The sequence below is a fragment of the Leuresthes tenuis genome, unplaced genomic scaffold (assembly GCF_036924035.1).
Source record: "Leuresthes tenuis unplaced genomic scaffold, fLeuTen1.0.hap1 SCAF_16, whole genome shotgun sequence".
NCBI classification, from domain to species: domain Eukaryota; kingdom Metazoa; phylum Chordata; class Actinopteri; order Atheriniformes; family Atherinopsidae; genus Leuresthes; species Leuresthes tenuis.
In genome coordinates this window covers 2,539,147-2,681,793 of record NW_027325370.1, presented here as the reverse complement: position 1 = coordinate 2,681,793, position 142,647 = coordinate 2,539,147, and the positions used below count along the sequence as shown (strand labels likewise).

The following is a 142,647-nucleotide window of genomic DNA, read 5'->3' as shown; positions in this document are numbered from 1 at the left end:
AGTTAAATCAGAATAAACATTCATAAATAAACTGCCATATGATCAAAAGCTTACCAGTAATATCCCTTTCTTAAGTCCAAACTGTTACTTAAGCATAACACAACAACAGAAATGCAATATAATTGGCGGAGGAGACTGTACAAATTCCAACATAATGTCAGCAGAGGCAGGGCATACTTAACATCCTTGGAGCCTTACATATTGAAGTAACCACACAAAATACTTTCATGTCACACAAACTGGAATAAATCATCAACAGATCCATGACTAAGAATTAAAAAGCACTTACATTTCCTCATGAATGCACAAAAGGTATGAGAAACAAACAGAAAGTCCATGCAGCTTCACACAGTCTGCTCACTTGCTGGTCTGCTGCTCATTTGTGTGGCTGAACATGCTCTGACCTGTTCAGTCGCATTACTGCCTTTCACCAGTAGATGGCGTTTCACCTGTTGGCTTTCTCACAAACACTGAGGTCCAAACGTCACCGGCCTGGTCTCCCAACAGTTACAAAGTGAACATTATTCTAAATTGTTTATTTGGATTTTTTCAGGATTGATTGGTTCATTATTGATTCAATATAGATTGAATTTAAAGCATGAATTTGATGATGTCATCTTCAGTTTGTTCAGATGCAGCTTTGCAAACCAAAGCTGTGCTGCCATGTTCTTTTTAGAGAGAAGAAGCTTCCTCCTGCAGCCCTTCCAAACAAGCCATCCTTGTTCAGTCTTTTTCTAACTGTACTGTCATGAACTTTAACATTTAACATGCTAACTGAGGCCTGTAGAGTCTGAGATGTAGCTCTTGGCTTTTTGACCTTGGGGTGAACTCTCTGGGACGTCCACTCCTGGGAAGATTGACAGCTGTCCTGAATGTTTTCCACATCTAAAGGAAGTTAGATAACAATCAACCAGTTTCTTCCTGCCTGTCAAGTTATGATTATATCTGTTTGACCTTGGTTACCCTGACATAAGAATCTAAAGGCCTTATGTAAGTTCTGCTCTGAATTAGAATTAAGAGTAAGAAAAATATGAAAACTAAAAACCAGAAAGTTACTGTAGTTTCTGAATTACCTTAGTGTTCAGATCTGAGTATTTAACTTAAAAACAGAGCTTAAACACAATCAGATGAGTAATAATCCATATAAAAAAATGCTTTATTTTTTCAGTATTTTTTATTTTACACTCATCACCCAAGCTGCTGCTTTGTGATCTTTTATTTTTAAACCTGTTATGTTTTTGTGATGAATATCTGAGTAATGAGCGTATGTAAAACTAATGATTAATTATTTCTGTTTAACCTAACCCATGCTTTTATCTGTATATGTGATCCAGAAGGTATTTAAAACATTGACTGAATGTGAACACAGCAACTTGTTTCCAGTAAGATGATCTGTACTCAAGGAACTAAACAGCATTTTGCGACAATATCTCATCAGGAAGAAAACTTTAATCTGTGATAATCGTTTAAAAAATTCCTCTTTAGGTGGACCGCAGCAGAGGAGTCGTCTGTTAACTCAGGACCTTCCTACAAACGCGGCACCAGGTTTTTATCACAACAGCCTTCACTGCAGCTTGGGTGGTGAGCAGCACTTGGAATGGTTCTGACCACTTCTGATGGTTCCACTTCTTGGCCCACAGGTCCTCATCACAACCCCGTCACCAGGCTTAAAGAGATGCAGCTCACCGGCTGCTGCATCAAGGAGAGATGCTTTCACCTGTGAGTGGGTTAGTCATACTAATTCCTCCAAAGGAACAGTCAGCTCTATGAAATCGACTCTCATTCCACTCCTAGACCACAAGACCTTATCAGGCCTTAGATTTATAGAGGCTATTTCCTGGGGAACAACAAGCTTTCCTCCTAAATCTACCTGCATCTCCCAATCACAAGCATCCTCTAAGCTGCCTTGCCTCCTTATTATCTTGTTAACTTTCTCCCTCTCTTGAACAAACTGAATTGCCACTCTCTTCACCTTAGACCCTCCTAAATTCACCTGCCTTTGTTTACCTTCAATACCTGTAGCAAAGCTTCTTAATAGTTGGTTATGTTGCCACGTATACCGGCCTTGTGACAGACTAACCTTAAAACCTGACAGAATTTGCCTTAGAGTTGCAGTACCTGAACATAATGAACATAACGCGTCTCCATTTACCCAGAGTTTTAGGTTCTGTTGAGTTGGCAATACATTGATATTTTTGTCCTCCATTTCTATTGTTTTATTTTTCACTTTATTTGAATTAATATCATAATTTAATGTGGCCCTGTGATGGACTGGCGACTTGTCCAGGGTGTACCCCGCCTCTCGCCCGATGACTGCTGGGATAGGCTCCAGCCCACCTGCTACCCGACCGACGGATTGACGGTATAGAAAATGGATGGATGGATCATAATTTTAAAAAAGTGGTAGACGTCACAACCAAGAGCTTATTTCACATGACATCTGCTTCCTCATTTCATTCAACATTCCAGAACCACCTGAAAACGTATAAAAGCGCCGTTCTCCTGTTTGTGTTCAGCGTCTCTGAGTCAGGATCCACTGCAGCAAAGGTAACACGGGCATTATTCTCAATTATCGAACAATCATTTAATGTTAGACAAATTACACTTAATCTATCTGCACAGTAGTTGTTGATGTTCTGAACGTGACTACTTTTATTTCTTTAATGTCTCTCCTCAGATGGCATCAGGTTTTCACTTGGTTTTCTTCTTCTGTTTCATCAGTGGCCTACTGATTGTTGACAGTGTAAGTAAAACTAACTCACTTTCATGGTCTTTCATTTCCACTGTTTCTACTTTCCTCCTCTGAGACGGAGCAACACTCAGCTCACTCTCAACTACCGTTGGGACAAAAGAGAAAAGAATAACACACATTCAAGTGTGAACATTCAAGTGTGACTTCAAGTGTGAATGTTCACATTCAAGCCCAACACAGTACTGCAGCTTCATAACTAACGTCTTTTTAGTCTAAATACAAGATGGGAACATGTTCCTGTTGAAAAGTAAAAACTATTCATTGGTTTCCATGTGTTTTTGTCTTCATTGGGGTCTGTCCAGGATGCAGTCGAAGCGCCAAGTAAGTGGTTCTAATTTTATTTCTTGTTGAGCTTCAAGAAGCAGATTCTCTGCTGTAGATTTACAGAAAAATAAAAGGTTTTGATGGCAGGAATCAAAGTGAAAAGTGCAGCTTTGATCATGGATCAAATTCCTGTATTATCTTCTGTCTAATATAAAAACTGTGACAGTTCCTCCTGGCTGTTCCTCTGGCTGTCCTCCTGGTTGGACGCAGTTCGGCTCTCGCTGTTTCATTTTCTACCACACAGCAAAGTCTTGGATTGATGCAGAGGTTAGTGAAAAAACAAAGACATTGATTATTGCTGAAGGAACGAGTCAACTGTGAAATATTGTGAAATATTTACTGAGTTTTCCAAAGCAAAAACTAATGTGGTTTTAGACGAACTGAGCTCAATAAGTGTCCCACAACAGTTCCTGCCTGAACATTTCCTTCCTGCTGCAGTGGAGCTCTGAATTTATCATTGACATCATGCCAGAGACACAAGCTGTGAGATATCCAAGGCTGAGGAACTGCCTTCATGCCTATGATTGTATATATTTATATCTGTATATTTGGTTCCTTGTACAGACATTCAGTGACAATACTTGAAGAACTTGAAGAAAACTTCCCCCCACTCTGTTTTGATTTTCAGCATTTTTGCATGTCTATTGGTGGGAATCTGGCTTCAATCCACTCTGCCGATGAGAACATCTTCCTCAGTAACCTGGTTAAGAGAGTGACCGGCGCTCATCACCGTACCTTGGTTGGAGGCTTTGATGCGGTCGCAGTAAGTTACACGGTGCAATTTATCAAATAAAGGTTTCTACTTAATGTGTGATATCAGCATGTCATCGGTCCACCTAATGTGAGAGATTATTTTGCATTAATATAATACAATTATTCATTTGTAATGTTTTGTTGACACATAACTCAAACACTAACTTAATAAATGGTCTTTTATGAGGCAGCAGGTTTCAGCATTGGTAAATCTGATTATATAATATTCTTCTACATGTCTCCATACTACACATTGTATTTCCTCTTTCAGGAGAGAAGGTGGCTGTGGAGTGATGGATCACACTTTGACTATTTGCGCTGGTTTAGGGGGCAGCCTGACAACCATAAAGGAAATGAGCACTGCCTTGAGATCAATTTCGGAGGTACAAACAGAGGTTACTCTACACTTTATGGACAACATATGGACACTGACAGTGTTCTCACTTTTTATGTCGACATCACATGAAGTCGCAGTGACAGCAGAATGTTTAAATATCAACACTTCATTTTCACTGAAGAGCTCAATTACAACTGATATGTGAACAAACTATTTACAGGAGATAACATGAAACTAACTCATTCAAGCTGCTGTTGGCTACGATGAACCCAGAGCACCATCATGGTTGGCCTGGACTTAAAATGGGTGCTGGCTTGAGCAAAGTCAAACAAAGGAGACTGCTGCAGCAACAGCTGGCATTTGGCTTTGTGTTTTAGCCTCAGAAAGACAACTTTACATGTATTCATTTTGCTCCAAATGTCACGGAGGGAACTCTTGCTATGAACTACTTTAGATCTGGTGCTTGTTCCCATGTTTAAATCTTTCAAAATGACAGACGTCTTTCACATTTTTCCATGTTTCAATGATGGAAAATATTTCCCTAACAAGACTCTTGGCACAAAGTATTTGTTTTAAGATGTTGATTTTTATTGAGATATTTGGAGACATCACAGCCCACTTTGTGCTGTAGGGTCACAGTGTCGTGTTTAAGAAGCATTTGAACATTTACACAGACAGAGATATTCAACACACTCTTATGCACTGGAACAGGAACAAGCTTGTGTAAAACCTAAATTAATGCATGTTTCTCCATGTTTGTTTTTTTCCAAAACATCCCTGAACAGGACCGTACTGGAACGACATTCCATGTACACATGGACGACCTTTTATCTGTGGCAAGAAGCTGTGATACATCCGGCCATGTCAGCAACAAGGATAATCTCAGGCCTCATCACTCTTTTCTGTTCTAATCAAACACTTCCAGATTAACACAGAGCAGCAGAAATCTTATGATTATGATTTTTTTTCATCATATATTAACTCTGCAGTTATTCATTTGACTGTAGACTTTATCTGCATGTTCAATAAAAATCCTCCAAATGCTGTTCTGAATCTCTGTTTTCTGTGACTTCTTGTGTCCTTACTATGGTTTTATGTTTTTGGTGCAGATGACACTTTATGATACTTGAGAGAATACCTGCTGTGTTCTGTATCCAGATCGAGGCTTAATGTTGCTTTGGGGCGACAGAACAACCACCTCTGAAGTAAGAAAATGACTAAAACAAATCATGTTGGTGTCCAGGTCCTGTGGCTGCAGAACAAGCCCAAATCATTAACCCTTCTACCACATTGTTCCAGAAGTCTTGAGCTTTGTTCAGATGCAGCTTTTCAAACCTAAGCTGTGCTGCCATGTTCTTTTTAGAGAGAAGAGGCTTTCTCCTGCAGCCCTTCCAAACAAGCCATCCTTGTTCAGTCTTTTTCTAACTGTGCTGTCATGACCTTTAACCTTTAACATGCTAACTGAGGCCTGTAGAGTCTGAGATGTAGCTCTTAGCTTTTTGACCTTGGGGTGAACTCTCTGGGACGTCCAGTCCTGGGAAGATTGACGGCTGTCCTGAATGTTATCCACATCTAAAGGAAGTTAGATAACAATCAACCAGTTTCTTCCTGCCTGTCAAGTTATGATTATATCTGTTTGACCTGGGTTACCCTGACATAAGAATCTAAAGGCCTTATGTAAGTTCTGCTCTGAATTAGAATTAAGAGTAAGAAAAATATGAAAACTAACAACCAGAAAGTTACTGTAGTTTCTGAATTACCTTAGTGTTCAGATCTGAGTATTTAACTTAAAAACAGAGCTTAAACACAATCAGATGAGTAATGATCCATATAAAAAAATGCTTTATTTTTTCAGTATTTTTTATTTTACACTCATCTCTCTTTAATTTTTAAACCTGTTATGTTTTTGTGATGAATATCTAAGTAATGAGCGTATGTAAAACTAATGATTAATTATTTCTGTTGAACCTAACCCATGCTTTTATCTGTATATGTGATCCAGAAAGTATTTAAAACATTGAGTGAATGTGAACACAGCAACTTGTTTCCAGTAAGACGATCTGTACTCAAGGAACTAAACAGCATTTTGTGACAATATCTCATCAGGAAGAAAACTTTAATCTGTGAGAATCGTTAAAAAAATTCCTCTTTAGGTGCACCGCAGCAGAGGAGTCGTCTGTTAACTCAGGACCTTCCTACAAACGCGGCACCAGGTTTTTATCACAGCAGCCTTCACTGCAGCTTGGGTGGTGAGCAGCACTTGGAATGGTTCTGACCACTTCTGATGGTTCCACTTCTTGGCCCACAGGTCCTCATCACAACCCCGTCACCAGGCTTAAAGAGATGCAGCACACCGGCTGCTGCATCAGGGAGATGCTTTCACCTGTGAGTGGGTTAGTCATACTAATTCCTCCCAAGGAACAGTCAGCTCTATGAAATAGACTCTCATTCCACTCCTAGACCACAAGACTATATCCTGCCTTAGATTTATAGAGGCTATTTTCTGGGGAACAACAAGCTTTCCTCCTAAATCTACCTGCATCTCCCAATCACAAGCATCCTCTAAGCTGCCTTGCCTCCTTATTATCTTATTAACTTTCTCCCCCTCTTGAACAAACTGAATTGCCACTCTCTTCACCTTAGACCCTCCTAAATTCACCTGCCTTTGTTTACCTTCAATACATGTAGCTAAGCTGCTTAATACTTGGTTATGTTGCCATGTATACCGGCCTTGTGACAGACTAACCTTAAAACCTGACAGAATTTGCCTTAGAGTTGCAGTACCTGAACATAATGAACATAACGGGTCTCCATTTACCCAGAGTTTTAGGTTCTGTTGAGTTGGCAATACATTGATATTTTTGTCCTCCATTTCTATTGTTTTATTTTTCACTTTATTTGAATTAATATCATAATTTAATGTGGCCCTGTGATGGACTGGCGACTTGTAAAGGGTGTACCCCGCCTCTCGCCCGATGACTGCTGGGATAGGCTCCAGCCCACCCGCTACCTGACCGACGGATTGACGGTATAGAAAATGGATGGATGGATCATAATTTTAAAAAAGTGGTAGACGTCACAACCAAGAGCTTATTTCACATGACATCTGCTTCCTCGTTTCATTCAACATTCCAGAACCACCTGAAAACGTATAAAAGAGCCGTTCTCCTGTTTGTGTTCAGCGTCTCTGAGTCAGGCTCCACTGCAGCAAAGGTAACACGGGCATTATTCTCAATTATCGAACAATCATTTAATGTTAGACAAATTACACTTAATCTGTCTGCACAGTTGTTGATGTTCTGATCGTCTACTTTTATTTCTTTAATGTCTCTCCTCAGATGGCATCAGGTTTTCACTTGGTTTTCTTCTTCTGGTTCATCAGTGGCCTACTGATTGTTGACAGTGTAAGTAAAACTAACTCACTTTCATGGTCTTTCATTTCCACTGTTTCCACTTTCCTCCTCTGAGACGGAGCAACACTCAGCTCACTCTCAACTACCGTTGGGACAAAAGAGAAAATATTAAAAATAAATGATGATCTCTGAAGTTTGCTTTAACCCAGAGCAACTTTCTAACATAACTTTTACTTGTTTTCTCAGTGATAAGGAATGCTCCAGAGCAGAACTATAGTATTAGTTGTTAGCAGGTTGTTCACAGGTGCAAGAAGGTATGAAAATAAAAGCAGCAGCTGTTATCAAATCTAATGTGGGAGCACAACAGCAGTTAAACTCATATAACACACATTCAAGCCCAACAGAGTACTGTAGCTTCATAACTAACATATTTTTAGTCTAAATACAAGATGGGAACATGTTCCTGTTGAAAAGTAAAAACTCTTCATTGGTTTCCATGTATTTTTGTCTTCACTGGGGTCTGTCCAGGATGCAGATGAAGCGCCAGGTAAGTTGTTCTAATTTTATTTCCTGTTGAGCTTCAAGAAGCAGATTCTCTGCTGTAGATTTACAGAAAAATAAAAGGTTTTGATGGCAGAAATCAAATTAAAAAGAGCAGCTTTGATCATGGATCAAATTCCTGTATTATCTTATGTCTAATACAACAACTGTGGCAGTTCCTCCTGGCTGTTCCTCTGGCTGTCCTCCTGGTTGGACGCAGTTCGGCTCTCGCTGTTTCATTTTCTACCGCACATCAAAGACTTGGATTGATGCAGAGGTTAGTGAAAAAACAAAGATATCGCTTATTGCTGAAGGAACAAGTCAAGTGTGAAATATTGTGAAATATTTCCTGAGTTTTCCAAAACAAAAACTAATGTGGTTTTAGATGAACTGAGCTCATTAAGTTTCACACAACAGTTCCTGCCTGAACATTTCCTTCCTGCTGCAGTGGAGCTCTGAATTTATCATTGATATAATGCCAGAGACACAAGCTGTGAGATATCCAAGGCTGAGGACCTGCCTTCATGCCTATGATTGTATATATTTATATCTGTATATTTGGTACCTTGTATAGACATTCAGTGACAAGAAATTAGAAATATTGATTGTTTTTTATGCTGGAGAAAGACTGTTTCAGTACAGTCAAAATTAGATTAACAAATATATAATTCCTACGATGTCTCTGATATAAAACAAGCACCAGAATCTTAAGCACCTCTGTTTTGATTGTCAGCATTTTTGCATCTCTGTTGGTGGGAATCTGGCTTCAATCCACTCTGCTGATGAGAACATCTTCCTCAGTAACCTGGTTAAGAGAGTGACCGGTGCTCATCTCTATACTTGGGTTGGAGGCTTTGATGCGGTCGCAGTAAGTTACACGGTGCAATTCAAATCAAATCAGGTGTCTACTTAATGTGTGAGAGTATTTTACATTAATATAATACAATTATTCATTGTTGACACATAACTCAAACACACACTTATTAAATGGTCTTTTATGAGGCAGCAGGTTGCAGCATTGTTAAATCTGATTATATGATACTGTCATACATGTCTCCATACTACACATTGTATTTCCTCTTTCAGGACAGAAGGTGGCTGTGGAGTGATGGATCACACTTTAACTACAGGCGCTGGGGTCAAGGAGAGCCGAACAACCATAGAGGAAGAAGAGAGCCGTGTATTGAGATCAATTTCAGAGGTACAAACAGAGGTTACTCTACACTTTATGGACAACATATGGACACTGACAGTGTTCTCACTTTTTATGTCGACTTCACATGAAGTCGCAGTGACAGCAGAATGTTTAAATATCAACACTTCATTTTCACTGAAGAGCTCAATTACAACTGATATGTGAACAAACTATTTACAGGAAATAACATGAAACTAACTCATTCAAGCTGCTGCAGGCTACGATGAACCCAGAGCACCATCATGGTTGGCCTTGACTTAAAATGGGTGCTGGCTTAAGCAAAGTCAAACAAAGGAGACTGCTGCAGCAGCAGCTGGCATTTGGCTTTGTGTTTTAGCCTCAGAAAGACAACTTTACATGTTTTAATTTTTTCACTACTCTGTGTCCGAATCACGGAGGGAACTCTTCAGGAGGACTCCGACACAGAGTAGTGAAAAAATTAAAAAAGAAAAAACACTAACACATAATTAAAAAAAAAACTAACAAATTAAAAAAAAAAAAAATTAAGAAACAAATCAAATTTTAGGAAACAAATTCACATTTAAAAAAATTACAATTTAGCAAAAAAAATGTAAAAACATTTTGGGAAACACATTTATATATTTTTTTAAAACACGTGCCGACACAAAACTACAAGTGGAAAAACACAGTTACAAAGCAAAAAACTAATTAACAGAAAATGGAAAGGCCGTGTCGTAGTACAAACAACTAAATCCTGCTTCACGTGGAAAGTCAGCTGTGATTTTTGATGGCAAGATCTCCGCTGAATGTGTTTTTTCTTAAGTTTATGCTGACTGAACAGTGCGTTGCCCTTTTTGTGTAATAAATTTCAGCAAGTTTACACCATTAGCACCAAGCTAGTTAGCACCAAGTCTGAACAGTACCACAGATGAGCTTCAGGCCAGCAGTCCGTAGCTCTTCAGTGTGCTGTAGCATCCGGATAGCAAGTTATATGAAGTACAGTTTCAAGGTCATAGATGATGAAGACATGAGCCTGTAGAATAGCTAATTAATAACACAGTCTCACCCCAAACTGGACAGGAGGTCTACTGCATGTGGTTTATAAGAGACAGTGTTGCTATGAACTACTTAAGATTCGGGTGCTTGTTCCCATGTTTAAATCTGTCAAAATGACAGACGTCTTTCACATTTTTCCACTTTTCAATGATGGAAAATATTTCCCTAACAAGACACTTGGCACAAGTGTATATATGTATACATACATATGTTATGTTAAGATGTTGGTTTTTATTGAGATATTTGGAGACATCACAGCCCACTTTGTGCAGTAGGGTCACAGTGTCGTGTTTAAGAAGCATTTGAACATTTACAGACAGAGATATTCAACACACTCTTATGCACTGGAGCAGGAACAAGCTTGTGTAAAACTTAAAATAATGCATGTTTCTCCATGTTTGTTTTTTCCAAAAAATCCCTGAACAGGACCGTACTGGAACGACAGACCGTGTACACAAGCAAATCCTTTCATTTGTGCCAAGAAGCTGTGATGCATCCGGCCATGTCAGCAACAAGGATAATCTCAGGCCTCATCACTCTTTTCTGTTCTAATCAAACACTTCCAGATTAACACAGAGCAGCAGAGCTCTTATGATTATGATTGTTTTTCATCATATATTAACTCTGCAGTTATTAAATTGACTGTAGACTTTATCTGCATGTTCAATAAAAATCCTCCAAATGCTGTTCTGAATCCCTCGTTGTTCTGTGATTTCTTGTGTCCTTTCTATGGTTTTATGTTTTTGGTGCAGCTGACTGAAGTTATCTGTGTGAACATGTGGGCCTACATTAGAGGCTTCTTCTCTGCCCACAACGTGCACGTTTACAAGACACTTGAGGGAAACTTAACACTTAATGATGCTTGAGAGAAATGAATCATAGTTTGCCTCTATTGTCTATTTAATGAGTTAAAAGTTCCCCATTTTACTTGCTTCAGTTTGGGGAACTATTATTAGTCAAGCATGCCCCATTCTTACTTACCTCACTTTGGGGGCTAGGTTTCCTGGCCTGGAACACTCAGCCACACTTAAGCAGTCCTCCTCGGGCACACACTCCCGTCCAAGCCCCCTGGTACTTCATAGTACTTTGCAAAACAACCAGGCTCCAGGACTCCAATTTGGTCTATTTCCCCCGAGAGAAATTTCCCAACTTCGGCCGGCTTACCTCCCCAGAGCCGCCCTCATCAGCTTCCTCGACCGACCTCCAGGAGCCAGGCTCCAATTTGGCACACTTTTCCCCCCGAGAAATTAAGTACCCGAGATCAACACTTGATATTTATATTGCTCACTGAGGTGAAGGTTGCTCCCAGTACGTTGTCTAATGCAAAGTTGAGCAGAGCAAAGTCACTTTCCCTGACGTTCCCTGACTCCTTTGCTGGCAGTGTTGAGTGGCTCCTGGCTTGTTGGCTGTAGCTGTAAGCATGTTGGTACACTGTTGAGAACTGAGACTCTACTGGATTGGCAGGAGGTGGATTAAAGTGAGAACTCGTTGCCGTTGCTGGGCCACTAGGAAGTTGCAACTCCAAAAACGATGCCACCTGCGGTGTAGAATGGATCAGAGGTGCTGAAGTGATGTAGTGATGTGAATTAGTGTCACAGATCAATGGGCCTTGGGTACTGAAACCTGGAGCTGGACTGTTGGGTTTGCCAGTGGAGCATTTATCACTGGGGTGGCAGCAGGTTGCAGCATTTGCTGTGGTCCCGTAGGAAGCACTGTAGAGACCAGAATGAGTGGTTACATAACCGGGGGGCAGGAACAGGCGGGTACACCACAGGAGCTGGTGTTGAAGGTAACTGAGTTGACAGCGAGGGCTGGGTAGCAGATGGAAGCATGTCGGCCTGCCTCGTCTGCGCTGGTGTGGATAAGTCCTGGAAAGCGTCTGACTTGTCAGAGTGCGCAGATGAAGGTGCAGCTGTCCAGCTACTGGAAAGCATCGAAGAACAAAGCTTAGCAATCTCAAGCCCCTGTTCGGCCCTCGTTAGGCGCTGCTCTCTTTCTAGCCACAGAGTGAGTGCTTCTCTGGCTTTAAGTACTTCATCTTGGAGCTGCTGTGCTTCCTTGGTTTGATCATCCAGCAGTTTGCACTCGAAGTCAGTCTCATGCTCAATCATACAGCGGATATCTTCCAGTTCCAACTGATTTATTCTCTCTTCCAAGATAGCAGCTTGTGCAGTCGAGACACCCTGACTGGGATATGTACCAACTGAATAATTACTGCTGTGGTGGCTGCAAGAGCAGGAAGCAGCAGTAGGTGGATCTGGGAGCAAAGATGTCTGGAATGCTACCTGGTAATCCTCCAGATAAGCAGGTAAGCGACGCTTTCTCTGTGGATGTCTTCGGGGCTCTGCACCGCCTGATGCTGCATCGGCCATGATCCTCTTCGATAGTTGCACTCAATCCGGCTCGAAGGACCAATCTTTGAGGGGGGAGACTCCGAAAGAAGGATTGCTGGTTGAGGCGGTGGATTATGGACTATGAATCCAATTAGAGAATCAAGGCACTTGGACAGAGAGATCTGATGTGTCTTCTTTAATGAATGTTGTTGAACTTTAACATCACTGTACAACAAATGCACGTGTGTGTGTGGTCTGAAAATATATGGAAAGCAATAAAATGTATCATAAATATGCTCAAAATATAATTTAACAGTTAAATCAGAATAAACATTCATAAATAAACTGCCATATGATCAAAAGCTTACCAGTAATATCCCTTTCTTAAGTGCAAACAGTTACTTAAGCATAACACAACAACAGAAATGCAATATAATTGGTGGAGGAGACTGTACAAATTCCAACATAATGTCAGCAGAGGCAGGGCGTACTTAACATCCTTGGAGCCTTACATATTGAAGTAACCACACAAAATACTTTCATGTCACACAAACTGGAATAAATCATCAACAGATCCATGACTAAGAATTAAAAAGCACTTACATTTCCTCAAGAACGCACAAAAGGTATGAGAAACAAACAGAAAGTCCAAGCAGCTTCACACAGTCTGCTCACTTGCTGGTCTGCTGCTCATTTGTGTGGCTGAACATGCTCTGACCTGTTCAGTCGCATTACTGCCTTTCACCAGTAGATGGCGTTTCACCTGTTGGCTTTCTCACAAACACTGAGGTCCAAACGTCACCGGCCTGGTCTCCCAACAGTTACAAAGTGAACTTTATTCTAAATCGTGTATTTGGATTTTTTCAGGATTGATCGGTTCATTATTGATTCAATATAGATTGAATTTAAAGCATGAATTTGATGATGTCATCTTCAGTTTGTTCAGATGCAGCTTTGCAAACCTAAGCTGTGCTGCCATGTTCTTTTTAGAGAGAAGAAGCTTCCTCCTGCAGCCCTTCCAAACAAGCCATACTTGTTCGGTCTTTTTCTAATTGTGTTGACATGACCTTTAACCTTTAACATGCTAACTGAGGCCTGTAGAGTCTGAGATGTAGCTCTTGGCTTTTTGACCTTGGGGTGAACTTGCTGGGACGTCCAGTCCTGGGAAGATTGACAGCTGTCCTGAATGTTATCCACATCTAAAGGAAGTTAGATAACAATAAACCAGTTTCTTCCTGCCTGTCAAGTTATGATCGTATCTGTTTGACCTGGGTTACCTTTACATAAAAATCTAAAGGCCTTATGTAAGTTCTGCTCTGAATTAGAATTAAGAGTAAGAAAAATATGACCAGAAAGTTACTGTAGTTTCTGAATTACCTTAGTGTTCAGATCTGAGTATTTAACTTAAAAACAGAGCTTAAACACAATCAGATGAGTAATGATCCACATAAAAAAATGTTTTATTTTTTTAGTATTTTTTATTTTACACTCAAAGTTAATGCACCTGTATAAAAATACTAGAGCATCACAAAGCTGCTGCTTTGTGATCTTTAATTTTTAAACCTGTTATGTTTTTGTGATGAATATCTGAGTAATGAGCGTATGTAAAACTAATGATTAATTATTTCTGTTGAACCTAACCCATGCTTTTATCTGCATATGTGATCCAGAAGGTATTTAAAACATTGAGTGAATGTGAACACAGCAACTTGTTTCCAGTAAGATGATCTGTACTCAAGGAACTAAACAGCATTTTGTGTCAACGCTTCATCAGGAAGAAAACTTTAAACTGTGAGGCTCGTTCCAAAAATTCCTCTTTAGGTGCGCCGCAGAAGAGGAGTCGTCTATTAACTCAGGACCTTCCTACAAACGCTGGCACGGCACCAGGTGGTCATCACAGCAACCTTCACAGCAGCGTGGGTGGTGAGCTGCACTTGGAATGGTTCTGACCACTTCTGATGGTTCCACTTCTTGGCCAAAAGGTCCTCATCACAACCCCGGGAGAGATGCTAGTCATTGGGCTCTGAGTGGACCTGGGACCAAAGTGTTTATTTTAAGAGAAACTCAGGGAGATCTGTTACAAACTATGGTGACACACAACATGACTACAGTAAAGAAGAAGAGGCAAAACACCACAGAGTCATAAAAAAAGACCCAAAAAGACCCCTCTCACAGGTGCTGGACTAACTGTATGAAATTATCGACTGGCAAGAAGCCAGTCCTTCGTTCATGTTCCTACAAAGCCTGCCAGTGTTGGGAAACCAAGTTGAGTTTAACTCTAAATGAGTAACTTACTTCAGAATGTTGTGGAGTTCACAGTGTCTACTTACTTCAGAGTACATAATGAGATATATATCAATCTGTTCTACACCAGCCTTCAGATCGCTCCTCAGTCCTGTTGATGCCAGCCTTCAGACAGGCTGAGGCGCAAGAAGCCAATGACTCACTCGGTCCAGTGCTGGACCAGCCAATAAGACATCATCCTGTCTGACTGCTCATTTGCTTCTGCCCTTTGGACTGGGAAGTTTTCCAAAATTCTACTGATAACATCAGGGGCTACATACCTGAATATGTTCACAAATGCATGAAGAATGTCATATTGGAGTAGCACTCACACTGCCCTCTTCCACCTGGACCAGAAGAACACATACTGTATGTATGGATGCTGTTTATGGACTACTGGTCTGCTTTCAGCACCATAGTTCCACCCAGGCTTGTCCCAACCTCCAGGATCTCTACATCAATGTCCCCTTATGCAACTGGGTGTTGGACAGGTGGAGAGAGTCTGCTGCTTGAGATTCTTGGGGCTCAACATCAGTGAGAATCTGAGCTGGTCACATCACGAAAGGAGCGAGGAAACGACTCCTTTCCACAGCAGCTGAGGAGGTTTGGCATGGACTCCAGAATACTCACCAACTTCTACCTATGCACCAGAGAGTATTCGGTCTGGCTGATACCACAGTCGTAATTCTCTGGACCACATAGCTCTACATGGGGTGGTCAGATCGAGGACTGAACTGCCAGCCATCCAGGACCTCTACAGAAAGCGCTGAAGGAGGAAGGCCCAGTGGATAATCTCTGATCCCAGCCACAAAGTCTTCACACTCCTGACATCTGCAGGTGGTGCAGGAGCATCCACATCAGCAGGTTCAGAGATAGTTTCTACCCACAAGCCATCAGACTACTGACCTTCGTGAATACTTTGCACTCATTGTACATGTTGTATATTTTCTTACTTCTATGCTGTTTGATATTTTTATCCTCCATTTCTATTGTTTTATTTTTCACTTTATAGTTTAATTAGATGTCACATATGTGTAATTTTTAATTCTTAAATTATTGCAATATCTGAAGGAGCTCGGGGTCCAAGAGTTTCTTTACCGGTGGTGAAGTCCCATTGTTATCTGTATACAACAATAAAAACTTGACTCATTTCATTGCAGACAGCATGAACGCACACTATGTTGTTTCATATATTAATAAGAATATCTTGTGATAATGATAACTTACGGTTTGTAGAAGAATGAGGAAGGCAGCAGCACCAGCGAACCCAGCTATTAAGTGCCACTTATAATCAAGGCCAAGAATTTCCTCTCTGAATGTAAAGGGAATGAGAATGAGAGGGGTGTGAGGCAAGCAGCCAGAAATGTCACCTGATGTTACACAACATATAGGTGGAAGACGTCCCATTACAGTAACAGCCAGGAGCTCATTTCTGCCATATGTAACGTAAACTTGTTTGATTGGTTTGAGTTGGAATTCATTCTTTGGAAAGACAGAAATGTTCATCCATACATCATCCACAAGACATCTGCTTCCTCGTTTCATTCAACATTCCAGAACCACCTGAAAACGTATAAAAGCGCCGTTCTCCTGTTTGTGTTCAGCGTCTCTGAGTCAGGATCCACTGCAGCAAAGGTAACACGGGCATTATTCTCAATTATCGAACAAACCTTTAATGTTACACAAATTACAGTTAATCTGTCTGCACAGTTGTTGATGTTCTGATCGTCTACTTTTATTTCTTTAATGTCTCTCCTCAGATGGCATCAGGTTTTCACTTGGTTTTCTTCTTCTGTTTCATCAGTGGCCTACTGATTGTTGACAGTGTAAGTAAAACTAACACACTTTCATGGTCTTTCATTTCCACTGTTTCTACTTTCCTCCTCTGAGACAGAGCAACACTCAGCTCACTCTCAACTACCGTTGGGACAAAAGAGAAAATATTAAAAATAAATGATGATCTCTGAAGTTTGCTTTAACCCAGAGCAACTTTCTAACATAACTTTTACTTGTTTTCTCAGTGATAAGGAATGCTCCAGAGCAGAACTATAGTATTAGTTGTTAGCAGGTTGTTCACAGGTGTAGGAAGGTATGAAAATAAAAGCAGCAGCTGTTATCAAATCTAATGTGGGAGCACAACAGCAGTTAAACTCATATAACACACATTCAAGCCCAACAGAGTACTGCAGCTTCATAACTAACATATTTTTAGTCTAAATACAAGATGGGAACATGTTCCTGTTGAAAAGTAAAAACTATTCATTGGTTTCCATGTGTTTTTTTCTTCACTGGGGTCTGTCCAGGATGCAGGTGAAGCACCAGGTAAGTGGTTCTAATTTTATTTCCTGTTGAGCTTCAAGAAGCAGATTCTCAGAAAAATAAAAGATTTTGATGGCAGGAATCAAAGATAAAAGTGCAGCTTTGATCATGGATCAAATTCCTATATTTTGCACTGATGATCTTCTGTCTAATATAAAAACTGTGACAGTTCCTCCTGACTGTTCCTCTGGCTGTCCTTCTGGTTGGACGCAGTTCGGCTCTCGCTGTTTCATTTTCTACCGCACAGCAAAGTCTTGGATTGATGCAGAGGTTAGTGAAAAAACAAAGATATCGCTTATTGCTGAAGGAACAAGTCAAGTGTGAAATATTGTGAAATATTTCCTGAGTTTTCCAAAACAAAAACTAATGTGGTTTTAGATGAACTGAGCTCAATAAGTGTCCCACAACAGTTCCTGCCTGAACATTTCCTTCCTGCTGCAGTGGAGCTCTGAATTTATCATTGATATAATGCCAGAGACACAAGCTGTGAGATATCCAAGGCTGAGGACCTGCCTTCATGCCTATGATTGTATATATTTATATCTGTATATTTGGTACCTTCCACAGACATTCAGTGACAAGAAATTAGAGCTATTGATCATTTTTTATGCTGGAGAAATTCTGTTTCAGTACAGTCAAAATGAGATTAACAAATATATAATTCCTACGATGTCTCTGATATAAAACAAGCACCAGAATCTTAAGCACCTCTGTTTTTATTGTCAGCATTTTTGCATGTCTATTGGTGGGAATCTGGCTTCAATCCACTCTGCTGATGAGAACATCTTCCTCAGTAACCTGGTTAAGAGAGTGACCGGCGCTCATTACCACACCTGGGTTGGAGGTTCTGACGCGGTCGCAGTAAGTTACACGGTGCAATTTATCAAATAAAGGTTTCTACTTAATGTGTGATAGTATTTTACATTACTAATATAATACAATTATTCATTTGTAATGTTTTGTTGACACATAACTCAAACACACACTTAATAAATGGTCTTTTATGAGGCAGCAGGTTGCAGCATTGTTAAATCTGATTATATAATACTGTCATACATGTCTCCATACTACACATTGTATTTCCTCTTTCAGGAGAAAAGGTGGCTGTGGAGTGATGGATCACACTTTGACTATTTGCGCTGGTTTAGGGGGCAGCCTGACAACCATAAAGGAAATGAGCACTGCCTTGAGATCAATTTCGGAGGTACAAACAGAGGTTACTCTACACTTTATGGACAACATATGGACACTGACAGTGTTCTCACTTTTTATGTCGACATCACATGAAGTTGCAGTGACAGCAGAATGTTTAAATATCAACACTTCATTTTCACTGAAGAGCTCAATTACAACTGATATGTGAACAAACTATTTACAGGAAATAACATGAAACTAACTCATTCAAGCTGCTGCAGGCTACAATGAACCCAGAGCACCATCATGGTTGGCCTTGACTTAAAATGGGTGCTGGCTTGAACTCTTGCCATGAACTACTTTAGATTCTGCTGCTTGTTCCCATGTTTAAATCTGTCAAAATGACAGACGTCTTTCACATTTTTCCAATTTTTCAATAATGGAAAATATTTCCCTAACAAGACTCTTGGCACAAATATAAGTATTTGTTTTAAGATGTTGATTTTTTATTGAGATATTTGGAGACATCACAGCCCACTTTGTGCTGTGGGGTCACAGTGTCGTGTTTAAGAAGCATTTGAACATTTACAGACAGAGATATTCAACACACTCTTATGCACTGGAACAGGAACAAGCTTGTGTAAAAACCTAAATTAATGCATGTTTCTCTGTGTTTGTTTTTCCAAAATATCCATGAACAGTAACGTACTGGAACGATGGATCATGTACAGGTGGAAGATCTTTCATTTGTGCCAAGAAGCTGTGATGCATCCGGCCATGTCAGCAACAAGGATAATCTCAGGCCTCATCTCTCTTTTCTGTTCTAATCAAACACTTCCAGATTAACACAGAGCAGCAGAGCTCTTATGATTATGATTTGTGATTGTGTTTCATCATATATTAACTCTGCAGTTATTAATTTCACTGTAGACTTTATCTGCATGTTCAATAAAAATCCTCCAAATGCTGTTCTGAATCACTCTTTGTTCTGTGATTTCTTGTGTCCTTTCTATGGTTTTATGTTTTTGGTGCAGCTGACTGAAGTTATCTGTGTGAACATGTGGGCCTACATTAGAGGCTTCTTCTCTGCCCACAACGTGCATGTTTACAAGACACTTGAGGGAAACTTAACACTTAATGATGCTTGAGAGAAATGAATCATTGTTTGCCTCTATTGTTCTTGAGTTGCCATGATTAGTACCTTTGCATAGTCTATTTAATGAGTTAAAAGTTCCCCATTTTGCTTGCTTCAGTTTGGGGAACTTTTATCAGTAAAAAGTGCACCATTTTTACTTGCCTCACTTTGGGGGCTAGATTTCCTGGCCTGGAACACTCAGCCACACTTAAGCAGTCCTCCTCAGGCACACACTCCCATTGACACCCGCAGGAGCACCAGTTCCAATCCGGTCTATAATTGGACCATCCGCAAAAATCAGTCCAATTCAGGACACTTTTTAAATAACGAAAGTGTTCCAAAGTTAACCCTTTGTTTACATGCTGCATTTTCAAACCCTTTTAACTGATAAAAAGTGTGCCATATTTACTTCATTCACATTGGGGCAGTTTTATTTGTTAAGGGTGCCCCATAATTACTTCATTTTGGAACACTTTTAACTAATTAAAAGTGTCCCATTCTTACTTGCTTCACTTCGGGGAGCTTTAATGAGATAAAAGTTCCCCATTTTTACTTGCTTCAGTTTGGGGGACTTTTATCAGTTAACCGTGCCCCATTCTTACTTGCCTCACTTTGGGGGCTAGATTTCCTGGCCTGGAACACTCAGCCACACTTCAGCAGTCCTCCTCGGGCACACACTCCCATTGACACCCGCAGGAGCACCAGTTCCAATCCGGTCTATAATTGGACCATCCGCAAAAATCAGTCCAATTCAGGACACTTTTTAAATAACGAAAGTGTTCCAAAGTTAATCCTTTGTTTACATGCTGCATTTTCAAACCCTTTTAACTGATAAAAAGTGTGCCATATTTACTTCATTCACATTGGGGCAGTTTTATTTGTTAAGGGTGCCCCATAATTACTTCATTTTGGAACACTTTTAACTGATTAAAAGTGTGCCATTCTTACTTACTTCACTTCGGGGAGCTTTAATGAGTTAAAAGTTCCCCATTTTTACTTGCTTTAGTTTGGGGAACTTTTATTAGTTAAACGTGCCCCATTATTACTTGCCTCACTTTGGGGGCTAGGTTTCCTGGCCTGGAACACTCAGCCACACTTAAGCAGTCCTCCTCGGGCACACACTCCCGTCGACACCCGCTGGAGTACCGGTTCCAATCCGGTCTATAATTGGATCATCCGCAAAAATGAGTCCAATTCAGGACACTTTTTAAACTACGAAAGTGTACCAAAGTTAACCCTTTGTTTACATGCTGCATTTTCAAACACTTTTAACTGATAAAAAGTGTGCCATATTTACTTCCTTCCCTTTGGGGAACTTTTTTTGGTTAAGGGTGCCCCATGATTACTTCATTTTGGAACACTTTTAACTGATGAAAAGTGTGCCATTCTTACTTACTTCACTTGGGGGAGCTTTAATGAGTTAAAAGTTCCCCATTTTTACTTGCTTCAGTTTGGGGAACTTTTATCAGTAAAAAGTGCCCCATTCTTACTTGCCTCACTTTGGGGGCTAGATTTCCTGGCCTGGAACACTCAGCCACACTTAAGCAGTCCTCCTCGGGCACACACTCCCGTCCAAGCCCCCTGGTACTTCATGGTACTTTGCAAAACAACCAGGCTCCAGGACTCCAATTTGGTCTATTTCCCCCGAGAAAAATTTCCCAACTTCGGCCGGCTTACCTTCTCAGAGCCGCCGTCATCCACTTCCTCAACCGACCTCCAGGAGCCAGGCTCCAATTTGGCACACTTTTCACCTGAGAAATTAAGTACCCGAGATCAACACTTGATATTTATATTGCTCACTGAGGTGAAGGTCTCTCCCCAGTACGTTGTCTAATGCAAGGTTGAGCGGAGCCCTTGCTGGCAGTGTGGAGTGGCTCCCTGGCTTGTTGGCTGTAGCTGGTTGTTGGTACACTGTTGAGAAATGAGACTCTACTGGATTGGCAGGAGGTGGATTAAAGTGAGAACTCGTTGCCGTTGCTGGGCCACTAGGAAGTTGCAACTCCAAAAAACGATGCCACCTGCTATGTAGAATGAGTCAGAGGTGCTGAAGTGATGACATGTGCTGAAGGATGTGACACAGGTTGTATCGCAGGAGTGGGTGCTAATGCCGGGCCATGTTTCAGTCTCACAGACCTATGGGGCTTGGGTACTGAACCCTGGAGCTGAGCTGTTGGGTTTGCCTGTTGAGCATGTATCGCTGGGGTGGCAGCAGGTTGCAGCATTTGCTGTGGTCCCGTAGGAAGCACTGTAGAGACCGGAATAACTGGTTGCATAACTTGTGGGGGGGGAATAGGCAGGTACAATGCAGGAGCAGGTGTTGAAGGTAACTGAGTTGACAGCGAGGGCTGGGTAGTAGATGGAAGCATGTTGGCCTGCCTCATCTGCGCTGGCGTGGATAAGTCTTGGAAAGCATCTGACTTGTCAGAGTGCGCAGATGAAGGTGTAGCCCTCCAAGATAGCAGCTTGTGCAGTCAAGAGACCCTGAGTGGGATATGTACCAACTGAGTAACATGTGTGTCTACTGGATCTGCTATGGCTGTATGAACCTCTGTGGGATGATCTGCCGGAATTACTGCTGTGGTGGCTGCTAGAGTGGGAAACAGTAGTGAGTTGATCTGGGTGCACAGATGGCTGGACTCCAACCTGGTAATCCTCCAGATAAAGCAGGTCAGATGTGCTGTCTCTGTGGATGTCTTCGGGGCTCTGCGCCGCCTGATGCTGCATCGTCCATGATACTCTTCTATAGTTGCACTCCATCCGGCTCGAAGGACCAATGTTTGAGGGGGAGACTCAGAAAGAAGGATTGCTGGTTGAGGCGGTGGATTATGGACTATGAATCCGATTAGAGAATCAAGGCACTTGGACAGAGAGATCTGATGTGTCTTCTTTAATGAATGTTGTTGAACTTTAACATCACTGTACAACAAATGCACGTGTGTGTGTGGTCTGAAAATATATGGAAAGCAATAAAATGTATCATAAATATGCTCAAAATATAATTTAACGGTTAAATCAGAATAAACATTCATAAATAAACTGCCATATGATCAAAAGCTTACCAGTAATATCCCTTTCTTAAGTGCAAACAGTTACTTAAGCATAACACAACAACAGAAATGCAATATAATTGGTGGAGGAGACTGTACAAATTCCAACATAATGTCAGCAGAGGCAGGGCGTACTTAACATCCTTGGAGCCTTACATATTGAAGTAACCACACAAAATACTTTCATGTCACACAAACTGGAATAAATGATCAACAGATCCATGACTAAGAATTAAAAAGCACTTACATTTCCTCAAGAACGCACAAAAGGTATGAGAAACAAACAGAAAGTCCACGCAGCTTCACACAGTCTGCTCACTTGCTGGTCTGCTGCTCATTTGTGTGGCTGAACATGCTCTGACCTGTTCAGTCGCATTACTGCCTTTCACCAGTAGATGGCGTTTCACCTGTTGGCTTTCTCACAAACACTGAGGTCCAAACGTCACCGGCCTGGTCTCCCAACAGTTACAAAGTGAACTTTATTCTAAATCGTGTATTTGGATTTTTTCAGGATTGATCGGTTCATTATTGATTCAATATAGATTGAATTTAAAGCATGAATTTGATGATGTCATCTTCAGTTTGTTCAGATGCAGCTTTGCAAACCTAAGCTGTGCTGCCATGTTCTTTTTAGAGAGAAGAAGCTTCCTCCTGCAGCCCTTCCAAACAAGCCATACTTGTTCGGTCTTTTTCTAATTGTGTTGACATGACCTTTAACCTTTAACATGCTAACTGAGGCCTGTAGAGTCTGAGATGTAGCTCTTGGCTTTTTGACCTTGGGGTGAACTTGCTGGGACGTCCAGTCCTGGGAAGATTGATAGCTGTCCTGAATGTTATCCACATCTAAAGGAAGTTAGATAACAATAAACCAGTTTCTTCCTGCCTGTCAAGTTATGATCGTATCTGTTTGACCTGGGTTACCTTTACATAAAAATCTAAAGGCCTTATGTAAGTTCTGCTCTGAATTAGAATTAAGAGTAAGAAAAATATGACCAGAAAGTTACTGTAGTTTCTGAATTACCTTAGTGTTCAGATCTGAGTATTTAACTTAAAAACAGAGCTTAAACACAATCAGATGAGTAATGATCCACATAAAAAAATGTTTTATTTTTTTAGTATTTTTTATTTTACACTCAAAGTTAATGCACCTGTATAAAAATACTAGAGCATCACAAAGCTGCTGCTTTGTGATCTTTAATTTTTAAACCTGTTATGTTTTTGTGATGAATATCTGAGTAATGAGCGTATGTAAAACTAATGATTAATTATTTCTGTTGAACCTAACCCATGCTTTTATCTGCATATGTGATCCAGAAGGTATTTAAAACATTGAGTGAATGTGAACACAGCAACTTGTTTCCAGTAAGATGATCTGTACTCAAGGAACTAAACAGCATTTTGTGTCAACGCTTCATCAGGAAGAAAACTTTAAACTGTGAGGCTCGTTCCAAAAATTCCTCTTTAGGTGCGCCGCAGAAGAGGAGTCGTCTGTTAACTCAGGACCTTCCTACAAACGCTGGCACGGCACCAGGTGGTCATCACAGCAACCTTCACAGCAGCGTGGGTGGTGAGCTGCACTTGGAATGGTTCTGACCACTTCTGATGGTTCCACTTCTTGGCCAAAAGGTCCTCATCACAACCCCGGGAGAGATGCTAGTCATTGGGCTCTGAGTGGACCTGGGACCAAAGTGTTTATTTTAAGAGAAACTCAGGGAGATCTGTTACAAACTATGGTAACACACAACATGACTACAGTAAAGAAGAAGAGGCAAAACACCACAGAGTCATAAAAAAAGACCCAAAAAGACCCCTCTCACAGGTGCTGGACTAACTGTATGAAATTATCGACTGGCAAGAAGCCAGTCCTTCGTTCATGTTCCTACAAAGCCTGCCAGTGTTGGGAAAACAAGTTGAGTTTAACTCTAAATGAGTAACTTACTTCAGAATGTTGTGGAGTTCACAGTGTCTACTTACTTCAGAGTACATAATGAGATATATATCAATCTGTTCTACACCAGCCTTCAGATCGCTCCTCAGTCCTGTTGATGCCAGCCTTCAGACAGGCTGAGGCGCAAGAAGCCAATGACTCACTTGGTCCAGTGCTGGACCAGCCAATAACACATCATCCTGTCTGACTGCTCATTTGCTTCTGCCCTTTGGACTGGAAAGTTTTCCAAAATGCTACTGATAACATCAGGGGCTACATACCTGAATATGTTCACAAATGCATGAAGAATGTCATATTGGAGTAGCACTCACACTGCCCTCTTCCACCTGGACCAGAAGAACACATACTGTATGTATGGATGCTGTTTATGGAATACTGGTCTGCTTTCAGCACCATAGTTCCACCCAGGCTTGTCCCAACCTCCAGGATCTCTACATCAATGTCCCCTTATGCAACTGGGTGTTGGACAGGTGGACAGAGTCTGCTGCTTGAGATTCTTGGGGCTCAACATCAGTGAGAATCTGAGCTGGTCACATCACGGAAGGAGCGAGGAAACGACTCCTTTCCACAGCAGCTGAGGAGGTTTGGCATGGACTCCAGAATACTCACCAACTTCTACCTATGCACCAGAGAGTATTCGGTCTGGCTGGTACCACAGTCGTAATTCTCTGGACATCATAGCTCTACATGGGGTGGTCAGATCTGCACATCGCATTACGAGGACTGAACTGCCAGCCATCCAGGACCTCTACAGAAAGCGCTGAAGGAGGAAGGCCCAGTGGATAATCTCTGATCCCAGCCACAAAGTCTTCCCACTCCTGACATCTGCAGGTGGTGCAGGAGCATCCACATCAGCAGGTTCAGAGACAGTTTCTACCCACAAGCCATCAGACTACTGACCTTCGTCAATACTTTGCACTCATTGTACATGTTGTATATTTTCTTACTTCTATGCTGTTTGATATTTTTATCCTCCATTTCTATTGTTTTATTTTTCACTTTATAGTTTAATTAGATGTCACATATGTGTAATTTTTAATTCTTAAATTATTGCAATATCTGAAGGAGCTCGGGGTCCAAGAGTTTCTTTACCGGTGGTGAAGTCCCATTGTTATCTGTATACAACAATAAAAACTTGACTCATTTCATTGCAGACAGCATGAACGCACACTATGTTGTTTCATATATTAATAAGAATATCTTGTGATAATGATAACTTACGGTTTGTAGAAGAATGAGGAAGGCAGCAGCACCAGCGAACCCAGCTATTAAGTGCCACTTATAATCAAGGCCAAGAATTTCCTCTCTGAATGTAAAGGGAATGAGAATGAGAGGGGTGTGAGGCAAGCAGCCAGAAATGTCACCTGATGTTACACAACATATAGGTGGAAGACGTCCCATTACAGTAACAGCCAGGAGCTCATTTCTGCCATATGTAACGTAAACTTGTTTGATTGGTTTGAGTTGGAATTCATTCTTTGGAAAGACAGAAATGTTCATCCATACATCATCCACAAGACATCTGCTTCCTCGTTTCATTCAACATTCCAGAACCACCTGAAAACGTATAAAAGCGCCGTTCTCCTGTTTGTGTTCAGCGTCTCTGAGTCAGGATCCACTGCAGCAAAGGTAACACGGGCATTATTCTCAATTATTGAACAATCATTTAATGTTAGACAAATTACAGTTAATCTGTCTGCACAGTTGTTGATGTTCTGATCGTGACTACTTTTATTTCTTTAATGTCTCTCCTCAGATGGCATCAGGTTTTCACTTGGTTTTCTTCTTCTGTTTCATCAGTGGCCTACTGATTGTTGACAGTGTAAGTAAAACTAACTCACTTTCATGGTCTTTCATTTCCACTGTTTCTACTTTCCTCCTCTGAGACGGAGCAACACTCAGCTCACTCTCAACTACCGTTGGGACAAAAGAGAAAATATTAAAAATAAATGATGATCTCTGAAGTTTGCTTTAACCCAGAACAACTTTCTAACATAACTTTTACTTGTTTTATCAGTGATAAGGAATGCTCCAGAGCAGAACTATAGTATTAGTTGTTAGCAGGTTGTGCACAGGTGCAAGAAGGTATGAAAATAAAAGCAGCAGCTGTTATCAAATCTAATGTGGGAGCACAACAGCAGTTAAACTCATATAACACACATTCAAGCCCAACAGAGTACTGCAGCTTCATAACTAACATATTTTTAGTCTAAATACAAGATGGGAACATGTTCCTGTTGAAAAGTAAAAACTATTCATTGGTTTCCATGTGTTTTTTTCTTCACTGGGGTCTGTCCAGGATGCAGGTGAAGCGCCAGGTAAGTGGTTCTAATTTTATTTCCTGTTGAGCTTCAAGAAGCAGATTCTCAGAAAAATAAAAGATTTTGATGGCAGGAATCAAAGTGAAAAGTGCAGCTTTGATCATGGATCAAATTCCTGTATTTTGCACTGATGATCTTCTGTCTAATATAAAAACTGTGACAGTTCCTCCTGGCTGTTCCTCTGGCTGTCCTTCTGGTTGGACGCAGTTCGGCTCTCGCTGTTTCATTTTCTACCGCACAGCAAAGTCTTGGATTGATGCAGAGGTTAGTGAAAAAACAAAGATATCGCTTATTGCTGAAGGAACAAGTCAAGTGTGAAATATTGTGAAATATTTCCTGAGTTTTCCAAAACAAAAACTAATGTGGTTTTAGATGAACTGAGCTCAATAAGTGTCCCACAACAGTTCCTGCCTGAACATTTCCTTCCTGCTGCAGTGGAGCTCTGAATTTATCATTGATATAATGCCAGAGACACAAGCTGTGAGATATCCAAGGCTGAGGACCTGCCTTCATGCCTATGATTGTATATATTTATATCTGTATATTTGGTACCTTCCACAGACATTCAGTGACAAGAAATTAGAGCTATTGATCGTTTTTTATGCTGGAGAAATTCTGTTTCAGTACAGTCAAAATGAGATTAACAAATATATAATTCCTACGATGTCTCTGATATAAAACAAGCACCAGAATCTTAAGCACCTCTGTTTTTATTGTCAGCATTTTTGCATGTCTATTGGTGGGAATCTGGCTTCAATCCACTCTGCTGATGAGAACATCTTCCTCAGTAACCTGGTTAAGAGAGTGACCGGCGCTCATTACCACACCTGGGTTGGAGGTTCTGACGCGGTCGCAGTAAGTTACACGGTGCAATTTATCAAATAAAGGTTTCTACTTAATGTGTCAGAGTATTTTACATTACTAATATAATACAATTATTCATTTGTAATGTTTTGTTGACACATAACTCAAACACACACTTAATAAATGGTCTTTTATGAGGCAGCAGGTTGCAGCATTGTTAAATCTGATTATATAATACTGTCATACATGTCTCCATACTACACATTGTATTTCCTCTTTCAGGAGAAAAGGTGGCTGTGGAGTGATGGATCACACTTTGACTATTTGCGCTGGTTTAGGGGGCAGCCTGACAACCATAAAGGAAATGAGCACTGCCTTGAGATCAATTACGGAGGTACAAACAGAGGTTACTCTACACTTTATGGACAACATATGGACACTGACAGTGTTCTCACTTTTTATGTCGACATCACATGAAGTTGCAGTGACAGCAGAATGTTTAAATATCAACACTTCATTTTCACTGAAGAGCTCAATTACAACTGATATGTGAACAAACTATTTACAGGAAATAACATGAAACTAACTCATTCAAGCTGCTGCAGGTTACAATGAACCCAGAGCACCACATCATGGTTGGCCTTGACTTAAAATGGGTGCTGGCTTGAACTCTTGCCATGAACTACTTTAGATTCTGGTGCTTGTTCCCATGTTTAAATCTGTCAAAATGACAGACGTCTTTCACATTTTTCCAATTTTTCAATAATGGAAAATATTTCCCTAACAAGACTCTTGGCACAAATATAAGTATTTGTTTTAAGATGTTGATTTTTTATTGAGATATTTGGAGACATCACAGCCCACTTTGTGCAGTAGGGTCACAGTGTCGTGTTTAAGAAGCATTTGAACATTTACAGACAGAGATATTCAACACACTCTTATGCACTGGAACAGGAACAAGCTTGTGTAAAAACCTAAATTAATGCATGTTTCTCTGTGTTTGTTTTTCCAAAATATCCATGAACAGTAACGTACTGGAACGATGGATCATGTACAGGTGGAAGATCTTTCATTTGTGCCAAGAAGCTGTGATGCATCCGGCCATGTCAGCAACAAGGATAATCTCAGGCCTCATCACTCTTTTCTGTTCTAATCAAACACTTCCAGATTAACACAGAGCAGCAGAGCTCTTATGATTATGATTTGTGATTGTTTTTCATCATATATTAACTCTGCAGTTATTAATTTCACTGTAGACTTTATCTGCATGTTCAATAAAAATCCTCCAAATGCTGTTCTGAATCACTCTTTGTTCTGTGATTTCTTGTGTCCTTTCTATGGTTTTATGTTTTTGGTGCAGCTGACTGAAGTTATCTGTGTGAACATGTGGGCCTACATTAGAGGCTTCTTCTCTGCCCACAACGTGCATGTTTACAAGACACTTGAGGGAAACTTAACACTTAATGATGCTTGAGAGAAATGAATCATTGTTTGCCTCTATTGTTCTTGAGTTGCCATGATTAGTACCTTTGCATAGTCTATTTAATGAGTTAAAAGTTCCCCATTTTGCTTGCTTCAGTTTGGGGAACTTTTATCAGTAAAAAGTGCCCCATTCTTACTTGCATCACTTTGGGGGCTAGATTTCCTGGCCTGGAACACTCAGCCACACTTCAGCAGTCCTCCTCAGGCACACACTCCCATTGACACCCGCAGGAGCACCAGTTCCAATCCGGTCTATAATTGGACCATCCGCAAAAATCAGTCCAATTCAGGACACTTTTTAAATAACGAAAGTGTTCCAAAGTTAACCCTTTGTTTACATGCTGCATTTTCAAACCCTTTTAACTGATAAAAAGTGTGCCATATTTACTTCATTCACATTGGGGCAGTTTTATTTGTTAAGGGTGCCCCATAATTACTTCATTTTGGAACACTTTTAACTGATTAAAAGTGTGCCATTCTTACTTGCTTCACTTCGGGGAGCTTTAATGAGTTAAAAGTTCCCCATTTTTACTTGCTTCAGTTTGGGGGACTTTTATCAGTTAACCGTGCCCCATTCTTACTTGCCTCACTTTGGGGGCTAGATTTCCTGGCCTGGAACACTCAGCCACACTTAAGCAGTCCTCCTCAGGCACACACTCCCATTGACACCCGCAGGAGCACCAGTTCCAATCCGGTCTATAATTGGACCATCCGCAAAAATCAGTCCAATTCAGGACACTTTTTAAATAACGAAAGTGTTCCAAAGTTAATCCTTTGTTTACATGCTGCATTTTCAAACCCTTTTAACTGATAAAAAGTGTGCCATATTTACTTCCTTCCCTTTGGGGAACTTTTTTTGGTTAAGGGTGCCCCATGATTACTTCATTTTGGAACACTTTTAACTGATGAAAAGTGTGCCATTCTTACTTACTTCACTTGGGGGAGCTTTAATGAGTTAAAAGTTCCCCATTTTTACTTGCTTCAGTTTGGGGAACTTTTATCAGTAAAAAGTGCCCCATTCTTACTTGCCTCACTTTGGGGGCTAGATTTCCTGGCCTGGAACACTCAGCCACACTTAAGCAGTCCTCCTCGGGCACACACTCCCGTCCAAGCCCCCTGGTACTTCATGGTACTTTGCAAAACAACCAGGCTCCAGGACCCCAATTTGGTCTATTTCCCCCGAGAAAAATTTCCCAACTTCGGCCGGCTTACCTTCTCAGAGCCGCCGTCATCCACTTCCTCAACCGACCTCCAGGAGCCAGGCTCCAATTTGGCACACTTTTCACCTGAGAAATTAAGTACCCGAGATCAACACTTGATATTTATATTGCTCACTGAGGTGAAGGTCTCTCCCCAGTACGTTGTCTAATGCAAGGTTGAGCGGAGCCCTTGCTGGCAGTGTGGAGTGGCTCCCTGGCTTGTTGGCTGTAGCTGGTTGTTGGTACACTGTTGAGAAATGAGACTCTACTGGATTGGCAGGAGGTGGATTAAAGTGAGAACTCGTTGCCGTTGCTGGGCCACTAGGAAGTTGCAACTCCAAAAACGATGCCACCTGCTATGTAGAATGGGTCAGAGGTGCTGAAGTGATGACATGTGCTGAAGGATGTGGCACAGGTTGTATCGCAGGAGTGGGTGCTAATGCCGGGCCATGTTTCAGTCTCACAGACCTATGGGGCTTGGGTACTGAACCCTGGAGCTGAGCTGTTGGGTTTGCCTGTTGAGCATGTATCGCTGGGGTGGCAGCAGGTTGCAGCATTTGCTGTGGTCCCGTAGGAAGCACTGTAGAGACCGGAATAACTGGTTGCATAACTTGTGGGGGGGGAATAGGCAGGTACAATGCAGGAGCAGGTGTTGAAGGTAACTGAGTTGACAGCGAGGGCTGGGTAGTAGATGGAAGCATGTTGGCCTGCCTCATCTGCGCTGGCGTGGATAAGTCTTGGAAAGCATCTGACTTGTCAGAGTGCGCAGATGAAGGTGTAGCCCTCCAAGATAGCAGCTTGTGCAGTGTCTAGAGACCCTGAGTGGGATATGTACCAACTGAGTAACATGTGTGCCTACTGGATCTGCTATGGCTGTATGAACCTCTGTGGGATGATCTGCCGGAATTACTGCTGTGGTGGCTGCTAGAGCAGGAAACAGCAGTGAGTTGATCTGGGTGCACAGATGGCTGGACTCCAACCTGGTAATCCTCCAGATAAAGCAGGTCAGATGTGCTGTCTCTGTGGATGTCTTCGGGCCTCTGCGCCGCCTGATGCTGCATCGTCCATGATACTCTTCTATAGTTGCACTCCATCCGGCTCGAAGGACCAATGTTTGAGGGGGAGACTCAGAAAGAAGGATTGCTGGTTGAGGCGGTGGATTATGGACTATGAATCCGATTAGAGAATCAAGGCACTTGGACAGAGAGATCTGATGTGTCTTCTTTAATGAATGTTGTTGAACTTTAACATCACTGTACAACAAATGCACGTGTGTGTGTGGTCTGAAAATATATGGAAAGCAATAAAATGTATCATAAATATGCTCAAAATATAATTTAACAGTTAAATCAGAATAAACATTCATAAATAAACTGCCATATGATCAAAAGCTTACCAGTAATATCCCTTTCTTAAGTGCAAACAGTTACTTAAGCATAACACAACAACAGAAATGCAATATAATTGGTGGAGGAGACTGTACAAATTCCAGCATAATGTCAGCAGAGGCAGGGCATACTTAACATCCTTGGAGCCTTACATATTGAAGTAACCACACAAAATACTTTCATGTCACACAAACTGGAATAAATCATCAACAGATCCATGACTAAGAATTAAAAAGCACTTACATTTCCTCAAGAACGCACAAAAGGTATGAGAAACAAACAGAAAGTCCACGCAGCTTCACACAGTCTGCTCACTTGCTGGTCTGCTGCTCATTTGTGTGGCTGAACATGCTCTGACCTGTTCAGTCGCATTACTGCCTTTCACCAGTAGATGGCGTTTCACCTGTTGGCTTTCTCACAAACACTGAGGTCCAAACGTCACCGGCCTGGTCTCCCAACAGTTACAAAGTGAACTTTATTCTAAATTGTGTATTTGGATTTTTTCAGGATTGATTGGTTCATTATTGATTCAATATAGATTGAATTTAAAGCATGAATTTGATGATGTCATCTTCAGTTTGTTCAGATGCAGCTTTGCAAACCAAAGCTGTGCTGCCATGTTCTTTTTAGAGAGAAGAAGCTTCCTCCTGCAACCCTTCCAAACAAGCCATCCTTGTTCAGTCTTTTTCTAACTGTACTGTCATGAACTTTAACCTTTAACATGCTAACTGAGGCCTGTAGAGTCTGAGATGTAGCTCTTAGCTTTTTGACCTTGGGGTGAACTCTCTGGGACGTCCAGTCCTGGGAAGATTGACAGCTGTCCTGAATGTTTTCCACATCTAAAGGAAGTTAGATAACAATCAACCAGTTTCTTCCTGCCTGTCAAGTTATGATAATATCTGTTTGACCTGGGTTACCCTGACATAAGAATCTAAAGGCCTTATGTAAGTTCTGCTCTGAATTAGAATTAAGAGTAAGAAAAATATGAAAACTAACAACCAGAAAGTTACTGTAGTTTCTGAATTACCTTAGTGTTCAGATCTGAGTATTTAACTTAAAAACAGAGCTTAAACACAATCAGATGAGTAATAATCCATATAAAAAAATGCTTTATTTTTTCAGTATTTTTTATTTTACACTCATCTCTCTTTAATTTTTCAACCTGTTATGTTTTTGTGATGAATATCTGAGTAATGAGCGTATGTAAAACTAATGATTAATTATTTCTGTTGAACCTAACCCATGCTTTTATCTGTATATGTGATCCAGAAAGTATTTAAAACATTGACTGAATGTGAACACAGCAACTTGTTTCCAGTAAGATGATCTGTACTCAAGGAACTAAACAGCATTTTGCGACAATATCTCATCAGGAAGAAAACTTTAATCTGTGAGAATCGTTTAAAAAAATTCCTCTTTAGGTGCACCGCAGCAGAGGAGTCGTCTGTTAACTCAGGACCTTCCTACAAACGCTGGCATGGCACCAGGTGGTCATCACAGCAGCCTTCACTGCAGCTTGGGTGGTGAGCAGCACTTGGAATGGTTCTGACCACTTCTGATGGTTCCACTTCTTGGCCCACAGGTCCTCATCACAACCCCGTCACCAGGCTTAAAGAGATGCAGCACAACGGCTGCTGGATCAGGGAGATGCTTTCACCTGTGAGTGGGTTAGTCATACTAATTCCTCCAAAGGAACAGTCAGCTCTATGAAATCGACTCTCATTCCACTCCTAGACCACAAGACCTTATCAGGCCTTAGATTTATAGAGGCTTTTTCCTGGGGAACAACAAGCTTTCCTCCTAAATCTACCTGCATCTCCCAATCACAAGCATCCTCTAAGCTGCCTTGCCTCCTTGTTATCTTGTTAACTTTCTCCCCCTCTTGAACAAACTGAATTGCCACTCTCTTCACCTTAGACCCTCCTAAATTCACCTGCCTTTGTTTACCTTCAATACCTGTAGCAAAGCTTCTTAATAGTTGGTTATGTTGCCACGTATACCGGCCTTGTGACAGACTAACCTTAAAATCTGACAGAATTTGCCTTAGAGTTGCAGTACCTGACCATAATGAACATAACGCGTCTCCTTTTACCAGAGTTTTAGGTTCTGTTGAGTTGGCAATACATTGATATTTTTGTCCTCCATTTCTATTGTTTTATTTTTCACTTTTTTATTTGAATTAATATCATAATTTAATGTGGCCCTGTGATGGACTGGCGACTTGTCCAGGGTGTACCCCGCCTCTCGCCCGATGACTGCTGGGATAGGCTCCAGCCCACCCGCTACCTGACCGACGGATTGACGGTATAGAAAATGGATGGATGGATCATAATTTTAAAAAAGTGGTAGACGTCACAACCAAGAGCTTATTTCACATGACATCTGCTTCCTCATTTCATTCAACATTCCAGAACCACCTGAAAACGTATAAAAGAGCCGTTCTCCTGTTTGTGTTCAGCGTCTCTGAGTCAGGATCCACTGCAGCAAAGGTAACACGGGCATTATTCTCAATTATCGAACAATCATTTAATGTTAGACAAATTACAGTTAATCTGTCTGCACAGTTGTTGATGTTCTGATCGTGACTAGTTTTATTTCTTTAATGTCTCTCCTCAGATGGCATCAGGTTTTCACTTGGTTTTCTTCTTCTGTTTCATCAGTGGCCTACTGATTGTTGACAGTGTAAGTAAAACTAACTCACTTTCATGGTCTTTCATTTCCACTGTTTCCACTTTCCTCCTCTGAGACGGAGCAACACTCAGCTCACTCTCAACTACCGTTGGGACAAAAGAGAAAATATTAAAATTAAATGATGATCTCTGAAGTTTGCTTTAACCCAGAGCAACTTTCTAGCATAACTTTTACTTGTTTTCTCAGTGATAAGGAATGCTCCAGAGCAGAACTATAGTATTAGTTGTTAGCAGGTTGTTCACAGGTGCAAGAAGGTATGAAAATAAAAGCAGCAGCTGTTATCAAATCTAATGTGGGAGCACAACAGCAGTTAAACTCATATAACACACATTCAAGCCCAACACAGTACTGCAGCTTCATAACTAACGTCTTTTTAGTCTAAATACAAGATGGGAACATGTTCCTGTTGAAAAGTAAAAACTATTCATTGGTTTCCATGTGTTTTTGTCTTCACTGGGGTCTGTCCAGGATGCAGATGAAGCGCCAGGTAAGTGGTTCTAATTTTATTTCCTGTTGAGCTTCAAGAAGCAGATTCTCTGCTGTAGATTTACAGAAAAATAAAAGGTTTTGATGGCAGGAATCAAAGTGAAAAGTGCAGCTTTGATCATGGATCAAATTCCTGTATTATCTTCTGTCTAATATAAAAACTGTGGCAGTTCCTCCTGGCTGTTCCTCTGGCTGTCCCTCTGGCTGTCCTCCTGGTTGGACGCAGTTCGGCTCTCGCTGTTTCATTTTCTACCACACAGCAAAGTCTTGGATTGATGCAGAGGTTAGTGAAAAAACAAAGACATTGATTATTGCTGAAGGAACGAGTCAACTGTGAAATATTGTGAAATATTTACTGAGTTTTCCAAAGCAAAAACTAATGTGGTTTTAGACGAACTGAGCTCAATAAGTGTCCCACAACAGTTCCTGCCTGAACATTTCCTTCCTGCTGCAGTGGAGCTCCTAATTTATCATTGACATCATGCCAGAGACACAAGCTGTGAGATATCCAAGGCTGAGGACCTGCCTTCATGCCTATGATTGTATATATTTATATCTGTATATTTGGTACCTTCCACAGACATTCAGTGACAATACTTGAAGAACTTGAAGAAAACTTCCCCCCACTCTGTTTTGATTGTCAGCATTTTTGCATGTCTATTGGTGGGAATCTGGCTTCAATCCACTCTGCCGATGAGAACATCTTCCTCAGTAACCTGGTTAAGAGAGTGACCGGCGCTCATCACCGTACCTTGGTTGGAGGCTTTGATGCGGTCGCAGTAAGTTACACGGTGCAATTTATCAAATAAAGGTTTCTACTTAATGTGTGATATCAGCATGTCATCGGTCCACCTAATGTGAGAGATTATTTTGCATTAATATAATACAATTATTCATTTGTAATGTTTTGTTGACACATAACTCAAACACTAACTTAATAAATGGTCTTTTATGAGGCAGCAGGTTTCAGCATTGGTAAATCTGATTATATAATATTCTTCTACATGTCTCCATACTACACATTGTATTTCCTCTTTCAGGAGAGAAGGTGGCTGTGGAGTGATGGATCACACTTTAACTACAGGCACTGGTATCCAGGGCAGCCGAGCAACCATGGAGGAAATGAGCACTGTCTTGAGATCATTTCCGGAGGTACAAACAGAGGTTATTCTACACTTTATGGACAACATATGGACACTGACGGTGTTCTCACTTTTTATGTCGACATCACATGAAGTCGCAGTGACAGCAGAATGTTTAAATATCAACACTTCATTTTCACTGAAGAGCTCAATTACAACTGATATGTGAACAAACTATTTACAGGAAATAACATGAAACTAACTCATTCAAGCTGCTGTTGGCTACGATGAACCCAGAGCACCACATCATGGTTGGCCTGGACTTAAAATGGGTGCTGGCTTGAGCAAAGTCAAACAAAGGAGACTGCTGCAGCAACAGCTGGCATTTGGCTTTGTGTTTTAGCCTCAGAAAGACAACTTTACATGCATTCATTTTGCTCCAAATGTCACGGAGGGAACTCTTGCTATGAACTACTTTAGATCTGGTGCTTGTTCCCATGTTTAAATCTTTCAAAATGACAGACGTCTTTCACATTTTTCCATGTTTCAATGATGGAAAATATTTCCCTAACAAGACTCTTGGCACAAAGTATTTGTTTTAAGATGTTGATTTTTATTGAGATATTTGGAGACATCACAGCCCACTTTGTGCTGTAGGGTCACAGTGTCGTGTTTAAGAAGCATTTGAACATTTACACAGACAGAGATATTCAACACACTCTTATGCACTGGAACAGGAACAAGCTTGTGTAAAACCTAAATTAATGCATGTTTCTCCATGTTTGTTTTTTTCCAAAACATCCCTGAACAGGACCGTACTGGAACGACATTCCATGTACACATGGACGACCTTTTATCTGTGCCAAGAAGCTGTGATGCATCCGGCCATGTCAGCAACAAGGATAATCTCAGGCCTCATCACTCTTTTCTGTTCTAATCAAACACTTCCAGATTAACACAGAGCAGCAGAAATCTTATGATTATGATTTTTTTTCATCATATATTAACTCTGCAGTTATTCATTTGACTGTAGACTTTATCTGCATGTTCAATAAAAATCCTCCAAATGCTGTACTGAATCACTCTTTGTTCTGTGATTTCTTGTGTCCTTACTATGGTTTTATGTTTTTGGTGCAGATGACACTTTATGATACTTGAGAGAATACCTGCTGTGTTCTGTATCCAGATCGAGGCTTAATGTTGCTTTGGGGCGACAGAACAACCACCTCTGAAGTAAGAAAATGACTAAAACAAATCATGTTGGTGTCCAGGTCCTGTGGCTGCAGAACAAGCCCAAATCATTAACCCTTCTACCACATTGTTCCAGAAGTCTTGAGCTTTGTTCAGATGCAGCTTTTCAAACCTAAGCTGTGCTGCCATGTTCTTTTTAGAGAGAAGAGGCTTTCTCCTGCAGCCCTTCCAAACAAGCCATCCTTGTTCAGTCCTTTTCTAACTGTACTGTCATGACCTTTAACCTTTAACATGCTAACTGAGGCCTGTAGAGTCTGAGATGTAGCTCTTAGCTTTTTGACCTTGGGGTGAACTCTCTGGGACGTCCAGTCCTGGGAAGATTGACAGGTGTCCTGAATGTTATCCACATCTAAAGGAAGTTAGATAACAATCAACCAGTTTCTTCCTGCCTGTCAAGTTATGATTATATCTGTTTGACCTGGGTTACCCTGACATAAGAATCTAAAGGCCTTATGTAAGTTCTGCTCTGAATTAGAATTAAGAGTAAGAAAAATATGAAAACTAACAACCAGAAAGTTACTGTAGTTTCTGAATTACCTTATTGTGTTCAGATCTGAGTATTTAACTTAAAAACAGAACTTAAACACAATCAGATGAGTAATGATCCATATAAAAAAATGCTTTATTTTTTCAGTATTTTTTATTTTACACTCATCTCTCTTTAATTTTTAAACCTGTTATGTTTTTGTGATGAATATCTAAGTAATGAGCGTATGTAAAACAAATTATTAATTATTTCTGTTGAACCTAACCCATGCTTTTATCTGTATATGTGATCCAGAAAGTATTTAAAACATTGAGTGAATGTGAACACAGCAACTTGTTTCCAGTAAGATGATCTGTACTCAAGGAACTAAACAGCATTTTGCGACAATATCTCATCAGGAAGAAAACTTTAATCTAAGAGAATCGTTTAAAAAATTCCTCTTTAGGTGCACCGCAGCAGAGGAGTCGTCTGTTAACTCAGGACCTTCCTACAAACGCGGCACCAGGTGGTTATCACAGCAGCCTTCACTGCAGCTTGGGTGGTGAGCAGCACTTGGAATGGTTCTGACCACTTCTGATGGTTCCACTTCTTGGCCCACAGGTCCTCATCACAACCCCGTCACCAGGCTTAAAGAGATGCAGCTCACCGGCTGCTGCATCAGGGAGATGCTTTCACCTGTGAGTGGGTTAGTCATACTAATTCCTCCAAAGGAACAGTCAGCTCTATGAAATCGACTCTCATTCCACTCCTAGACCACAAGACCTTATCAGGCCTTAGATTTATAGAGGCTATTTCCTGGGGAACAACAAGCTTTCCTCCTAAATCTACCTGCATCTCCCAATCACAAGCATCCTCTAAGCTGCCTTGCCTCCTTATTATCTTGTTAACTTTCTCCCCCTCTTGAACAAACTGAATTGCCACTCTCTTCACCTTAGACCCTCCTAAATTCACCTGCCTTTGTTTACCTTCAATACCTGTAGCAAAGCTTCTTAATAGTTGGTTATGTTGCCACGTATACCGGCCTTGTGACAGACTAACCTTAAAACCTGACAGAATTTGCCTTAGAGTTGCAGTACCTGAACATAATGAACATAACGCGTCTCCTTTTACCAGAGTTTTAGGTTCTGTTGAGTTGGCAATACATTGATATTTTTGTCCTCCATTTCTATTGTTTTATTTTTCACTTTATTTGAATTAATATCATAATTTAATGTGGCCCTGTGATGGACTGGCGACTTGTCCAGGGTGTACCCCGCCTCTCGCCCGATGACTGCTGGGATAGGCTCCAGCCCACCCACTACCCGACCGACGGATTGACGGTATAGAAAATGGATGGATGGATCATAATTTTAAAAAAGTGGTAGACGTCACAACCAAGAGCTTATTTCACATGACATCTGCTTCCTCATTTCATTCAACATTCCAGAACCACCTGAAAACGTATAAAAGCGCCGTTCTCCTGTTTGTGTTCAGCGTCTCTGAGTCAGGATCCACTGCAGCAAAGGTAACACGGGCATTATTCTCAATTATCGAACAAACCTTTAATGTTAGACAAATTACAGTTAATCTGTCTGCACAGTTGTTGATGTTCTGAACGTGACTACTTTTATTTCTTTAATGTCTCTCCTCAGATGGCATCAGGTTTTCACTTGGTTTTCTTCTTCTGTTTCATCAGTGGCCTACTGATTGTTGACAGTGTAAGTAAAACTAACTCACTTTCATGGTCTTTCATTTCCACTGTTTCTACTTTCCTCCTCTGAGACGGAGCAACACTCAGCTCACTCTCAACTACCGTTGGGACAAAAGAGAAAATATTAAAAATAAATGATGATCTCTGAAGTTTGCTTTAACCCAGAGCAACTTTCTAACATAACTTTTACCTGTTTTCTCATTGATAAGGAATGCTCCAGAGCAGAACTATAGTATTAGTTGTTAGCAGGTTGTTCACAGGTGTAAGAAGGTATGAAAATAAAAGCAGCAGCTGTTATCAAATCTAATGTGGGAGCACAACAGCAGTTAAACTCATATAACACACATTCAAGCCCAACACAGTACTGCAGCTTCATAACTACCGTCTTTTTAGTCTAAATACAAGATGGGAACATGTTCCTGTTGAAAAGTAAAAACTCTTCATTGGTTTCCATGTGTTTTTGTCTTCACTGGGGTCTGTCCAGGATGCAGATGAAGTGCCAGGTAAGTTGTTCTAATTTTATTTCCTGTTGAGCTTCAAGAAGCAGATTCTCTGCTGTAGATTTACAGAAAAATAAAAGGTTTTGATGGCAGGAATCAAAGATAAAAGTGCATCTTTGATCATGGATCAAATTCCTGTATTTTGCACTTTTATCTTATGTCTAATACAACAACTGTGGCAGTTCCTCCTGGCTGTCCCTCTGGCTGTCCTCCTGGTTGGACGCAGTTCGGCTCTCGCTGTTTCATTTTCTACCGCACAGCAAAGTCTTGGATTGATGCAGAGGTCAGTGAAAAAACAAAGATATCGCTTATTGCTGAAGGAACGAGTCAAGTGTGAAATATTGTGAAATATTTTCTGAGTTTTCCCAAACAAAAAATAATATGGTTTTAGATGAACTGAGCTCAATAAGTGTCCCACAACAGTTCCTGCCTGAACATTTCCTTCCTGCTGCAGTGGAGCTCTGAATTTATCATTGATATCATGGCAGAGACACAAGCTGTGAGATATCCAAGGCTGAGGAACTGCCTTCATGCCTATGATTGTATATATTTATATCTGTATATTTGGTACCTTGTATAGACATTCAGTCACAAGAAATTAGAAATATTGATTGTTTTTTATGCTGGAGAAAGACTGTTTCAGTACAGTCAAAATTAGATTAACAAATATATAATTCCTACGATGTCTCTGATATAAAACAAGCACCAGAATCTTAAGCACCTCTGTTTTGATTGTCAGCATTTTTGCATCTCTGTTGGTGGGAATCTGGCTTCAATCCACTCTGCTGATGAGAACATCTTCCTCAGTAACCTGGTTAAGAGAGTGACCGGTGCTCATCTCTATACTTGGGTTGGAGGCTTTGATGCGGTCGCAGTAAGTTACACGGTGCAATTCAAATCAAATCAGGTGTCTACTTAATGTGTGAGAGTATTTTACATTAATATAATACAATTATTCATTGTTGACACATAACTCAAACACACACTTATTAAATGGTCTTTTATGAGGCAGCAGGTTGCAGCATTGTTAAATCTGATTATATGATACTGTAATACATGTCTCCATACAACACATTGTATTTCCTCTTTCAGGACAGAAGGTGGCTGTGGAGTGATGGATCACACTTTAACTACAGGCGCTGGGCTCAAGGAGAGCCGAACAACCATAGAGGAAGAAGAGAGCCGTGTATTGAGATCAATTTCAGAGGTACAAACAGAGGTTACTCTACACTTTATGGACAACATATGGACACTGACAGTGTTCTCACTTTTAATGTCGACATCACATGAAGTCGCAGTGACAGCAGAATGTTTAAATATCAACACTTCATTTTCACTGAAGAGCTCAATTACAACTGATATGTGAACAAACTATTTACAGGAAATAACATGAAACTAACTCATTCAAGCTGCTGCAGGCTACGATGAACCCAGAGCACCACATCATGGTTGGCCTTGACTTAAAATGGGTGCTGGCTTGAGCAAAGTCAAACAAAGGAGACTGCTGCAGCAACAGCTGGCATTTGGCTTTGTGTTTTAGCCTCAGAAAGACAGCTTTACATGTTTTAATTTTTTCACTACTCTGTGTCCGAATCACGGAGGGAACTCTTCAGGAGGACTCCGACACAGAGTAGTGAAAAAATTAAAAAAGAAAAAACACTAACACATAATTAAAAAAAAAACTAACAAATTAAAAAAAAAAAAAATTAAGAAACAAATCAAATTTTAGGAAACAAATTCACATTTAAAAAAATTACAATTTAGCAAAAAAAATGTAAAAACATTTTGGGAAACACATTTATATATTTTTTTAAAACACGTGCCGACACAAAACTACAAGTGGAAAAACACAGTTACAAAGCAAAAAACTAATTAACAGAAAATGGAAAGGCCGTGTCGTAGTACAAACAACTAAATCCTGCTTCACGTGGAAAGTCAGCTGTGATTTTTGATGGCAAGATCTCCGCTGAATGTGTTTTTTCTTAAGTTTATGCTGACTGAACAATGCGTTGCCCTTTTTGTGTAATAAATTTCACTAAGTTTACACCATTAGCACCAAGCTAGTTAGCACCAAGTCTGAACAGTACCACAGATGAGCTTCAGGCCAGCAGTCCGTAGCTCTTCAGTGTGCTGTAGCATCCGGATAGCAAGTTATATGAAGTACAGTTTCAAGGTCATAGATGATGAAGACATGAGCCTGTAGAATAGCTAATTAATAACACAGTCTCACCCCAAACTGGACAGGAGGTCTACTGCATGTGGTTTATAAGAGACAGTGTTGCTATGAACTACTTAAGATTCGGGTGCTTGTTCCCATGTTTAAATCTGTCAAAATGACAGACGTCTTTCACATTTTTCCACTTTTCAATGATGGAAAATATTTCCCTAACAAGACACTTGGCACAAGTGTATATATGTATACATACATATGTTATGTTAAGATGTTGGTTTTTATTGAGATATTTGGAGACAGAGATATTCAACACACTCTTATGCACTGGAGCAGGAACAAGCTTGTGTAAAACTTAAAATAATGCATGTTTCTCCATGTTTGTTTTTTCCAAAAAATCCCTGAACAGGACCGTACTGGAACGACAGACCGTGTACACAAGCAAATCCTTTCATTTGTGCCAAGAAGCTGTGAAACATCCGGCCATGTCAGCAACAAGGATAATCTCAGGCCTCATCACTCTTTTCTGTTCTAATCAAACACTTCCAGATTAACACAGAGCAGCAGAGCTCTTATGATTATGATTGTTTTTCATCATATATTAACTCTGCAGTTATTAATTTGACTGTAGACTTTATCTGCATGTTCAATAAAAATCCTCCAAATGCTGTTCTGAATCCCTCTTTGTTCTGTGATTTCTTGTGTCCTTTCTATGGTTTTATGTTTTTGGTGCAGCTGACTGAAGTTATCTGTGTGAACATGTGGGCCTATATTAGAGGCTTCTTCTCTGCCCACAACGTGCATGTTTACAAGACACTTGAGGGAAACTTAACACTTAATGATGCTTGAGAGAAATGAATCATAGTTTGCCTCTATTGTCTATTTAATGAGTTAAAAGTTCCCCATTTTACTTGCTTCAGTTTGGGGAACTATTATTAGTCAAGCATGCCCCATTCTTACTTACCTCACTTTGGGGGCTAGGTTTCCTGGCCTGGAACACTCAGCCACACTTAAGCAGTCCTCCTCGGGCACACACTCCCGTCCAAGCCCCCTGGTACTTCATGGTACTTTTCAAAACAACCAGGCTCCAGGACTCCAATTTGGTCTATTTCCCCCGAGAGAAATTTCCCAACTTCAGCCGGCTTACCTCCCCAGAGCCGCCCTCATCCACTGCCTCAACCGACCTCCAGGAGCCAGGCTCCAATTTGGCACACTTTTCCCCCCGAGAAATTAAGTACCCGAGATCAACACTTGATATTTATATTGCTCACTGAGGTGAAGGTTGCTCCCAGTACGTTGTCTAATGCAAAGTTGAGCAGAGCAAAGTCACTTTCCCTGACTCCTTTGCTGGCAGTGTTGAGTGGCTCCTGGCTTGTTGGCTGTAGCTGTAAGCATGTTGGTACACTGTTGAGAACTGAGACTCTACTGGATTGGCAGGAGGTGGATTAAAGTGAGAACTCGTTGCCGTTGCTGGGCCACTAGGAAGTTGCAACTCCAAAAACGATGCCACCTGCGGTGTAGAATGGATCAGAGGTGCTGAAGTGATGTAGTGATGTGAATTAGTGTCACAGATCAATGGGCCTTGGGTACTGAAACCTGGAGCTGGACTGTTGGGTTTGCCAGTGGAGCATGTATCGCTGGGGTGGCAGCAGGTTGCAGCATTTGCTGTGGTCCCGTAGGAAGCACTGTAGAGACCAGAATGACTGGTTACATAACCGGGGGGCAGGAACAGGCGGGTACACCACAGGAGCTGGTGTTGAAGGTAACTGAGTTGACAGCGAGGGCTGGGTAGCAGATGGAAGCATGTCGGCCTGCCTTGCCTGCGCTGGTGTGGATAAGTCCTGGAAAGCGTCTGACTTGTCAGAGTGCGCAGATGAAGGTGCAGCTGTCCAGCTACTGGAAAGCATCGAAGAACAAAGCTTAGCAATCTCAAGCCCCTGTTCGGCCCTCGTTAGGCGCTGCTCTCTTTCTAGCCACAGAGTGAGTGCTTCTCTGGCTTTAAGTACTTCATCTTGGAGCTGCTGTGCTTCCTTGGTTTGATCATCCAGCAGTTTGCACTTGAAGTCTGTCTCATGCTCAATCATACAACGGATATCTTCCAGCTCCAACTGATTTATTCTCTCTTCCCAGATAGCAGCTTGTGCAGTTGAGACACCCTGACTGGGATATGTACCAACTGAGTAACATGTGTGCCTACTGGATCTGCTATGTCTGTATGAACCTCTGTGGGATGATCTGCCTGCATTGCTGCTGTGGTGGCTGCTAGAGTGGGAAACAGCAGTGGGTGGATCTGGGTGCACAGATGGCTGGACTCCAACCTGGTAGTCCTCCAGATAAGCAGGTAAGCGATGCTCTCTCTGTGGATGTCTTCGGGCCTCCGAGCCGCCTGATGCTGCATCGTCCATGATCCTCTTCGATAGTTGCACTCAATCCAGCTCGAAGGACCAATGTTTGAGGGGGGAGACTCCAAAAGAAGGATTGCTGGTTGAGGCGGTGGATTATGGACTATGAATCCAATTAGAGAATCAAGGCACTTGGACAGAGAGATCTGATGTGTCTTCTTTAATGAATGTTGTTGAACTTTAACATCACTGTACAACAAATGCACGTGTGTGTGGTCTGAAAATATATGGAAAGCAATAAAATGTATCATAAATATGCTCAAAATATAATTTAACAGTTAAATCAGAATAAACATTCATAAATAAACTGCCATATGATCAAAAGCTTACCAGTAATATCCCTTTCTTAAGTGCAAACAGTTACTTAAGCATAACACAACAACAGAAATGCAATATAATTGGTGGAGGAGACTGTACAAATTCCAACATAATGTCAGCAGAGGCAGGGCGTACTTAACATCCTTGGAGCCTTACATATTGAAGTAACCACACAAAATACTTTCATGTCACACAAACTGGAATAAATCATCAACAGATCCATGACTAAGAATTAAAAAGCACTTACATTTCCTCAAGAACGCACAAAAGGTATGAGAAACAAACAGAAAGTCCAAGCAGCTTCACACAGTCTGCTCACTTGCTGGTCTGCTGCTCATTTGTGTGGCTGAACATGCTCTGACCTGTTCAGTCGCATTACTGCCTTTCACCAGTAGATGGCGTTTCACCTGTTGGCTTTCTCACAAACACTGAGGTCCAAACGTCACCGGCCTGGTCTCCCAACAGTTACAAAGTGAACTTTATTCTAAATCGTGTATTTGGATTTTTTCAGGATTGATCGGTTCATTATTGATTCAATATAGATTGAATTTAAAGCATGAATTTGATGATGTCATCTTCAGTTTGTTCAGATGCAGCTTTGCAAACCAAAGCTGTGCTGCCATGTTCTTTTTAGAGAGAAGAGGCTTCCTCCTGCAACCCTTCCAAACAAGCCATCCTTGTTCAGTCTTTTTCTAATTGTGTTGTCATGACGTCTAACCTTTAACATGCTAACTGAGGCCTGTAGAGTCTGAGATGTAGCTCTTGGCTTTTTCACCTTGGGGTGAACTTGCTGGGACGTCCAGTCCTGGGAAGATTGACAGCTGTCCTGAATGTTATCCACATCTAAAGGAAGTTAGATAACAATCAACCAGTTTCTTCCTGCCTGTCAAGTTATGATTATATCTGTTTGACCTGGGTTACCTTTACAGGCCTAAAGGCCTTATGTAAGTTCTGCTCTGAATTAGAATTAAGAGTAAGAAAAATATGAAAACTAAAAACCAGAAAGTTACTGTAGTTTCTGAATTACCTTAGTGTTCAGATCTGAGTATTTTACTTAAAAACAGAGCTTAAACACAATCAGATGAGTAATGATCCATATAAAAAAATGCTTTATTTTTTCAGTATTTTTTATTTTACACTCATCACCCAAGCTGCTGCTTTGTGATCTTTTATTTTTAAACCTGTTATGTTTTTGTGATGAATATCTGAGTAATGAGCGTATGTAAAACTAATGATTAATTATTTCTGTTGAACCTAACCCATGCTTTTATCTGTATATGTGATCCAGAAAGTATTTAAAACATTGACTGAATGTGAACACAGCAACTTGTTTCCAGTAAGACGATCTGTACTCAAGGAACTAAACAGCATTTTGCGACAATATCTCATCAGGAAGAAAACTTTAATCTGTGAGAATCATTTAAAAAATTCCTCTTTAGGTGCACCGCAGCAGAGAAGGTCGTCTGTTAACTCAGGACCTTCCTACAAACGCGGCACCAGGTTTTTATCACAGCAGCCTTCACTGCAGCTTGGGTGGTGAGCAGCACTTGGAATGGTTCTGACCACTTCTGATGGTTCCACTTCTTGGCCAAAAGGTCCTCATCACAACCCCGTCACCAGGCTTAAAGAGATGCAGCACAACGGCTGCTGGATCAGGGAGATGCTTTCACCTGTGAGTGGGTTAGTCATACTAATTCCTCCCAAGGAAATAGTGGCATAGTGAAATAGGGCATGCCCTAACCTGTTCAGCCACGTCACTGCCTTTCACCAATAGATGGTGTTTCACCTGTTGGCTTTCTCACACAGCCGCCCCCAAATGTCTGTCTTGAGGACATTTGAACTCCCAGAGAAAGTTTGTCAGTTTGTGCTATCCTCAGAGTCGCTGATCTTGGGTAGCTGGATGTATGTACAGGCTGTATGTAGATCTTATCCTTAACCTTGACAGTGGCTGTTCTGATATTTCCTTCTGCTCCAGGGTCGATTCCGACCACTTTGCCCACTGGTCAGAGAGCTTGTGGGAGTTGTGGATCAACTATCAGAACGACCTGGTCCACGGCAAGCTGGCTCTTATCGGTCTGCCACTTGGATCTTTCCTGTAGACTTGGAAGGTATCGTCAGATGAAAGTTGACCAGAAGTTGTCTGCTAACACCTGACTATGCCTCCATCGTTGTGTCCCCAGAATACTTCTGGAGTCATACAGGGCCTGTGGCAGTGAGGCATCACAACGTCCCATAAGTAGAACCTGCGGCGTAGCTGGGTCAGGATCAGCAGCGTCGGCTGAGACATATCCGAGTGTTTTAGCGTTTAAAATTCCCGCAACTTCGACGAGAACGGTGTACAGGACCAGCTCTGGCACTGACTGATCTTGGAGGATGACTCGGAGGGCTGTTTTCATGGATCGAACCTCCCGTTCCCAGGCCCCACCAAAATGTGGAGCACTTGGGAGGGTTGAACTGGAAGGACATCTTCTGTTTCGTTAGCTGATCATGCAGCTCAGGTGCCATGGCATCAAAGGCCTCGTGTAACTCCTGGTCTCCCCCAACAAAGTTGGTACCATTATCACACAGGAGTTCAAAAGGTGTGCCATGCCTGGCGATGAATCGGTACAAGGACAGCAGGAAGGCATCTGTGTCTCTCTGGCAGGTCAAGGTGGACGCACCTGGTAGTCAGGCATTTATACACGATCCCCCGTTGCTTTTCAGTCCCTCGGCCCGATTTTCATGATAAATGGGCCAAAACAGTTCGTAGAATGGTGGCTTTTAGATCCGCAGCCTGGAGGGCGGGAGATCCGCCACCTTGGGATTATCTGGCTTGGCGGGCGCCCGAATTGGCACTCCATGCAGCTGTGCCGATGCTTCTGTATTGCTTCCTCGGCTAGCACCAGTTCAGGTCCTGGATGGAGAAGCTTGTGATCGAAATCCTGGATCAGTTTGGTGATCTGGTGCACTGGGTCCAGAATGATCTGATAGATAGCATCTGATTCTAGATCCTCTGCATGCCGCAGTCTACCTTCAATGCGAAGCAGTCCTGTGGCTTCGTCATATTCAGGTGAGAGTGTGACCAGACGACTATCAGTTGGAATAAGTTGGCCGACCTTAAGGGCCTTTAATTTAGGGTTTAAGAACCCTCTGTGCACTTTCGGCCCCCTTTCTCTTGTAACAACACCAGGTGGCATTTAGGTTGAGCGAGTATTCACTTTCGGCCACCTGTGCCATCAGAAAAGTGTGCCAAATTGGACCATCCGCCAAAATGAGTCCAATTCGGCACACTTTTTCAATGACGAAACTGTTCCAAAGTGAACCCTTTCTTTACATGCTGCATTTTTAAACCCTTTTAACTGATAAAAAGTGTGCTTTTAAAAAAGTAAAAGTAATTACTTGCTTCACGTTGGGGCACTTTTGTCGTTTAAGGGCGCTTATTACGTTTTGGAACACTTTTAACTGATAAAAAGTATGCTATATTTACTTGCTTCATTTTAGGGGACTTTTATCGGTTAAAAGTGCTCCAGGCCTACTTCATTTGGGGACACTTTTAACTGATAAAAAGTGTGAAATTCTTCCTTGCTTCAGTTTGGGACAGTTTTAACTGATTAAAAAGTACCCCATTCTTACTTGCCTCACTTTGGGGGTAGAGTCCCTGGCCTGGAGCACTCAGCCACACTTAGGCACTTCTTCTCGGGCACAAACTCCCGTCCTAGCCCCCTGTTACTTCATAATACTTTGTAAAAGAACCATGCTCAAGGCCCCCTGATCTGGCAACCTTACCCACAATTATGCACTCCTGCTCTGGCACAAACTCCCATGCAAGACCCCTGGTACTTTGTAAAAGACCACCAGCAGCAGCCCTTATCCACCGCCTCAACCGACCTCCAGGAGCCAGGCTCCAATTTTGGAACACTTTTCCCAAGAAAAAGTGTCCGAAATTCGGCCCCGATAAGCCGCCAGCACCCGCCCTTGAGTCCCTCTCAACAGTCAGGTATCCACTTACTCTCCAAACCTTCAGGAACAATGCCCACCAGCCGGCCTTGTGTACCCACACTTAAGCACCCATCCTAGGATTGAAACATCCATTCGCACCCGCAGGAACTCTGTGCCCCTGGTACTATAAAACTTTTTAAAAGAATTTTCTCCAATTTGGGCCACTTTTTGAAAAAGTTAAGCACTCCTCCTTGGGCACAAACTTCCCAGAGCCCACTGGTACTTCACAGTATTTTGTAAAAGAACCAGGCTCCAGGACCCTTGACCTGGCAACATGACCGGAACTTAAGCACTCCTTTTCGGGTACACACTCCAGTCCAAGTCCCTGGTACTTGATAATACTTTGTAAAAGAACCAGGAAGGAAAAAGGAATAAAGCAGAGCCTTTCACAAGGGGGAAAAGGACTTATGTTAGAGTTTTAGCCTTCATGCGCAGGCTGCATTTCACTCAATTTCCTGTAAAGCCCCGCCTTTTCTTAAAAATAGAAAACTATGTTCTGCTCTGCAACAATTATATCACACTCACTATTTGTCCCCGATGAGATTGACTCTCAGACAGATTTTCAGATTTCTTCTGTCTGAGCTATTTGTGTCACGTGTACTTTCATTCTGTGCCAAGCAGGTTCCAACCTGTACCAGGCAGCACTAAGCTGTTTGGGCCAAATACGACTGAATTTAAAAAAAAGCGAGTATATTTTTGCATAATCCACTCCATGTAGTATATTTTCATACTATGTGTGAGTTAGTTAAATGAAGTGCTTCACTTCATAATTACAATAAAATGAGTAACTTACTTCAGAATGTTGTGGAGTTCACAGTATCTACTTACTTCAGAGTACATAATGAGATATATATCAATCTGTTCTACACCAGCCTTCAGATCGCTCCTCAGTCCTGTTGATGCCAGCCTTCAGACAGGCTGAGGCGCCAGCAGCCAATGACTCACTCGGTCCAGTGCTGGACCAGCCAATAAGACATCATCCTGTCTGATTGCTCATTTGCTTCTGTCCTTTGGACTGGGAAGTTTTCCAAAAAAGCTACTACCATCAGGGGCTACATACCTGAATACGTTCACAAATGCATGAAGAATGTCATATTGGAGTAGCACTCACACTGCCCTCTTCCACCTGGACCAGAAGAACACATACTGTATGTATGGATGCTGTTTATGGAATACTGGTCTGCTTTCAGCACCATAGTTCCACCCAGGCTTGTCCCAACCTCCAGGATCTCTACATCAATGTCTCCTTATGCAACTGGGTGTTGGACAGGTGGAGAGAGTCTGCTGCTTGAGATTCTTGGGGCTCAACATCAGTGAGAATCTGAGCTGGTCACATCACGAAAGGAGCGAGGAAACGACTCCTTTCCACAGCAGCTGAGGAGGTTTGGCATGGACTCCAGAATACTCACCAACTTCTACCTATGCACCAGAGAGTATTCGGTCTGGCTGGTACCACAGTCGTAATTCTCTGGACCACATAGCTCTACATGGGGTGGTCAGATCTGCACATCGAGTTACGAGGACTGAACTGCCAGCCATCCAGGACCTCTACAGAAAGCGCTGAAGGAGGAAGGCCCAGTGGATGCTCTCTGATCCCAGCCACAAAGTCTTCACACTCCTGACATCTGAAGGTGGTGCAAGAGCATCCACATCAGCAGGTTCAGAGACAGTTTCTACCCACAAGCCATCAGACTACTGACCTTCGTGAATACTTTGCACTCTTTGTACATGTTGTACCCTCACACACTGCACACGTACATCCAGCCCAGCATTCAGTGCATTCTGTATTAATTCTGCTCCTGTATATTTTCTTACTTCTATACTGTTTGATATTTTTATCCTCCATTTCTATTGTTTTATTTTTCCCTTTATAGTTTAATTAGATGTCACATATGTGTAATATTTCATTCTTATGTGCAATATTTGAAGGAGCTCTAGGTCCAAGAATTTCTTTAGCTGTAACAGACAGGAGCTTATTTCTGCCATATGTAACTTAAACTTGTTTGATTGGTTTGAGTTGGAATTCATTCTTTGGAAAGACAGAAATGTTTATCGCTCCATCATCCACATGACATCTGCTTCCTCATTTCATTCAACATTCCAGAACCACCTGAAAACGTATAAAAGAGCCGTTCTCCTGTTTGTGTTCAGCGTCTCTGAGTCAGGATCCACTGCAGCAAAGGTAACACGGGCATTATTCTCAATTATCGAACAAACCTTTAATGTTAGACAAATTACACTTAATCTGTCTGCACAGTTGTTGATGTTCTGATCGTGACTACTTTTATTTCTTTCATGTCTCTCCTCAGATGGCATCAGGTTTTCACTTGGTTTTCTTCTTCTGTTTCATCAGTGGCCTACTGATTGTTGACAGTGTAAGTAAAACTAACACACTTTCATGGTCTTTCATTTCCACTGTTTCTACTTTCCTCCTCTGAGACGGAGCAACACTCAGCTCACTCTCAACTACTGTTTGGACAAAAGAGAAAACATTAAAAACTAGAAAAAAGCTGTTCCTGCGAAACAGCCGTGAGAATGCTTTTTAAGTTGAATGGGATTAGTTGAACATGCTCAAAAAGCTGAAAAGTTAGCAGAAAGTTATTAGCTGAAGCTTCAAAGGACTTAAAAGATATTTTTGAAAGGACCTGGAGTTGTATGAAGGCAGAAAGGTACAGGAAAGAAAATACCAATGCTAAACAAAAAGTTAATTAATTCCAAAAGAAGAGAAACACTGAAGAAAAATGTGAATATTTAAGTCACCTGGAGCTAGATGAAGGCAGAAAAGTACAGGGAAGAGAAGAAAAATGCTAAACTAAAAGGGAAAAAAAATTAGAAATATGAGAAACAATGCAGAAAAATGTGAATGTTTAAGCCATCTTGAGCTAAATTAAGGCAGAAAAATACAGGAAAGAGAAGAAAATGTTAAACAAAAAAGTGAATAAATTCAGAACGAAGAGAGACACTGAAGAAAAATGGGAAAATTTAACAGAAAATGATTTGCTGTAGTCTGTGATGGACTGGCGACCTGTCCAGGGTGTACCCCGCCTTTCGCCCGATGACTGCTGGGATAGGCTCCAGCCCACCCGCTACCCGATAAATGGATTGACGGTATAGAAGATGGATGGATTTGCTGTAGTTTCAGAAGGCCTGAAATGTGTTTAGGAAAGGAGCTGGAGCTTTATGACAGCAGAAGAGTACAGAAAAGAGAAGAAACATGCAAAAAGGACTGGCAGTTGGAAGATGCTGGGCTGAGAGACCTGCTAGTTGTCAGTCAAGCATTAGATATTTCAAATCCAGTCTGAATGCCAATGACCAGCCTTGCACCCATAATAATGAGTATGAACAATAGTAATATTTGGGCCTTGCCTTTGTTATTGGCACACATAACCGGACAATTTCTGAAGAAATGTTTCCCGCCGACACACAGATGCTGTGCTGAGAGACCTGCTAGTTACCAGTCAAGCATTAAATATTGCAAATCCAGTCTGAAGGCCAATACCCTTCCTTGCACCCATAATAATAAGTATAAACAGCAGTAATATGTGGGCCGTGCCTTTGGCATTGGCACACATAACCGGACAATTTCTGAAGAAATGTTTCCCGCCGACACACAGATGCTGTGCTGAGAGACCTGCTAGTTACCAGTCAAGCATTAAATATTTCAAATCCAGTCTGAAATATGACAGTCATGATGCCTAAAGCAGTAAGGTTTTACCAAGCCAGTATGATGGAAAGCACACAGAAGGACAGAGCCAGAGACACAGAGGAGGACAGGTTGTGCCTCTTGAGAACAATCAGCTGCTTCAATAGAAATAGAAAAGCTGAAGGGTTAAAAACAACAAAGGGATTTCAAGCAAATAATAAGTGAAAAGTCTTGACCTTTTAAAGTGTTTCTAAAGTGTGAAATTTCTAAAACTAAAAATTGTGAAAATTTAGCAGAAAGCAAGTTACTGAAATCCTGGTTGAAGCAGTGAAGGTGAAAATAAATTAGTGGAATAATTTAAACCTTTTGGAAAAAAATTCTTTGTTGAAGAAGTTGAAAGGTTAAAAACAACAGAAATATTTAAAGGATTGAAACTTTTTGTGGAAAAATGTGCAGTTAGTTATGTTAAATATTGCTAAAAAACTTAAAAAATGTCAAATATTAGTAGAAAGTCATTTGCTGCAGTTTCAAAAAGGCCTGAAATGTATTTTTGAAAGGGCCTGGAGCTAGATGAAGGCAAAGAAGTACAGTAAAGAGAAGAAAAATGCAAAACTAAAAGGGATAAAAAATCAGAAAGATGGCAAACAATGCAGGAAAATGTGAATATTTAGTGTGAATATCGTGCTGTGATGGTTGAGCGACAGATAACATCATGTTACATTGCATTAGGAGCACATATAACACAGGCTGGCATAAAGCTTTTAGAATAGGGCAGCCATCTTTAGTCTGGCCTCATCATTAGTTGCTATGGGCAACAGCTGCACGTGCCAACTGACAAATCTGCACCTCACTTTGTCCCCTTAAAATCTGGGGGTTTAATAATGTAGCACAAGTCTGGAACAAACGGTCGCTGTTCGAAAAGTAGAAGTCGTATCCCAATAATTCTTGAACCATGAGCGCCAGAAGGGATGGGGGAAGCCAGAGGTGTAATCTTTATTCTGCTCTTGTGTAAGGTTGGTTTATTATGGCAGTTTTATTTCTTTCACACTGATTTCATTGCTCGGCCTGTTTAAAATGGAAAAGTATGGGAGCTGGAATGCGCCTCTCTGCGCTTAGAGGTGATTTGTTCAATTTGTTCAAAGCTCAATCAGAGTGACTTTGGGTGAAAGAGGACTAAAATACCTACGTTTTGATGTATAATTTGTCTAGATCAGGCAGATATTTCGGATGTGAGAGGCTTTTGTTTGAGGAAGTTTCTTTTTAATCATTGTAGAGTGGGAGTTAGAGTGCGAGTTGCATGAGCCGAGGTCCTCTGGCTACATAAAACGTAAACTGCCTTGTGTCAAAGCTGTCAACAAGCCCTTTACCACAGTTAAAGCTGAGTCTTTCCTGTCACATATAAACTTTGAATGATGTGTCTGTGATACCGTATGGTTTAAAGTTTGAATGGTGTCTCTAGCTGAAAGTATGCTCAACTAGTTAGGTTGGAAAGAGGAGGAAGTTTTTGAAGATTTGAAGTCAGTTTCCATTCATTTGAATGACGGGAAAATTTGAAAATATTTAAAAAAGTATAAAAGTTATAAACACCAAAAGTCATAGCATATATCTCCTGAAGGAGCTGAACGTTTTGATACCAAAATGGTTGAAATCGTTTAAAGTATGCAGGACTAGTTAAACGGCAAGAAACGTACAGAAGAACTAAGATGTTGGAATAATAATAAAGGGAAACAGGAAAACAATAGTGAGAATGCCTTTAAGCATTCTCACAATAAATGATGATCTCTGAAGTTTGCTTTAACCCAGAACAACTTTCTAACATAACTTTTACTTGTTTTCTCAGTGATAAGGAATGCTCCAGAGCAGAACTATAGTATTAGTTATTAGCAGGTTGTTCACAGGTGTAAGAAGGTATGAAAATAAAAGCAGCAGCTGTTATCAAATCTAATGTGGGAGCACAACAGCAGTTAAACTCATATAACACACATTCAAGCCCAACACAGTACTGCAGCTTCATAACTAACATCTTTTTAGTCTAAATACAAGATGGGAACATGTTCCTGTTGAAAAGTAAAAACTATTCATTGGTTTCCATGTGTTTTTGTCTTCACTGGGGTCTGTCCAGGATGCAGGTGAAGCGCCAGGTAAGTGGTTCTAATTTTATTTCCTGATGAGCTTCAAGAAGCAGATTCTCAGAAAAATAAAAGGTTTTGATGGCAGGAATCAAAGTAAAAAGTGCAGCTTTGATCATGGATCAAATTCCTGTATTTTGCACTTATTATCTTCTGTCTAATCTAAAAACTGTGGCAGTTCCTCCTGGCTGTTCCTCTGGCTGTCCTTCTGGTTGGATGCAGTTCGGCTCTCGCTGTTTCATTTATTACCACACATCAAGGACTTGGATTGATGCAGAGGTCAGTGAAAAAGCAAAGATATCGCTTATTGCTGAAGGAACGAGTCAACTGTGAAATATTGTGAAATATTTCCTGAGTTTTCCAAAACAAAAACTAATGTGGTTTTAGATGAACTGAGCTCATTACATTTCACACAACAGTTCCTGCCTTATCATTTCATTCCTGCTGCAGTGTAGCTCCTAATTTATCATTGATATCATGCCAAATAAAAAAAAATTTCAAATTCAAACGATGTCTCTGATATAACACCACCCCCCACTCTGTTTTTATTGTCAGCATTTTTGCATTTCTATTGGTGGGAATCTGGCTTCAATCCACTCTGCTGATGAGAGCCTCTTCCTCAGTAACCTGGTTAAGAGAGTGACCGGCCATCATCACCTTACTTGGGTTGGAGGCTTTGATGCGGTCGCAGTAAGTTACACGGTGCAATTTATCAAATCAGGTTTCTACTTAATGTGTGATATCAGCATGTCATCGGTCCACTTATCGTGTGAGAGTATTTTACATTAATATAATACAATTATTCATTTGTAATGTTTTGTTGACACATAACTCAAACACACACTTATTAAATGGTCTTTTATGAGGCAGCAGGTTGCAGCATTGTTAAATCTGATTATATAATACATGTCTCCATACTACACATTGTATTTCCTCTTTCAGGAGAGAAGGTGGCAGTGGAGTGATGGATCACACTTTAACTACAGGCGCTGGGGTCAAGGGCAGCCGAGCAACCATGGAGGAAATGAGCACTGTCTTGAGATCAATTCCGGAGGTACAAACAGAGGTTACTCTACACTTTATGGACAACATATGGACACTGACAGTGTTCTCACTTTTTATGTCGACATCACATGAAGTCGCAGTGACAGCAGAATGTTCAAATATCAACACTTAATTTTCACTGAAGAGCTCAATTACAACTGATATGTGAACAAACTATTTACAGGAAATAACATGAAACTAACTCATTCAAGCTGCTGTTGGCTACGATGAACCCAGAACACCATCATGGTTGGCCTGGACTTAAAATGGGTGCTGGCTTGAGCAAAGTCAAACAAAGGAGACTGCTGCAGCAGCAGCTGGCATTTGGCTTTGTGTTTTAGTAGCTAATTAATAACACAGTCTCACCCCAAACTGGACAGGAGGTCTGTTGCATGTGGTTTCTCAGAGACAGTATGAACTACTTAAGATTCTGGTGCTTGTTCCCATGTTTAAATCTGTCAAAATGACAGACGTCTTTCACATTTTTCCAATTTTTAATGATGGAAAACATTTCCCTAACAAGACTCTTGGCACAAAGTATTTGTTTTAAGATGTTGGTTTTTATTGAGATATTTGGAGACATCACAGCCTACTTTGTGCTGTAGGGTCACAGTGTCGTGTTTAAGAAGCATTTGAACATTTACAGACAGAGATATTCAACACACTCTTATGCACCTAAATTAATGCATGTTTCTCCATGTTTGTTTTCCAAAATATCCCTGAACAGGACCGTACTGGAACGACAGACCTTGTTCAAGTAGAATTCCATTCATCTGTGGCAAGAAGCTGTGAAACATCCGGCCATGTCAGCAACAAGGATAATCTCAGGCCTCATCACTCTTTTCTGTTCTAATCAAACACTTCCAGATTAACACAGAGCAGCAGAGCTCTTATGATGATGATTTATGATTTTTTAACTCTGCAGTTATTAATTTGAGTATAGAATTGATCTGCATGTTCAGTAAAATCCTCCAAATGCTGTTCTGAATCACTCTGTGTTCTGTGATTTCTTGTGTCCTTTCTATGGTTTTATGTTTTTGGTGCAGCTGACTGAAGGCATCTGTGTGAACATGTGGGCCTACATTAGAGGCTTCTTCTCTGCCCACAGCGTGCACGTTTACAAGACACTTGAGGGAAACAAATTATTGTGTTGGTCCAACCAAAGTTGAACAGAATCAAGCTTCTCAAATCTGGACTAACAGTCCCAGATGATGCAGCTGTGGATGGAATCACTCCAGCATGTTTATACTGAACTGGTATCAAATGGGCCTTAGAGCTCTGTAAATGCTCCAAAGCTCTATCTGTTTGCATAATTTATGAAGACCAGTGAAGTGTATGTGTCATTTAAAGCATTTCTAAACTGTTGCTCTGCTCTCATAAAATCCAGATTTTTTAAAACTCATCTTTAAGATATGATGGAGCTTAAACATTAAGAGCTTTATATGTGAAGAGAAGAATTTTAACCAGTTAAGCCATTTTATCTTTTTGACATCAGACCAATCTGTTTCTACCTCAGTCTGGCTTCAGTGTTTTAATAACTCAGATAATAATATAAAACCACCAGGCTGCAAGCTGTAAATGAAAGGAAAGTTTATTCATGTAGTTCAAGGAAAACTGACACAGAATAATAGAACAAAAGAGAAAGACAAATTGATAAAAATCACCAAGGATATTGAATCATTGAGTCATACCAAAGATAATCAATACTTTCTAATCAAATGTGTATTAACACAGTTTGAGGGGGGAGACTCAGAAAGAAGGATTGCTGGTTGAGGCGGTGGATTATGGACTATGAACCCGATTAGAGAATCAAGGCACTTGGACAGAGAGATCTGATGTGTCTTCTTTAATGAATGTTGTTTAACTTTAACATCACTGTACAACATATGCAAGCGTTTGGTCTGAAAATATATAGAAAGCAATTAAATGTATCAGAAATATACTCACAATATTATTTAACAATTAAATCAGAATAAACATTCATAAATAAACTGCCATATGATCAAACGTTTTCCAGTAATATCCCTTACTTAATTACCTAACTGTTACTTAAGCATAACACAACAACAGAAATGCAATATAATTGGTGGAGGAGACTGTATAAAATCATAATGTTAGCAAAGCATGCTTAACAGCATTGGAGCCTTACATATTGAAGTAACCACACAAAATACTTCCATGTAACACAAACTGGAATAAATCATCAACAAATCCATGACTAAGAATTAGAAAGCACTTACATTTCCCCAAGAACGCACACAAGGAATGAGAAACACACAGAAAGTCCAAGCAGCTTCACACAGTCTTCTGGTGTGCTGCTCGTTAGTGTGGCTGAACATGCTCTGACCTGTTCAGCCACCTTACTGCCTTTCACCAATAGATGACGTTTCACCTGTTGGCTTTCTCACACAGCCGCCCCCAAATGTCTGTCTTGAGGACATTTGAACTCCCAGAGAAAGTCTATCAGTTTGTGCTATCCTCAGAGTCGCTGATCTTGGGTAGCTGGATGTATGTACAGGCTGTATGTAGATCTTATCCTTAACCTTGACAGTGGCTGTTCTGATATTTCCTTCTGCTCCAGGGTCGATTCCGACCACTTTGCCCACTGGTCAGAGAGCTTGTGGGAGTTGTGGATCAACTATCAGAACGACCTGGTCCACGGCAAGCTGGCTCTTATCGGTCTGCCACTTGGATCTTTCCTGTAGACTTGGAAGGTATCGTCAGATGAAAGTTGACCAGAAGTTGTCTGCTAACACCTGACTATGCCTCCATCGTTGTGTCCCCAGAATACTTCTGGAGTCATACAGGGCCTGTGGCAGTGAGGCATCACAACGTCCCATAAGTAGAACCTGCGGCGTAGCTGGGTCAGGATCAGCAGTGTCGGCTGAGACATATCCGAGTGATTTAGCGTTTAAAATTCCCACAACTTCAACGAGAACGGTGTACAGGACCGGCTCTGGCACTGACTGATCTCGGGGGATGACTCGGAGGGCTGTTTTCATGGATCGAACCTCCCGTTCCCAGGCCCCACCAAAATGTGGAGCACTTGGGAGGGTTGAACTGGAAGGACATCTTCTGATTCGCTAGCTGATCTCGCAGCTCAGGTGCCATGGCATCAAAGGCCTTGCGTAACTCCCGGTCTCCCCCAACAAAGTTGGTACCATTATCACACAGGAGTTCAAAAGGCGTGCCATGCCTGGCGATGAATCGGTACAAGGACAGCAGGAAGGCATCTGTGTCTCTCTGGCAGGTCAAGGTGGATGCACCTGGTAGTTAGGCATTTATACACGATCCCCCGTTGCTTTTCAGTCCCTCGGCCCGATTTTCATGATAAATGGGCCAAAACAGTTCGTAGAATGGTGGCTTATAGATCCGCAGCCTGGAGGGCGGGAGATCCGCCACCTTGGGATTATCTGGCTTGGCGGGCGCCCGAATTGGCACTCCATGCAGCTGTGCCGATGCTTCTGTATTGCTTCCTCGGCTAGCACCAGTTCAGGTCCTGGATGGAGAAGCTTGTGATCGAAATCCTGGATCAGTTTGGTGATCTGGTGCACTGGGTCCAGAATGATCTGATAGATAGCATCTGCTTCTAGATCCTCTGCATGCCTCAGTCTACCTTCAATGCGAAGCAGTCCTGTGGCTTCGTCATATTCAGGTGAGAGTGTGACCAGACGACTATCAGTTGGAATAAGTCGGTCAACCTTAAGGGCCTTCAATTTAGGGTTTCGGAACCCTCTGTGCACTTTCGGCCACCTTTCTCTTTTGACAACACCAAGTGGCGTTTAGGTTGAGAGAGTATTCACTTTCGGCCACCCATGCCATCAGAAAAATGTGCCAAATTGGACCATCCGCCAAAATGAGTCCAATTCGGCACACTTTTTCAATGACGAAACTGTTCCAAAGTGAACCCTTCGTTGACATGCTGCATTTTTTAACCCTTAACTGATAAAAAGTGTGCTTTTAAAAAAGTAAAAGTATTTACTTGCTTCACGTTGGGGCACTTTATTGGTTAAGAGTGCCCCACGCTTACTTCATTTTGGAACACTTTTAGCTGATGAAAAATGTGCCATTCTTACTTGGTTCACTTAGGGACCTTTTATCAGATAAAAGTGCCCTACACACTCCAGTCGGCACCCGCTGGAGCTCCGGTTCCCATCCAATGCCTCTCGAGATTTCCAGGAGCCAGGCCCCAATTTGGGACACTATTTCAGTCAGGGAAATGCTCCACAGAACATCCATTGTTGCCCTTTGCTCATGGCCAAGTATAAAGTCCTTGTGAAATGTTGCTATGTGTTGTATATATACTGCACATCACATTTGGTGCAGAGCGCTCCATATTTAAGAATCCAGACCCCCTCAGCCGTAGATAAGCACTCCTCCTCGAGCACAAACTCCCGTCGGCATCTGCTGGAGCTCCGGTTCCCATCCGGTCTATCTGCAAAAATGAGTCCAATTTGGGACACTTTTTCATACGCGAAAGTGTTTAAAAGTGAACCCTTTGTTTACATGCTGCATTTTTGGACCTTTTAAATGGCTAAAAAACGGCTTCATTTTGGGAAAGTTTTGTTGGTTAAAAGTGCCCCAAAATTACTTCATTTTGAAACACTTAACTGATAAAAAGTGTGCCATATTTACTTGCTTCATTTTAGGGGACTTTTATCGGTTAAGAGTGCTCCAGGCACTGATAAATACTGTGAAATTCTTACTTGCTCCAGTTTGGGACAGTTTTAACTGATTAAAAAGTTCCCCATTCTTACTTGCCTCACTTTGGGGGCTAGAGTCCCTGGCTTTGAGCCACATTTAGGCACTCCTCCTCGGGCACACACTCCCGTCCTGGCCCCGTTACTTCATGATACTTTGTAAAAGAACCACGCTCCAGGTCCCCCTGACCTGGCAACCTCACCCACAATTATGCACTCCTGCTCTGGCACACACTCCTGTGCAAGCCCCTGGTACTTTATGGTACTTTGTAAGGGACCGGCAGAAGCAGCCCTCATCCACCGCCTCAACCGACCTCCAGGACCTAGGCTCCAATTTGACACACTTTTCCCAAGAAAAAAGTGTCCGAAATTCAGCCCAGACAAGCCGCCAGCACCCGCCCTTGAGTACCCCGGTCAGGTATCCACTTCCTCTCCAAACCTTCAGGAACAATGCCTACCAGCCGGCCTTGTGCACCCACACTTAAGCACCCATCCTAGGATTGAAACATCCATTCGCACCTGCAGGAACTCTGCGCCTCTGGTACTATGAAACTTTTAAAACGTTGGCCAAAAAATACTTTTCTCAATTTGGGCCACTTTTTAAAAAGTTAAGCACTCCTCCTTGGGCACAAACTCCCAAGAGCCCCATGGTACTTGATAATCCTTTGTAAAAGAACCAGGCTCCAGGCCCTTCGACATGTCCAAAGCGTTGGCGTCACCCATCTTCAGAGCGTTGAGTATTGCACCTAAGTCACTCTGGACAAAATAACGTGGCTGCCCGTACTTATCTTGTAGAGCCTGCCTAGGAAGCCTGTGTTCCTAGGCAAGCTGCAGCGCGCTTGGGAGCTTGATGTGTCTGATCAACACTTGATATTTATATTGCTCACTGAGGTGAAAGTTGCTCCCCAGCAAAGTCACTCTCCCGACCACTCTCAAACACTGGAAGGGAAGGTTGAGGGATTCCAAGGGCTGATGAAAAGAGTAACTCGGCTCCCAGGAGAGGTGTGTAACCAGGGTAGGGAGCAGAGAGAACTGAAGCAGTCAGTTGACCGTGGTGACTCGTGAAGAGTGGTGGAGCTCCTTTGCTGGCAGAACACTGCCGCTGTAAGTGTGTTGGTACAGTGTTGAGAACTGAGACTCTACTGGATTGGCAGGACATGGATTAAAGTGTGAACTCGTTGCTGGGCCACTAGGAAGTTGCCACTCCAAAAAAGATGCCACCTGCGATGTAGAATGGGTCAGAAGGGCTGAAGTGATGACATGTGCGGAAGGATGTGGCACAGGTTTTATCACAGGAGTGGGTGATAATTTTTTAGTCTCACAGACCTGTGGGCTTTGGGTAATGAACCTTGGAGCTGAGCTGTTGGATTTGCCTGTTGAGCATGTATCGCTGGGGTGGCAGCAGGTTGCAGCATTTGCTGTGGTCCCGTAGGAAGCACTGTAGAGACCGGAATAACTGGTTGCATAACTTGTGGGGGAGGAATAGGCAGGTACAACGCAGGAGCAGGTGTTGAAGGTAACTGAGTTGACAGCGAGGGCTGGGTAGTAGATGGAAGCATGTCGGCCTGCCTCGTCTGCGCTGGCGTGGATAAGTCTTGGAAAGCATCTGACTTGTCAGAGTGCGCAAATGAAGGTGTAGCCCTCCAAGATAGCAGCTTGTGCAGTCGAGAGACCCTGTCGGATATGTACCAACTGAGTAACATGTGTGCCTACTGGATCTGCTATGGCTGTATGAACCTCTGTGGGATGATCTGCCGGAATTACTGCTGTGGTGGCTGCTAGAGTGGGAAACAGCAGTGAGTTGATCTGGGTGCACAGATGGCTGGACTCCAACCTGGTAATCCTCCAGATAAAGCAGGTCAGATGTGCTGTCTCTGTGGATGTCTTCGGGCCTCTGCGCCGCCTGATGCTGCATCGTCCATGATACTCTTCTATAGTTGCACTCCATCCGGCTCGAAGGACCAATGTTTGAGGGGGAGACTCAGAAAGAAGGATTGCTGGTTGAGGCGGTGGATTATGGACTATGAATCCGATTAGAGAATCAAGGCACTTGGACAGAGAGATCTGATGTGTCTTCTTTAATGAATGTTGTTGAACTTTAACATCACTGTACAACAAATGCACGTGTGTGTGTGGTCTGAAAATATATGGAAAGCAATAAAATGTATCATAAATATGCTCAAAATATAATTTAACAGTTAAATCAGAATAAACATTCATAAATAAACTGCCATATGATCAAAAGCTTACCAGTAATATCCCTTTCTTAAGTGCAAACAGTTACTTAAGCATAACACAACAACAGAAATGCAATATAATTGGTGGAGGAGACTGTACAAATTCCAACATAATGTCAGCAGAGGCAGGGCATACTTAACATCCTTGGAGCCTTACATATTGAAGTAACCACACAAAATACTTTCATGTCACACAAACTGGAATAAATCATCAACAGATCCATGACTAAGAATTAAAAAGCACTTACATTTCCTCAAGAACGCACAAAAGGTATGAGAAACAAACAGAAAGTCCACGCAGCTTCACACAGTCTGCTCACTTGCTGGTCTGCTGCTCATTTGTGTGGCTGAACATGCTCTGACCTGTTCAGTCGCATTACTGCCTTTCACCAGTAGATGGCGTTTCACCTGTTGGCTTTCTCACAAACACTGAGGTCCAAACGTCACCGGCCTGGTCTCCCAACAGTTACAAAGTGAACTTTATTCTAAATTGTGTATTTGGATTTTTTCAGGATTGATTGGTTCATTATTGATTCAATATAGATTGAATTTAAAGCATGAATTTGATGATATCATCTTCAGTTTGTTCAGATGCAGCTTTGCAAACCAAAGCTGTGCTGCCATGTTCTTTTTAGAGAGAAGAAGCTTCCTCCTGCAACCCTTCCAAACAAGCCATCCTTGTTCAGTCTTTTTCTAACTGTACTGTCATGAACTTTAACCTTTAACATGCTAACTGAGGCCTGTAGAGTCTGAGATGTAGCTCTTGGCTTTTTGACCTTGGGGTGAACTTGCTGGGACGTCCAGTCCTGGGAAGATTGACAGCTGTCCTGAATGTTTTCCACATCTAAAGGAAGTTAGATAACAATCAACCAGTTTCTTCCTGCCTGTCAAGTTATGATTATATCTGTTTGACCTGGGTTACCTTTACAGGCCTAAAGGCCTTATGTAAGTTCTGCTCTGAATTAGAATTAAGAGTAAGAAAAATATGAAAACTAACAACCAGAAAGTTCTGTAGTTTCTGAATTACCTTATTGTGTTCAGATCTGAGTATTTAACTTAAAAACAGAACTTAAACACAATCAGATGAGTAATGATCCATATAAAAAAATCATCTTTTATTTTTAAACCTGTTATGTTTTTGTGATGAATATCTGAGTAATGAGCGTATGTAAAATAAATGATTAATTATTTCTGTTGAACCTAACCCATGCTTTTATCTGTATATGTGATCCAGAAAGTATTTAAAACATTGACTGAATGTGAACACAGCAACTTGTTTCCAGTAAGACGATCTGTACTCAAGGAACTAAACAGCATTTTGTGACAATATCTCATCAGGAAGAAAACTTTAATCTGTGAGAATCGTTAAAAAAAATTCCTCTTTAGGTGCACCGCAGCAGAGGAGTCGTCTATTAACTCAGGACCTTCCTACAAACGCGGCACCAGGTTTTTATCACAGCAGCCTTCACTGCAGCTTGGGTGGTGAGCAGCACTTGGAATGGTTCTGACCACTTCTGATGGTTCCACTTCTTGGCCCACAGGTCCTCATCACAACCCAGTCACCAGGCTTAAAGAGATGCAGCACACCGGCTGCTGCATCAGGGAGATGCTTTCACCTGTGAGTGGGTTAGTCATACTAATTCCTCCCAAGGAACAGTCAGCTCTATGAAATAGACTCATATTCCACTCCTAGACCACAAGACCTTATCAGGCCTTAGATTTATAGAGGCTATTTTCTGGGGAACAACAAGCTTTCCTCCTAAATCTACCTGCATCTCCCAATCACAAGCATCCTCTAAGCTGCCTTGCCTCCTTATTATCTTATTAACTTTCTCCCCCTCTTGAACAAACTGAATTGCCACTCTCTTCACCTTAGACCCTCCTAAATTCACCTGCCTTTGTTTATCTTCAATACCTGCAGCAAAGCTTCTTAATACTTGGTTATGTTGCCACGTATACCGGCCTTGTGACAGACTAACCTTAAAACCTGACAGAATTTGCCTTAGAGTTGCAGTACCTGAACATAATGAACATAACGGGTCTCCATTTACCCAGAGTTTTAGGTTCTGTTGAGTTGGCAATACATTGATATTTTTGTCCTCCATTTCTATTGTTTTATTTTTCACTTTTTTATTTGAATTAATATCATAATTTAATGTGGCCCTGTGATGGACTGGCGACTTGTCCAGGGTGTACCCCGCCTCTCGCCCGATGACTGCTGGGATAGGCTCCAGCCCACCTGCTACCCGACCGACGGATTGACGGTATAGAAAATGGATGGATGGATCATAATTTTAAAAAAGTGGAAGACGTCACAACCAAGAGCTTATTTCACATGACATCTGCTTCCTCATTTCATTCAACATTCCAGAACCACCTGAAAACGTATAAAAGAGCCGTTCTCCTGTTTGTGTTCAGCGTCTCTGAGTCAGGATCCACTGCAGCAAAGGTAACACGGGCATTATTCTCAATTATCGAACAAACCTTTAATGTTAGATAAATTACACTTAATCTGTCTGCACAGTAGTTGTTGATGTTCTGATCGTGACTACTTTTATTTCTTTAATGTCTCTCCTCAGATGGCATCAGGTTTTCACTTGGTTTTCTTCTTCTGGTTCATCAGTGGCCTACTGATTGTTGACACTGTAAGTAAAACTAACTCACTTTCATGGTCTTTCATTTCCACTGTTTCCACTTTCCTCCTCTGAGACGGAGCAACTCTCAGCTCACTCTCAACTACCGTTGGGACAAAAGAGAAAATATTAAAATTAAATGATGATCTCTGAAGTTTGCTTTAACCCAGAGCAACTTTCTAGCATAACTTTTACCTGTTTTCTCAGTGATAAGGAATGCTCCAGAGCAGAACTATAGTATTAGTTGTTAGCAGGTTGTTCACAGGTGTAGGAAGGTATGAAAATAAAAGCAGCAGCTGTTATCAAATCTAATGTGGGAGCACAACAGCAGTTAAACTCATATAACACACATTCAAGCCCAACAGAGTACTGCAGCTTCATAACTAACATATTTTTAGTCTAAATACAAGATGGGAACATGTTCCTGTTGAAAAGTAAAAACTCTTCATTGGTTTCCATGTGTTTTTGTCTTCACTGGGGTCTGTCCAGGATGCAGATGAAGCGCCAGGTAAGTGGTTCTAATTTTATTTCCTGTTGAGCTTCAAGAAGCAGATTCTCTACTGTAGATTTACAGAAAAATAAAAGGTTTTGATGGCAGGAATCAAAGTAAAAAGTGCAGCTTTGATCATGGATCAAATTCCTGTATTTTGCACTGATGATCTTCTGTCTGATATAAAAACTGTGGCAGTTCCTCCTGACTGTTCCTCTGGCTGTTCCTCTGGCTGTTCCTCTGGCTGTTCTCCTGGTTGGACGCAGTTCGGCTCTCGCTGTTTCATTTTCTACCGCACAGCAAAGTCTTGGATTGATGCAGAGGTCAGTGAAAAAACAAAGATATCGCTTATTGCTGAAGGAATATGTGGTTTTTAGATACAAGAAGCTTTATTTATCCTTTATTTATTTATACCCCCCCCCCCCCCCCCCCCCACTCTGTTTTGATTGTCAGCATTTTTGCATGTCTATTGGTGGGAATCTGGCTTCAATCCACTCTGCTGATGAGAACATCTTCCTCAGTGACCTGGTTAAGAGAGTGACCGGCGCTCATCACCTTACTTGGGTTGGTGGTTTTGACGCAGTTACAGTAAGTTACAATTTATCAAATCAGGTTTCTACTTAATGTGTGAGAGTATTTTACATTAATATAATACAATTATTAATTTGTAATGTTTTGTTGACACATAACTCAAACACACACTTATTAAATGGTCTTTTTTTGAGGCAGCAGGTTGCAGCATTGTTAAATCTGATTATATAATACATGTCTCCATACTACACATTGTATGTCCTCTTTCAGGAGAAAAGGTGGCTGTGGAGTGATGGATCACACTTTGACTACAGGCGCTGGTATAGTAGGCAGCCTGACAATGGTGGAGGAAATGAGCACTGTGTTGACATAAATTTCAGAGGTACAAACAGAGGTTACTCTACACTTTATGGACAACATATTGACACTGACAGTGTTCTCACTTTTTATGTCGACTTCACATGAAGTCGCAGTGACAGCAGAATGTTTAAATATCAACACTTCATTTTCACTGAAGAGCTCAATTACAACTGATATGTGAACAAACTATTTACAGGAAATAACATGAAACTAACTCATTCAAGCTGCTGCAGGCTACGATGAACCCAGACCACCATCATGCATCAGCAGCAGCTGGCATTTGGCTTTGTGTTTTAGTAGCTAATCAATAACACTATCGTGTGTGTGTTCTTTGTTCCTGCTTTATTTTGGTAGTCACTTCCTGTCAGTCTTATTGTCGTTGTCCTAATTCTTTTCACCTGTGCATCATTGTCTTCCCCTCTGTTTCGTATATTTATACCCCAGCCTTTGTCTTGTTCATTGCGTGTTCGTCTTGTCATTTTGTTATTCATTCAAGCATTTATTTCAAGTCCACCTCTCATTTGACCCCTTTGCATTTTTTTTTACCAAGGATTTTGCCAGCCAATTTTGTACTTCTGCCTATCAACTCTTGCCTGCCTGTGTACCATACCTTGGAATTATCAAACCAACACTGATTTTAGAATAATGTTATGTTATGTTTATGCATTTGGCAGACGCTTTTATCCAAAGCAACTTACATGTAGGCAGATAGGGTCTTGCCTCAGGACCCCTACTGGAGGTAATACCTTTCATGTAGGGGATTTGAAGGCAGGTCTCCCACACGAAAGGTGGCAGTCATTCAACTACACTATCCAGCTATGCCTGTCTGAGTCGTGCATTTGAGTATACCAGTTCATAGCATGATACACACTCTCACCCCAAACTGGACAGGAGGTCTACTGCATGTGGTTTATAACAGACAGTGTTGCTATGAACTACTTTAGATTCTGCTGCTTGTTCCCATGTCTAAATCTGTCAAAATGACAGACGTCTTTCACATTTTTCCATTTTTCAATGACTGCCAAGACTCTTGGCACAAATATAAGTATTTGTTTTAAGATGTTGGTTTTTATTGAGATATTTGGAGACATCACAGCCCACTTTGTGCTATAGGGTCACAGTGTCGTGTTTAAGAAGCATTTGAACATTTACAGACAGAGATATTCAACACACTCTTATGCACTGGAACAGGAACAAGCTTGTGTAAAAACCTAAGTTAATGCATGTTTCTCCATGTTTGTTTTTTCCAAAATATCCATGAACAGGACCGTACTGGAACGATGCACCGTGTTCAAGTAGAATTCCTTTCATCTGTGGCAAGAAGCTGTGATGCATCCGGCCACGTCAGCAACAAGGATAATCTCAGGCCTCATCACTCTTTTCTGTTCTAATCAAACACTTCCAGATTAACACAGAGCAGCAGAGGTTGCATGATTATGATTTATGATTTTTTTAACTCTGCAGTTATTAATTTGACTGTAGACTTTATCTGCATGTTCAATAACAATCCTCCAAATGCTGTTCTGAATCACTCTGTTCTGTGATTTCTTGTGTCCTTTCTATGGTTTTATATTTTTGGTGCAGCTGACTCAGAATACACAACTTGACAGTCAGTGGGTCTACATGATGAGATTAACTGGGTTACAGCTATAGTTGGGTTATGCTCCTTATCTGAGGGTAATTATCCTTGGATATATGGCGGTGAATGAATGGAATCACTGGCACAAAGCATGTCATAACCCAGTACGATAGGTGGCGCTGTCCCCATTTCAACAATCGTTAATAGAGCCACTTGGTTTACCAACCAACCGGTTGACCTCTTCACCACCAACAACAACATATTCAGGTATTTGAGGAACACAGCGAACGAAGAGCAAGATGAAGCTACGTCCCTCTGCATTTAGTTTGTGATGAGCTGGTTATGGCACAAACGTGATGCACAACGATGCATTCTCCATCGCGTTGTTTATTTATTTCCGACGGCGGCAACAACAACAGTAATATCGTCTCCTTTGACGAAGTTTGGGGAACTTTTATCAGTAAAAAGTTCCCCATTTTTACTTCCTTCAGATTGGGGAACTATAATAAGACCATCCGAGAAAATGAGTCCAATTAAGGACACTTTTTAAACTACGAAAGTGCACCAAAGTTAACCTTTTGTTTACATGCTGCATTTTCGAACCCATTTAACTGATAAAAAATTTGCCATATTTACTTCCTTCACTTTGGGGCACTTTTATTGGTTAAGGGGGAGCCATAATTACTTCATTTTGGAACACTTTTAACTGATGAAAAGTGTTCCATTCTTACTTGCTTCACTTGGGGGAGCTTTAATGAGTTAAAAGTTCCCCATTTTTACTTGCTTCAGTTTGGGGAACTTTTATCAGTTAACCGTGCCCCATTCTTACTTACCTCACTTTGGGGGCTAGGTTTCCTGGCCTGGAACACTCAGCCACACTTAAGCAGTCTTCCTCGGGCACACACTCCCTTCCAAGCCCCCTGGTACTTCATGGTACTTTGCAAAACAACCAGGCTCCAGGACTCCAATTTGGTCTATTTCCCCCGAGAAAAGTTTCCAAACTTCGGCCGGCTTACCTCCCCAGAGCTGCCCTCATCAGATTCCTCAACTGACCTCCAGGAGCCAGGCCCCAACTTGGCACACTTTTCCCCCGAGAAATTAAGTACCCGAGATCAACACTTGATATTTATATTGCTCACTGAGGGGAAGGTTGTTTGAGAGTCACGTTACCAACTACTCTCAAACACTGGCAGGGAAGGTCGAGGGATTCCAAGGGCTGATGAAAAGAGTAACTCGGCTCTGACGAGAGGTGTGTAACCAGGGTAGGGAGTAGAGAGAACTGGAGCAGTCAGTTGGTGAGTCGTGGAGAGTGGTGGAGCTCCTTTGCTGGCAGTGTTGAGTGGCTCCTTGGCTTGTTGGCTGTAGCTGTAAGCATGTTGGTACACTGTTGAGAACTGAGACTCTACTGGATTGGCAGGAGGTGGATTAAAGTGTGAACTCGTTGCCGTTGCTGGGCCACTAGGAAGTTGCAACTCCAAAAACTATCCCACCTGCGGTGTAGAATGGGTCAGAGGTGCTGAAGTGATGACATGTGCTGAAGGATGTGGCACAGGTTGTGTCGCAGGAGTGGGTGCTAATGCCGGGCCATGTTTCAGTCTCACAGACCTGTGGGCTTTGGGTACTGAAACCTGGAGCTGAGCTGTTGGGTTTGCCAGTGGAGCATGTATCGCTGGGGTGGCAGCAGGTTGCAGCATTTGCTGTGGTCCAGCAGGAGGCACTGTAGAGACAAGAATGAGTGGTTGCATAACTTGTGGGGGGGAATAGACGGGTACACCACAGGAGCAGGTGTTGAAGGTAACTGAGTTGACAGCGAGGGCTGGGTAGCAGATGGAAGCATGTCGGCCTGCCTTGCCTGCGCTGGTGTGGATAAGTCCTGGAAAGCATCTGACTTGTCAGAGTGCGCAGATGAAGGTGCAGCTGTCCAGCTACTGGAAAGCATCGAAGAACAAAGCTTAGCAATCTCAAGCCCCTGTTCGGCCCTCGTTAGGCGCTGCTCTCTTTCAAGCCACAGAGTGAGTGCTTCTCTGGCTTTAAGTACTTCATCTTGGAGCTGCTGTGCTTCCTTGGTTTGATCATCCAGCAGTTTGCACTCGAAGTCAGTCTCATGCTCAATCATACAGTGGATATCTTCCAGCTCCAACTGATTTATTCTCTCTTCCCAGACAGCAGCTTGTGCAGTTGAGACACCCTGAGTGGGATATGTACCAACTGAGTAACATGTGTGCCTACTGGATCTGCTATGGCTGTATGAACCTCTGTGGGATGATCTGCCGGAATTACTGCTGTGGTGGCTGCTAGAGTGGGAAACAGCAGTGGGTGGATCTGGGTGCACAGATGGCTGGACTCCAACCTGATAATCCTCCAGATAAAGCAGGTCAGATGTGCTTTCTCTGTGGATGTCTTCGGGCCTCTGCACCGCCTGATGCTGCATCGTCCATGATACTCTTCTATAGTTGCACTCCATCCGGCTCGAAGGACCAATGTTTGAGGGGGAGACTCAGAAAGAAGGATTGCTCGTTGAGGCGGTGGATTATGGACTATGAATCCAATTAGAGAATCAAGGCACTTGGACAGAGAGATCTGATGTGTCTTCTTTAATGAATGTTGTTGAACTTTAACATCACTGTACAACAAATGCACGTGTGTGTGTGGTCTGAAAATATATAGAAAGCAATAAAATGTATCAGAAATATGCTCAAAATATACTTACAAAAAACAGTTAAATCAGAATAAACATTCATAAATAAACTGCCATATGATCAAAAGCTTACCAGTAATATCCCTTACTTAAGTCCAAACTGTTACTTAAGCATAACACAACAACAGAAATGCAATATAATTGGTGGAGGAGACTGTACAAATTCCAACATAATGTCAGCAGAGGCAGGGCATACTTAACAATATTGGAGCCTTACATATTGAAGTAACCACACAAAATACTTTCATGTCACACAAACTGGAATAAATCATCAACAGATCCATGACTAAGAATTAAAAAGCACTTACATTTCCTCATGAGTGCAGAAAAGGTATGAGAAACAAACAGAAAGTCCACGCAGCTTCACACAGTCTGCTCACTTGCTGGTCTGCTGCTCATTTGTGTGGCTGAACATGTTCTGACCTGTTCAGTCGCATTACTGCCTTTCACCAGTAGATGGCGTTTCACCTGTTAGCTTTCTCACAAACACTGAGGTCCAAACGTCACCGGCCTGGTCTCCCAACAGTTACAAAGTGAACTTTATTCTAAATTGTTTATTTGGATTTTTTCAGGATTGATTGGTTCATTATTGATTCAATATAGATTGAATTTAAAGCATGAATTTGATGTCATCTTCAGTTTGTTCAGATGCAGCTTTGCAAACCAAAGCTGTGCTGCCATGTTCTTTTTAGAGAGAAGAGGCTTCCTCCTGCAACCCTTCCAAACAAGCCATCCTTGTTCAGTCTTTTTCTAACTGTACTGTCATGAACTTTAACCTTTAACATGCTAACTGAGGCCTGTAGAGTCTGAGATGTAGCTCTTGGCTTTTTGACCTTGGGGTGAACTTGCTAGGACGTCCAGTCCTGGGAAGATTGACAGCTGTCCTGAATGTTTTCCACATCTAAAGGAAGTTAGATAACAATCAACCAGTTTCTTCCTGCCTGTCAAGTTATGATAATATATGTTTGACCTGGGTTACCCTGACATAAGAATCTAAAGGCCTTATGTAAGTTCTGCTCTGAATTAGAATTAAGAGTAAGAAAAATATGAAAACTAAAAACCAGAAAGTTACTGTAGTTTCTGAATTACCTTAGTGTTCAGATCTGAGTATTTAACTTAAAAACAGAGCTTAAACACAATCAGATGAGTAATAATCCATATAAAAAAATGCTTTATTTTTTCAGTATTTTTTATTTTACACTCATCACCCAAGCTGCTGCTTTGTGATCTTTTATTTTTAAACCTGTTATGTTTTTGTGATGAATATCTGAGTAATGAGCGTATGTAAAAGTAATGATTAATTATTTCTGTTTAACCTAACCCATGCTTTTATCTGTATATGTGATCCAGAAAGTATTTAAAACATTGACTGAATGTGAACACAGCAACTTGTTTCCAGTAAGATGATCTGTACTCAAGGAACTAAACAGCATTTTGCGACAATATCTCATCAGGAAGAAAACTTTAATCTGTGAGAATCGTTTAAAAAATTCCTCTTTAGGTGCACCGCAGCAGAGGAGTCGTCTGTTAACTCAGGACCTTCCTACAAACGCGGCACCAGGTTTTTATCACAGCAGCCTTCACTGCAGCTTGGGTGGTGAGCAGCACTTGGAATGGTTCTGACCACTTCTGATGGTTCCACTTCTTGGCCAAAAGGTCCTCATCACAACCCCGTCACCAGGCTTAAAGAGATGCAGCACACCGGCTGCTGCATCAAGGAGAGATGCTTTCACCTGTGAGTGGGTTAGTCATACTAATTCCTCCCAAGGAACAGTCAGCTCTATCAAATAGACTCATGTTCCACTCCTAGACCACAAGACTATATCCGGCCTTAGATTTATAGAGGCTATTTCCTGGGGAACAACAAGCTTTCCTCCTAAATCTACCTGCATCTCCCAATCACAAGCATCCTCTAAGCTGCCTTGCCTCCTTATTATCTTATTAACTTTCTCCCCCTCTTGAACAAACTGAATTGCCACTCTCTTCACCTTAGACCCTCCTAAATTCACCTGCCTTTGTTTACCTTCAATACCTGTAGCTAAGCTGCTTAATACTTGGTTATGTTGCCATGTATACCGGCCTTGTGACAGACTAACCTTAAAACCTGACAGAATTTGCCTTAGAGTTGCAGTACCTGAACATAATGAACATAACGCGTCTCCTTTTACCAGAGTTTTAGGTTCTGTTGAGTTGGCAATACATTGATATTTTTGTCCTCCATTTCTATTGTTTTATTTTTCACTTTTTTATTTGAATTAATATCATAATCTAATGTGGCCCTGTGATGGACTGGCGACTTGTCCAGGGTGTACCCCGCCTCTCGCCCGATGACTGCTGGGATAGGCTCCAGCCCACCCACTACCTGACCGACGGATTGACGGGAAAATGGATGGATGGATCATAATTTTAAAAAAGTGGTAGACGTCACAACCAAGAGCTTATTTCACATGACATCTGCTTCCTCATTTCATTCAACATTCCAGAACCACCTGAAAACGTATAAAAGAGCCGTTCTCCTGTTTGTGTTCAGCGTCTCTGAGTCAGGATCCACTGCAGCAAAGGTAACACGGGCATTATTCTCAATTATCGAACAATCATTTAATGTTAGACAAATTACAGTTAATCTGTCTGCACAGTTGTTGATGTTCTGAACGTGACTACTTTTATTTCTTTAATGTCTCTCCTCAGATGGCATCAGGTTTTCACTTGGTTTTCTTCTTCTGTTTCATCAGTGGCCTACTGATTGTTGACAGTGTAAGTAAAACTAACTCACTTTCATGGTCTTTCATTTCCACTGTTTCTACTTTCCTCCTCTGAGACGGAGCAACACTCAGCTCACTCTCAACTACCGTTGGGACAAAAGAGAAAATATTAAAAATAAATGATGATCTCTGAAGTTTGCTTTAACCCAGAGCAACTTTCTAACATAACTTTTACCTGTTTTCTCATTGATAAGGAATGCTCCAGAGCAGAACTATAGTATTAGTTGTTAGCAGGTTGTTCACAGGTGTAAGAAGGTATGAAAATAAAAGCAGCAGCTGTTATCAAATCTAATGTGGGAGCACAACAGCAGTTAAACTCATATAACACACATTCAAGCCCAACACAGTACTGCAGCTTCATAACTACCGTCTTTTTAGTCTAAATACAAGATGGGAACATGTTCCTGTTGAAAAGTAAAAACTATTCATTGGTTTCCATGTGTTTTTTTCTTCACTGGATGCAGGATGCAGGTGAAGCGCCAGGTAAGTTGTTCTAATTTTATTTCCTGTTGAGCTTCAAGAAGCAGATTCTCTGCTGTAGATTTACAGAAAAATAAAAGGTTTTGATGGCAGGAATCAAAGATAAAAGTGCATCTTTGATCATGGATCAAATTCCTGTATTTTGCACTTTTATCTTATGTCTAATACAACAACTGTGGCAGTTCCTCCTGGCTGTCCCTCTGGCTGTCCTCCTGGTTGGACGCAGTTCGGCTCTCGCTGTTTCATTTTCTACCGCACAGCAAAGTCTTGGATTGATGCAGAGGTCAGTGAAAAAACAAAGACATTGATTATTGCTGAAGGAACGAGTCAAGTGTGAAATATTGTGAAATATTTACTGAGTTTTCCAAAACAAAAACTAATGTGGTTTTAGATGAACTGAGCTCAATAAGTGTCCCACAACAGTTCCTGCCTGAACATTTCCTTCCTGCTGCAGTGGAGCTCTGAATTTATCATTGATATCATGCCAGAGACACAAGCTGTGAGATATCCAAGGCTGAGGACCTGCCTTCATGCCTATGATTGTATATATTTATATCTGTATATTTGGTACCTTGTATAGACATTCAGTGACAAGAAATTAGAAATATTGATTGTTTTTTATGCTGGAGAAAGACTGTTTCAGTACAGTCAAAATTAGATTAACAAATATATAATTCCTACCATGTCTCTGATATAAAACAAGCACCAGAATCTTAAGCACCTCTGTTTTGATTGTCAGCATTTTTGCATCTCTGTTGGTGGGAATCTGGCTTCAATCCACTCTGCTGATGAGAACATCTTCCTCAGTAACCTGGTTAAGAGAGTGACCGGTGCTCATCTCTATACTTGGGTTGGAGGCTTTGATGCGGTCGCAGTAAGTTACACGGTGCAATTCAAATCAAATCAGGTGTCTACTTAATGTGTGAGAGTATTTTACATTAATATAATACAATTATTCATTGTTGACACATAACTCAAACACACACTTATTAAATGGTCTTTTATGAGGCAGCAGGTTGCAGCATTGTTAAATCTGATTATATGATACTGTAATACATGTCTCCATACAACACATTGTGTTTCCTCTTTCAGGACAGAAGGTGGCTGTGGAGTGATGGATCACACTTTGACTACAGGCGCTGGGCTCAAGGAGAGCCGAACAACCATAGAGGAAGAAGAGAGCCGTGTATTGAGATCAATTTCAGAGGTACAAACAGAGGTTACGCTACACTTTATGGACAACATATGGACACTGACAGTGTTCTCACTTTTTATGTCGACTTCACATGAAGTCGCAGTGACAGCAGAATGTTTAAATATCAACACTTAATTTTCACTGAAGAGCTCAATTACAACTGATATGTGAACAAACTATTTACAGGAAATAACATGAAACTAACTCATTCAAGCTGCTGCAGGCTACGATGAACCCAGAGCACCATCATGGTTGGCCTTGACTTAAAATGGGTGCTGGCTTGAGCAAAGTCAAACAAAGGAGACTGCTGCAGCAACAGCTGGCATTTGGCTTTGTGTTTTAGCCTCAGAAAGACAACTTTACATGTATTAATTTTTTCACTACTCTGTGTCCGAATCACGGAGGGAACTCTTCAGGAGGACTCCGACACAGAGTAGTGAAAAAATTAAAAAAGAAAAAACACTAACACATAATTAAAAAAAAAACTAACAAATTAAAAAAAAAAAAAATTAAGAAACAAATTCACATTTAAAAAAATTACAATTTAGCAAAAAAAATGTAAAAACATTTTGGGAAACACATTTATATATTTTTTTAAAACACGTGCCGACACAAAACTACAAGTGGAAAAACACAGTTACAAAGCAAAAAACTAATTAACAGAAAATGGAAAGGCCGTGTCGTAGTACAAACAACTAAATCCTGCTTCACGTGGAAAGTCAGCTGTGATTTTTGATGGCAAGATCTCCGCTGAATGTGTTTTTTCTTAAGTTTATGCTGACTGAACAATGCGTTGCCCTTTTTGTGTAATAAATTTCAGCAAGTTTACACCATTAGCACCAAGCTAGTTAGCACCAAGTCTGAACAGTACCACAGATGAGCTTCAGGCCAGCAGTCCGTAGCTCTTCAGTGTGCTGTAGCATCCGGATAGCAAGTTATATGAAGTACAGTTTCAAGGTCATAGATGATGAAGACATGAGCCTGTAGAATAGCTAATTAATAACACAGTCTCACCCCAAACTGGACAGGAGGTCTACTGCATGTGGTTTATAAGAGACAGTGTTGCTATGAACTACTTAAGATTCGGGTGCTTGTTCCCATGTTTAAATCTGTCAAAATGACAGACGTCTTTCACATTTTTCCACTTTTCAATGATGGAAAATATTTCCCTAACAAGACACTTGGCACAAGTGTATATATGTATACATACATATGTTATGTTAAGATGTTGGTTTTTATTGAGATATTTGGAGACATCACAGCCCACTTTGTGCAGTAGGGTCACAGTGTCGTGTTTAAGAAGCATTTGAACATTTACAGACAGAGATATTCAACACACTCTTATGCACTGGAGCAGGAACAAGCTTGTGTAAAACTTAAAATAATGCATGTTTCTCCATGTTTGTTTTTTCCAAAAAATCCCTGAACAGGACCGTACTGGAACGACAGACCGTGTACACAAGCAAATCCTTTCATTTGTGCCAAGAAGCTGTGAAACATCCGGCCATGTCAGCAACAAGGATAATCTCAGGCCTCATCACTCTTTTCTGTTCTAATCAAACACTTCCAGATTAACACAGAGCAGCAGAGCTCTTATGATTATGATTCTTTTTCATCATATATTAACTCTGCAGTTATTAAATTGACTGTAGACTTTATCTGCATGTTCAATAAAAATCCTCCAAATGCTGTTCTGAATCCCTCTTTGTTCTGTGATTTCTTGTGTCCTTTCTATGGTTTTATGTTTTTGGTGCAGCTGACTGAAGTTATCTGTGTGAACATGTGGGCCTACATTAGAGGCTTCTTCTCTGCCCACAACGTGCACGTTTACAAGACACTTGAGGGAAACTTAACACTTAATGATGCTTGAGAGAAATGAATCATAGTTTGCCTCTATTGTCTATTTAATGAGTTAAAAGTTCCCCATTTTACTTGCTTCAGTTTGGGGAACTATTATTAGTCAAGCATGCCCCATTCTTACTTACCTCACTTTGGGGGCTAGGTTTCCTGGCCTGGAACACTCAGCCACACTTAAGCAGTCCTCCTCGGGCACACACTCCCGTCCAAGCCCCCTGGTACTTCATGGTACTTTTCAAAACAACCAGGCTCCAGGACTCCAATTTGGTCTATTTCCCCCTAGAGAAATTTCCCAACTTCGGCCGGCTTACCTCCCCAGAGCTGCCCTCATCAGCTGCCTCAACCGACCTCCAGGAGCCAGGCTCCAATTTGGCACACTTTTCCCCCCGAGAAATTAAGTACCCGAGATCAACACTTGATATTTATATTGCTCACTGAGGTGAAGGTTGCTCCCCAGTACATTGTCTAATGCAAAGTTGAGCAGAGCAAAGTCACTTTCCCTGACGTTCCCTGACTCCTTTGCTGGCAGTGTTGAGTGGCTCCTGGCTTGTTGGCTGTAGCTGTAAGCATGTTGGTACACTGTTGAGAACTGAGACTCTACTGGATTGGCAGGAGGTGGATTAAAGTGTGAACTCGTTGCCGTTGCTGGGCCACTAGGAAGTTGCAACTCCAAAAACGATGCCACCTGCGGTGTAGAATGGATCAGAGGTGCTGAAGTGATGTAGTGATGTGAATTAGTGTCACAGATCAATGGGCCTTGGGTACTGAAACCTGGAGCTGGACTGTTGGGTTTGCCAGTGGAGCATGTATCGCTGGGGTGGCAGCAGGTTGCAGCATTTGCTGTGGTCCCGTAGGAAGCACTGTAGAGACCAGAATGAGTGGTTACATAACCGGGGGGCAGGAACAGGCGGGTACACCACAGGAGCTGGTGTTGAAGGTAACTGAGTTGACAGCGAGGGCTGGGTAGCAGATGGAAGCATGTCGGCCTGCCTTGCCTGCGCTGGTGTGGATAAGTCCTGGAAAGCGTCTGACTTGTCAGAGTGCGCAGATGAAGGTGCAGCTGTCCAGCTACTGGAAAGCATCGAAGAACAAAGCTTAGCAATCTCAAGCCCCTGTTCGGCCCTCGTTAGGCGCTGCTCTCTTTCTAGCCACAGAGTGAGTGCTTCTCTGGCTTTAAGTACTTCATCTTGGAGCTGCTGTGCTTCCTTGGTTTGATCATCCAGCAGTTTGCACTCGAAGTCAGTCTCATGCTCAATCATACAGCGGATATCTTCCAGCTCCAACTGATTTATTCTCTCTTCCAAGATAGCAGCTTGTGCAGTCGAGACACCCTGACTGGGATATGTACCAACTGAATAATTACTGCTGTGGTGGCTGCAAGAGCAGGAAGCAGCAGTAGGTGGATCTGGGAGCAAAGATGTCTGGAATGCTACCTGGTAGTCCTCCAGATAAGCAGGTAAGCGACGCTTTCTCTGTGGATGTCTTCGGGGCTCTGCACCGCCTGATGCTGCATCGGCCATGATCCTCTTCGATAGTTGCACTCAATCCGGCTCGAAGGACCAATGTTTGAGGGGGGAGACTCCGAAAGAAGGATTGCTGGTTGAGGCGGTGGATTATGGACTATGAATCCAATTAGAGAATCAAGGCACTTGGACAGAGAGATCTGATGTGTCTTCTTTAATGAATGTTGTTGAACTTTAACATCACTGTACAACAAATGCACGTGTGTGTGTGGTCTGAAAATATATGGAAAGCAATAAAATGTATCATAAATATGCTCAAAATATAATTTAACAGTTAAATCAGAATAAACATTCATAAATAAACTGCCATATGATCAAAAGCTTACCAGTAATATCCCTTACTTAAGTGCAAACTGTTACTTAAGCATAACACAACAACAGAAATGCAATATAATTGGCGGAGGAGACTGTACAAATTCCAACATAATGTCAGCAGAGGCAGGGCATACTTAACATCCTTGGAGCCTTATATATTGAAGTAATCACACAAAATACTTTCATGTCACACAAACTGGAATAAATCATCAACAGATCCATGACTAAGAATTAAAAAGCACTTACATTTCCTCAAGAACGCACAAAAGGTATGAGAAACAAACAGAAAGTCCACGCAGCTTCACACAGTCTGCTCACTTGCTGGTCTGCTGCTCATTTGTGTGGCTGAACATGTTCTGACCTGTTCAGTCGCATTACTGCCTTTCACCAGTAGATGGCGTTTCACCTGTTGGCTTTCTCACAAACACTGAGGTCCAAACGTCACCGGCCTGGTCTCCCAACAGTTACAAAGTGAACTTTATTCTAAATCGTGTATTTGGATTTTTTCAGGATTGATCGGTTCATTATTGATTCAATATAGATTGAATTTAAAGCATGAATTTGATGATGTCATCTTCAGTTTGTTCAGATGCAGCTTTGCAAACCTAAGCTGTGCTGCCATGTTCTTTTTAGAGAGAAGAAGCTTCCTCCTGCAGCCCTTCCAAACAAGCCATACTTGTTCGGTCTTTTTCTAATTGTGTTGACATGACCTTTAACCTTTAACATGCTAACTGAGGCCTGTAGAGTCTGAGATGTAGCTCTTGGCTTTTTGACCTTGGGGTGAACTTGCTGGGACGTCCAGTCCTGGGAAGATTGACAGCTGTCCTGAATGTTATCCACATCTAAAGGAAGTTAGATAACAATAAACCAGTTTCTTCCTGCCTGTCAAGTTATGATCGTATCTGTTTGACCTGGGTTACCTTTACATAAAAATCTAAAGGCCTTATGTAAGTTCTGCTCTGAATTAGAATTAAGAGTAAGAAAAATATGACCAGAAAGTTACTGTAGTTTCTGAATTACCTTAGTGTTCAGATCTGAGTATTTAACTTAAAAACAGAGCTTAAACACAATCAGATGAGTAATGATCCACATAAAAAAATGTTTTATTTTTTTAGTATTTTTTATTTTACACTCAAAGTTAATGCACCTGTATAAAAATACTAGAGCATCACAAAGCTGCTGCTTTGTGATCTTTAATTTTTAAACCTGTTATGTTTTTGTGATGAATATCTGAGTAATGAGCGTATGTAAAACTAATGATTAATTATTTCTGTTGAACCTAACCCATGCTTTTATCGGCATATGTGATCCAGAAGGTATTTAAAACATTGAGTGAATGTGAACACAGCAACTTGTTTCCAGTAAGATGATCTGTACTCAAGGAACTAAACAGCATTTTGTGTCAACGCTTCATCAGGAAGAAAACTTTAAACTGTGAGGCTCGTTCCAAAAATTCCTCTTTAGGTGCGCCGCAGAAGAGGAGTCGTCTATTAACTCAGGACCTTCCTACAAACGCTGGCACGGCACCAGGTGGTCATCACAGCAACCTTCACAGCAGCGTGGGTGGTGAGCTGCACTTGGAATGGTTCTGACCACTTCTGATGGTTCCACTTCTTGGCCAAAAGGTCCTCATCACAACCCCGGGAGAGATGCTAGTCATTGGGCTCTGAGTGGACCTGGGACCAAAGTGTTTATTTTAAGAGAAACTCAGGGAGATCTGTTACAAACTATGGTGACACACAACATGACTACAGTAAAGAAGAAGAGGCAAAACACCACAGAGTGATAAAAAAGACCCAAAAAGACCCCTCTCACAGGTGCTGGACTAACTGTATGAAATTATCGACTGGCAAGAAGCCAGTCCTTCGTTCATGTTCCTACAAAGCCTGCCAGTGTTGGGAAACCAAGTTGAGTTTAACTCTAAATGAGTAACTTACTTCAGAATGTTGTGGAGTTCACAGTGTCTACTTACTTCAGAGTACATATTGAGATATATATCAATCTGTTCTACACCAGCCTTCAGATCGCTCCTCAGTCCTGTTGATGCCAGCCTTCAGACAGGCTGAGGCGCAAGAAGCCAATGACTCACTCGGTCCAGTGCTGGACCAGCCAATAAGACATCATCCTGTCTGACTGCTCATTTGCTTCTGCCCTTTGGACTGGGAAGTTTTCCAAAATTCTACTGATAACATCAGGGGCTACATACCTGAATATGTTCACAAATGCATGAAGAATGTCATATTGGAGTAGCACTCACACTGCCCTCTTCCACCTGGACCAGAAGAACACATACTGTATGTATGGATGCTGTTTATGGAATACTGGTCTGCTTTCAGCACCATAGTTCCACCCAGGCTTGTCCCAACCTCCAGGATCTCTACATCAATGTCTCCTTATGCAACTGGGTGTTGGACAGGTGGACAGAGTCTGCTGCTTGAGATTCTTGGGGCTCAACATCAGTGACAATCTGAGCTGGTCACATCACGAAAGGAGCGAGGAAACTATTCCTTTCCACAGCAGCTGAGGAGGTTTGGCATGGACTCCAGAATACTCACCAACTTCTACCTATGCACCAGAGAGTATTCGGTCTGGCTGATACCACAGTCGTAATTCTCTGGACCACATAGCTCTACATGGGGTGGTCAGATCGAGGACTGAACTGCCAGCCATCCAGGACCTCTACAGAAAGCACTGAAGGAGGAAGGCCCAGTGGATAATCTCTGATCCCAGCCACAAAGTCTTCACACTCCTGACATCTGCAGGTGGTGCAGGAGCATCCACATCAGCAGGTTCAGATATAGTTTCTACCCACAAGCCATCAGACTACTGACCTTCGTGAATACTTTGCACTCATTGTACATGTTGTATATTTTCTTACTTCTATGCTGTTTGATATTTTTATCCTCCATTTCTATTGTTTTATTTTTCACTTTATAGTTTAATTAGATGTCACATATGTGTAATTTTTAATTCTTAAATTATTGCAATATCTGAAGGAGCTCTGGGTCCAAGAGTTTCTTTACCGGTGGTGAAGTCCCATTGTTATCTGTATACAACAATAAAAACTTGACTCATTTCATTGCAGACAGCATGAACGCACACTACGTTGTTTCATATATTAATAAGAATATCTTGTGATAATGATAACTTACGGTTTGTAGAAGAATGAGGAAGGCAGCAGCACCAGCGAACCCAGCTATTAAGTGCCACTTATAATCAAGGCCAAGAATTTCCTCTCTGAATGTAAAGGGAATGAGAATGAGAGGGGTGTGAGGCAAGCAGCCAGAAATGTCACCTGATGTTACACAACATATAGGTGGAAGACGTCCCATTACAGTAACAGCCAGGAGCTCATTTCTGCCATATGTAACGTAAACTTGTTTGATTGGTTTGAGTTGGAATTCATTCTTTGGAAAGACAGAAATGTTCATCCATACATCATCCACAAGACATCTGCTTCCTCGTTTCATTCAACATTCCAGAACCACCTGAAAACGTATAAAAGCGCCGTTCTCCTGTTTGTGTTCAGCGTCTCTGAGTCAGGATCCACTGCAGCAAAGGTAACACGGGCATTATTCTCAATTATCGAACAATCATTTAATGTTAGATAAATTACAGTTAATCTATCTGCACAGTTGTTGATGTTCTGATCGTGACTACTTTTATTTCTTTAATGTCTCTCCTCAGATGGCATCAGGTTTTCACTTGGTTTTCTTCTTCTGTTTCATCAGTGGCCTACTGATTGTTGACAGTGTAAGTAAAACTAACTCACTTTCATGGTCTTTCATTTCCACTGTTTCTACTTTCCTCCTCTGAGACGGAGCAACACTCAGCTCACTCTCAACTACCGTTGGGACAAAAGAGAAAATATTAAAAATAAATGATGATCTCTGAAGTTTGCTTTAACCCAGAGCAACTTTCTAACATAACTTTTACTTGTTTTATCAGTGATAAGGAATGCTCCAGAGCAGAACTATAGTATTAGTTGTTAGCAGGTTGTTCACAGGTGTAGGAAGGTATGAAAATAAAAGCAGCAGCTGTTATCAAATCTAATGTGGGAGCACAACAGCAGTTAAACTCATATAACACACATTCAAGCCCAACACAGTACTGCAGCTTCATAACTAACATATTTTTAGTCTAAATACAAGATGGGAACATGTTCCTGTTGAAAAGTAAAAACTATTCATTGGTTTCCATGTGTTTTTTTCTTCACTGGGGTCTGTCCAGGATGCAGGTGAAGCGCCAGGTAAGTGGTTCTAATTTTATTTCCTGTTGAGCTTCAAGAAGCAGATTCTCAGAAAAATAAAAGATTTTGATGGCAGGAATCAAAGTGAAAAGTGCAGCTTTGATCATGGATCAAATTCCTGTATTTTGCACTGATGATCTTCTGTCTAATATAAAAACTGTGACAGTTCCTCCTGGCTGTTCCTCTGGCTGTCCTTCTGGTTGGACGCAGTTCGGCTCTCGCTGTTTCATTTTCTACCGCACAGCAAAGTCTTGGATTGATGCAGAGGTCAGTGAAAAAACAAAGATATCGCTTATTGCTGAAGGAACAAGTCAAGTGTGAAATATTGTGAAATATTTCCTGAGTTTTCCAAAACAAAAACTAATGTGGTTTTAGATGAACTGAGCTCAATAAGTGTCCCACAACAGTTCCTGCCTGAACATTTCCTTCCTGCTGCAGTGGAGCTCTGAATTTATCATTGATATAATGCCAGAGACACAAGCTGTGAGATATCCAAGGCTGAGGACCTGCCTTCATGCCTATGATTGTATATATTTATATCTGTATATTTGGTACCTTCCACAGACATTCAGTGACAAGAAATTAGAGCTATTGATCGTTTTTTATGCTGGAGAAATTCTGTTTCAGTACAGTCAAAATGAGATTAACAAATATATAATTCCTACGATGTCTCTGATATAAAACAAGCACCAGAATCTTAAGCACCTCTGTTTTTATTGTCAGCATTTTTGCATGTCTATTGGTGGGAATCTGGCTTCAATCCACTCTGCTGATGAGAACATCTTCCTCAGTAACCTGGTTAAGAGAGTGACCGGCGCTCATTACCACACCTGGGTTGGAGGTTCTGACGCGGTCGCAGTAAGTTACACGGTGCAATTTATCAAATAAAGGTTTCTACTTAATGTGTGATAGTATTTTACATTACTAATATAATACAATTATTCATTTGTAATGTTTTGTTGACACATAACTCAAACACACACTTAATAAATGGTCTTTTATGAGGCAGCAGGTTGCAGCATTGTTAAATCTGATTATATAATACTGTCATACATGTCTCCATACAACACATTGTATTTCCTCTTTCAGGAGAAAAGGTGGCTGTGGAGTGATGGATCACACTTTGACTATTTGCGCTGGTTTAGGGGGCAGCCTGACAACCATAAAGGAAATGAGCACTGCCTTGAGATCAATTTCGGAGGTACAAACAGAGGTTACTCTACACTTTATGGACAACATATGGACACTGACAGTGTTCTCACTTTTTATGTCGACATCACATGAAGTTGCAGTGACAGCAGAATGTTTAAATATCAACACTTCATTTTCACTGAAGAGCTCAATTACAACTGATATGTGAACAAACTATTTACAGGAAATAACATGAAACTAACTCATTCAAGCTGCTGCAGGCTACAATGAACCCAGAGCACCATCATGGTTGGCCTTGACTTAAAATGGGTGCTGGCTTGAACTCTTGCCATGAACTACTTTAGATTCTGCTGCTTGTTCCCATGTTTAAATCTGTCAAAATGACAGACGTCTTTCACATTTTTCCAATTTTTCAATAATGGAAAATATTTCCCTAACAAGACTCTTGGCACAAATATAAGTATTTGTTTTAAGATGTTGATTTTTTATTGAGATATTTGGAGACATCACAGCCCACTTTGTGCAGTAGGGTCACAGTGTCGTGTTTAAGAAGCATTTGAACATTTACAGACAGAGATATTCAACACACTCTTATGCACTGGAACAGGAACAAGCTTGTGTAAAAACCTAAATTAATGCATGTTTCTCTGTGTTTGTTTTTCCAAAATATCCATGAACAGTAACGTACTGGAACGATGGATCATGTACAGGTGGAAGATCTTTCATTTGTGCCAAGAAGCTGTGATGCATCCGGCCATGTCAGCAACAAGGATAATCTCAGGCCTCATCACTCTTTTCTGTTCTAATCAAACACTTCCAGATTAACACAGAGCAGCAGAGCTCTTATGATTATGATTTGTGATTGTTTTTCATCATATATTAACTCTGCAGTTATTAATTTCACTGTAGACTTTATCTGCATGTTCAATAAAAATCCTCCAAATGCTGTTCTGAATCACTCTTTGTTCTGTGATTTCTTGTGTCCTTTCTATGGTTTTATGTTTTTGGTGCAGCTGACTGAAGTTATCTGTGTGAACATGTGGGCCTACATTAGAGGCTTCTTCTCTGCCCACAACGTGCATGTTTACAAGACACTTGAGGGAAACTTAACACTTAATGATGCTTGAGAGAAATGAATCATTGTTTGCCTCTATTGTTCTTGAGTTGCCATGATTAGTACCTTTGCATAGTCTATTTAATGAGTTAAAAGTTCCCCATTTTGCTTGCTTCAGTTTGGGGAACTTTTATCAGTAAAAAGTGCACCATTTTTACTTGCCTCACTTTGGGGGCTAGATTTCCTGGCCTGGAACACTCAGCCACACTTAAGCAGTCCTCCTCAGGCACACACTCCCATTGACACCCGCAGGAGCACCAGTTCCAATCCGGTCTATAATTGGACCATCCGCAAAAATCAGTCCAATTCAGGACACTTTTTAAATAACGAAAGTGTTCCAAAGTTAACCCTTTGTTTACATGCTGCATTTTCAAACCCTTTTAACTGATAAAAAGTGTGCCATATTTACTTCATTCACATTGGGGCAGTTTTATTTGTTAAGGGTGCCCCATAATTACTTCATTTTGGAACACTTTTAACTGATTAAAAGTGTCCCATTCTTACTTGCTTCACTTCGGGGAGCTTTAATGAGTTAAAAGTTCCCCATTTTGCTTGCTTCAGTTTGGGGGACTTTTATCAGTTAACCGTGCCCCATTCTTACTTGCCTCACTTTGGGGGCTAGATTTCCTGGCCTGGAACACTCAGCCACACTTCAGCAGTCCTCCTCGGGCACACACTCCCATTGACACCCGCAGGAGCACCAGTTCCAATCCGGTCTATAATTGGACCATCCGCAAAAATCAGTCCAATTCAGGACACTTTTTAAATAACGAAAGTGTTCCAAAGTTAATCCTTTGTTTACATGCTGCATTTTCAAACCCTTTTAACTGATAAAAAGTGTGCCATATTTACTTCATTCACATTGGGGCAGTTTTATTTGTTAAGGGTGCCCCATAATTACTTCATTTTGGAACACTTTTAACTGATTAAAAGTGTGCCATTCTTACTTACTTCACTTCGGGGAGCTTTAATGAGTTAAAAGTTCCCCATTTTTACTTGCTTTAGTTTGGGGAACTTTTATTAGTTAAACGTGCCCCATTATTACTTGCCTCACTTTGGGGGCTAGGTTTCCTGGCCTGAAACACTCAGCCACACTTAAGCAGTCCTCCTCAGGCACACACTCCCGTCGACACCCGCTGGAGTACCGGTTCCAATCCGGTCTATAATTGGATCATCCGCAAAAATGAGTCCAATTCAGGACACTTTTTAAACTACGAAAGTGTACCAAAGTTAACCCTTTGTTTACATGCTGCATTTTCAAACACTTTTAACTGATAAAAAGTGTGCCATATTTACTTCCTTCCCTTTGGGGAACTTTTTTTGGTTAAGGGTGCCCCATGATTACTTCATTTTGGAACACTTTTAACTGATGAAAAGTGTGCCATTCTTACTTACTTCACTTGGGGGAGCTTTAATGAGTTAAAAGTTCCCCATTTTTACTTGCTTCAGTTTGGGGAACTTTTATCAGTAAAAAGTGCCCCATTCTTACTTGCCTCACTTTGGGGGCTAGATTTCCTGGCCTGGAACACTCAGCCACACTTAAGCAGTCCTCCTCGGGCACACACTCCCGTCCAAGCCCCCTGGTACTTCATGGTACTTTGCAAAACAACCAGGCTCCAGGACTCCAATTTGGTCTATTTCCCCCGAGAAAAATTTCCCAACTTCGGCCGGCTTACCTTCTCAGAGCCGCCGTCATCCACTTCCTCAACCGACCTCCAGGAGCCAGGCTCCAATTTGGCACACTTTTCACCTGAGAAATTAAGTACCCGAGATCAACACTTGATATTTATATTGCTCACTGAGGTGAAGGTCTCTCCCCAGTACGTTGTCTAATGCAAGGTTGAGCGGAGCCCTTGCTGGCAGTGTGGAGTGGCTCCCTGGCTTGTTGGCTGTAGCTGGTTGTTGGTACACTGTTGAGAAATGAGACTCTACTGGATTGGCAGGAGGTGGATTAAAGTGAGAACTCGTTGTCGTTGCTGGGCCACTAGGAAGTTGCAACTCCAAAAACGATGCCACCTGCTATGTAGAATGGGTCAGAGGTGCTGAAGTGATGACATGTGCTGAAGGATGTGGCACAGGTTGTATCGCAGGAGTGGGTGCTAATGCCGGGCCATGTTTCAGTCTCACAGACCTGTGGGCCTTGGGTACTGAAACCTGGAGCTGAGCTGTTGGGTTTGCCTGTTGAGCATGTATCGCTGGGGTGGCAGCAGGTTGCAGCATTTGCTGTGGTCCCGTAGGAAGCACTGTAGAGACCGGAATAACTGGTTGCATAACTTGTGGGGGGGGAATAGGCAGGTACAACGCAGGAGCAGGTGTTGAAGGTAACTGAGTTGACAGCGAGGGCTGGGTAGTAGATGGAAGCATGTTGGCCTGCCTCATCTGCGCTGGCGTGGATAAGTCTTGGAAAGCATCTGACTTGTCAGAGTGCGCAGATGAAGGTGTAGCCCTCCAAGATAGCAGCTTGTGCAGTCGAGAGACCCTGTCGGATATGTACCAACTGAGTAACATGTGTGCCTACTGGATCTGCTATGGCTGTATGAACCTCTGTGGGATGATCTGCCGGAATTACTGCTGTGGTGGCTGCTAGAGTGGGAAACAGCAGTGAGTTGATCTGGGTGCACAGATGGCTGGACTCCAACCTGGTAATCCTCCAGATAAAGCAGGTCAGATGTGCTGTCTCTGTGGATGTCTTCGGGCCTCTGCGCCGCCTGATGCTGCATCGTCCATGATACTCTTCTATAGTTGCACTCCATCCGGCTCGAAGGACCAATGTTTGAGGGGGAGACTCAGAAAGAAGGATTGCTGGTTGAGGCGGTGGATTATGGACTATGAATCCGATTAGAGAATCAAGGCACTTGGACAGAGAGATCTGATGTGTCTTCTTTAATGAATGTTGTTGAACTTTAACATCACTGTACAACAAATGCACGTGTGTGTGTGGTCTGAAAATATATGGAAAGCAATAAAATGTATCATAAATATGCTCAAAATATAATTTAACAGTTAAATCAGAATAAACATTCATAAATAAACTGCCATATGATCAAAAGCTTACCAGTAATATCCCTTTCTTAAGTGCAAACAGTTACTTAAGCATAACACAACAACAGAAATGCAATATAATTGGTGGAGGAGACTGTACAAATTCCAACATAATGTCAGCAGAGGCAGGGCGTACTTAACATCCTTGGAGCCTTACATATTGAAGTAACCACACAAAATACTTTCATGTCACACAAACTGGAATAAATGATCAACAGATCCATGACTAAGAATTAAAAAGCACTTACATTTCCTCAAGAACGCACAAAAGGTATGAGAAACAAACAGAAAGTCCAAGCAGCTTCACACAGTCTGCTCACTTGCTGGTCTGCTGCTCATTTGTGTGGCTGAACATGCTCTGACCTGTTCAGTCGCATTACTGCCTTTCACCAGTAGATGGCGTTTCACCTGTTGGCTTTCTCACAAACACTGAGGTCCAAACGTCACCGGCCTGGTCTCCCAACAGTTACAAAGTGAACTTTATTCTAAATCGTGTATTTGGATTTTTTCAGGATTGATCGGTTCATTATTGATTCAATATAGATTGAATTTAAAGCATGAATTTGATGATGTCATCTTCAGTTTGTTCAGATGCAGCTTTGCAAACCTAAGCTGTGCTGCCATGTTCTTTTTAGAGAGAAGAAGCTTCCTCCTGCAGCCCTTCCAAACAAGCCATCCTTGTTCAGTCTTTTTCTAATTGTGTTGACATGACCTTTAACCTTTAACATGCTAACTGAGGCCTGTAGAGTCTGAGATGTAGCTCTTGGCTTTTTGACCTTGGGGTGAACTTGCTGGGACGTCCAGTCCTGGGAAGATTGACAGCTGTCCTGAATGTTTTCCACATCTAAAGGAAGTTAGATAACAATAAACCAGTTTCTTCCTGCCTGTCAAGTTATGATCGTATCTGTTTGACCTGGGTTACCTTTACATAAAAATCTAAAGGCCTTATGTAAGTTCTGCTCTGAATTAGAATTAAGAGTAAGAAAAACATGACCAGAAAGTTACTGTAGTTTCTGAATTACCTTAGTGTTCAGATCTGAGTATTTAACTTAAAAACAGAACTTAAACACAATCAGATGAGTAATGATCCACATAAAAAAATGTTTTATTTTTTCAGTATTTTTTATTTTACACTCAAAGTTAATGCACCTGTATAAAAATACTAGAGCATCACAAAGCTACTACTTTGTGATCTTTAATTTTTAAACCTGTTATGTTTTTGTGATGAATTTCTGAGTAATGAGCGTATGTAAAACTAATGATTAATTATTTCTGTTGAACCTAACCCATGCTTTTATCTGCATATGTGATCCAGAAGGTATTTAAAACATTGAGTGAATGTGAACACAGCAACTTGTTTCCAGTAAGATGATCTGTACTCAAGGAAGTAAACAGCATTTTGTGTCAACGCTTCATCAGGAAGAAAACTTTAAACTGTGAGGCTCGTTCCAAAAATTCCTCTTTAGGTGCGCCGCAGAAGAGGAGTCGTCTGTTAACTCAGGACCTTCCTACAAACGCTGGCACGGCACCAGGTGGTTATCACAGCAACCTTCACTGCAGCGTGGGTGGTGAGCAGCACTTGGAATGGTTCTGACCACTTCTGATGGTTCCACTTCTTGGCCAAAAGGTCCTCATCACAACCCCGGGAGAGATGCTAGTCATTGGGCTCTGAGTGGACCTGGGACCAAAGTGTTTATTTTAAGAGAAACTCAGGGAGATCTGTTACAAACTATGGTAACACACAACATGACTACAGTAAAGAAGAAGAGGCAAAACACCACAGAGTCATAAAAAAAGACCCAAAAAGACCCCTCTCACAGGTGCTGGACTAACTGTATGAAATTATCGACTGGCAAGAAGCCAGTCCTTCATTCATGTTCCTACAAAGCCTGCCAGTGTTGGGAAACCAAGTTGAGTTTAACTCTAAATGAGTAACTTACTTCAGAATGTTGTGGAGTTCACAGTGTCTACTTACTTCAGAGTACATAATGAGATATATATCAATCTGTTCTACACCAGCCTTCAGATCGCTCCTCAGTCCTGTTGATGCCAGCCTTCAGACAGGCTGAGGCGCAAGAAGCCAATGACTCACTCGGTCCAGTGCTGGACCAGCCAATAAGACATCATCCTGTCTGACTGCTCATTTGCTTCTGCCCTTTGGACTGGAAAGTTTTCCAAAATGCTACTGATAACATCAGGGGCTACATACCTGAATATGTTCACAAATGCATGAAGAATGTCATATTGGAGTAGCACTCACACTGCCCTCTTCCACCTGGACCAGAAGAACACATACTGTATGTATGGATGCTGTTTATGGAATACTGGTCTGCTTTCAGCACCATAGTTCCACCCAGGCTTGTCCCAACCTCCAGGATCTCTACATCAATGTCTCCTTATGCAACTGGGTGTTGGACAGGTGGACAGAGTCTGCTGCTTGAGATTCTTGGGGCTCAACATCAGTGACAATCTGAGCTGGTCACATCACGAAAGGAGCGAGGAAACGACTCCTTTCCACAGCAGCTGAGGAGGTTTGGCATGGACTCCAGAATACTCACCAACTTCTACCTATGCACCAGAGAGTATTCGGTCTGGCTGATACCACAGTCGTAATTCTCTGGACCACATAGCTCTACATGGGGTGGTCAGATCGAGGACTGAACTGCCAGCCATCCAGGACCTCTACAGAAAGCGCTGAAGGAGGAAGGCCCAGTGGATAATCTCTGATCCCAGCCACAAAGTCTTCACACTCCTGACATCTGCAGGTGGTGCAGGAGCATCCACATCAGCAGGTTCAGATATAGTTTCTACCCACAAGCCATCAGACTACTGACCTTCGTGAATACTTTGCACTCATTGTACATGTTGTATATTTTCTTACTTCTATGCTGTTTGATATTTTTATCCTCCATTTCTATTGTTTTATTTTTCACTTTATAGTTTAATTAGATGTCACATATGTGTGATTTTTAATTCTTAAATTATTGCAATATCTGAAGGCGCTCTAGGTCCAACTTTACCGGTCGTGAAGTCCCATTGTTATCTGTATACAACAATAAAAACTTGACTCATTTCATTGCAGACAGCATGAACGCACACTATGTTGTTTCATATATTAATAAGAATATCTTGTGATAATGATAACTTACGGTTTGTAGAAGAATGAGGAAGGCAGCAGCACCAGCGAACCCAGCTATTAAGTGCCACTTATAATCAAGGCCAAGAATTTCCTCTCTGAATGTAAAGGGAATGAGAATGAGATGGGTGTGAAGCAAGCAGCCAGAAATGTCACCTGATGTTACACAACATATAGGTGGAAGACGTCCCATTACAGTAACAGCCAGGAGCTCATTTCTGCCATATGTAACGTAAACTTGTTTGATTGGTTTGAGTTGGAATTCATTCTTTGGAAAGACAGAAATGTTCATCCATACATCATCCACAAGACATCTGCTTCCTCGTTTCATTCAACATTCCAGAACCACCTGAAAACGTATAAAAGCGCCGTTCACCTGTTTGTGTTCAGCGTCTCTGAGTCAGGATCCACTGCAGCAAAGGTAACACGGGCATTATTCTCAATTATTGAACAATCATTTAATGTTAGACAAATTACAGTTAATCTGTCTGCACAGTTGTTGATGTTCTGATCGTGACTACTTTTATTTCTTTAATGTCTCTCCTCAGATGGCATCAGGTTTTCACTTGGTTTTCTTCTTCTGTTTCATCAGTGGCCTACTGATTGTTGACAGTGTAAGTAAAACTAACACACTTTCATGGTCTTTCATTTCCACTGTTTCTACTTTCCTCCTCTGAGACGGAGCAACTCTCAGCTCACTCTCAACTACCGTTGGGACAAAAGGAAAAGATCAAAAATAAATGATGATCTCTGAAGTTTGCTTTAACCCAGAGCAACTTTCTAACATAACTTTTACTTGTTTTATCAGTGATAAGGAATGCTCCAGAGCAGAACTATAGTATTAGTTGTTAGCAGGTTGTTCACAGGTGTAGGAAGGTATGAAAATAAAAGCAGCAGCTGTTATCAAATCTAATGTGGGAGCACAACAGCAGTTAAACTCATATAACACACATTCAAGCCCAACAGAGTACTGCAGCTTCATAACTAACATATTTTTAGTCTAAATACAAGATGGGAACATGTTCCTGTTGAAAAGTAAAAACTATTCATTGGTTTCCATGTGTTTTTTTCTTCACTGGGGTCTGTCCAGGATGCAGGTGAAGCGCCAGGTAAGTGGTTCTAATTTTATTTCCTGTTGAGCTTCAAGAAGCAGATTCTCAGAAAAATAAAAGATTTTGATGGCAGGAATCAAAGTGAAAAGTGCAGCTTTGATCATGGATCAAATTCCTGTATTTTGCACTGATGATCTTCTGTCTAATATAAAAACTGTGGCAGTTCCTCCTGACTGTTCCTCTGGCTGTTCCTCTGGCTGTCCTTCTGGTTGGACGCAGTTCGGCTCTCGCTGTTTCATTTTCTACCGCACAGCAAAGTCTTGGATTGATGCAGAGGTTAGTGAAAAAACAAAGATATCGCTTATTGCTGAAGGAACAAGTCAAGTGTGAAATATTGTGAAATATTTTCTGAGTTTTCCAAAACAAAAATAATGTGGTTTTAGACAAACTGAGCTCAATAAGTGTCCCACAACAGTTCCTGCCTGAACATTTCCTTCCTGCTGCAGTGGAGCTCTGAATTTATCATTGATATAATGCCAGAGACACAAGCTGTGAGATATCCAAGGCTGAGGACCTGCCTTCATGCCTATGATTGTATATATTTATATCTGTATATTTGGTACCTTCCACAGACATTCAGTGACAAGAAATTAGAGCTATTGATCGTTTTTTATGCTGGAGAAATTCTGTTTCAGTACAGTCAAAATGAGATTAACAAATATATAATTCCTACCATGTCTCTGATATAAAACAAGCACCAGAATCTTAAGCACCTCTGTTTTTATTGTCAGCATTTTTGCATGTCTATTGGTGGGAATCTGGCTTCAATCCACTCTGCTGATGAGAACATCTTCCTCAGTAACCTGGTTAAGAGAGTGACCGGCACTCATTACCACACCTGGGTTGGAGGTTCTGACGCGGTCGCAGTAAGTTACACGGTGCAATTTATCAAATAAAGGTTTCTACTTAATGTGTGATAGTATTTTACATTACTAATATAATACAATTATTCATTTGTAATGTTTTGTTGACACATAACTCAAACACACACTTATTAAATGGTCTTTTATGAGGCAGCAGGTTGCAGCATTGTTAAATCTGATTATATAATACTGTCATACATGTCTCCATACTACACATTGTATTTCCTCTTTCAGGAGAAAAGGTGGCTGTGGAGTGATGGATCACACTTTGACTATTTGCGCTGGTTTAGGGGGCAGCCTGACAACCATAAAGGAAATGAGCACTGCCTTGAGATCAATTACGGAGGTACAAAAAGAGGTTACTCTACACTTTATGGACAACATATGGACACTGACAGTGTTCTCACTTTTTATGTCGACATCACATGAAGTCGCAGTGACAGCAGAATGTTTAAATATCAACACTTCATTTTCACTGAAGAGCTCAATTACAACTGATATGTGAACAAACTATTTACAGGAAATAACATGAAACTAACTCATTCAAGCTGCTGCAGGCTACAATGAACCCAGAGCACCATCATGGTTGGCCTTGACTTAAAATGGGTGCTGGCTTGAACTCTTGCCATGAACTACTTTAGATTCTGCTGCTTGTTCCCATGTTTAAATCTGTCAAAATGACAGACGTCTTTCACATTTTTCCAATTTTTCAATAATGGAAAATATTTCCCTAACAAGACTCTTGGCACAAATATAAGTATTTGTTTTAAGATGTTGATTTTTTATTGAGATATTTGGAGACATCACAGCCCACTTTGTGCAGTAGGGTCACAGTGTCGTGTTTAAGAAGCATTTGAACATTTACAGACAGAGATATTCAACACACTCTTATGCACTGGAACAGGAACAAGCTTGTGTAAAAACCTAAATTAATGCATGTTTCTCTGTGTTTGTTTTTCCAAAATATCCATGAACAGTAACGTACTGGAACGATGGATCATGTACAGGTGGAAGATCTTTCATTTGTGCCAAGAAGCTGTGATGCATCCGGCCATGTCAGCAACAAGGATAATCTCAGGCCTCATCACTCTTTTCTGTTCTAATCAAACACTTCCAGATTAACACAGAGCAGCAGAGCTCTTATGATTATGATTTGTTATTGTGTTTCATCATATATTAACTCTGCAGTTATTAATTTCACTGTAGACTTTATCTGCATGTTCAATAAAAATCCTCCAAATGCTGTTCTGAATCACTCTTTGTTCTGTGATTTCTTGTGTCCTTTCTATGGTTTTATGTTTTTGGTGCAGCTGACTGAAGTTATCTGTGTGAACATGTGGGCCTACATTAGAGGCTTCTTCTCTGCCCACAACGTGCATGTTTACAAGACACTTGAGGGAAACTTAACACTTAATGATGCTTGAGAGAAATGAATCATTGTTTGCCTCTATTGTTCTTGAGTTGCCATGATTAGTACCTTTGCATAGTCTATTTAATGAGTTAAAAGTTCCCCATTTTGCTTGCTTCAGTTTGGGGAACTTTTATCAGTAAAAAGTGCACCATTTTTACTTGCCTCACTTTGGGGGCTAGATTTCCTGGCCTGGAACACTCAGCCACACTTAAGCAGTCCTCCTCAGGCACACACTCCCATTGACACCCGCAGGAGCACCAGTTCCAATCCGGTCTATAATTGGACCATCCGCAAAAATCAGTCCAATTCAGGACACTTTTTAAATAACGAAAGTGTTCCAAAGTTAACCCTTTGTTTACATGCTGCATTTTCAAACCCTTTTAACTGATAAAAAGTGTGCCATATTTACTTCATTCACATTGGGGCAGTTTTATTTGTTAAGGGTGCCCCATAATTACTTCATTTTGGAACACTTTTAACTGATTAAAAGTGTCCCATTCTTACTTGCTTCACTTCGGGGAGCTTTAATGAGATAAAAGTTCCCCATTTTTACTTGCTTCAGTTTGGGGGACTTTTATCAGTTAACCGTGCCCCATTCTTACTTGCCTCACTTTGGGGGCTAGATTTCCTGGCCTGGAACACTCAGCCACACTTCAGCAGTCCTCCTCGGGCACACACTCCCATTGACACCCGCAGGAGCACCAGTTCCAATCCGGTCTATAATTGGACCATCCGCAAAAATCAGTCCAATTCAGGACACTTTTTAAATAACGAAAGTGTTCCAAAGTTAATCCTTTGTTTACATGCTGCATTTTCAAACCCTTTTAACTGATAAAAAGTGTGCCATATTAACTTCATTCACATTGGGGCAGTTTTATTTGTTAAGGGTGCCCCATAATTACTTAATTTTGGAACACTTTTAACTGATTAAAAGTGTGCCATTCTTACTTACTTCACTTCGGGGAGCTTTAATGAGTTAAAAGTTCCCCATTTTTACTTGCTTTAGTTTGGGGAACTTTTATTAGTTAAACGTGCCCCATTATTACTTGCCTCACTTTGGGGGCTAGGTTTCCTGGCCTGGAACACTCAGCCACACTTAAGCAGTCCTCCTCGGGCACACACTCCCGTCGACACCCGCTGGAGTACCGGTTCCAATCCGGTCTATAATTGGATCATCCGCAAAAATGAGTCCAATTCAGGACACTTTTTAAACTACGAAAGTGTACCAAAGTTAACCCTTTGTTTACATGCTGCATTTTCAAACACTTTTAACTGATAAAAAGTGTGCCATATTTACTTCCTTCCCTTTGGGGAACTTTTTTTGGTTAAGGGTGCCCCATGATTACTTCATTTTGGAACACTTTTAACTGATGAAAAGTGTGCCATTCTTACTTACTTCACTTGGGGGAGCTTTAATGAGTTAAACGTGCCCCATTCTTACTTGCCTCACTTTGGGGGCTAGATTTCCTGGCCTGGAACACTCAGCCACACTTAAGCAGTCCTCCTCGGGCACACACTCCCGTCCAAGCCCCCTGGTACTTCATGGTACTTTGCAAAACAACCAGGCTCCAGGACTCCAATTTGGTCTATTTCCCCCGAGAAAAATTTCCCAACTTCGGCCGGCTTACCTTCTCAGAGCCGCCGTCATCCACTTCCTCAACCGACCTCCAGGAGCCAGGCTCCAATTTGGCACACTTTTCACCTGAGAAATTAAGTACCCGAGATCAACACTTGATATTTATATTGCTCACTGAGGTGAAGGTCTCTCCCCAGTACGTTGTCTAATGCAAGGTTGAGCGGAGCCCTTGCTGGCAGTGTGGAGTGGCTCCCTGGCTTGTTGGCTGTAGCTGGTTGTTGGTACACTGTTGAGAAATGAGACTCTACTGGATTGGCAGGAGGTGGATTAAAGTGAGAACTTGTTGCCGTTGCTGGGCCACTAGGAAGTTGCAACTCCAAAAACGATGCCACCTGCTATGTAGAATGAGTCAGAGGTGCTGAAGTGATGACATGTGCTGAAGGATGTGGCACAGGTTGTATCGCAGGAGTGGGTGCTAATGCCGGGCCATGTTTCAGTCTCACAGACCTATGGGGCTTGGGTACTGAACCCTGGAGCTGAGCTGTTGGGTTTGCCTGTTGAGCATGTATCGCTGGGGTGGCAGCAGGTTGCAGCATTTGCTGTGGTCCCGTAGGAAGCACTGTAGAGACCGGAATAACTGGTTGCATAACTTGTGGGGGGGGGATAGGCAGGTACAATGCAGGAGCAGGTGTTGAAGGTAACTGAGTTGACAGCGAGGGCTGGGTAGTAGATGGAAGCATGTTGGCCTGCCTCATCTGCGCTGGCGTGGATAAGTCTTGGAAAGCATCTGACTTGTCAGAGTGCGCAGATGAAGGTGTAGCCCTCCAAGATAGCAGCTTGTGCAGTCGAGAGACCCTGTCGGATATGTACCAACTGAGTAACATGTGTGCCTACTGGATCTGCTATGGCTGTATGAACCTCTGTGGGATGATCTGCCGGAATTACTGCTGTGGTGGCTGCTAGAGTGGGAAACAGCAGTGAGTTGATCTGGGTGCACAGATGGCTGGACTCCAACCTGGTAATCCTCCAGATAAAGCAGGTCAGATGTGCTGTCTCTGTGGATGTCTTCGGGCCTCTGCGCCGCCTGATGCTGCATCGTCCATGATACTCTTCTATAGTTGCACTCCATCCGGCTCGAAGGACCAATGTTTGAGGGGGAGACTCAGAAAGAAGGATTGCTGGTTGAGGCGGTGGATTATGGACTATGAATCCGATTAGAGAATCAAGGCACTTGGACAGAGAGATCTGATGTGTCTTCTTTAATGAATGTTGTTGAACTTTAACATCACTGTACAACAAATGCACGTGTGTGTGTGGTCTGAAAATATATGGAAAGCAATAAAATGTATCATAAATATGCTCAAAATATAATTTAACAGTTAAATCAGAATAAACATTCATAAATAAACTGCCATATGATCAAAAGCTTACCAGTAATATCCCTTTCTTAAGTGCAAACAGTTACTTAAGCATAACACAACAACAGAAATGCAATATAATTGGTGGAGGAGACTGTACAAATTCCAACATAATGTCAGCAGAGGCAGGGCGTACTTAACATCCTTGGAGCCTTACATATTGAAGTAACCACACAAAATACTTTCATGTCACACAAACTGGAATAAATGATCAACAGATCCATGACTAAGAATTAAAAAGCACTTACATTTCCTCAAGAACGCACAAAAGGTATGAGAAACAAACAGAAAGTCCAAGCAGCTTCACACAGTCTGCTCACTTGCTGGTCTGCTGCTCATTTGTGTGGCTGAACATGCTCTGACCTGTTCAGTCGCATTACTGCCTTTCACCAGTAGATGGCGTTTCACCTGTTGGCTTTCTCACAAACACTGAGGTCCAAACGTCACCGGCCTGGTCTCCCAACAGTTACAAAGTGAACTTTATTCTAAATCGTGTATTTGGATTTTTTCAGGATTGATCGGTTCATTATTGATTCAATATAGATTGAATTTAAAGCATGAATTTGATGATGTCATCTTCAGTTTGTTCAGATGCAGCTTTGCAAACCTAAGCTGTGCTGCCATGTTCTTTTTAGAGAGAAGAAGCTTCCTCCTGCAGCCCTTCCAAACAAGCCATCCTTGTTCAGTCTTTTTCTAATTGTGTTGACATGACCTTTAACCTTTAACATGCTAACTGAGGCCTGTAGAGTCTGAGATGTAGCTCTTGGCTTTTTGACCTTGGGGTGAACTTGCTGGGACGTCCAGTCCTGGGAAGATTGACAGCTGTCCTGAATGTTTTCCACATCTAAAGGAAGTTAAATAACAATCAACCAGTTTCTTCCTGCCTGTCAAGTTATGATCGTATCTGTTTGACCTGGGTTACCTTTACATAAAAATCTAAAGGCCTTATGTAAGTTCTGCTCTGAATTAGAATTAAGAGTAAGAAAAATATGACCAGAAAGTTACTGTAGTTTCTGAATTACCTTAGTGTTCAGATCTGAGTATTTAACTTAAAAACAGAGCTTAAACACAATCAGATGAGTAATGATCCACATAAAAAAATGTTTTATTTTTTTAGTATTTTTTATTTTACACTCAAAGTTAATGCACCTGTATAAAAATACTAGAGCATCACAAAGCTGCTGCTTTGTGATCTTTAATTTTTAAACCTGTTATGTTTTTGTGATGAATATCTGAGTAATGAGCGTATGTAAAACTAATGATTAATTATTTCTGTTGAACCTAACCCATGCTTTTATCTGCATATGTGATCCAGAAGGTATTTAAAACATTGACTGAATGTGAACACAGCAACTTGTTTCCAGTAAGACGATCTGTACTCAAGGAAGTAAACAGCATTTTGTGTCAACGCCTCATCAGGAAGAAAACTTTAAACTGTGAGGCTCGTTCCAAAAATTCCTCTTTAGGTGCGCCGCAGAAGAGGAGTCGTCTATTAACTCAGGACCTTCCTACAAACGCTGGCACGGCACCAGGTGGTCATCACAGCAACCTTCACAGCAGCGTGGGTGGTGAGCTGCACTTGGAATGGTTCTGACCACTTCTGATGGTTCCACTTCTTGGCCAAAAGGTCCTCATCACAACCCCGGGAGAGATGCTAGTCATTGGGCTCTGAGTGGACCTGGGACCAAAGTGTTTATTTTAAGAGAAACTCAGGGAGATCTGTTACAAACTATGGTAACACACAACATGACTACAGTAAAGAAGAAGAGGCAAAACACCACAGAGTCATAAAAAAAGACCCAAAAAGACCCCTCTCACAGGTGCTGGACTAACTGTATGAAATTATCGACTGGCAAGAAGCCAGTCCTTCATTCATGTTCCTACAAAGCCTGCCAGTGTTGGGAAACCAAGTTGAGTTTAACTCTAAATGAGTAACTTACTTCAGAATGTTGTGGAGTTCACAGTGTCTACTTACTTCAGAGTACATAATGAGATATATATCAATCTGTTCTACACCAGCCTTCAGATCGCTCCTCAGTCCTGTTGATGCCAGCCTTCAGACAGGCTGAGGCGCAAGAAGCCAATGACTCACTCGGTCCAGTGCTGGACCAGCCAATAAGACATCATCCTGTCTGACTGCTCATTTGCTTCTGCCCTTTGGACTGGGAAGTTTTCCAAAATTCTACTGATAACATCAGGGGCTACATACCTGAATATGTTCACAAATGCATGAAGAATGTCATATTGGAGTAGCACTCACACTGCCCTCTTCCACCTGGACCAGAAGAACACATACTGTATGTATGGATGCTGTTTATGGAATACTGGTCTGCTTTCAGCACCATAGTTCCACCCAGGCTTGTCCCAACCTCCAGGATCTCTACATCAATGTCTCCTTATGCAACTGGGTGTTGGACAGGTGGACAGAGTCTGCTGCTTGAGATTCTTGGGGCTCAACATCAGTGACAATCTGAGCTGGTCACATCACGAAAGGAGCGAGGAAACGACTCCTTTCCACAGCAGCTGAGGAGGTTTGGCATGGACTCCAGAATACTCACCAACTTCTACCTATGCACCAGAGAGTATTCGGTCTGGCTGGTACCACAGTCGTAATTCTCTGGACCACATAGCTCTACATGGGGTGGTCAGATCTGCACATCGCATTACGAGGACTGAACTGCCAGCCATCCAGGACCTCTACAGAAAGCGCTGAAGGAGGAAGGCCCAGTGGATAATCTCTGATCCCAGCCACAAAGTCTTCCCACTCCTGACATCTGCAGGTGGTGCAGGAGCATCCACATCAGCAGGTTCAGAGATAGTTTCTACCCACAAGCCATCAGACTACTGACCTTCGTGAATACTTTGCACTCATTGTACATGTTGTATATTTTCTTACTTCTATGCTGTTTGATATTTTTATCCTCCATTTCTATTGTTTTATTTTTCACTTTATAGTTTAATTAGATGTCACATATGTGTAATTTTTAATTCTTAAATTATTGCAATATCTGAAGGAGCTCGGGGTCCAAGAGTTTCTTTACCGGTGGTGAAGTCCCATTGTTATCTGTATACAACAATAAAAACTTGACTCATTTCATTGCAGACAGCATGAACGCACACTATGTTGTTTCATATATTAATAAGAATATCTTGTGATAATGATAACTTACGGTTTGTAGAAGAATGAGGAAGGCAGCAGCACCAGTGAACCCAGTTATTAAGTGCCACTTATAATCAAGGCCAAGAATTTCCTCTCTGAATGTAAAGGGAATGAGAATGAGAGGGGTGTGAGGCAAGCAGCCAGAAATGTCACCTGATGTTACACAACATATAGGTGGAAGACGTCCCATTACAGTAACAGCCAGGAGCTAATTTCTGCCATATGTAACGTAAACTTGTTTGATTGGTTTGAGTTGGAATTCATTCTTTGGAAAGACAGAAATGTTCATCCATACATCATCCACAAGACATCTGCTTCCTCGTTTCATTCAACATTCCAGAACCACCTGAAAACGTATAAAAGCGCCGTTCTCCTGTTTGTGTTCAGCGTCTCTGAGTCAGGATCCACTGCAGCAAAGGTAACACGGGCATTATTCTCAATTATCGAACAATCATTTAATGTTAGACAAATTACAGTTAATCTGTCTGCACAGTTGTTGATGTTCTGATCGTGTCTACTTTTATTTCTTTAATGTCTCTCCTCAGATGGCATCAGGTTTTCACTTGGTTTTCTTCTTCTGTTTCATCAGTGGCCTACTGATTGTTGACAGTGTAAGTAAAACTAACTCACTTTCATGGTCTTTCATTTCCACTGTTTCTACTTTCCTCCTCTGAGACGGAGCAACACTCAGCTCACTCTCAACTACCGTTGGGACAAAAGAGAAAATATTAAAAATAAATGATGATCTCTGAAGTTTGCTTTAACCCAGAGCAACTTTCTAACATAACTTTTACTTGTTTTATCAGTGATAAGGAATGCTCCAGAGCAGAACTATAGTATTAGTTGTTAGCAGGTTGTTCACAGGTGTAGGAAGGTATGAAAATAAAAGCAGCAGCTGTTATCAAATCTAATGTGGGAGCACAACAGCAGTTAAACTCATATAACACACATTCAAGCCCAACAGAGTACTGCAGCTTCATAACTAACATATTTTTAGTCTAAATACAAGATGGGAACATGTTCCTGTTGAAAAGTAAAAACTATTCATTGGTTTCCATGTGTTTTTTTCTTCACTGGGGTCTGTCCAGGATGCAGGTGAAGCGCCAGGTAAGTGGTTCTAATTTTATTTCCTGTTGAGCTTCAAGAAGCAGATTCTCAGAAAAATAAAAGATTTTGATGGCAGGAATCAAAGTGAAAAGTGCAGCTTTGATCATGGATCAAATTCCTGTATTTTGCACTGATGATCTTCTGTCTAATATAAACACTGTGGCAGTTCCTCCTGGCTGTTCCTCTGGCTGTCCTTCTGGTTGGACGCAGTTCGGCTCTCGCTGTTTCATTTTCTACCGCACAGCAAAGTCTTGGATTGATGCAGAGGTTAGTGAAAAAACAAAGATATCGCTTATTGCTGAAGGAACAAGTCAAGTGTGAAATATTGTGAAATATTTCCTGAGTTTTCCAAAACAAAAACTAATGTGGTTTTAGATGAACTGAGCTCAATAAGTGTCCCACAACAGTTCCTGCCTGAACATTTCCTTCCTGCTGCAGTGGAGCTCTGAATTTATCATTGATATAATGCCAGAGACACAAGCTGTGAGATATCCAAGGCTGAGGACCTGCCTTCATGCCTATGATTGTATATATTTATATCTGTATATTTGGTACCTTCCACAGACATTCAGTGACAAGAAATTAGAGCTATTGATCGTTTTTTATGCTGGAGAAATTCTGTTTCAGTACAGTCAAAATGAGATTAACAAATATATAATTCCTACGATGTCTCTGATATAAAACAAGCACCAGAATCTTAAGCACCTCTGTTTTTATTGTCAGCATTTTTGCATGTCTATTGGTGGGAATCTGGCTTCAATCCACTCTGCTGATGAGAACATCTTCCTCAGTAACCTGGTTAAGAGAGTGACTGGCGCTCATTACCACACCTGGGTTGGAGGTTCTGACGCGGTCGCAGTAAGTTACACGGTGCAATTTATCAAATAAAGGTTTCTACTTAATGTGTGATATCAGCATGTCACACTTAATGTGTCAGAGTATTTTACATTAATATAATACAATTATTCATTTGTAATGTTTTGTTGACACATAACTCAAACACACACTTAATAAATGGTCTTTTATGAGGCAGCAGGTTGCAGCATTGTTAAATCTGATTATATAATACTGTCATACATGTCTCCATACTACACATTGTATTTCCTCTTTCAGGAGAAAAGGTGGCTGTGGAGTGATGGATCACACTTTGACTATTTGCGCTGGTTTAGGGGGCAGCCTGACAACCATAAAGGAAATGAGCACTGCCTTGAGATCAATTACGGAGGTACAAACAGAGGTTACTCTACACTTTATGGACAACATATGGACACTGACAGTGTTCTCACTTTTTATGTCGACATCACATGAAGTTGCAGTGACAGCAGAATGTTTAAATATCAACACTTCATTTTCACTGAAGAGCTCAATTACAACTGATATGTGAACAAACTATTTACAGGAAATAACATGAAACTAACTCATTCAAGCTGCTGCAGGTTACAATGAACCCAGAGCACCACATCATGGTTGGCCTTGACTTAAAATGGGTGCTGGCTTGAACTCTTGCCATGAACTACTTTAGATTCTGCTGCTTGTTCCCATGTTTAAATCTGTCAAAATGACAGACGTCTTTCACATTTTTCCAATTTTTCAATAATGGAAAATATTTGCCTAACAAGACTCTTGGCACAAATATAAGTATTTGTTTTAAGATGTTGATTTTTTATTGAGATATTTGGAGACATCACAGCCCACTTTATGCAGTAGGGTCACAGTGTCGTGTTTAAGAAGCATTTGAACATTTACAGACAGAGATATTCAACACACTCTTATGCACTGGAACAGGAACAAGCTTGTGTAAAAACCTAAATTAATGCATGTTTCTCTGTGTTTGTTTTTCCAAAATATCCATGAACAGTAACGTACTGGAACGATGGATCATGTACAGGTGGAAGATCTTTCATTTGTGCCAAGAAGCTGTGATGCATCCGGCCATGTCAGCAACAAGGATAATCTCAGGCCTCATCACTCTTTTCTGTTCTAATCAAACACTTCCAGATTAACACAGAGCAGCAGAGCTCTTATGATTATGATTTGTGATTGTTTTTCATCATATATTAACTCTGCAGTTATTAATTTCACTGTAGACTTTATCTGCATGTTCAATAAAAATCCTCCAAATGCTGTTCTGAATCACTCTGTGTTCTGTGATTTCTTGTGTCCTTTCTATGGTTTTATGTTTTTGGTGCAGCTGACTGAAGTTATCTGTGTGAACATGTGGGCCTACATTAGAGGCTTCTTCTCTGCCCACAACGTGCATGTTTACAAGACACTTGAGGGAAACTTAACACTTAATGATGCTTGAGAGAAATGAATCATTGTTTGCCTCTATTGTTCTTGAGTTGCCATGATTAGTACCTTTGCATAGTCTATTTAATGAGTTAAAAGTTCCCCATTTTGCTTGCTTCAGTTTGGGGAACTTTTATCAGTAAAAAGTGCCCCATTCTTACTTGCATCACTTTGGGGGCTAGATTTCCTGGCCTGGAACACTCAGCCACACTTCAGCAGTCCTCCTCAGGCACACACTCCCATTGACACCCGCAGGAGCACCAGTTCCAATCCGGTCTATAATTGGACCATCCGCAAAAATCAGTCCAATTCAGGACACTTTTTAAATAACGAAAGTGTTCCAAAGTTAACCCTTTGTTTACATGCTGCATTTTCAAACCCTTTTAACTGATAAAAAGTGTGCCATATTTACTTCATTCACATTGGGGCAGTTTTATTTGTTAAGGGTGCCCCATAATTACTTCATTTTGGAACACTTTTAACTGATTAAAAGTGTGCCATTCTTACTTGCTTCACTTCGGGGAGCTTTAATGAGTTAAAAGTTCCCCATTTTTACTTGCTTCAGTTTGGGGGACTTTTATCAGTTAACCGTGCCCCATTCTTACTTGCCTCACTTTGGGGGCTAGATTTCCTGGCCTGGAACACTCAGCCACACTTCAGCAGTCCTCCTCGGGCACACACTCCCGTCCAAGCCCCCTGGTACTTCATGGTACTTTGCAAAACAACCAGGCTCCAGGACTCCAATTTGGTCTATTTCCCCCGAGAAAAATTTCCCAACTTCGGCTGGCTTACCTTCTCAGAGCCGCCGTCATCCACTTCCTCAACCGACCTCCAGGAGCCAGGCTCCAATTTGGCACACTTTTCACCTGAGAAATTAAGTACCCGAGATCAACACTTGATATTTATATTGCTCACTGAGGTGAAGGTCTCTCCCCAGTACGTTGTCTAATGCAAGGTTGAGCGGAGCCCTTGCTGGCAGTGTGGAGTGGCTCCCTGGCTTGTTGGCTGTAGCTGGTTGTTGGTACACTGTTGAGAAATGAGACTCTACTGGATTGGCAGGAGGTGGATTAAAGTGAGAACTCGTTGCCGTTGCTGGGCCACTAGGAAGTTGCAACTCCAAAAACGATGCCACCTGCTATGTAGAATGGGTCAGAGGTGCTGAAGTGATGACATGTGCTGAAGGATGTGGCACAGGTTGTATCGCAGGAGTGGGTGCTAATGCCGGGCCATGTTTCAGTCTCACAGACCTATGGGGCTTGGGTACTGAACCCTGGAGCTGAGCTGTTGGGTTTGCCTGTTGAGCATGTATCGCTGGGGTGGCAGCAGGTTGCAGCATTTGCTGTGGTCCCGTAGGAAGCACTGTAGAGACCGGAATAACTGGTTGCATAACTTGTGGGGGGGGAATAGGCAGGTACAATGCAGGAGCAGGTGTTGAAGGTAACTGAGTTGACAGCGAGGGCTGGGTAGTAGATGGAAGCATGTTGGCCTGCCTCATCTGCGCTGGCGTGGATAAGTCTTGGAAAGCATCTGACTTGTCAGAGTGCGCAGATGAAGGTGTAGCCCTCCAAGATAGCAGCTTGTGCAGTGTCGAGAGACCCTGAGTCGGATATGTACCAACTGAGTAACATGTGTGCCTACTGGATCTGCTATGGCTGTATGAACCTCTGTGGGATGATCTGCCGGAATTACTGCTGTGGTGGCTGCTAGAGTGGGAAACAGCAGTGAGTTGATCTGGGTGCACAGATGGCTGGACTCCAACCTGGTAATCCTCCAGATAAAGCAGGTCAGATGTGCTGTCTCTGTGGATGTCTTCGGGCCTCTGCGCCGCCTGATGCTGCATCGTCCATGATACTCTTCTATAGTTGCACTCCATCCGGCTCGAAGGACCAATGTTTGAGGGGGAGACTCAGAAAGAAGGATTGCTGGTTGAGGCGGTGGATTATGGACTATGAATCCGATTAGAGAATCAAGGCACTTGGACAGAGAGATCTGATGTGTCTTCTTTAATGAATGTTGTTGAACTTTAACATCACTGTACAACAAATGCACGTGTGTGTGTGGTCTGAAAATATATGGAAAGCAATAAAATGTATCATAAATATGCTCAAAATATAATTTAACAGTTAAATCAGAATAAACATTCATAAATAAACTGCCATATGATCAAAAGCTTACCAGTAATATCCCTTTCTTAAGTGCAAACAGTTACTTAAGCATAACACAACAACAGAAATGCAATATAATTGGTGGAGGAGACTGTACAAATTCCAGCATAATGTCAGCAGAGGCAGGGCATACTTAACATCCTTGGAGCCTTACATATTGAAGTAACCACACAAAATACTTTCATGTCACACAAACTGGAATAAATCATCAACAGATCCATGACTAAGAATTAAAAAGCACTTACATTTCCTCAAGAACGCACAAAAGGTATGAGAAACAAACAGAAAGTCCACGCAGCTTCACACAGTCTGCTCACTTGCTGGTCTGCTGCTCATTTGTGTGGCTGAACATGCTCTGACCTGTTCAGTCGCATTACTGCCTTTCACCAGTAGATGGCGTTTCACCTGTTGGCTTTCTCACAAACACTGAGGTCCAAACGTCACCGGCCTGGTCTCCCAACAGTTACAAAGTGAACTTTATTCTAAATTGTGTATTTGGATTTTTTCAGGATTGATTGGTTCATTATTGATTCAATATAGATTGAATTTAAAGCATGAATTTGATGATATCATCTTCAGTTTGTTCAGATGCAGCTTTGCAAACCAAAGCTGTGCTGCCATGTTCTTTTTAGAGAGAAGAAGCTTCCTCCTGCAACCCTTCCAAACAAGCCATCCTTGTTCAGTCTTTTTCTAACTGTACTGTCATGAACTTTAACCTTTAACATGCTAACTGAGGCCTGTAGAGTCTGAGATGTAGCTCTTGGCTTTTTGACCTTGGGGTGAACTTGCTGGGACGTCCACTCCTGGGAAGATTGACAGCTGTCCTGAATGTTTTCCACATCTAAAGGAAGTTAGATAACAATCAACCAGTTTCTTCCTGCCTGTCAAGTTATGATAATATCTGTTTGACCTGGGTTACCCTGACATAAGAATCTAAAGGCCTTATGTAAGTTCTGCTCTGAATTAGAATTAAGAGTAAGAAAAATATGAAAACTAACAACCAGAAAGTTACTGTAGTTTCTGAATTACCTTAGTGTTCAGATCTGAGTATTTAACTTAAAAACAGAGCTTAAACACAATCAGATGAGTAATAATCCATATAAAAAAATGCTTTATTTTTTCAGTATTTTTTATTTTACACTCATCTCTCTTTAATTTTTCAACCTGTTATGTTTTTGTGATGAATATCTGAGTAATGAGCGTATGTAAAACTAATGATTAATTATTTCTGTTTAACCTAACCCATGCTTTTATCTGTATATGTGATCCAGAAAGTATTTAAAACATTGACTGAATGTGAACACAGCAACTTGTTTCCAGTAAGATGATCTGTACTCAAGGAACTAAACAGCATTTTGCGACAATATCTCATCAGGAAGAAAACTTTAATCTGTGAGAATCGTTTAAAAAATTCCTCTTTAGGTGCACCGCAGCAGAGGAGTCGTCTGTTAACTCAGGACCTTCCTACAAACGCGGCACCAGGTTTTTATCACAACAGCCTTCACTGCAGCTTGGGTGGTGAGCAGCTCTTGGAATGGTTCTGACCACTTCTGATGGTTCCACTTCTTGGCCCACAGGTCCTCATCACAACCCCGTCACCAGGCTTAAAGAGATGCAGCACAACGGCTGCTGCATCAGGGAGATGCTTTCACCTGTGAGTGGGTTAGTCATACTAATTCCTCCCAAGGAACAGTCAGCTCTATGAAATAGACTCATATTCCACTCCTAGACCACAAGACTATATCCGGCCTTAGATTTATAGAGGCTATTTTCTGGGGAACAACAAGCTTTCCTCCTAAATCTACCTGCATCTCCCAATCACAAGCATCCTCTAAGCTGCCTTGCCTCCTTATTATCTTGTTAACTTTCTCCCCCTCTTGAACAAACTGAATTGCCACTCTCTTCACCTTAGACCCTTCTAAATTCACCTGCCTTTGTTTACCTTCAATACATGTAGCTAAGCTGCTTAATACTTGGTTATGTTGCCATGTATACCGGCCTTGTGACAGACTAACCTTAAAACCTGACAGAATTTGCCTTAGAGTTGCAGTACCTGAACATAATGAACATAACCGGTGTCCATTTACCAGAGTTTTAGGTTCTGGTGAGTTGGCAATACATTGATATTTTTGTCCTCCATTTCTATTGTTTTATTTTTCACTTTTTTATTTGAATTAATATCATAATTTAATGTGGCCCTGTGATGGACTGGCGACTTGTCCAGGGTGTACCCCGCCTCTCGCCCGATGACTGCTGGGATAGGCTCCAGCCCACCTGCTACCCGACCGACGGATTGACGGTATAGAAAATGGATGGATGGATCATAATTTTAAAAAAGTGGAAGACGTCACAACCAAGAGCTTATTTCACATGACATCTGCTTCCTCATTTCATTCAACATTCCAGAACCACCTGAAAACGTATAAAAGAGCCGTTCTCCTGTTTGTGTTCAGCGTCTCTGAGTCAGGATCCACTGCAGCAAAGGTAACACGGGCATTATTCTCAATTATCGAACAATCATTTAATGTTAGACAAATTACAGTTAATCTGTCTGCACAGTTGTTGATGTTCTGAACGTGACTACTTTTATTTCTTTAATGTCTGTCCTCAGATGGCATCAGGTTTTCACTTGGTTTTCTTCTTCTGTTTCATCAGTGGCCTACTGATTGTTGACAGTGTAAGTAAAACTAACACACTTTCATGGTCTTTCATTTCCACTGTTTCTACTTTCCTCCTCTGAGACGGAGCAACACTCAGCTCACTCTCAACTACCGTTGGGACAAAAGAGAAAATATTAAAAATAAATGATGATCTCTGAAGTTTGCTTTAACCCAGAGCAACTTTCTAACATAACTTTTACTTGTTTTATCAGTGATAAGGAATGCTCCAGAGCAGAACTATAGTATTAGTTGTTAGCAGGTTGTTCACAGGTGTAAGAAGGTATGAAAATAAAAGCAGCAGCTGTTATTAAATCTAATGTGGGAGCACAACAGCAGTTAAACTCATATAACACACATTCAAGCCCAACAGAGTACTGTAGCTTCATAACTAACATATTTTTAGTCTAAATACAAGATGGGAACATGTTCCTGTTGAAAAGTAAAAACTATTCATTGGTTTCCATGTGTTTTTGTCTTCACTGGGGTCTGTCCAGGATGCAGTCGAAGCGCCAAGTAAGTGGTTCTAATTTTATTTCCTGTTGAGCTTCAAGAAGCAGATTCTCTGCTGTAGATTTACAGAAAAATAAAAGGTTTTGATGGCAGAAATCAAATTAAAAAGAGCAGCTTTGATCATGGATCAAATTCCTGTATTATCTTATGTCTAATACAACAACTGTGGCAGTTCCTCTGGCTGTCCCTCTGGCTGTCCTCCTGGTTGGACGCAGTTCGGCTCTCGCTGTTTCATTTTCTACCGCACATCAAGGACTTGGATTGATGCAGAGGTCAGTGAAAAAACAAAGATATCGCTTATTGCTGAAGGAACGAGTCAACTGTGAAATATTGTGAAATATTTTCTGAGTTTTCCAAAACAAAAACTAATGTGGTTTTAGACGAACTGAGCTCAATAAGTGTCCCACAACAGTTCCTGCCTGAACATTTCCTTCCTGCTGCAGTGGAGCTCTGAATTTATCATTGATATCATGCCAGAGACACAAGCTGTGAGATATCCAAGGCTGAGGAACTGCCTTCATGCCTATGATTGTATATATTTATATCTGTATATTTGGTACCTTCCACAGACATTCAGTGACAAGAAATTAGAAATATTGATTGTTTTTTTTATGTTGAAGAAAGACTGTTTCAGTACAGTCAAAATGAGATTAACAAATATATAATTCTTACGATGTCACTGATATAAAATCAAATTTTCCTCCCACTCTGTTTTGATTGTCAGCATTTTTGCATGTCTATTGGTGGGAATCTGGCTTCAATCCACTCTGCTGATGAGAACATCTTCCTCAGTGACCTGGTTAAGAGAGTGACCGGCCATCTTCACCACACCTGGGTTGGTGGTTTTGACGCTGTTGCAGTAAGTTACACGGTGCAATTTATCAAATCAGGTTTCTACTTAATGTGTGATAGTATTTTACATTACTAATATAATACAATTATTCATTTGTAATGTTTTGTTGACACATAACTCAAACACACACTTAATAAAAGGTCTTTTATGAGGCAGCAGGTTTCACCATTGTTAAATCTGATTATATAATACATGTCTCCATACTACACATTGTATTTCCTCTTTCAGGAGAAAAGGTGGCAGTGGAGTGATGGATCACACTTTAACTACAGGCGCTGGTATACTGGGAACCCTAACAATAATGGAGGAAAAGAGCACTGTCTTGACATAAATTTCGGAGGTACAAACAGAGGTTACTCTACACTTTATGGACAACATATGGACACTGACAGTGTTCTCATTTTTCATGTCGACATCACATGAAGTCGCAGTGACAGCAGAATGTTTAAATATCAACACTTCATTTTCACTGAAGAGCTCAATTACAACTGATATGTGAACAAACTATTTACAGGAGATAACATGAAGCTTTGTTTTAAGATGTTGATTTTTATTGAGATATTTGGAGACATCACAGCCCACTTTGTGCTGTAGGGTCACAGTGTCGTGTTTAAGAAGCATTTGAACATTTACAGACAGAGATATTCAACACACTCTTATGCACTGGAACAGGAACAAACTTGTGTAAAAACCTAAATTAATGCATGTTTCTCCATGTTTGTTTTTCCAAAATATCCCTGAACAGGACCGTACTGGAACGATGCACCGTGTACACATAGAATTCCTTTCATCTGTGGCAAGAAGCTGTGATGCATCCGGCCATGTCAGCAACAAGGATAATCTCAGGCCTCATCACTCTTTTCTGTTCTAATCAAACACAGCAGCAGAGCTCTTATGATGATGATTTATGATTTTTTAACTCTGCATTTATTAATTCGACTGTAGACTTTATCTGCATGTTCAGTAAAATCCTCCAAATGCTGTTCTGAATCACTCTGTGTTCTGTGATTTCTTGTGTCCTTTCTATGGTTTTATGTTTTTGGTGCAGCTGACTGAAGGCATCTGTGTGAACATGTGGGCCTACATTAGAGGCTTCTTCTCTGCCCACAGCGTGCATGTTTACAAGACACTTGAGGGAAACAAATTATTGTGTTGGTCCAACCAAAGTTGAACAGAACAAAGCTTCTCAAATCTGGACTAACACTTCCAGATGATGCAGCTGTGGATGGAATCACTCCTGAATGTTTACACTCAACTGGTATCAAATGTGTCTTAGAGCTCTGTAAAAGCTCCAAAGCTCCATCTGTTTGCATCATTTATTAAAACCAGTAAAGTGTAAGGCATCCCAACAATACCGCTACTCCAACATTCCACGATTCCAAAATCCCACCAGTCCAACATCCCACTATTCCGACATCACACCAGTCCGTTATCCCACTATTCCGACATCCCAACAATCTTACATCCCATCATTCTGACATCCCACCAGTCCGACATCCCACTATTCCGACATCGCACCATTCCGACATCCCAACAATCTTACATCCCATCATTCCGACATCACACCAGTCCGACATCCCACTATTCCAACATCCCACCATTCCGACATCCCACCATTCCGACATCCCACCATTCCGACATCCCACCAGTCCGACATCCCACTATTCCGACATCAAACCATTCCGACATCCCAACAATCTTACATCCCATCATTCCGACATCACACCAGTCCGACATCCCACTATTCCAACATCCCACCATTCCAACATCCCTCCAGTCCGACATCCCACCAGTCCGTTATACCACTAATCCGACATGGCACCATTCCGACATCCCACTATTCCGACATCCCATCATTCCGACATCCCACCATTCCAACATCCCTCCAGTCCGACATCCCACCAGTCCGTTATCCCACTAATCCGACATGGCACCAGTACGACATCCCACCATTCCGACATCCCGATACTCCAACATCCCACCACTCTGACATCCCACTATTTTGACATTGCACCATTCCGACATCCCACATGTCCAACATCCCACCAGTCCAACATCCCACTATTCCGACATCACACCAGTCCGTTATCCCACTATTCCGACATCCCAACAATCTTACATCCCATCATTCTGACATCCCACCAGTCCGACATCCCACTATTCCGACATCGCACCATTCCGACATCCCAACAATCTTACATCCCATCATTCCGACATCACACCAGTCCGACATCCCACTATTCCAACATCCCACCATTCCGACATCCCACCAGTCCGACATCCCACTATTCCGACATCACACCATTCCGACATCCCAACAATCTTACATCCCATCATTCCGACATCACACCAGTCCGACATCCCACTATTCCAACATCCCACCATTCCAACATCCCTCCAGTCCGACATCCCACCAGTCCGTTACCCACTAATCCGACATGGCACCATTCCGACATCCCACTATTCCGACATCCCATCATTCCGACATCCCACCATTCCAACATCCCTCCAGTCCGACATCCCACCAGTCCGTTATCCCACTAATCCGACATGGCACCAGTACGACATCCCACCATTCCGACATCCCGATATTCCAACATCCCACCACTCTGACATCCCACTATTTTGATATTGCACCATTCCGACATCCCACATGTCCAACATCCCACCAGTCCGACATCCCACCAGTCCGACATCCCACCAGTCCGACATCCCACCAGTCCGACATCCCACCAGTCCGACATCCCACTATTCCGACATCGCACCATTCCGACATCCCAACAATCTTACATCCCATCATTCCGACATCACACCAGTCCGACATCCCACTATTCCAACATCCCACCATTCCGACATCACACCATTCCGACATCCCACCAGTCCGACATCCCACTATTCCGACATCACACCATTCCGACATCCCAACAATCTTACATCCCATCATTCCGACATCACACCGGTCCGACATCCCACTATTCCGACATCCCACCATTCCGACATCCCGATATTCCAACATCCCACCACTCTGACATCCCACTATTTTGATATTGCACCATTCCGACATCCCACATGTCCAACATCCCACCAGTCCGACATCCCACCAGTCCGACATCCCACCAGTCCGACATCCCACTATTCCGACATCACACCATTCCGACATCCCAACAATCTTACATCCCATCATTCCGACATCACACCGGTCCGACATCCCACTATTCCAACATCCCACCATTCCAACATCCCTCCAGTCCGACATCCCACCAGTCCGTTATCCCACTAATCCGACATGGCACCATTCCGACATCCCACTATTCCGACATCCCATCATTCCGACATCCCACCATTCCAACATCCCTCTAGTCCGACATCCCACCAGTCCGTTATCCCACTAATCCGACATGGCACCAGTACGACATCCCACCATTCCGACATCCCGATACTCCAACATCCCACCACTCTGACATCCCACTATTTTGACATTGCACCATTCCGACATCCCACATGTCCAACATCCCACCAGTCCGACATCCCACCAGTCCGACATCCCACCAGTCCGATGTCCCACTATTCCGACATTGCACCAGTACGACATCCCACCACTCTGACATCCCACTATTTTGACATTGCACCATTCCAACATCCCACCAGTCCGACATCCCACCAGTCCAACATCCCACCAGTCCGACATCCCAACTAATCCGACATCGCACCAGTATGACATCCCACTATTCCGACATCCCAACAATCCTACATACCATCATTCTGAACTCCCACCAGTCCAACATCCCACTATTCTGACATCCCACCAGTCCGTTATCCCACTATTCCGACATTGCACCATTCCGACATCCCAACAATCTTACATCCCATCATTCTGACATCCTACCAGTCCGACATCCCACTATTCCGACATCGCACCATTCCGACATCCCACTATTCCGACATCGCACCATTCCGACATCCCACCATTCCGACATCCCAACAATCTTACATCCCATCATTCCAACATCCCTCCAGTCCGACATCCCACCAGTCCATTTTCCCACTAGTCCGACATGGCACCAGTACAACATCCCACCATTCCGACATCCCGATACTCCAACATCCCACCACTCTGACATCCCACTATTTTTACATTGCACCATTCCGACATCCCACCATTCCAACATCCCACCAGTCCGACATCCCACCAGTCCGACATCCCACCAGTCCGATGTCCCACTATTCCGACATTGCACCAGTACGACATCCCACCACTCTGACATCCCACTATTTTGACATTGCACCATTCCAACATCCCACCAGTCCGACATCCCACCAGTCCAACATCGCACCAGTATGACATCCCACTATTCCGACATCCCAACAATCCTACATACCATCATTCTGAATTCCCACCAGTCGAACATCCCACTATTCTGACATCCCACCAGTCCGTTATCCCACTATTCCGACATTGCACCATTCCGACATCCCAACAATCTTACATCCCATCATTCTGACATCCTACCAGTCCGACATCCCACTATTCCGACATCGCACCATTCCGACATCCCACTATTCCGACATCCCATCATTCCGACATCCCACCAGTCCATTTTCCCACTAGTCCGACATGGCACCAGTACGACATCCCACCATTCCGACATCCCGATACTCCAACATCCCACCACTCTGACATCCCACTATTTTGACATTGCACCATTCCGACATCCCACCATTCCAACATCCCACCAGTCCGACATCCCACCAGTCCGACATCCCACCAGTCCGACATCCCACCAGTCCAACATCCCACCATTCCAACATCCCACCATTCCAACATCCCACCAGTCCGACATCCCACCATTCCAACATCCCACCAGTCCGACATCCCACCAGTCCAACATTCCATCATTCCGACATTCCACCAGTCCAACATCCCACCAGCCGACATCCCTCCAGTCCGACATCCCACCAGTCCGACATCCCAACTAATCCGACATCGCACCAGTATGACATCCCACTATTCCGACATCCCACCAGTCTGACATCCCACCAGTCCGACATCCCAACTAATCCGACATCGCACCAGTATGACATCCCACTATTCCGACATCCCAACAATCCTACATACCATCATTCTGACGTCCCACCAGTCCGACATCCCACTATTCCGACATTCCACCAGTCCAACATCCCACCAGCCGACATCCCTCCAGTCCGACATCCCACCAGTCCGATATCCCAACTAATCCGACATCGCACCAGTATGACATCCCACTATTCCGACATCCCACCAGTCTGACATCCCACCAGTCCGACATCCCAACTAATCCGACATCGCACCAGTATGACATCCCACTATTCCGACATCCCAACAATCCTACATACCACCAGTCTGACATCCCACCAGTCCGTTATCCCACTATTCCGACATCGCACCAGTCCGATATCCCACCAGTTCGACATCGCACCATTCTGACATTCCGCTACTCCAACATCTCACCAGTCCGACATCCCATCATTCCAACATCCCACCAGTCCGACATCCCACCAGTCCAACATCCCACCATTCCAACATCCCACCATTCCAACATCCCACCAGTCCGACATCCCATCATTTCGACATCCAACCATTCCGACATCCCACCATTCCAACATCCCACCATTCCAACATCCCACCAGTCCGACATCCCACCATTCCAACATCCCACCAGTCCGACATCCCACCAGTCCGACATCCCACTATTCCGACATTCCACCAGTCCAACATCCCACCAGCCGACATCCCTCCAGTCCGACATCCCACCAGTCCGATATCCCAACTAATCCGACATCGCACCAGTATGACATCCCACTATTCCGACATCCCAACAATCCTACATACCACCAGTCTGACATCCCACCAGTCCGTTATCCCACTATTCCGACATCGCACCAGTCCGATATCCCACCAGTTCGACATCGCACCATTCTGACATTCCGCTACTCCAACATCTCACCAGTCCGACATCCCATCATTCCAACATCCCACCAGTCCGACATCCCACCAGTCCAACATCCCACCATTCCAACATCCCACCATTCCAACATCCCACCAGTCCGACATCCCATCATTTCGACATCCAACCAGTCTGACATCCAACCATTCTGACATCCCATCATTCCGACATCCCACTATTCCGACATCGCATCAGTCCGATGTCCCACTATTCCGACATTGCACCAGTACGACATCCCGTTACTCCAACATCCCACCATTCCAACACCATTGTTCTGTCAGATCCAAAGCTTGTTTGTGTCATGATCATCTGGCTGTTGTTGTTTTTTTGTTTCTGGGTCCTAGGCAGGGCTTAGCAGGTTTCCTGGGAGTCTTGGGCTGGGAGACTGTATTGTTCCTGCTACCACACTTGTTCCTCATCCACCCTCATTAGGACACACTGATAGGATCAGCAGGAGCAACCAGTCTTCACCAGATTGTTCTCCCTTTATAGTGGCAATTTGGCCCACTTCCCAGCGAAAACCTTACCTGAGTTTGTATCTTCCAGCATTCCTCTACCTTGTCCACCCTCCATGTTCAAGCTTCATTGCACCTGCTCCATGGTTGGATTCCCTGTCAGCCTGTGTCTTTACCCTGCCTGCTCACCCTGCCGTCCACTCAGAGCCAAGCAACCCTCTCCTCCAGCTTGGATCCCACCTGAACTAAAAGTAAGGCCAAGTGTTCTCTTTTGCAACAAACCTCTAACCTTTTCCTTCTTCTTGCAGCTTTCCCAGCATCCCTGTACTCAGTCCTCATCTCTCATAATCAGCTACCAGTAAATAAATTCTTTCACTTAAGTCTCACTTGTCTGCAATTGAGTCCTCGTGTTTTCAGGCGGAGAGGATCTAGCTGTGACAGTTTGTTTTGTCAGATAAGACTGGTCTTAAAGACAGTACAGAGGCACTAATCATGGCATATGGTTGGACAAACTATCATGAAGTGTCACATGTTCACACAGATGCCTTCAGTCGGCTGCACCAAAAAATAAAATCATAGAAAGGACACAAGAAATCACAGAACAAAGAGTGATTCAGAACAGTATTTGTGGGATTTTTATTGAACATGCAGATAAAGTCTACACTCAAATTAATAAATGCAGAGTTAATATATGATGAAAAAAACAGAAATCATCATCATAAGAGCTCTGCTGCTCTGTTAATCTGGAAGTGTTTGATTAGAACAGAAAAGAGTGATGAGGCCTGAGATTATCCTTGTTGCTGACATGGCCGGATGTTTCACAGCTTCTTGCCACAGAGGAAAGAATTTCGATCTGTACATATCTCATCGTTCCAATACGTTCCTCCTACAAATGTAGAGTAAAACATAATAAATATGCATTAATCTAGGTTTTTACACAAGTGTGTTATGGTTTCAGTGCATAAGAGTGTGTTGAATGTCATTTTGAAAGATTTAAACATGGGAACAAGCAGCAGAATCTAAAGTAGTTCAAAGCAACACTGTCTCTAATAAACCACATGCAGTAGACCTTCTGTCCAGTTTGGGGTGAGACTGTGTTATTAATTAGCTATTCTACAGGCTCATGCGCTCATTCAGATCCAATCCCTCAACAACTTGATTTTATACAAAGCAGGTAACTGAGAACAGCCTTTGGAGCAAAATGAATACATGTAAAGTTGTCTTTCTGAGGCTAAAACACAAAGCCAAATGCCAGCTGTTGCTGCAGCAGTCTCCTTTGTTTGACTTTGCTAAAGCCAGCACCCATTTTAAGTCAAGGCCAACCATGATGGTGCTCTGGGTTCATCGTAGCCTGCAGCAGCTTGAATGAGTTAGTTTCATGTTATTTCCTGTAAATAGTTTGTTCACATATCAGTTGTAATTGAGCTCTTCAGTGAAAATGAAGTGTTGATATTTAAACATTCTGCTGTCACTGCGACTTCATGTGATGTCGACATAAAAAGTGAGAACACTGTCAGTGTCCATATGTTGTCCATAAAGTGTAGAATAACCTCTGTTTGTACCTCTGAAACTTATCTCAAGACAGTGCTCATTTCCTCCATGGTTGCTCGGCTGCCCTTGATGCCAGCGCCTGTAGTTAAAGTGTGATCCATCACTCCACATCCACCTTTTCTCCTGAAAGAGGACATACAATGTGTAGTATGGAGACATGTATTATATAATCAGATTTAACAATGCTGCAACCTGCTGCCTCATAAAAATACCATTTATTAAGTGTGGGTTTGAGTTAAGTGTCAACAAAACATTACAAATGAATGATTTTATTTCATTAATGTAAAATAATCGAACACATTAAGTGGACTGATGCCAGAAAGCCAACATTGTTACTACGTTATTAATTTGTATATTGAGTTCTGTTGTGATAGTTTGTTTCTCGGTGAGTTTTCTTATGTCCCACGCTCTTGAACGCACTATAGCCGTTCAGACTTTAATCAATGCAGCTCACCTGTGTTCTGTAATGGTGCTGTAGATGTGAGTTTTTCCTCCTGATACAGCGGCTAGTCTGTAATTTCATTTGATTTTACCAAGATTCACCTGAACCTCCCTGGTTTATTGTTTTGTGTAAATGCCAGAAGGTGAGTTTAAGAACCTTATATGGTCTAAGTTGGATGCTAACATTGTGTTAATGTGTATTATTTAGAACTGCATGAGCTAATGCTATCTGATGCTGGTGTGTTTTTAAAGCTTATAAGCTAAGTCATGCTGTCTGTGTGCCTTCTGTGATGTGATTTGTTTATGTTATATAATTCATATGATGTACTCGAGTACTGAATGCAGTCCTTTGTAACCTTTGTTATATTATTATGTTTGTGTATGATTTATTGTGTTTGCTATACTTATGGTTACTTTGTGTTGCTATTGCAGACCACAGCCAGATAAATAAACCAAAAGCAGAACATCTGCATCCATGTTCTTTCATGGGAACACCAACTCCACACCTTGCCACTCTAAACTAGTAACAATCCTGGACACAATGCCTTCTCTCCTTTTTAACTGATGACATGCTGATATCACACATTAAGTAGAAACCTGATTTGATAAATTGCGCCGTGTAACTTACTGCAACCGCATCAAAACCTCCAACCCAGGTGTGGTGATGAGCACCGGTCACTCTCTTAACCAGGTTACTGAGGAAGAGGCTCTCATCAGCAGAGTGGATTGAAGCCAGATTCCCACCAATAGACATGCAAAAATGCTGACAATAAAAAGAGAGGGTGGGGATTTAGGGAGAAATGCCTTCAAGTTAGAGGAACATCATGGACATAACTTCCTAGTTAATCTAATTTAGGCAGCACTTTGTTATCATCCTAAGCAAAACCTTGTTATGTTATATGCATGGGAGGAAAAAAATAGAGGGATCTGTGGATAATGTGACATGTACTTTAATTTCAACTGAAAATGAAGAGAGCAGCACAACAAACTGTTCTTTAAACTGGAATCATTTTATAATAGCATTTTAAGCTCTGAAAAGTAAATGTGCCAATATTAATATCAAACCAAATGACGCGCTTCTTTTGCGATTCAGATTCAGTTTGACATTTCTTTGGAGGTGGAGGAACACCAAAGTAATCGCTTAATGTAGCTTGCTTCCTCTGAAACTTTCTGCTTTATTTTAAAGGAAATAAAATATCACTCTGTTACATACCTCTGCATCAATCCAAGTCCTTGCTGTGCGGTAGTAAATGAAACAGCGAGAGCCGAACTGCGTCCAACCAGGAGGACAGCCAGAGGAACAGCCAGGAGGAACTGCCACAGTTGTTGTATTAGACAGAAGATAATAAGTGCAAAATACAGGAATTTGACCCACGATCAAAGCTGCACTTTTAACTGTCATAAAAATCTAAATTTGGACAAAATCCTCCAACAGCCGTTTAACAGTAAATAAATTCTAACTACCAACCTGGCTCATCAACTTCATTCTGGGCAGATCTCTGTGAACACAAAAGCACGTTGAAACCAGTAAAGACTTTGTACAGAACTATCATATTCCTGTCCCATATTTAGGCTGCAGTTATGAAGCTGGCGTCGTCTGTTGGAGCAGGATCTGTAATTCAGAGCTAAAACTGTCATGGAGTGGACGCTATGGTTCTGCAGCCTTCCTTTCACTGGTGAGACAAAAAAAAAACTCTTCTGAATAAATTACTTTGGGTGATGAGAAGCTCAGTGAATATGTCACGATTTAAGTTTTGATTCATGTCTTGTCTCGTCATTTCCTGTTTTATTTTGAAAATTCACTAATTCACTAACTGGGAGAGCGTGAGAGTTTATTTGTTATCTTTTCATAGCCTTTCTGTTTTCCTCCTAGAGTGGAGAGTTTTTTGATTTCGATCATTTTCATAGCTGCACCATCCTCTGCCATAGTTATAGAGGAGAGTGCTTCAGGAGTTTCACAGCCTCTTTGTTTGCTCTGTCTGGAGATCCTCAACCTGTTGTTCATAAATAAACACTTTTTCCTTGTTAAACCGACCCTGCACCTGTGTCCGAGGCCTTGACAGAATATACATTTAATTCCAATGATGTCAATAATTTCTGAGCACATATACATCAAAAGCTTCTGTCTTCACCTCGGTGAGCTAACATGGCCATGAAAGGGACACAGAGTTAATTATACTCACACACTGAACGATCAAGAGGCTGCTGATGAAGCCGAAGAAAACCAAGTTAAAACCTGATGCCATCTGAAAAGAGACAAAGAAATGAAATTAAGTTGCATGCACACGGTTACAGGGACAATCGTTGACTTTGTCCCACTGCACATGCATGGGAGGAGAATCGAGTTGTGGAATGAAGCACGTTCAACGGTGTGGCCTGTGTGAGAAAATGTTGAGGATATTCTGATGCTTCTAGCTTTCTCTGTGGGATTTCATCAGACATGTTGGACACAGATTGAACTTTGGAGCATGAACAAACCCCCGAGGCCCATTTGAGTGAATCCATGCTGGAACGATTCAAACCCCAACCACCTTATCTGGTTGTTAGTCTGGTTTTGAGAAACTCGATTTCATACAATTTCTGTTAGTTTCACATTAAATCAATAAAAAATTAAACGTGTGGTTAAAAATCCGTAAGAAGAGAAACTGTAAAGTGTTACCTTTGCAGCTGTTAGTCCAGTGAGTCGAGTCTGAAACGAAGAGAGGATGTACAAAACCTCTGAGAGGTTGGAGCTTTATATGTTTTCTCAAAATGTTTTCATCTTTTAATCTTTTCAGAGATTAACATCACCACAGTCAGGTGTTTTTCCCTGGAATGAGGAAACAAGGATATCTTTTTCTTTCCGCTTTTTCACAGCTGAATATTCCAGGTTTGATTGCCAGATAGCTTGAATTTCCCCCACAGGGGGATGAGTGTAAAATAAAAAATACTGAAAAAATAAAATAATTTTTTATATGGATCATTACTCATCTGATTGTGTTTAAGCTCTGTTTTTAAGTGAAATACTCAGATCTGAACACTAAGATAATTCAGAAAGTATAATAACTTTCTGGTTGTTAGTTTTCATTTTTTTCTTACTCTTAATTCTAATACAGAGCAGAACTTACATAAGGCCTTTAGATTCTTATGTCAGGGTAACCCAGGTCAAACAGATATGATCATAACTTGACAGGCAGGAAGAAACTGGTTGAATGTTTTCTAACTTCCTTTAGATGTGGATAACATTCATTCAAACGTCTTTGTTCCTGCCTGTCAAGTTCCAGCTGTCAATCTTCCCAGGAGTGGACGTCCCAGCAAGTTCACCTCAAGGTCAAAAAGCCAAGAGCTACATCTCAGACTCTACAGGCCTCAGTTAGCATGTTAAAGGTTAAAGTTCATGAAAGCACAGTTAGAAAAAGGATCTTCCTTTTTCTTTTGCACGTTTGTTCACGTGATGTTTTTGTTGTGTAACTGATGTTCACTTCATGGTATTTTGGTTTTCTTGGACCAGTTTCAGCATTTTTGTTTCCTCATTAAATCTATGCAACACATCAGTAAAATAGTCCTTCCCCCTACTTTGTAGCCCTTGGAATCCCTCAACCCTCACTTCCAGTGTTTGAGAGTGGTCGGGAGAGTGACTTTGCTGGGGAGCAACTTTCACCTCAGTGAGCAATATAAATATCAAGTGTTGATCGGACACATCAAGCTCCCAAGCGCGCTGCAGTTTGCCTAGGAACACAGGCTTCCTAGGCAGGCTCTACAAGATAAGTACGGGCAGCCACGGCATCTGGTCCAGAGTGACCGAGGTGCAATACTCAACGCTCCTGCTCTCAAGATGGGTGATGCCAATGCCTTTGACATGTTTCCCTTGTCCGTCCAGTTCTTGGTAGGCATGTTAAAGACCCTTGAGTGACAGAATGGATATGAGCTCCACTGCGGTTCCCACGTTGATTGACTGCTCAGCAAAATGCCTCCCACCTTCATTGAGTATTGCCTGCGATATAGTATTCTGCAGACTTGTACTGACAGAACCTACACACTTCAGGATTGGGCTACCTTGCTCCAAACGAAGTCTCAAGCGAGGTGCATCTCCATTCGAGCAGCAACACTGTGTCAGAGCGATACACCTAGATCTGCTAGGCAGGATCAGCGAACCGCTCAACCCAAAGAGAAGCCAAGTACTTTGTGTTTCAATGTAACTGAGGAGATAACCAGGGAAGAGACATCTGCGGCAGCGCCTGCACCTGCGAACGCCAAAACGAAGCCCAAACCTTATTGTCCATACTGTGATAGTCACGACCACTAACTCAATTCCTGTGAGGAATTGAAGAAGTTGAACACCGATCAGGTTTTAAAGTGGCTCAAGGACAGCAAATGGTGTAGGAAATGTGGACGCAACCACAAAACCGGTGCACACTTAAGCGGTGCACACTTAAGCGCCCCTGTAAAACCTGCAAGGAAATGCACCTCATTGTCTTGCACGAGTCAATCTAGGAAACCAAACAGAGAGTGTACACGGTCAGTCTCTTTCCCACAAAGGTGTATCTGGATCGGCCCAACAGATCTCGAAGAGTGATGCTGAAGGTGGTCAAGGTCCTCCTTCATAACGGTGACCGATGGATGAAGACTTATGCAGTATTCAAAGACAGGTCTGAGAGGAGCTTTGTACTTTCTCAAGTGGTGCAACATCTCAACCTCGTCTGCCATCTGTAGACTCTACCCCTGCAGACTGTGCACCAAAGCATTAAGCAACTCAATGGTGCATCAGTGTCCCTGGAGGTATCATCACCATTGCGGCCGTCCGAGAAGCACCCGATGTCCCACGCCTTCACGGCCGAGGGATTGGCTCTCGCACACTTATCCAGTTGCTGTGCTGCAGCAGAAATATAAACACCTCAGAGAGCTTAATTTACCCCCAGTGACCCGCGCCCAACCTCTGATCCTAATCAGGTTCGATATGCCTCACCTGATTACCCCGGTTAAACCAGTGCAGGCAGAGCCATCAGGTAGCCCTGTTACCATCTGCACTCAGCTGGGCTGGTCGCTTCAAGGGCCAGTTGATACTGTCCATCTCTCACCTGGGGTCCAGCAGTGCCTGCACATCACCACAACTTTAGCTTCCAGCGAGCTTCTCAGGAACGTGGAGCGTCTCTAGTAAATGGACACAGTGAGAAGGCTGTCACTCGCTCAAAGGAAGACCAACAAGCTCTCATTCTGCTCAGACAGCCACTACTAGAGTGACCGTAGATGGCATCCCACACTAAACCACTCCCCTTTTTTTCCGTGCTACCAACATAGTTCTCTGGGCTCCTACTGAAGCAGTATTCCCCAGGTAAGCAGCACAGAGCGGAAGCTTGCTAAGGACCGTGCACAAGCTAAGTCGTACTGAGCTGAGATCCGGAAGCTGGAAGAAGCGGGCTACGTATCAATGGTCTCACCAGGAGAAGCTGGCCAGTCGTCAGAGTCATGGTTTATACCACACGACATGGTCCACCACAACAGAAAGGACAGAGTTGTCTTTGACTGCTCTTTCCAGCACCATGGACAGTCACTGAATGATCTCCTGTTGCCTGGACCAAACTTAGGACTTCCCTACTTGGTGTCTTGCTGAGGTTCCGTCAGCACTCGGTTGCTGTGAGAAGGGACATAAAGATGATGTTCCATCAGATCCGCTTGCAGCCCACTGACACACTGGTGCTGAGGTTCATCTGGAGAGACATGTAGAGGGAGGAAGAGCCAACCATATGAATGTCAGGTGCTGCCTTTCGGCAATACTGCTGCGCTGTATATTCCCTCCAGTGCTATGTTCAGGACAACTGCGGTAACACGTCCAACTTGGTAGAGATTGTGGAGAACTCTTTTTATGTGGACAATTGTCGACATAGCACCCGCACTTACACTGAGGATTTGATCTCAGGCAGTGGGCAAGTAATGTGTCAGCAGCTTGATTCTGATCAAACATCTTCTCCCGGAAGCCAAATCAGATCGCTGTGAGCTTTGGTTGTCTAAGGGCAGTAACACCCTGCAAAAGGTGACTTTGGGCCTCCAATGGAACTGTCTCATCGACTCTCCAGGCTTTAAGCATTGTCCAGCGGACCACCTTGAGCCAACCCTGAGGAACATTTATAAAACCCTAGCAAGCCAATATGATCCACTTGGCTTTATCATTCCTTTCACCAGCAAGGCTAAAGTTCTTATCCAGGATATCTGGAAGCAAGACATCCGATGGGATGATCTGATTGAAACCCAGTCTCTGAGAGAGCAGTGGACAGCTTTGGTGATTGAGCTCCCTGATCTCATGCATCTCCAATTCCCACGGACCTACGCACTTCTATGTGCCGACAAGCCTACTACATCTAGGGAGCTTCATGTCTTCTGCGATGCGTCAGAGAGAGCGTATGGTTCACTGGCCTACCTACGCACAGTCGATGATAAAAGTCATGTCCACACCTCCTTCATGTTTGCCAGATCAAGAGTGGCACCAAAGAAGCGCTTGAGCATGCCATGTCTGGAACTTGGTGCAGCGCTCACTGGCACTCAACTCGCCAAGCTTATCCAGACAGAGCTCACCATACCCATCCAGCAGACATTCCTTTGGTCAAAATCCACTATGGTGCTCCAATGGCTGAGATCAGAGTCGTGCCGTTAGAAGATCTTTGTTGACACGCGTATAGCGGAGATACAAACTCTCACCAAGGTAGCCAGTTGGAGATATGTGGACTTAGCGATCCGGCGGATGACATAACACGAGGTCTGAGGCTCTCAGATTTGGCATATCCACAAAAATGGATTAGTGGTCCGGATTTCTTTCGTCAGCCTTCTGACCAGTGGCCGGCTATGCCCATATCAGCAGAAACGGAGCCTGACACCGTTGAACTCAGGAACTCCAGCCTCATCGGCATTATATCAGAGGCTCAGAACTCAGACCTGCCTGATCTGGCTCAGTTCCATACCTGGAAGGATCTAATCCAGCCTACCGTCACTTTCCTTCATGGGGCGGTTGCTTCCAGCGACTGTCAGACAGCAGACGCTGCAACCTACATCACAGCAGAGAAGTTACTTTGAGCTCAGGCTCAGCAGGACTCGTTCCCTAGGGCACCTGAGGAGGAGTGCTTAATTGTGTTTGAGGTGACCAGCTCAGGGGGGCCTAGAGCGTGGTTCTTTTTCAAAGTACCATGAAGTACCAGGGTGCTAGGACAGGAGTTTGTTTTCGAGGAGGAGTGCTTAAGGGTGACTGAGTGGTCCAGACCAGGGACCCGAGCCCCCAAAGTGAGGCAAGTAAGAATGGGGCACTTTTTACAGGTTAAAACTGTCCAAAACTGAAGCAAGTAAGAATGGCACACTTTTCATCAGTTAAAGTAAGGATGAAGTAAGCATGGGGCACTCTTAACTGATAAAAGTGCCCCTAAGTGAAGCTAGTATATATGGCACACTTTTTATCAGTTAAAAGTGTTCCTAAATGAAGTAATTATGGGCCACTTTTCACAGATAAAAGTGTCCCAAACTGAAGCCGGTAAGAATGGGTGACTTTTTCACAATTTAAAGGGTAAGAAAATGCACTTTGGAACACTTTCGTCATTGAAAAAGTGTCCCAAATTGGATTCTTTTTCGCAGATGGTCCAATTATAGACGGATGGGAATCAGAGCTCCAGCGGATGGGAGTGTTTCCCAGAGGAGCAGTGCTTGTCTGTGGGTAGAGATTAATAAGTCACGGGGCCTGGAGCCTGGTTCTTTTTTAAAGTACCATTAAGTCCCAGGGGGCTAGGACGGGAGTGTGTGCTCGAGGAGGGGTGCTCAAATGCGGGTGAGGTTTCCAGGTCAAGTACCCCAGCTCCCAAAGTGAGGTAAGTAAGAATGGGGCACTTTTTACTAATAAAAGTTCCCCAAACTGAAGCAAGTAAAAATGGCACACTTTTCATCAGTTAAAAGTGTTCCAAAATGTTCTAATGGTGAAAGGCAGTAATGCAGCTGAACATGTTGGAATGTTAGCAGTCAGCTGCACCAAAAACAGAACCATAGAAAGGACACAAGAAATCACAGAACACAGTGATTCAGAACAGCATTTCGAGGATTTTTATTGAACATGCAGATAAAGTCTACAGTCAAATTAATAACTGCAGAGTTAAAATATGAGGAAAAGAATCATAAATCATAATCATAAGAGCTCTGCTGCTCTGTGTTAATCTGGAAGTGTTTGATTAGAACAGAAAAGAGTGATGAGGCCTGAGATTATCCTTGTTGCTGACATGGCCGGATGCATCACAGCTTCTTGGCACAAATGAAATTTCTTCCATCAGTACAACGTCTGTCGTTCCAGTACGGTACTGTTCAGGGATGTTTTGGAAAAAACAAACATGGAGAAACATGCATTAATTTAGGTTTTACACAAGCTTGTTCCTGTTCCAGTGCATAAGAGTGTGTTGAATATCTCTGTCTGTAAATGTTCAAATGCTTCTTAAACACGACACTGTGACCCTACTGCACAAAGTGGGCTGTGATGTCTCCAAATATCTCAATAAAAACCAACATCTTAAAACAAATACTTTGTGCCAAGAGTCTTGTTAGGCAAATATTTTCCATCATTGAAAAGTGGAAAAATGTGAAAGACGTCTGTCATTTTGACAGATTTAAACATGGGAACAAGCACCCGAATCTTAAGTAGTTCATAGCAACACTGTCTCTTATAAACCACATGCAGTAGACCTCCTGTCCAGTTTGGGGTGAGACTGTGTTATTGATTAGCTACTAAAACACAAAGCCAAATGCTGCGCCAGCAGCAGTCTACTTTGTCTGACTTTGCTAAAGCCAGCACCCATTTTAAGTCCAGGCCAGCCATGATGGTGCTCTGGGTTCATCGTAGCCTGCAGCAGCATGAATGAGTTAGTTTAATTTTATTTCCTGTAAATAGTTTGTTCACATATCAGTTGTAATTGAGCTCTTCAGTGAAAATGAAGTGTTGATATTTAAACATTCTGCTGTCACTGCGACTTCATGTGATGTCGACATAAAAAGTGAGAACACTGTCAGTGTCCATATGTTGTCCATAAAGTGTAGAGTAACCTCTGTTTGTACCTCCGTAATTGATCTCAAGGCAGTGCTCATTTCCTCCATGGTTGTCAGGCTGCCTATGAGCCCAGTGACTGTAGTCAAACTGTGATCCATCACTCCACAGCCACCTTCTCTCCTGAAAGAGGACATACAATGTGTAGTATGGAGACATGTATGACAGTATTATATGATCAGATTTAACAATGCTGCAACCTGCTGCCTCATAAAAGACCATTTATTAAGTGTGTGTTTGAGTTATGTGTCAACAAAACATTACAAATGAATAATTGTATTATATTAATGTAAAATACTCTCACACATTAAGTGGACCGATGACTTGCTGATGTCACACATTGAGTAGAAACCTGATTTACCTGATTTGATAAATGATTCGTAACTTACTGCGATCGCGTCAGAACCTCCAACCCAAATAAGGTGATGATGGCCGGTCACTCTCTTAACCAGGTCACTGAGGAAGATGTTCTCATCAGCAGAGTGAACTGAAGCCAGATTCCCACCAATAGACATGCAAAAATGCTGACAATCAAAACAGAGTGGGGGGTTATAAATAAATAAAGCTAGGGAGAAGTGCCTTCAAGTTACAGGAACATCATGGACACATATTTCGTACTTTCCCTCTTATACCATAAATGTTTCCCTCAGGATAGTAGTAACAGATAAACTTTTCCTGAGCTTAGCTCACCTGAAGCTGCACAGGTACAGATATGGCCGCACTTGTATTGTCACAGTAACAGAGTTTCAAAGATGATACAGATACCAAGAAAATACTTGATATCTTTTTCAATAGAACAAAGAAAAACTTATAAAGAGGTTTCAGAAATTCTTACAGTTTGCAGAAATTTCTGCTTTATTTTAAAGGAAATAGAATATCACTTTGTTACATACCTCTGCATGAATCCAAGACTTTGATGCGCGGTAGAAAATGAAACAGCGAGAGCCGAACTGCGTCCAACCAGGAGGACAGCCAGGAGGAACTGCCACAGTTGTTGTATTAGACAGAAGATAATAAGTGCAAAATACAGGAATTTGACCCACGATCAAAGCTGCACTTTTAACTGTCATAAAAATCTTTTATTTCTCATAAATTTGCACAAAATCCTCCAACAGCCGTTTAACAGTAAATAAATTCTAACTACCAACCTGGCTCATCAACTTCATTCTGGGCAGATCTCTGTGAACACAAAAGCACGTTGAAACCAGTAAAGACTTTGTACAGAACTATCATATTCCTGTCCCATATTTAGGCTGCAGTTATGAAGCTGGTATCGTCTGTTGGAGCAGGATCTGTAATTCAGAGCTAAAACTGTCATGGAGTGGACGCTATGGTTCTGCAGCCTTCCTTTCACTGGTGAGACAAATAAAACTCTTCTGAATAAATTACTTTGGGTGATGAGAAGCTCAGTGAATATGTCACGATTTAAGTTTTGGTTCATGTCTTGTGTCATCATTTCCTGTTTTATTTTGAAAATTCACTAATTCACTAACAGGGAGAGCGTGAGAGTTTATTTGTTATCTTTTCATAGCCTTTCTGGTTTCCTCCAAGAGTGGAGAGTTTTTTTATTTCGATCATTTTCATAGCTGCACCATCCTCTGCCATAGTTATAGAGGAGAGTGCTTCAGGAGTTTCACAGCCTCTTTGTTTGCTCTGTCTGGAGATCCTCAACCTGTTGTTCATAAATAAACACTTTTTCCTTGTTAAACCGACCCTGCACCTGTGTCCGAGGCCTTGACAGAATATACATTTAATTCCAATGATGTCAATAATTTCTGAGCACATATACTTCTAAAGCTTCTGTCTTCACCTCGGTGAGCTAACATGGCCATGAAAGGGACACAGAGTTAATTATACTCACACACTGAACGATCAAGAGGCTGCTGATGAAGCCGAAGAAAACCAAGTTAAAACCTGATGCCATCTGAAAAGAGACAAAGAAATGAAATTAAGTTGCATGCACACGGTTACAGGGACAATCGTTGACTTTGTCCCACTGCACATGCATGGGAGGAGAATCGAGTTGTGGAATGAAGCATGTTCAACGGTGTGGCCTGTGTGAGAAAATGTTGAAGATATTCTGATGCTTCTAGCTTTCTCTGTGGGATTTCATCAGACATGTTGGACACAGATTGAACTTTGGAGCGTGAACAAACCCCTGAGGCCCATTTGAGTGAATCCATGCTGGAACGATTCAAACCCCAACCACCTTATCTGGTTGTTAGTCTGGTTTTGAGAAACTCGATTTCATACAATTTCTGTTAGTTTCACATTAAATCAATAAAAAATTAAACGTGTGGTTAAAAATCCGTAAGAAGAGAAACTGTAAAGTGTTACCTTTGCAGCTGTTAGTCCAGTGAGTCGAGTCTGAAACGAAGAGAGGATGTACAAAACCTCTGAGAGGTTGGAGCTTTATATGTTTTCTCAAAATGTTTTCATCTTTTAATCTTTTCAGAGATTAACATCACCACAGTCAGGTGTTTTTCCCTGGAATGAGGAAACAAGGATATCTTTTTCTTTCCGCTTTTTCACAGCTGAATATTCCAGGTTTGATTGCCAGATAGCTTGAATTTCCCCCACAGGGGGATGAGTGTAAAATAAAAAATACTGAAAAAATAAAATAATTTTTTATATGGATCTTTACTCATCTGATTGTGTTTAAGCTCTTTTTTTAAGTGAAATACTCAGATCTGAACACTAAGATAATTCAGAAAGTATAATAACTTTCTGGTTGTTAGTTTTCATTTTTTTCTTACTCTTAATTCTAATACAGAGCAGAGCTTACATAAGGCCTTTAGATTTTTATGTCAGGGTAACCCAGGTCAAACAGATATGATCATAACTTGACGGGCAGGAAGAAACTGGTTGAATGTTTTCTAACTTCCTTTAGATGTGGATAACATTCATTCAAACGTCTTTGTTCCTGCCTGTCAAGTTCCAGCTGTCAATCTTCCCAGGAGTGGACGTCCCAGCAAGTTCACCTCAAGGTCAAAAAGCCAAGAGCTACATCTCAGACTCTACAGGCCTCAGTTAGCATGTTAAATGTTAAAGTTCATGACAGTACAGTTAGAAAAAGACTGAACAAGGATGGCTTGTTTGGAAGGGCTGCAGGAGGAAGCTTCTTCTCTCTAAAAAGAACATGGCAGCAGAGCTTAGGTTTGCAAAGCTGCATCTGAACAAACTGAAGATGACATCATCAAATTCATGCTTTAAATTCAATCTATATTGAATCAATAATGAACCAATCAATCCTGAAAAAATCCAAATACACAATTTGGAATAAAGTTCACTTTGTAACTGTTGGGAGACCAGGCCGGTGACGTTTGGACCTCAGTGTTTGTGAGAAAGCCAACAGGTGAAACGCCATCTACTGGTGAAAGGCAGTAATGCGACTGAACAGGTCAGAGCATGTTCAGCCACACAAATGAGCAGCAGACCAGCAAGTGAGCAGACTGTGTGAAGCTGCGTGGACTTTCTGTTTGTTTCTCATACCTTTTGTGCATTCTTGAGGAAATGTATGTGCTTTTTAATTCTTAGTCATGGATCTGTTGAGGATTTATTCCAGTTTGTGTGACATGAAAGTATTTTGTGTTGTTACTTCAATATGTAAGGCTCCAAGGATGTTAAGTATGCCCTGCCTCGGCTGACATTATGTTGGAATTTGTACAGTCTCCTCCGCCAATTATATTGCATTTCTGTTGTTGTGTTATGCTTAAGTAACTGTTTGCACTTAAGAAAGGGATATTACTGGTAAGCTTTTGATCATATGGCAGTTTATTTATGAATGTTTATTCTGATTTAACTGTTAAATTATATTTTGAGCATATTTCTGATAAATTTTATTGCTTTCTATATATTTTAAGACCACACACACACGTGCATTTGTTGTACAGTGATGTTAAAGTTCAACAACATACATTAAAGAAGACACATCAGATCTCTCTGTCCAAGTGCCTTGATTCTCTAATCGGATTCATAGTCCATAATCCACCTTCTCAACCAGTAATCCTTCTTTCTGAGTCTCCCCCCTTAAACATTGGTACTTCGAGCCGGATGGAGTGCAACTATAGAAGAGTATCATGGACGATGCAGCATCAGGCGGTGCAGAGCCCCGAAGACATCCACAGAGACAGCACATCTGACCTGCTTTATCTGGAGGATTACCAGGTTGGAGTCCAGCCATCTGTGCACCCAAATCCAGCCACTGCTGTTTCCTGCTCTTGCAGCCACCACAGCAGTAATTCTGGCAGATCATCCCACAGAGGTTCATACAGCCATAGCAGATCCAGTAGGCACACATGTTACTCAGTTGGTACATATCCCACTCAGGGTCTCTCGACTGCACAAGCTGCTATCTTGGAGGGCTACACCTTCATCTGCGCACTCTGACAAGTCAGATGCTTTCCAAGACTTATCCACGCCAGCGCAGATGAGGCAGGCCGACATGCTTCCATCTACTACCCAGCCCTCGCTGTCAACTCAGTTACCTTCAACACCTGCTCCTGCATTGTACCTGCCTATTCCTCCCCCACAAGTTATGCAACCAGTTATTCCGGTCTCTACAGTGCTTCCTACGGGACCACAGCAAATGCTGCAACCTGTTGCCACCCCAGCGATACATGCTCAACAGGCAAACCCAACAGCTCAGCTCCAGGGTTCATTACCCAAAGCCCACAGGTCTGTGAGACTAAAAAATTATCACCCACTCCTGTGATAAAACCTGTGCCACATCCTTCCGCACATGTCATCACTTCATCACTTCAGCCCCTCTGACCCATTCTACATAGCAGGTGGCATCGTTTTTGGAGTGGCAACTTCCTAGTAACCCGGCAACGAGTTCACACTTTAATCCATGTCCTGCCAATCCAGTAGAGTCTCAGTTCTCAACACTGTACCAACACACTTACAGCGGCAGTGTTCTGCCAGCAAAGGAGCTCCACCACTCTTCACGAGTCACCACGGTCAACTGACTGCTTCAGTTCTCTCTGCTCCCTACCCTGGTTACACACCTCTCCTGGGAGCCGAGTTACTCTTTTCATCAGCCCTTGGAATCCCTCAACCTTCCCTTCCAGTGTTTGAGAGTGGTCGGGAGAGTGACTTTGCTGGGGAGCAACTTTCACCTCAGTGAGCAATATAAATATCAAGTGTTGATCAGACACATCAAGCTCCCAAGCGCGCTGCAGCTTGCCTAGGAACACAGGCTTCCTAGGCAGGCTCTACAAGATAAGTACGGGCAGCCACGTTATTTTGTCCAGAGTGACCTAGGTGCAATACTCAACGCTCTGAAGATGGGTGACGCCAACGCTTTGGACATGTCGAAGGGCCTGGAGCCTGGTTCTTTTACAAAGGATTATCAAGTACCATGGGGCTCTTGGGAGTTTGTGCCCAAGGAGGAGTGCTTAACTTTTTAAAAAGTGGCCCAAATTGAGAAAAGTATTTTTTGGCCAACGTTTTAAAAGTTTCATAGTACCAGAGGCGCAGAGTTCCTGCAGGTGCGAATGGATGTTTCAATCCTAGGATGGGTGCTTAAGTGTGGGTGCACAAGGCCGGCTGGTAGGCATTGTTCCTGAAGGTTTGGAGAGGAAGTGGATACCTGACCGGGGTACTCAAGGGCGGGTGCTGGCGGCTTGTCTGGGCTGAATTTCGGACACTTTTTTCTTGGGAAAAGTGTGTCAAATTGGAGCCTAGGTCCTGGAGGTCGGTTGAGGCGGTGGATGAGGGCTGCTTCTGCCGGTCCCTTACAAAGTACCATAAAGTACCAGGGGCTTGCACAGGAGTGTGTGCCAGAGCAGGAGTGCATAATTGTGGGTGAGGTTGCCAGGTCAGGGGGACCTGGAGCGTGGTTCTTTTACAAAGTATCATGAAGTAACGGGGCCAGGACGGGAGTGTGTGCCTGAGGAGGAGTGCCTAAATGTGGCTCAAAGCCAGGGACTCTAGCCCCCAAAGTGAGGCAAGTAAGAATGGGGAACTTTTTAATCAGTTAAAACTGTCCCAAACTGGAGCAAGTAAGAATTTCACAGTATTTATCAGTGCCTGGAGCACTCTTAACCGATAAAAGTCCCCTAAAATGAAGCAAGTAAATATGGCACACTTTTTATCAGTTAAGTGTTTCAAAATGAAGTAATTTTGGGGCACTTTTAACCAACAAAACTTTCCCAAAATGAAGCCGTTTTTTAGCCATTTAAAAGGTCCAAAAATGCAGCATGTAAACAAAGGGTTCATTTTTAAACACTTTCGCTTATGAAAAAGTGTCCCAAATTGGACTCATTTTTGCAGATGGACCAATTATAGACCGGATGGGAACCGGAGCTCCAGCAGATGCCGACGAGAGTTTGTGCTCGAGGAGGAGTGCTTATCTACGGCTGAGGGGGTCTGGATTCTTAAATATGGAGCGCTCTGCACCAAATGTGATGTGCAGTATATATACAACACATAGCAACATTTCACAAGGACTTTATACTTGGCCATGAGCAAAGGGCAACAATGGATGTTCTGTGGAGCATTTCCCTGACTGAAATAGTGTCCCAAATTGGGGCCTGGCTCCTGGAAATCTCGAGAGGCATTGGATGGGAACCGGAGCTCCAGCGGGTGCCGACTGGAGTGTGTAGGGCACTTTTATCTGATAAAAGGTCCCTAAGTGAACCAAGTAAGAATGGCACATTTTTCATCAGCTAAAAGTGTTCCAAAATGAAGTAAGCATGGGGCACTCTTAACCAATAAAGTGCCCCAACGTGAAGCAAGTAAATACTTTTACTTTTTTAAAAGCACACTTTTTATCAGTTAAGGGTTAAAAAATGCAGCATGTCAACGAAGGGTTCACTTTGGAACAGTTTCGTCATTGAAAAAGTGTGCCGAATTGGACTCATTTTGGCGGATGGTCCAATTTGGCACACTTTTCTGATGGCACAGGTGGCCGAAAGTGAATACTCTCTCAACCTAAACGCCACTTGGTGTTGTCAAAAGAGAAAGGTAGCCGAAAGTGCACAGAGGGTTCTTAAACCCTAAATTGAAGGCCCTTAAGGTTGACCGACTTATTCCAACTGATAGTCGTCTGGTCACACTCTCACCTGAATATGACGAAGCCACAGGACTGCTTCGCATTGAAGGTAGACTGCGGCATGCAGAGGATCTAGAAGCAGATGCTATCTATCAGATCATTCTGGACCCAGTGCACCAGATCACCAAACTGATCCAGGATTTCGATCACAAGCTTCTCCATCCAGGACCTGAACTGGTGCTAGCCGAGGAAGCAATACAGAAGCATCGGCACAGCTGCATGGAGTGCCAATTCGGGCGCCCGCCAAGCCAGATAATCCCAAGGTGGCGGATCTCCCGCCCTCCAGGCTGCGGATCTATAAGCCACCATTCTACGAACTGTTTTGGCCCATTTATCATGAAAATCGGGCCGAGGGACTGAAAAGCAACGGGGGATCGTGTATAAATGCCTAACTACCAGGTGCATCCACCTTGACCTGCCAGAGAGACACAGATGCCTTCCTGCTGTCCTTGTACCGATTCATCGCCAGGCATGGCACGCCTTTTGAACTCCTGTGTGATAATGGTACCAACTTTGTTGGGGGAGACCGGGAGTTACGCAAGGCCTTTGATGCCATGGCACCTGAGCTGCGAGATCAGCTAGCGAAACAGAAGATGTCCTTCCAGTTCAACCCTCCCAAGTGCTCCACATTTTGGTGGGGCCTGGGAACGGGAGGTTCGATCCATGAAAACAGCCCTCCGAGTCATCCCCCGAGATCAGTCAGTGCCAGAGCCGGTCCTGTACACCGTTCTCGTTGAAGTTGTGGGAATTTTAAACGCTAAAACACTCGGATATGTCTCAGCCGACACTGCTGATCCTGACCCAGCTACGCCGCAGGTTCTACTTATGGGACGTTGTGATGCCTCACTGCCACAGGCCCTGTATGACTCCAGAAGTATTCTGGGGACACAACGATGGAGGCATAGTCAGGTGTTAGCAGACAACTTCTGGTCAACTTTCATCTGACGATACCTTCCAAGTCTACAGGAAAGATCCAAGTGGCAGACCGATAAGAGCCAGCTTGCCGTGGACCAGGTCGTTCTGATAGTTGATCCACAACTCCCACAAGCTCCCAGGCCAGTGGGCAAAGTGGTCGGAATCGACCCTGGAGCAGATGGAAATATCAGAACAGCCACTATCAAGGTTAAGGATAAGATCTACATACAGCCTGTACATACATCCAGCTACCCAAGATCAGCGACTCTGAGGATAGCACAAACTGACAAACTTTCTCTGGGAGTTCAAATGTCCTCAAGACAGACATTTGGGGGCGGCTGTGTGAGAAAGCCAACAGGTGAAACACCATCTATTGGTGAAAGGCAGTGACGTGGCTGAACAGGTTAGGGCATGTTCAGCCACACTAACGAGCAGCACACCAGAAGACTGTGTGAAGCTGCTTGGACTTTCTGTGTGTTTCTCATTCCTTGTGTGCGTTCTTGAGGAAATGTAAGTGCTTTCTAATTCTTAGTCATGGATCTGTTGATGATTTATTCCAGTTTGTGTTACATGGAAGTATTTTGTGTGGTTACTTCAATATGTAAGGCTCCAATGCTGTTAAGCATGCTTTGCTAACATTATGATTTTATACAGTCTCCTCCACCAATTATATTGCATTTCTGTTGTTGTGTTATGCTTAAGTAACAGTTAGGTAATTAAGTAAGGGATATTACTGGAAAACGTTTGATCATATGGCAGTTTATTTATGAATGTTTATTCTGATTTAATTGTTAAATAATATTGTGAGTATATTTCTGATACATTTAATTGCTTTCTATATATTTTCAGACCAAACGCTTGCATTTGTTGTACAGTGATGTTAAAGTTAAACAACATACATTAAAGAAGACACATCAGATCTCTCTGTCCAAGTGCCTTGATTCTCTAATCGGGTTCATAGTCCATAATCCACCGCCTCAACCAGCAATCCTTCTTTCTGAGTCTCCCCCCTCAAACTGTGTTAATACACATTTGATTAGAAAGTATTGATTATCTTTGGTATGACTCAATGATTCAATATCCTTGGTGATTTTTATCAATTTGTCTTTCTCTTTTGTTCTATTATTCTGTGTCAGTTTTCCTTGAGCTACATGAATAAACTTTCCTTTCATTTACAGCTTGCAGCCTGGTGGTTTTATATTATTATCTGAGTTATTAAAACACTGAAGCCAGACTGAGGTAGAAACAGATTGGTCTGATGTCAAAAAGATAAAATGGCTTAACTGGTTAAAATTCTTCTCTTCATATATAAAGCTCTTAATGTTTAAGCTCCATCATATCTCAAAGATGAGTTTTAAAAAATCTGGATTTTATGAGAGCAGAGCAACAGTTTAGAAATGCTTTAAATGACACATACACTTCACTGGTCTTCATAAATTATGCAAACAGATAGAGCTTTGGAGCATTTATAGAGCTCTAAGGCCCATTTGATACCAGTTCAGTATAAACATGCTGGAGTGATTCCATCCACAGCTGCATCATCTGGGACTGTTAGTCCAGATTTGAGAAGCTTGATTTTGTTCAACTTTGGTTGGACAAACACAATAATTTCTTTTCCTCAAGTGTCTTGTAAACATGCACGCTGTGGGCAGAGAAGAAGCCTCTAATGTAGGCCCACATGTGCACACAGATGCCTTCAGTCAGCTGCACCAAAAACATAAAACCATAGAAAGGACACAAGAAATCACAGAACACAGAGTGATTCAGAACAGCATTTGGAGGATTTTACTGAACATGCAGATCAATTCTATACTCAAATTAATAACTGCAGAGTTAAAAAATCATAAATCATCATCATAAGAGCTCTGCTGCTGTGTTTGATTAGAACAGAAAAGAGTGATGAGGCCTGAGATTATCCTTGTTGCTGACATGGCCGGATGTTTCACAGCTTCTTGCCACAGATGAATGGAATTCTACTTGAACAAGGTCTGTCGTTCCAGTACGGTCCTGTTCAGGGATATTTTGGAAAAACAAACATGGAGAAACATGCATTAATTTAGGTGCATAAGAGTGTGTTGAATATCTCTGTCTGTAAATGTTCAAATGCTTCTTAAACACGACACTGTGACCCTACAGCACAAAGTGGGCTGTGATGTCTCCAAATATCTCAATAAAAACCAACATCTTAAAACAAATACTTTGTGCCAAGAGTCTTGTTAGGGAAATGTTTTCCATCATTAAAAAATGGAAAAATGTGAAAGACGTCTGTCATTTTGACAGATTTAAACATGGGAACAAGCACCAGAATCTTAAGTAGTTCATACTGAGAAACCACATGCAACAGACCTCCTGTCCAGTTTGGGGTGAGACTGTGTTATTAATTAGCTACTAAAACACAAAGCCAAATGCCAGCTGCTGCTGCAGCATTCTCCTTTGTTTGACTTTGCTCAAGCCAGCACCCATTTTAAGTCCAGGCCAACCATGATGGTGGTCTGGGTTCATCGTAGCTTGCAGCAGCTTGAATGAGTTAGTTTCATGTTATTTCCTGTAAATAGTTTGTTCACATATCAGTTGTAATTGAGCTCTTCAGTGAAAATGAAGTGTTGATATTTGAACATTCTGCTGTCACTGCGACTTCATGTGATGTCGACATAAAAAGTGAGAACACTGTCAGTGTCCATATGTTGTCCATAAAGTGTAGAGTAACCTCTGTTTGTACCTCCGGAATTGATCTCAAGACAGTGCTCATTTCCTCCATGGTTGCTCGGCTGCCCTTGACCCCAGCGCCTGTAGTTAAAGTGTGATCCATCACTCCACTGCCACCTTCTCTCCTGAAAGAGGAAATACAATGTGTAGTATGGAGACATGTATGACAGTATTATATGATCAGATTTAACAATGCTGCAACCTGCTGCCTCATAAAAGACCATTTAATAAGTGTGTGTTTGAGTTATGTGTCAACAAAACATTACAAATGAATAATTGTATTATATTAATGTAAAATACTCTCACACGATAAGTGGACCGATGACATGCTGATATCACACATTAAGTAGAAACCTGATTTGATAAATTGCACCGTGTAACTTACTGCGACCGCATCAAAGCCTCCAACCCAAGTAAGGTGATGATGGCCGGTCACTCTCTTAACCAGGTTACTGAGGAAGAGGCTCTCATCAGCAGAGTGGATTGAAGCCAGATTCCCACCAATAGAAATGCAAAAATGCTGACAATAAAAACAGAGTGGGGGGTGGTGTTATATCAGAGACATCGTTTGAATTTGAAATTTTTTTTTATTTGGCATGATATCAATGATAAATTAGGAGCTACACTGCAGCAGGAATGAAATGATAAGGCAGGAACTGTTGTGTGAAATGTAATGAGCTCAGTTCATCTAAAACCACATTAGTTTTTGTTTTGGAAAACTCAGGAAATATTTCACAATATTTCACAGTTGACTCGTTCCTTCAGCAATAAGCGATATCTTTGCTTTTTCACTGACCTCTGCATCAATCCAAGTCCTTGATGTGTGGTAGAAAATGAAACAGCGAGAGCCGAACTGCGTCCAACCAGAAGGACAGCCAGAGGAACAGCCAGGAGGAACTGCCACAGTTTTTAGATCAGACAGAAGACAATAAGTGCAAAATACAGGAATTTGATCCATGATCAAAGCTGCACTTTTCACTTTGATTCCTGCCATCAAAACCTTTTATTTTTCTGAGAATCTGCTTCTTGAAGCTCATCAGGAAATAAAATTAGAACCACTTACCTGGCGCTTCACCTGCATCCTGGACAGACCCCAGTGAAGACAAAAACACATGGAAACCAATGAATAGTTTTTACTTTTCAACAGGAACATGTTCCCATCTTGTATTTAGACTAAAAAGATGTTAGTTATGAAGCTGCAGTACTGTGTTGGGCTTGAATGTGTGTTATATGAGTTTAACTGCTGTTGTGCTCCCACATTAGATTTGATAAACAGCTGCTGCTTTTATTTTCATACCTGTGAACAACCTGCTAATAACTAATACTATAGTTCTGCTCTGGAGCATTCCTTATCACTGAGAAAACAAGTAAAAGTTATGTTAGAAAGTTGTTCTGGGTTAAAGCAAACTTCAGAGATCATCATTTATTGTGAGAATGCTTTAAGGCATTCTCACTATTGTTTTCCTGTTTCCCTTTATTATTATTCCAACATCTTAGTTCTTCTGTACGTTTCTTGCCGTTTAACTAGTCCTGCATACTTTAACCGATTTCAACCATTTTGGTATCAAAACGTTCAGCTCCTTCAGGAGATATATGCTATGACTTTTGGTGTTTATAACTTTTATACTTTTTTAAATATTTTCAAATTTTCCCGTCATTCAAATGAATGGAAACTGACTTCAAATCTTCAAAAACTTCCTCCTCTTTCCAACCTAACTAGTTGAGCATACTTTCAGCTAGAGACACCATTCAAACTTTAAACCATACGGTATCACAGACACATCATTCAAAGTTTATATGTGACAGGAAAGACTCAGCTTTAACTGTGGTAAAGGGCTTGTTGACAGCTTTGACACAAGGCAGTTTACGTTTTATGTAGCCAGAGGACCTCGGCTCATGCAACTCGCACTCTAACTCCCACTCTACAATGATTAAAAAGAAACTTCCTCAAACAAAAGCCTCTCACATCCGAAATATCTGCCTGATCTAGACAAATTATACATCAAAACGTAGGTATTTAAGTCCTCTTTCACCCAAAGTCACTCTGATTGAGCTTTGAACAAATTGAACAAATCACCTCTAAGCGCAGAGAGGCGCATTCCAGCTCCCATACTTTTCCATTTTAAACAGGCCGAGCAATGAAATCAGTGTGAAAGAAATAAAACTGCCATAATAAACCAACCTTACACAAGAGCAGAATAAAGATTACACCTCTGGCTTCCCCCATCCCTTCTGGCGCTCATGGTTCAAGAATTATTGGGATACGACTTCTACTTTTCGAACAGCGACCGTTTGTTCCAGACTTGTGCTACATTATTAAACCCCCAGATTTTAAGGGGACAAAGTGAGGTGCAGATTTGTCAGTTGGCACGTGCAGCTGTTGCCCATAGCAACTAATGATGAGGCCAGACTAAAGATGGCTGCCCTATTCTAAAAGCTTTATGCCAGCCTGTGTTATATGTGCTCCTAATGCAATGTAACATGATGTTATCTGTCGCTCAACCATCACAGCACGATATTCACACTAAATATTCACATTTTCCTGCATTGTTTGCCATCTTTCTGATTTTTTATCCCTTTTAGTTTTGCATTTTTCTTCTCTTTACTGTACTTCTTTGCCTTCATCTAGCTCCAGGCCCTTTCAAAAATACATTTCAGGCCTTTTTGAAACTGCAGCAAATGACTTTCTACTAATATTTGACATTTTTTAAGTTTTTTAGCAATATTTAACATAACTAACTGCACATTTTTCCACAAAAAGTTTCAATCCTTTAAATATTTCTGTTGTTTTTAACCTTTCAACTTCTTCAACAAAGAATTTTTTTCCAAAAGGTTTAAATTATTCCACTAATTTATTTTCACCTTCACTGCTTCAACCAGGATTTCAGTAACTTGCTTTCTGCTAAATTTTCACAATTTTTAGTTTTAGAAATTTCACACTTTAGAAACACTTTAAAAGGTCAAGACTTTTCACTTATTATTTGCTTGAAATCCCTTTGTTGTTTTTAACCCTTCAGCTTTTCTATTTCTATTGAAGCAGCTGATTGTTCTCAAGAGGCACAACCTGTCCTCCTCTGTGTCTCTGGCTCTGTCCTTCTGTGTGCTTTCCATCATACTGGCTTGGTAAAACCTTACTGCTTTAGGCATCATGACTGTCATATTTCAGACTGGATTTGAAATATTTAATGCTTGACTGGTAACTAGCAGGTCTCTCAGCACAGCATCTGTGTGTCGGCGGGAAACATTTCTTCAGAAATTGTCCGGTTATGTGTGCCAATGCCAAAGGCACAGCCCACATATTACTGCTGTTTATACTTATTATTATGGGTGCAAGGAAGGGTATTGGCCTTCAGACTGGATTTGCAATATTTAATGCTTGACTGGTAACTAGCAGGTCTCTCAGCACAGCATCTGTGTGTCGGCGGGAAACATTTCTTCAGAAATTGTCCGGTTATGTGTGCCAATAACAAAGGCAAGGCCCAAATATTACTATTGTTCATACTCATTATTATGGGTGCAAGGCTGGTCATTGGCCTTCAGACTGGATTTGAAATATCTAATGCTTGACTGACAACTAGCAGGTCTCTCAGCCCAGCATCTTCCAACTGCCAGTCCTTTTTGCATGTTTCTTCTCTTTTCTGTACTCTTCTGCTGTCATAAAGCTCCAGCTCCTTTCCTAAACACATTTCAGGCCTTCTGAAACTACAGCAAATCCATCCATCTTCTATACCGTCAATCCATTTATCGGGTAGCGGGTGGGCTGGAGCCTATCCCAGCAGTCATCGG

General features: G+C 41.9%; 11 protein-coding genes and 1 long non-coding RNA gene across 12 annotated transcripts in view; 9 read left to right on the top strand and 3 right to left on the bottom strand.

Annotated features, from left to right (window-relative positions):
• The window catches only part of LOC140271274 (galactose-specific lectin nattectin-like), a 20,118-nt gene extending 9,153 nt beyond the window's left edge, over positions 1–10,965 (top strand). The window contains exons 8-9 of the mRNA XM_072366417.1: positions 4,101–4,212; positions 10,698–10,965. Of these exons, the coding sequence (XP_072222518.1) occupies positions 4,101–4,212; positions 10,698–10,762 (177 nt within the window). The 3' untranslated portion in view covers positions 10,763–10,965. The remainder of the gene's footprint in view (positions 1–4,100; positions 4,213–10,697) is intronic.
• Positions 10,966–26,952: 15,987 nt separating this feature from the next.
• Positions 26,953–28,897, top strand: LOC140271112 (galactose-specific lectin nattectin-like). The gene is made up of 4 exons (XM_072366183.1): positions 26,953–27,055; positions 27,512–27,646; positions 27,878–27,989; positions 28,623–28,897. Exons 2-4 carry the CDS (start codon positions 27,521–27,523, stop codon positions 28,685–28,687), a joined length of 303 nt encoding a protein of 100 aa, XP_072222284.1. The 5' UTR covers positions 26,953–27,055; positions 27,512–27,520; the 3' UTR covers positions 28,688–28,897.
• Positions 28,898–33,141: 4,244 nt separating this feature from the next.
• LOC140271269 (macrophage mannose receptor 1-like) lies at positions 33,142–67,934 on the top strand. The gene is made up of 15 exons (XM_072366410.1): positions 33,142–33,187; positions 33,247–33,323; positions 34,824–34,842; positions 35,012–35,124; positions 35,486–35,620; positions 35,882–35,993; positions 36,735–36,758; positions 38,107–38,202; positions 38,262–38,342; positions 39,135–39,165; positions 39,836–39,854; positions 39,961–40,134; positions 40,591–40,725; positions 40,944–41,058; positions 67,752–67,934. Exons 1-15 carry the CDS (start codon positions 33,142–33,144, stop codon positions 67,814–67,816), a joined length of 1,242 nt encoding a protein of 413 aa, XP_072222511.1. The 3' UTR covers positions 67,817–67,934.
• On the top strand, positions 54,689–56,444 carry LOC140271111 (galactose-specific lectin nattectin-like). The gene is made up of 4 exons (XM_072366182.1): positions 54,689–54,770; positions 55,047–55,181; positions 55,434–55,545; positions 56,263–56,444. The coding sequence occupies exons 1-4, from the start codon at positions 54,708–54,710 to the stop codon at positions 56,325–56,327; spliced, it is 375 nt and encodes a 124-aa protein (XP_072222283.1). The 5' UTR covers positions 54,689–54,707; the 3' UTR covers positions 56,328–56,444.
• Positions 67,935–74,162: 6,228 nt separating the features above from the next.
• On the top strand, positions 74,163–111,596 carry LOC140271268 (ladderlectin-like). Its single transcript, XM_072366409.1, has 4 exons — positions 74,163–74,288; positions 74,745–74,879; positions 75,098–75,212; positions 111,458–111,596. Exons 1-4 carry the CDS (start codon positions 74,163–74,165, stop codon positions 111,520–111,522), a joined length of 441 nt encoding a protein of 146 aa, XP_072222510.1. The 3' UTR covers positions 111,523–111,596.
• On the top strand, positions 83,309–85,251 carry LOC140271114 (galactose-specific lectin nattectin-like). Its single transcript, XM_072366185.1, has 4 exons — positions 83,309–83,411; positions 83,868–84,002; positions 84,234–84,345; positions 84,977–85,251. The coding sequence occupies exons 2-4, from the start codon at positions 83,877–83,879 to the stop codon at positions 85,039–85,041; spliced, it is 303 nt and encodes a 100-aa protein (XP_072222286.1). The 5' UTR covers positions 83,309–83,411; positions 83,868–83,876; the 3' UTR covers positions 85,042–85,251.
• Positions 87,773–94,815, top strand: LOC140271189 (type-2 ice-structuring protein-like). The gene is made up of 9 exons (XM_072366304.1): positions 87,773–87,944; positions 89,919–90,020; positions 91,979–92,009; positions 92,181–92,202; positions 92,679–92,697; positions 92,864–92,976; positions 93,432–93,566; positions 93,798–93,909; positions 94,541–94,815. Exons 1-9 carry the CDS (start codon positions 87,773–87,775, stop codon positions 94,603–94,605), a joined length of 771 nt encoding a protein of 256 aa, XP_072222405.1. The 3' UTR covers positions 94,606–94,815.
• On the top strand, positions 97,289–104,368 carry LOC140271188 (galactose-specific lectin nattectin-like). Its single transcript, XM_072366303.1, has 9 exons — positions 97,289–97,460; positions 99,435–99,536; positions 101,516–101,546; positions 101,718–101,739; positions 102,217–102,235; positions 102,402–102,502; positions 102,959–103,093; positions 103,349–103,460; positions 104,094–104,368. Exons 1-9 carry the CDS (start codon positions 97,289–97,291, stop codon positions 104,156–104,158), a joined length of 759 nt encoding a protein of 252 aa, XP_072222404.1. The 3' UTR covers positions 104,159–104,368.
• On the top strand, positions 110,043–110,719 carry LOC140271116 (uncharacterized). Its single transcript, XR_011907834.1, has 2 exons — positions 110,043–110,131; positions 110,584–110,719. It is a non-coding gene; the product is annotated as an uncharacterized lncRNA (long non-coding RNA).
• A 6,167-nt stretch (positions 111,597–117,763) lies between the features above and the next one.
• Positions 117,764–121,899, bottom strand: LOC140272051 (galactose-specific lectin nattectin-like). The gene is made up of 7 exons (XM_072367368.1): positions 121,803–121,899; positions 121,327–121,389; positions 120,612–120,642; positions 120,357–120,457; positions 119,772–119,906; positions 118,714–118,825; positions 117,764–118,037 (listed from the first exon to the last, which is right to left on the bottom strand). The coding sequence occupies exons 2-7, from the start codon at positions 121,387–121,389 to the stop codon at positions 117,970–117,972; spliced, it is 510 nt and encodes a 169-aa protein (XP_072223469.1). The 5' UTR covers positions 121,803–121,899; the 3' UTR covers positions 117,764–117,969.
• A 5,281-nt stretch (positions 121,900–127,180) lies between these two features.
• Positions 127,181–130,606, bottom strand: LOC140271267 (galactose-specific lectin nattectin-like). Its single transcript, XM_072366408.1, has 7 exons — positions 130,521–130,606; positions 130,045–130,107; positions 129,332–129,362; positions 129,077–129,165; positions 128,573–128,707; positions 128,195–128,306; positions 127,181–127,446 (listed from the first exon to the last, which is right to left on the bottom strand). The coding sequence occupies exons 2-7, from the start codon at positions 130,105–130,107 to the stop codon at positions 127,382–127,384; spliced, it is 495 nt and encodes a 164-aa protein (XP_072222509.1). The 5' UTR covers positions 130,521–130,606; the 3' UTR covers positions 127,181–127,381.
• Positions 130,607–138,029: 7,423 nt separating this feature from the next.
• On the bottom strand, positions 138,030–139,819 carry LOC140271263 (galactose-specific lectin nattectin-like). Its single transcript, XM_072366405.1, has 4 exons — positions 139,658–139,819; positions 139,247–139,381; positions 138,875–138,986; positions 138,030–138,162 (listed from the first exon to the last, which is right to left on the bottom strand). Exons 1-4 carry the CDS (start codon positions 139,817–139,819, stop codon positions 138,098–138,100), a joined length of 474 nt encoding a protein of 157 aa, XP_072222506.1. The 3' UTR covers positions 138,030–138,097.
• Positions 139,820–142,647: the final 2,828 nt, after the last annotated feature.

Coding starts and splice junctions, on each gene's coding strand:
- LOC140271267 (XM_072366408.1), bottom strand. CDS start 130,107: ATGGCATCAGGTTTTAACTTGGTTTTCTTCGGCTTCATCAGCAGCCTC. Junction 128,307..128,572: donor GAGGTTCTGACGCGATCGCA/GTAAGTTACGAA, acceptor GTCCTCTTTCAG/GAGAGAAGGTGGCTGTGGAG. Junction 127,447..128,194: donor CCTTGAGATCAATTACGGAG/GTACAAACAGAG, acceptor ATCCCTGAACAG/TACCGTACTGGAACGACAGA.
- LOC140271114 (XM_072366185.1), top strand. CDS start 83,877: ATGTCTATTGGTGGGAATCTGGCTTCAATCCACTCTGCTGATGAGAAC. Junction 84,003..84,233: donor GAGGTTCTGACGCGGTCGCA/GTAAGTTACACG, acceptor TTCCTCTTTCAG/GAGAAAAGGTGGCTGTGGAG. Junction 84,346..84,976: donor CCTTGAGATCAATTTCGGAG/GTACAAACAGAG, acceptor ATCCATGAACAG/TAACGTACTGGAACGATGGA.
- LOC140271188 (XM_072366303.1), top strand. CDS start 97,289: ATGTTGGCCTGCCTCATCTGCGCTGGCGTGGATAAGTCTTGGAAAGCA. Junction 101,547..101,717: donor CAGGATCCACTGCAGCAAAG/GTAACACGGGCA, acceptor CTGTTTCATCAG/TGGCCTACTGATTGTTGACA. Junction 103,094..103,348: donor GAGGTTCTGACGCGGTCGCA/GTAAGTTACACG, acceptor TTCCTCTTTCAG/GAGAAAAGGTGGCTGTGGAG.
- LOC140271269 (XM_072366410.1), top strand. CDS start 33,142: ATGGCACCAGGTGGTCATCACAGCAGCCTTCACTGCAGCTTGGGTG. Junction 38,203..38,261: donor CCTTCACTGCAGCTTGGGTG/GTGAGCAGCACT, acceptor CTTGGCCCACAG/GTCCTCATCACAACCCCGTC. Junction 40,135..40,590: donor AGTCTTGGATTGATGCAGAG/GTCAGTGAAAAA, acceptor TTTGATTGTCAG/CATTTTTGCATCTCTGTTGG.
- LOC140271112 (XM_072366183.1), top strand. CDS start 27,521: ATGTCTATTGGTGGGAATCTGGCTTCAATCCACTCTGCTGATGAGAAC. Junction 27,647..27,877: donor GAGGTTCTGACGCGGTCGCA/GTAAGTTACACG, acceptor TTCCTCTTTCAG/GAGAAAAGGTGGCTGTGGAG. Junction 27,990..28,622: donor CCTTGAGATCAATTACGGAG/GTACAAACAGAG, acceptor ATCCATGAACAG/TAACGTACTGGAACGATGGA.
- LOC140271268 (XM_072366409.1), top strand. CDS start 74,163: ATGTCTAATACAACAACTGTGGCAGTTCCTCCTGGCTGTCCCTCTGGC. Junction 74,289..74,744: donor AGTCTTGGATTGATGCAGAG/GTCAGTGAAAAA, acceptor TTTGATTGTCAG/CATTTTTGCATCTCTGTTGG. Junction 75,213..111,457: donor TATTGAGATCAATTTCAGAG/GTACAAACAGAG, acceptor ATCCCTGAACAG/GACCGTACTGGAACGATGCA.
- LOC140271111 (XM_072366182.1), top strand. CDS start 54,708: ATGCAGTTCGGCTCTCGCTGTTTCATTTATTACCACACATCAAGGACT. Junction 54,771..55,046: donor GGACTTGGATTGATGCAGAG/GTCAGTGAAAAA, acceptor TTTTATTGTCAG/CATTTTTGCATTTCTATTGG. Junction 55,546..56,262: donor TCTTGAGATCAATTCCGGAG/GTACAAACAGAG, acceptor ATCCCTGAACAG/GACCGTACTGGAACGACAGA.
- LOC140272051 (XM_072367368.1), bottom strand. CDS start 121,389: ATGGCATCAGGTTTTAACTTGGTTTTCTTCGGCTTCATCAGCAGCCTC. Junction 118,826..119,771: donor GAGGTTTTGATGCGGTTGCA/GTAAGTTACACG, acceptor GTCCTCTTTCAG/GAGAAAAGGTGGATGTGGAG. Junction 118,038..118,713: donor TCTTGAGATAAGTTTCAGAG/GTACAAACAGAG, acceptor CTACATTTGTAG/GAGGAACGTATTGGAACGAT.
- LOC140271189 (XM_072366304.1), top strand. CDS start 87,773: ATGTTGGCCTGCCTCATCTGCGCTGGCGTGGATAAGTCTTGGAAAGCA. Junction 90,021..91,978: donor CCTTCACTGCAGCGTGGGTG/GTGAGCAGCACT, acceptor GTTTGTGTTCAG/CGTCTCTGAGTCAGGATCCA. Junction 92,977..93,431: donor AGTCTTGGATTGATGCAGAG/GTTAGTGAAAAA, acceptor TTTTATTGTCAG/CATTTTTGCATGTCTATTGG.
- LOC140271263 (XM_072366405.1), bottom strand. CDS start 139,819: ATGGATCAAATTCCTGTATTTTGCACTTATTGTCTTCTGTCTGATCTA. Junction 138,987..139,246: donor GAGGCTTTGATGCGGTCGCA/GTAAGTTACACG, acceptor TTCCTCTTTCAG/GAGAGAAGGTGGCAGTGGAG. Junction 138,163..138,874: donor TCTTGAGATCAATTCCGGAG/GTACAAACAGAG, acceptor ATCCCTGAACAG/GACCGTACTGGAACGACAGA.